Source organism: Corvus cornix, chromosome 3 (assembly GCF_000738735.6).
Source record: "Corvus cornix cornix isolate S_Up_H32 chromosome 3, ASM73873v5, whole genome shotgun sequence".
Taxonomy (NCBI): domain Eukaryota; kingdom Metazoa; phylum Chordata; class Aves; order Passeriformes; family Corvidae; genus Corvus; species Corvus cornix.
In genome coordinates, this window is record NC_047056.1 from 12569124 (window position 1) to 12713302 (window position 144179).

At 40.3% G+C, this 144179-nt stretch overlaps 5 protein-coding genes and 1 long non-coding RNA gene across 10 annotated transcripts in view; 4 read left to right on the plus strand and 2 right to left on the minus strand.

Annotated features, from left to right (window-relative positions):
- The first annotated feature begins 9535 nt into the window (after window positions 1-9535).
- FBXO28 (F-box protein 28) lies at window positions 9536-23399 on the plus strand. The gene is made up of 5 exons (XM_039569550.1): window positions 9536-9774; window positions 15607-15716; window positions 16680-16818; window positions 19253-19448; window positions 21297-23399. Exons 1-5 carry the CDS (start codon window positions 9562-9564, stop codon window positions 21689-21691), a joined length of 1053 nt encoding a protein of 350 aa, XP_039425484.1. The 5' UTR covers window positions 9536-9561; the 3' UTR covers window positions 21692-23399.
- Window positions 23400-27136: 3737 nt separating this feature from the next.
- Window positions 27137-32796, plus strand: DEGS1 (delta 4-desaturase, sphingolipid 1). Its single transcript, XM_039570057.1, has 3 exons — window positions 27137-27301; window positions 28082-28824; window positions 30975-32796. Exons 1-3 carry the CDS (start codon window positions 27220-27222, stop codon window positions 31119-31121), a joined length of 972 nt encoding a protein of 323 aa, XP_039425991.1. The 5' UTR covers window positions 27137-27219; the 3' UTR covers window positions 31122-32796.
- A 4036-nt stretch (window positions 32797-36832) lies between these two features.
- Window positions 36833-77464, minus strand: NVL (nuclear VCP like). Of its 2 annotated transcripts, XM_039570054.1 has the most exons (23): window positions 77358-77463; window positions 75352-75425; window positions 74761-74813; window positions 74573-74669; window positions 73667-73721; window positions 72867-73133; window positions 71937-72060; window positions 71569-71645; window positions 71159-71293; window positions 69619-69720; window positions 67653-67770; window positions 67017-67161; window positions 64079-64349; window positions 61631-61849; window positions 60949-61053; window positions 60086-60148; window positions 58775-58894; window positions 57984-58083; window positions 50020-50126; window positions 46260-46336; window positions 43402-43490; window positions 39481-39551; window positions 36833-37688 (listed from the first exon to the last, which is right to left on the minus strand). In XM_039570054.1, the coding sequence occupies exons 1-23, from the start codon at window positions 77412-77414 to the stop codon at window positions 37644-37646; spliced, it is 2571 nt and encodes an 856-aa protein (XP_039425988.1). In that variant the 5' UTR covers window positions 77415-77463; the 3' UTR covers window positions 36833-37643. The 2 variants fall into 2 exon arrangements, with proteins under 2 accessions (XP_039425988.1, XP_039425989.1); XM_039570055.1 differs by lacking the exons at window positions 36833-37688; window positions 39481-39551; window positions 43402-43490; window positions 46260-46336; window positions 50020-50126 and adding an exon at window positions 51923-52113 and having other exon boundaries at window positions 77358-77464.
- Window positions 77465-77473: 9 nt separating this feature from the next.
- CNIH4 (cornichon family AMPA receptor auxiliary protein 4) lies at window positions 77474-86453 on the plus strand. The gene is made up of 5 exons (XM_039570058.1): window positions 77474-77606; window positions 78863-78931; window positions 79745-79857; window positions 83947-84087; window positions 84676-86453. The coding sequence occupies exons 1-5, from the start codon at window positions 77538-77540 to the stop codon at window positions 84701-84703; spliced, it is 420 nt and encodes a 139-aa protein (XP_039425992.1). The 5' UTR covers window positions 77474-77537; the 3' UTR covers window positions 84704-86453.
- A 2869-nt stretch (window positions 86454-89322) lies between these two features.
- Window positions 89323-121114, minus strand: WDR26 (WD repeat domain 26). 3 transcript variants are annotated; one of them, XR_005604341.1, is made up of 15 exons: window positions 120446-120901; window positions 118857-118956; window positions 118683-118739; window positions 112028-112164; window positions 111341-111438; window positions 110393-110549; window positions 105758-105896; window positions 102125-102265; window positions 100700-100819; window positions 99799-99944; window positions 99198-99276; window positions 98485-98614; window positions 95663-95848; window positions 92438-94272; window positions 89323-90902 (listed from the first exon to the last, which is right to left on the minus strand). XR_005604341.1 is itself a non-coding variant. In XM_039570056.1 (14 exons), the coding sequence occupies exons 1-14, from the start codon at window positions 120802-120804 to the stop codon at window positions 94247-94249; spliced, it is 1875 nt and encodes a 624-aa protein (XP_039425990.1). In that variant the 5' UTR covers window positions 120805-121114; the 3' UTR covers window positions 89327-94246. The 3 variants fall into 3 exon arrangements, 1 of the variants encoding a protein (XP_039425990.1); XR_005604340.1 differs by having other exon boundaries at window positions 89327-90294; window positions 90800-94272; XM_039570056.1 differs by having other exon boundaries at window positions 89327-94272; window positions 120446-121114.
- A 396-nt stretch (window positions 121115-121510) lies between these two features.
- Window positions 121511-144179, plus strand: part of LOC104685561 — a 32151-nt gene continuing 9482 nt past the window's right edge. The window contains exons 1-4 of one of the 2 annotated variants that reach the window (XR_005604283.1): window positions 121511-121689; window positions 122975-123101; window positions 124105-124274; window positions 136380-140058. This is a non-coding gene — a long non-coding RNA (uncharacterized LOC104685561). The remainder of the gene's footprint in view (window positions 121690-122974; window positions 123102-124104; window positions 124275-136379; window positions 140059-144179) is intronic. The other variant, XR_002273326.2, reaches the window with a different exon arrangement.

The following is a 144179-nucleotide window of genomic DNA, read 5'->3' on the forward strand; positions in this document are numbered from 1 at the left end:
ATGCATGGGTAAAACTACGCACAGAAGGTTTATAAAGCCAGTTTTCATTTGGTGGTTTTTTTAAAACTCAAACTTTGGATTTATCTTACAGGATAAAAATGTTTCAGGTCAAAGCAGGTGGCGATGGAGAACCAAAATTCTTAGAATCGTAGAGTAATAGAATCACTGAGTTTGGAAAAGCCCTCTAAGATCCTTGAGTTCAATCATAAACCCAAGACTGCCACGTCTGCCACTAAACCATGTTCCTAAGCACCACATCTCCGTGTCTCTGACCACTTCTGGGGAGGGTGACTCCCTCACTTCCCTGGGCAGCCTGTTCCAATGCTTGACCACCCTTTGAATGAAGACATTTTTCCTAATATCCAATCTAAACCTCTCCTGGTGCAACTTGAGGCCATTTCCTCTTGCCCTATCACTTGTTACTTGGGAGAAAAGACCGACTCCCACCTGGCTGCAACCTCCTTTCAGGCAGTTGTAGAGCACAAGTAAGGTCCCTCTGATAATCCTTTTCTCCAAGCTAAACAACCCTCAGTTGCACCTCAGAAGCCTTGGTGCTCCAGACCCTTCACCAGCTTTGTTGTCCCTCTTTGAACACACTCCAGCCAACGATTCTGCAAATCCCTGCTGAATTTTTAGAAGCATCTAGCTGGTAAGGGATAACATCAGGAGAATGATCTTTTAATGTACGCTCTAAATACAGACACAAATAATTTCTAATAATAATTAGAATGTTAAAATAACAATTTTAAGCCTGTAAAATAAACCCGGAAATGGTTAGGTAAAAATCAAGTAGAAAAGATGTTTCAGATGCAGTGTATGTGCAAGGTAGCCACATTTTGCTAGCACATGCCTCTTGCAGGCCAAACCACAGAAGTCTCTTTTGGCTCAAGTTCTAACTTTGACATCTTCCACACAAAACTACAACCCCATCCCTGCTAAGGAAATGAAGCTCCAAGGGGTGCACCTATTTATTTCCAGTTCTGTGCAGGCTCTGTGACTCATACACTGCAGTGAAGGCTCTCAGTGCCATCTGGTCTTGCACTTTAGATCCCAGCTCCTGTCCAGCAGAGGGGACATTGCTGGCCAGGTTTGCAGGTAAAGTGGGGCCAAAACCACTTGTACCCGTGCCTATCTCAGCAGCACTGCTCACCCTCCCTATGGCACTCACATTCCTGCTTCTCACAGCAACTCAGACATGATTTCACTAGATAAGCATGGCATGAATTTCTCACAACGGGTTATTAATTACAGGAAAGACTTTTTGGTTTATGAGCAGAGAGCTGATGGTTCCCCCACCGAGGGCAGAAATATGTGAGGGTTTCTGACCACAGGTTCAATCTCCAGAGCATCAACAGTTGGAGATAACTGAGTCATGCACAGGAGCATTGGCAAGGGGCAGCAGTTCCCAGTCCTGCATACACAGAGCTATCAGAAAAAGGAAGAGGAGATCCATAGGATCTGGAGCCAATGGCACGGACAGCTGAAGCTCTGCACCTCTTCCCTGGTTCCCACTACTTTTGGCGGCCTAAACAGAGCATGCTGCACTTGACTAAGGCCACATGCAGTCCCCTAGAAGTAATCACAGCAAGGGTTATGGGGAAGTTGATACTCATGGAATGGCTTGAAAAGTATCCAAGAAAAGGAAAAAAATTCCACCAAACCACTAAATAAAAATGTAGTGGAACCATTCTTCTTTCCACAGGAGATCTACTTGATCTGAACCAAAGAAACCTGCAGCAGCAGAAAGACATTACAGACAGTATTGGTAATGATAATCAGTAGAAATAAATAGCATCATCTTCTCTTGTCATTAGTCTTTCCAAACAATGGGATGTGTAGGAGGGGGCTGGAAAAAACACTGCTGTACTTCATGCTCTCAGCACACTACTTAGAACTCAAACATTCCACGTAATTCCTTCAGTGCTGTATCTAAGTAATTTTAACAGTAACTTCACATCCTCTGCTCTACCAGACTGCCTAAAACTGCTTCCAGACCAGTCAAGTCCCTTTTTACAGTCCTTTTACAGACAAAATGATCAGGTAACATTTCTTTTGCAATAACTCGTAAGAATTTAAAGGGGAAAAAAAAAAGCTGTACCTGTCGGTTGTTTTTAATAAACCCTTTAATTCTTCAGCAAAAAGCTGAATATGATTCTTGAACTGCTTCTAAGACAGTAATTTCAGAGAGTGTCAGAAATCAAGAGAGCAGCATCAAGAGAAGAGGTACCGAAGGGCTGGGTTAGATTTGCTGTCCGCTGCCACCTACTGTTAAAAATCCACCAAATCAGACTTGTGAGCTCTAATTACCGAAGGATATAATTTAAGAGCCCAGAAAGAAGGGAAAGCTTTGGAATTGAGATTGCTGTGGAGAAAAGAAAAAAAGAATTAAAAAGGAACATGCTAAGAGAATTGCTCACCTAAACTCATCGGGCTGTGGCACAGCAGCTTCACAAGTTTGGATTTTTTCCAGCAATGTTGAAACTCTGGCACCTAACTTATACAGCTACTCTCCAGCTCAAGATAAGGCTTTTCCAGGCAGTGATTCAAAGCAAAGACCTCGATTAGTCCATGTTGTCAAACTTCCTCACAAAGAGAAAAAGCAGCTAAAGAAAAAAACCCTGATGGTTTAACACTTTCAGCACCTTCACACAGTTCTGCTAATCCACCAGCTGCCCTCTTGTTGTTAGATTCATTTCCACTATTTAATGCTGCATTCCTACTATTTAATTTGTTTTCAAAACATGAGATAACAGACCTTACCGCAGAAACAGTTTTGGGGAAAACATGCAGCAGTGACTGAGACTATCATCTCCCAGCTGGAAAATAATGTTCCCTAGTTCATAGAACCATAGAACAATTAAGGTTGGAAAAGACCTCTAAGGTCATCAAGTCCAATCGTTAACCCAATATTGCCAGGTCCTTCACTAAACCATGTCCCTAAGGACCACAACGATACATTTTTTGAACACTTCTGGGGCAGTGATTCCATCACTTTCCTGGGCAGCCTGTTCCAATGCTTGACCAAGTTCCAAAGTCTGCAGGTAAGATTTATGAAATCTTTTAAGAAATTTGCTAACAACATCAGCTAGAACATCTCATGTTATTCCAGTGGCTGCTTCCAAAGCAAAAGCCTTTGGTCTATGCCACATTCAAAGCAGTACATCAAGAAACATTTAGCAAGAGTAAATTTTAAATTAAGACACAGTGGCTTGCCACAACTTCCGTCAGCCCAGTTCTCTAAGGTTTTCCTGGACATTTCCTGGACATTGAGGAGCAATTCAGTAGGCATACCTTTCTCCTGGAATAAGCCATTTCCCTCTAAACTTGTGTCTGGCAGCTGAAATGAGCCTCTTCAGCTGCAATCCCTTTAAGGAGTTTATCACATCTGTGCATGCTTAATGTAGAACATCATCAGGCCCCTACTTGGATGGTGTGTGTTTTGTGGTCACACCAAGTCCATTTTGGTTGTGACATACTTCCTCATTCACATGCAGATCACATCGATTTAAAATCTAAACAAATAACTGTATCCTGTCACATTCCTGTGCCACAGCGGAAACAAAATCTAGACTTTCCCAACACAAGGAACAGCTCAGCTCCTCAAGCAGAGGCAAGAGAGCCAGTGCCTTGCTTTGTGATAGCACTTACTACTACAATAATTAAATATAAACTTTAATGATCACTTTGTGTAGAAGCTAGTCATGTATATAAGCAACTACATGAGACAACAGAGATTCAGACTCTGTAACTTTAAAGTTCAAAATTATTTCTTGCTTAACTTGCACCCTCTCTGCAAACTAATCCCATTATCTAAATTGTGACAGTCCCACACGCACTCACTGCACAAAGTACATATTCAATCATGTTACTCAGAAAACTAGTAATTGTACAGAACCAGCAACACTCAGAAAACACTTCTGAAATTTGCATCAATTTTGCTGCAAGCTATTCAGCTCTTAAGCTGATCGTTTAAATACAGTTTCAGAGGATGATTCTCTAAAAATAGAAAGTGTCATTAATATCACAAGCATCACTCACTTTAAACAGAAGTCTTCAATTTATTCCAGATCAACCAGGAATTATTTAACTTCAGTAAACTAAAGCTCCTCCAACTTCTCAGGTTACTTGCTGGAAGAAAATTCTAATTTCCTCACTCAAAATTCTTTCCCATGTAATTTAAATTCACTGTGGGGTTTTTTTTCCTCACAGGTAATTTAACAACCAGCCAGCTAAAGCAAGTCTGCACCATGTCTTAAAAAGAGGAGAAATAAACTTCCTCTTCCATTAGTCCCCAGCATCTTTCAACAAAATGTAGGCTGGCACAAATTAGTGTTTTGTATGCACCACATACAGCTGCCATTCTTCTCAATAACTAAATTATATTCACTACGCTCACTCTGGACCCCTGTCAATTTATCTGGGCACGGATCCTGACAGAAGACCCTCTGTAACAAAACGTCTGTTTAGGGCAATTACAGCAATTTGGGAAAGCTGAAATCTGCCTGCAGCCACTCATCCAGCCCCATAAGGGAGCTGGCCAGTGAGGAAAAACAGGGAAGGAATTGAAAAATATGTTCATTAAATACAAATATATTCAGCTGTTGGAAACAGAAATTCTGTGATCAAAATCCCATTCTTTACCAGAAACTTTAAGACACTGATTAGCCACACAGTGAGGCTGAACCTTCATCCTAGCTGGATGTTTGGAGAATGTGGAGAGTTAAACGAACACTGCTGTTTCACTGTTGCCTCATCCCTATTGCTCAGCTGCCAAGAAGACAGACTTAGCTCATGCTAGCAGTCCCTCTGGAGTCAAGAGAGAATGAAACCAGAAGGATTTCAGAAAATACAAAATTATTTCAAGATCAGGCCCCCAACAATTTCTTTTTTTGTAAAGTGACTGCAGGACTGAGCAGACCATGTCTTTGTAAACCTCTTCTCATTGTTAATTTACCTATTTTCTTTGCACCTTCTCACATAGAGCTGTAGTCCTGTGCCTCAGCATATCAATCTCTGCTTGAAATAACCCTGGCAGACATGGGGACATCAAAAGTATTGGTGCAGTTTGTTGTGTCTCTGATTTTTCACCAAGCTGAACTGATGAGACACAGCAGCATCACTGATGTTTTCACTGAATTATCTTTATCATAACGTTAAGATGTGGTAGTATACTAAAATTAAAGGAATTCCTTGGAATTTACATCAAAACTGAGCCCTTCCTCATGGTGAAAACTAATTCTGTGCCCTAGGGCCTGCAAACATCCTACAAGAGAATAATACAGAGAACTAGCAAAAGTCAGGTTATCCAATGAAAGCTTCTTATTTTCCTATCTAAGCTTGTTCACCAAGGTTACTTTTGAGTACAGCTGTGTGAGGATGTGTAACCTGACCAAAGCAATGTGTTATCAGTACCTGATTCTGCAGCCCTCTCTCGGGGGAGGTATTTTGACTACAAGGAAATAGAAAGGGTATTTGTCTGAACCCTTGTTCTTTTTATCCCCCAAGTACATCAGTTTACCTGATTTGTAATTAATTACTAGTAGTATGTAATTAATATATTAGGTGTCTACAAACCCCAATTTTCCTGTGGATTTGAAAATACTTTAAGTTAAATATTTTCTTGAAATTTGAAACAGAAAAACATATTTGATGAAAGCTTGACTGTGTAACACACCTGGCCTACAAAAACCACTCAAGATTAGTCTGGTCCCCACACTTAAAGTTCAAAAAAATCTATAGAGGTTGTATTTTCTTTCCTTCTGTCTTCTACTTGTTTTCCTTTTGCTTCTACCTCTCATTTCCCATGGAGCATCATATTCTTCTGTCTCTCAATATCAACATATGATTACTATCAGATACCTAATATACAGTATTACAAGTAAATTAAGGGGTAGATGTAGATTTTAGAGCCAGTTTCTCAACCAGTTTTTTATGCAACATGTAGCACTACTGGGTCCAAAACTGATTAAACTCCAAAGGATCCAGTTAAACATTTATATTGATTTAATTAAACTGGGATTACATTCATATCTGAAGCTGACTCCACACCACAATATTTACCCATTTACCTATTAAAGGATTAAAAGTTTCCACTGCAGAGGATTAATGTGTTCAAATTTACACTGCTGTCTGTGTTTATTAAGAACCCTCCCAAAGGAAATTTAAATATTACTTTTTTCTGGTTTTTAATGCCTTTCACAAAAAGGCCTTTAAGCAAGAAAGACTTTACTCTGCCTTAGTGTCCAGCAGCCTGAATGAAAATATAACTGTGTGAATAGACCAGACTTCTTTCAAATTTATCATCTCTTTAAAAAAAATTCCTAGTATCCATAAAGTGAGCAAACTGCTGCTGTCCCCGAGAAGAAAACAAATTATGTGGGAAAGCTTTTTCTATTTTTCTATTGATTACACTAACTTAATAAAACAAATCTGTTCTCCTCCCACCCAGCTTCTGCTCTTACCCTCAGTTTTTGAGCACATTGCTCCTCTTTGCTCCAATATTCCTCATCAACATGACAGTTCCTGACCTACTTACACACTTTCCTTCACCTCCAACCCCTGCTGCTAAATTTTTTCCCCACTCCCATCTTCTCAGATGTCTGTTTGTTAGCTCCTGCTTCTCACTCTCTCTCTTTCTACCCTTTCTTTAATTTCTTCTTCTTTCTCAGATTTCATAGATACAACTTGACTTGTATTTGAGCCAGGCTCCTTCCTCTTCATCGCAGTTCTTGGCATTGCTTGCTTTCACAAAAAGCCCAACCAAAACATGGCACATAATTTCAGTAAAATTTCACAGTCCCTGCTGACCTGAACACACCACACTCCAATCAGTTGGGAGCACAATATTTAGTCCAGAGTATGGCGACATCCAAATTTCATTCCCCCAAACATAAATAAAAATATTATGAGGATTTTTGCATGAAAGGAGTGAAAAAATTCATTTCCCCTAACACCTTCTTGTGAGTCACTGAGAAGTTAAAAAAAAAAAAAAAATCAGCCCAACTATACTTATAATTCTAACATGGTAAAATCAAAACTAAGGCTATGTCAAGATTTTAAGATTTAAGGCTATTTCAAGATGATACATGACATGTAACATGCAAATAGATTCTACATGGCTTTATTTCATCCCTTTCAGAAAATATTATCAAGTTTTCTGGCTTCACAGTATCCCAAAATAACTGAAAAGTTCATCCACTGGAGGGTCTGTAATGGGGGTTTTGTGAAAGTGCGTGAGAACTGTGTTTTTCCAAATTAATGCAAAGTGATGCATGCTCAGAAAAATGACACCAGATACACTGGGGAACAACATGAGTCAGAACCTGGAAGGCAGTAGAATTACCCTACTTACTAAAATAGACTTATTAACTACTAAGCTATGTGTATAGTTAGCATAAAATATATACTGTTCATTGTATTTATTCTGTTTGATGATACGATAAACATACAGAACGTACAGCTTATATTTATTAAACGTAGAGCTGTATCGAAAGAACTGAAATTGTTCAAATGATATGACAAAAAAAAAAAGCATTCTCGAAATAATGTGAGATCTTATATGCTTAGGTAGGATGAAAAACTCCACTTCCTTTTAAACCATCAACACACTGCCAGCCCAAACTTCACATGCCAAGTCACAAGTTCATAAAGAATTCTCCTGAGTGTGTTTTAGACTGCTGATGGTGCATGTGAAAGGAGATCAGGTCTGAAAACCACGCACAAGAATAAAACCCTTGTTGCAAGATAGCAGCACTGATGAGTTGAGGGGAGGGAGCAAAACACTTCCAGATCCATACAAGGCACACAGTGTTCTGCTCCCAAAAAGGAAATATTAATTTCAGAGCGCATTTTTGGAGTGCCATTAGGATGACACACATAAAGCCTTACCCTTGTATTTGCCCTGTTCCCAAGCTAATTCTTTTCCAGATGCTTTTTTTTTTTTTTTTTTTTTGAGAAATATGTTGCAAATGAGTTTCCGAGGAGAGGAGAGAGTGAAAGAAATGGGTTAAGATAAAACTTCAAAGAGAGGAAGCATGGCTGAAAAAAAAAAAGTACAGAGGTGCTGCAGGCAGCTAATTCTTTAGTCCTGTAATATTTTAAGCTGTACTACCTTGGTGCAGGTACTGCAAGAAATGGTCCCACTCTCCCAAAACACTTGATGTCTTTTTCCCATACACTTTGCTACCATCACTCCTGGCATTTGTTCAGTGATTTCTTCTGGCAAATCAGTGTTCAGCAGCACCAGTCCCCCAGTCAAGCACACACACCCAACGCTGTTGATGTGAAACAAAGCAGCAGCAGCTGAAGGCACTGAGGAGACTGGCACCATACTTTTCAAAGGCTGTGCCAACTTCTGTCAAGCTAAAATGCTTGTGAAACTGAGGTGTGTCTGTTCTCAGAGGCACCAGGGAATGTTCTAGAAACAGCCCTTGGTCCCATCCCTTTGTTGTCCCAGCAATCTGATCCAGAAACCTCCTTAATACACAGGGTAAAGGGCAAATATAGGAGCAGAGTTTGCTTTATTCTGGGTCTTCCGCCTGCTCAATTATGTCTGGTTCCAGGCAGTGGTTTTCGGGCAGCCGAGGGTTTTGCCAGCTGGCTCTGATCCCAAAGGCTGGCAGCAGACCTGCAGCCCCCCTGGCTGCTGTGGCTACTCCAGTCAGCAGAGTAGGGGCAGCTTGGACACCAAACACAAAAGGGGTGCTCGCCCATCTATAGGTGAAATACAGCAGGCTGGATTACTTTGTAATAAGGATGTAGTTGTGTCTTACTTAGGAGCTACAGGGGTATTTTCTGTGCTGTAGCTGCCTCGCTGTAATCCAGCCACATTCTCTCGGTAGGTCACTGTGCCTGTGCGGAGAGAGCACTGCTGGACTCCTGCGCGGCAGCAGCCATAGAGTTTTGGGAGGTCCTTCCCACAGAGTTTCCTCAGGAGGGGCATGGAGAGGGAGGCACTCATCCCTCCTCTCCGGCCTCCAGCCGTAGCACAAGAGGGGAGGCTCTAAAGCCGCTTCGGGGGAAGCTCAGGTTGGGTAGTAGGGACAAACTCCACACGGAGAGGGTGGGAATCCTGCATGGGAATCACAGAACTGTCAGGGTCGCAAGGGACCTCTGGAGATCACCCAGTCCAACCCCCTGCCAAGACAGGGCCACCTGGAGCAGGTGACACAGGAACGCCTCCAGGAGGGGTTTGAATGTCTCTGGAGAGGGAGACTCCAGGACCTCCCTGGGCAGCCTGTTCCAGCACTCTGCCACCCTCAGCTTAAAAAATTCTCCCTCACGCTGGGGAACTTCTAGTGTGTTAGTCTATGGCCCTTGCTCCTTGTCTTGTCTCTGGGCACCACCGACAAGAGTCGGGCACCATCCCTCCGGCCCCCGCTCGCCAACGGCTTCCCGGGCAGCGGTGGTAACCTAAGCCCTCGAGCGTCGCAGCAACACCCCAAGTTCCACTTCCCTCCGTTGCCTGAGGGAACGCCCGGGCGGGGCTGCCCGTGACGGCTGCGGAAGAGGCGTCACAGAGGGGCGGTACCGTTCCCCCGCGGAGGAAGGACGGGCTCCAAGATGGCGGCGCCGGAGGAGCGGCTCGTGTCGGAGGGCGAAGGCGGCGCCCCGGGCTCGGCGCGGCTCTCCCCGGCTCCGCTGCCGGAGGCCACCGAGCCGCTGGCGCCCATGGAGCCGCCGCCTCAGAGCAACACGCTCATGGGGTTGCCTATCGTGGCCATCGAGAGCATCCTCAGCTTCCTGTCCTACGATGAGACGAGCCAGCTGCGCCTGGTAGGGGCCGCGGAGGGGAGGCAGCGGGGCGGGGGCCCCGCTGCGGCCGGGCCGGGCTCAGCCCGCGGGGCTCAGCCCGCCTGGCCCGGGGCAGGTGCGGGGCTCTCGGCGGACCGGGCGCCCCCCGCCGGGCTGCTGCGTTCGCCGGGGAGGGGCTGGATGAGGTGGGGTGGGTGGGATGGGGCTTTATCCCTTCTCCAGTCTCGGCGTGCGCTTCCATACAAGCACTCCTAAAGCTCTTTTTACCGTCTCTTACTTCTTTAATTCCTTTCGCGCTCTGTGAGAAAGCACCGGGCTGCTGGAGGCTCATTTCTCCTAGTGACTGGTTGGGGTGGGTAGTCTATTGTGTCTCATATGTGTGTTTATTTTTACTTATAGAGCTTAAGCCTACGAGTGTAGGACGTGGTGAGCCTGCTGCTCCAAGAACCCTCCCTTATCTAGAAATGTGGGCCAAAAAAGAAGATGTAAAAAAACCAAAAAAGACTGCCTGCTTCTTTCAGTCTTAGTGGTAGATCTAATAACATGTAGTATCTGCACCTCTGAACTTGATAATGCCAAAAAACCCCGCAGCTGTCAGCGAGGAGATCAATGTATATCAATATTTAACTGCCTGCATAAGGAGCCTGATGTAAACCATGTCACATTATGATATGCTGCTGTCTTACTGAATCTCTTACGAGGTTATAAATGGAATAATAGTGAGGGAATTAATGCACAGGTTATGTAACTCTCAGAAAACGTGCATGTACTGTATCGTTCCTATTTTAAGAACTCGATTAGTCTAAACCGGATAATATTATAAGCATATTTCTGCAGGAAATTGGACTGTCTCTGTCCTGGATCGGCAACCTGAAGTGTTGCATCCTGACTGTAACTTTAAAACAAAAGCTCTTCAAGCAGAAAATATGATCTTATTTATACTACTCCAAGCACACCAGTTCCTAAATATTTCTAGTGTGCTGTCAGTGCACTGAAGATTTCAGCTTCTTCTGTAGGAGTAGGTAATGGATCTGTAGAAGAGATGTACTTTGAGAACCACAGAATAGCCTGAGTTAGAAGGGAGCCACAAGGACCATGGAAGTCCAGCTTCTGGCCCTGCACAGGACATCCTCAAGATCACAGGTGGTACTTGCAGTTTGACCAAAGGGAAGGGAAGTACATCACATGGTGTTTGGATATGCCACGTTTCAGGGTCAGAATTGCAATGCCAGGCACAGCTCGTGGCTGCACCTTTCCCGTTGCATCTTATGAATGGTAGTGCCTGTGGGAGCTCTCACAAGTCAATAGAAGGCTTTTTCTTCCTCTAGCTCGAAGTGTTTGTAAGCAATGCTGTGTTGGCAGTGAAGGTCAGTAGGAAAGATGATGATGTCAGGACTAAACCAGCTGTTTAACTCTCACTGGCACTTAAGAAGTAAAATGTAACACTTTTATGCTTTCTTATATAGCACCTCCAAGTTCCTTTTTCCGGAAGAGGACAGCCCCTTTCAGAAGTTTCAGAAATATGCAAAACCAGGCTGGATAAATACCAACTTTGACACATACATAGAGCAATACTGGGCGTAAAATGAAGGAAACTATTCAGTTGGTCTTCCCCTATTTTTAGTTTTCGAGTCAGTGACAGCCAAGAAAATTAATCTCCATCAAATTCCTAGCTGTTCCCTTAAGCACATCAGAAGGCATTATGAGCATTCTTTTGAGAAGAAAGCAGTCTTTTGTTAACCAGCAGTAATGTAAAGAATCAAAGCCCCTCCGGTTTGAGCCCATAAGCTTGATCAGCCGGGTCTTTCGGGTGGCTGTTCAGAGCTGAAGGTGTTCTTTTGGCAATTCACTGAGAGGCAGACACACAATGTTCTTCATAGCTCCAGGTGCTGTTGACAGAGAATTAAGGTAGCCTTTAAAAATAGCAATGCCTAGGCATAAATTCATAATGGAATTTCATGACTTTTGGATTTTTCAAGGTGGTGAGTAGCCTTTGGAAGGATCTGTATATCCCTGCTCTAAGATCTGCCTGGCACAAACAGTAAATTTTGTTTTCTGTGAGAACTGACTTGAGCTGCTTATCAAAGATGAATGAGTGTATCTTTTCTGCTAAAGATACATTGCAGGAGCACATTAATTGAATGATAGGTATTAAATTGCTCAGGTCTCATGCATATTAGAAACGTGCCCAAAAAGCAGACTCATTACCCCTTAGAATGTGGGATTCCCCGGGATAAAGCATCTTGAGGAAGGCAGGAAAACCCAGGACATCAATCAACCTAAATAAAGTTTGATCATACTTGTTTAGACAAAAAATGTAGATTCCCTAAACCAGTCATTTTCATGCATTCTCTGGGTCACAGCATGGAAGGAATGGATGTCCTAATCTGCTTTTTATTTTGGATCACCTTAGCTCAGTGATCCATAAAAAAAGGTGACAAATAAATTCTTACAGTTGAACTGGGTTTGGATCTACAGTGTATACAAGACAACAGCCTAAGGAGTTGGCTGAATGGGAGGATATAGAACACCGGAATGTTTTCAGATTGAAATGGAGACAGAAACGAGCATTGTTTATGTGCAGCATAATCTCAGGCATAAGATCCAGAAGTCTTTTTCTGTCACCAAAGGATGAGGTAAAGAACATTTCCTGCTTGTGATGATTGCAAGGCAAGACCATGGGCCCCTCATTGTGCAAAAAGCACTTGCTTTCCTGAGCATAATGCTTTCTACTATTCCTGGGGTTACTGCATGTGAAAGCATAAATTGAAGCACCTACTGGTTAAGAAGTGAAGTAGATCTAAGGAACAGAGACTAAACAATAGATATTCAGAGAGCAGTCGTGTCTGAAATGAGGGAAATCTTGAGCTGTCAAACTTTTGTTCAGACTAAGTGAATGAGAGGAAAAGCAGCAGCATTTTGCTTTCAGCCCTTCTGAGTATTTACTTCATCTACTTTCTCTGATCGACACCATGAGAGAAACACAGAAAACCCCAAAGATCCCTATGTCTGAAGCTGTACTGCTCTGGACAAACCTACTGTGCATGCTGACAGGGAAGCTTGCTATCTTCCAGCTTTTGAAGGCTCCTCTTACTGTGATATTTTTAGTGACTTGCAGAAGCTTTGAAATTTTTACCTCAGTGGGATAATAATGAAATTCTTATATTCCAGTTTCTTTTTCAGTCACATGTTTGAGCTTGGAAAGGCACTTCCATTCAGGCTATTACTACAACAAGCATGATTAAAATCACACAATCCATGACCTCCTCCCATGAACACTCTGAGAAGGTTATCTTGGATTCTGATACACATCAGAATTGACTTAGGTTCTGCAGCAAACTTGTGCTTATTTCCTGCACAGCACTAGTAAGGACTGATAGCCTTTGGACAACATGGCTTTAATATTCCCAGTTTCAGTCAGTTTGTATTTACAGGCATTTCTATTTTAAAGTTTCTTGATGAAGTCATAAACATTTTGCCACTTACTTTACCCTAAAAAAAGGCATTTTACAGAACACGGTTCTGTGTGCCCTCTAAGAAAAAGAACAATCTAAATACTCCAGGGTATTTATATCTGTTTTGGAGTTGGTTATCTGGTAGTGAAGCTTGGAAGAAATGAGACATGCTTGAGGAAATGGAAATTAGTAGATTGTGTCATTTTAGTTTGTTTACAAATGAAGTGGAAAAATAATTCATAGGATCATAGAAAGCTGTTATCACATGAAAGTCAGCACATGAAGAAGCAACCTCTCTTTCTGCTTTTCACATGGACTTGGAATACCTTTCTAATCCTGAAATTTGAACACAGGACCCGGTTGGACTTGACCTTTGAGGAAACACAGCCTCTTTCAGCTCTGTGACTTGAATAAGAAAATACTCACCAAAATTGCAAAAACAAGTATAAGGAAATACAACTTATGATCTGTCCAATAGCTAATATCAAGCTGTCTTGGACTACTATGGACCTCTAAAAGTATTATGATGCTACTGTACGTGTGACTGACTGCAGTCTAGAAGAGGTGTATTTTCCTATAAATGTAGGTGCTATGTATGGTTTACATGGTGAGCCAGCTGAGAATTAAGAGATGACTGGTAAAATAAGTTGTAAACAAACACTTTCGATTTCTGGTGCTACTGGTGTTTGGGTTCTAGGCTGATTATTGGCATAAATATGGGTAATGCTGAGAAACTGGAGCAAATAATTCTTCATGCTGTGTAGGGTAAGCAAAGGAGGAAGATTAAAACCCCCCAGTGCGGTTCGTGTCTTGGGCTGCAGCTCCCTGGGAGGGCCTCTCTGCCACCAGATGTCACTGTGCACGAGGTTAAAACCCTCTCTGCCGCCTCCGAGCGCGGAGCTGAGCGTGGCTGGAGCTTGTTTTCCTCCTGTGCCGGGTAACTGCAGAGCTGACGCAGCCTTGTGCAGGTACCAGCTCCTGCTCCAGGGACTCGGTACCGTTCGGGCTGCGGGAAAGCTGCAAAGCCCCGACTCAAAAACGATTTAAATCCGTGCGCCCCTGGAGCTACGAGCTCAGGGAATAAAGGAACGGTTTCCTCCTTCCTGTAGGAAGGGCCAGCATTTTTCCATATACACAGGGGATGATTTAACTGGATCACTGAATGTGGGGCAGAGTGTGCTAAGACTCTCCTTCTGCGGTTTGCCTGTCTGATCCTTCTTTGTTAACCAGAAAGATCTAATACCGAGGAGCACGGACAGAGCCACAGTCACTGCTTAATGGCCTGTTCATACAGATCTGTCTGAAAATGGTCAGTTCTCACAGACCTTAAACCGGCTGTGACTAGAGGAAGACTCACAAAGCAGAACTTCCTTCTGTTTATACAGAAGGCATTACACAAAGTAATTGCAAGCTTCTCTGGGAGAAGTGAGAATCTCCTTCCTGCAGGTATAAACTTACATGGACTTAAAAGTTATGAAATGAGGAGTGTATGGAGGAAAGGAGTACTTATTAAAAAAAAAAAAAAAAAAAAGCAGCTTATTTCTTGGCAAGGGGGGGTCACAGTGGGAGCTGTGGACTTTAATACCTAAAAAAACCCAACAAAACCAAAACAATTTCGAAGAACTGTTGGGTCACTAAGCTCTTGCATCTTCAGAACTGAATAGCAATTGCTTTAAACTTTTCTACAAGTTCCCTTTGTCCTGTAACTAGTAACTTTGTGAAGGGAAACAGTTAACTTTAGCAGTTTATTATATCTTCTGCAGCTCTTAATGTCCCTTATTCCTAAATCTGTGGGGCAAAAAACCCCTGAGACTATTGGTGTCCAACATAGCAAATAAAGGAATCCTTTAAACAGAGGAGAAAAGACTTTTTTATACGAAAAGGAGAATCTTGTTCCATGTGCAGTGTTTTGCAGGTGTTTTTAAATTTAATTGTGGTTGACTTCAAAAAAACATAAACCTTAAACACTGGAAGAAAACCACTATGATTTCTTGTCTTTAAAGGTTTCTTTTTTTGAGATTACAAAATACTAACTTGATACACCAGAATCACTCTGGAGACCATGCTAAAAGCCAGGCATGGGCATTTGCAACTTCCATTACAATCAGAGGAAATTGTATCTGCTTCTAACAGGTGGCATTCAGCCTACTGTCTCTTGTTAGGCAAAATCAATAGATTTATTTGTGAACTGTGTGGGACATAGCTGCTCCTTTTTGGAGTATCATGATCTTTGGTGGAGATGGGAATGCCTTAATCTCAACTTCAGTTCTTGCTTGTTGAAATGGAACAAAACACAGTTAAGAGAATTTTTTGCTACCTGGCAAGTAGGGGTAAGATAATAGTAAAAGTGACTTGTGGTCTTAACTGAGCCTTAAGATTTCTTTTTACTTAAATACAGGTTTGTAAGCGAATGGACTTGGTTTGCCAGAGGATGTTAAATCAGGGATTTCTGAAAGTGGAAAGATACCACAACTTGTGTCAGAAGCAAGTTAAAGCTCAGCTTCCAAGGTATGTACCAGTTAAAACTGTAATTAAATTTAATTGTGTTAGATTAATTTAAGCAGATCATTGAAAAGGAATTCCTTTCTGGCTAATTCCTCTTATGTATCTTGAAAATTTGAGTCACATTTGCTTTTATTGCATTTTTTTTTTCTAAAAGCACCTTGAACCTAAGATTTAATTACAGAATAATGGTGTGAAAAGTGTATCTGGTATTTCAAACAGAGAAGACTGGGTTCTGTATTGCTCAACTCTTGTGGCAGATCAAGCGAGGATTCCTGGGAATGAATAAATGCCATTCCTTTTCAAGACCAACTGCCTTCACTGATCATTTATCAAAGCAAGTTTTTTGCTTAAAAAAAAAGGGCAAGGTTTTTCACTGACAAGGATTAAACAGGAACAAGGAAAAGGGATTTGATATGTGAGCATTACTGGAAACTGGTTTCTCACTAAAACAATGTCTTTCTTCCTCTTCCCAGTGAATAAGTGCAGCTGCTGCTGTGTCCTTTCAGATTTCCCAGTCAGAGTGAAGCAACTAAATGCTACTTAGCATAGAGATCCTTTGTCAAAAAGCATTTCTATCTCAACCTACACTTCACAGCAAGCACTACTAATATATTCCATTTATTATTTCAATTGCATTGAAGTACTGACCATGGGGGGGGGATAAAAATATTCACACTCACTCAGTGTCTGCTGATAGTTAATACTGAAACCTTGTTCTTGAAAAGTCCTAAATTACATACTGAGTTTATAGATCACATAAAGTATAGTAATTATTTAGAGAACAAATTTTGTCTAAGAAAGTGTAGTATGCTGTTACGAGCTGGGTCTCAATCTGTATCTTTTATTTCCATGAAGACAAATGTTAGTGGCTACAGGGTTTTAAGGGTGAAATTAATGTGACAAATGTTACAGTTTGATTTTTTGACTCCTTGTTAAATCAGTGTCACCTTGTGGTCTGTTTCCTAGACGGGAGTCAGAAAGGAGAAACCATTCATTAGCTCGTCATGCAGACATCCTTGCTGCTGTGGAAACAAGACTCTCTCTCTTAAATATGACTTTCATGAAGTATGTGGATTCCAATCTCTGTTGCTTCATACCTGGAAAGGTAAAATGTAGACTATATTATATGAATATGTATCTGTGTTTAAAAAATAGCATTGTGTAACTTAACCTGGCACAGCTGGGGTAAATTGATAGAGAGAGTGTGTGTGTATATATATATATATGTTTTTGCATACATACATATATATATATAAACTGTGTTTCAGATACTTGCAAACAAACCTACGAGCCAATACTCTGTTTTACCATGCAGTCTGAAATTAATAAACCAGACTGTATTTAAATATTAATGATTTAAAATTTGATTTCTATTTGCCCTTAGATTCTCTCTTGATTCGGATGGTTGACTGGTGGTATACTCATGCTCTACAACCTTTTAGAAAAAACATGTGATCAGGCCATCTGAAGATGTAGTAATTTAGACTACATAAAACACTAGGCACTCAGTCAATCGAGATTTTACACACCTTTCTTAAGGATTTGAGTACTTCAGGTTAATTGAATTAAGACATTTAGTATGTCAAAACACTGTTCAGTACTACAGTGGATGGTATATTTTTGCACAGTAGGTGGAATTAGTTTAAAATGTAAAGTGTGTTAAATGGGAACATTACTGAGCAGTTCTGGTGTTTCAGAATACTAACCCAGTGTTAAATATAAATTATGCAGGCAAGATGTACATGGAGATACCAGTGTTTTATAAGCTGTGAAATCACCAGTGCACAGGGGAATTGACGAAATCATGCTCAGAGGAAGACTGGTACAGCTCAGGGATTAAATTAGATCAGTGAACATTATCCTAATGCTCTGTTCATTGATCTTTCCATGTAAGGTTCGGATATGTTTGTGTTACTTTTTTGTGGGCAGAGAACTGAATTGCAGTGGGATGAATGGAAAAGTTCTCTCTTGGATTCTGGGGAAGCATGCAGGCATTTCTGCAAGCAGTGGTAGGATAAACTGTGGATGTGGAATGCATTCTTATCTTGAAGAAGTAACTATTTCTGTACACTCCTGTTGACTTGATATTTAATTATTTTTAAATTATATTCTTATTTGACTTTACATTCTATTTTTTATATCCCATGTATTTTTAAAAAATTAAAATAACAAAGTCAAATGAACTCAAGTCCCTGATACTTACATGGTAAATGGAATACTTATAAAAAAGTGTTGCCCTACTATTTCGAAGAGTAGAGGGAAAGGCAGTACTCACTCTAGACCAGGGATGTGCAGGAGTTGGGCAGGTGAGCTTGCCAGCCATTTTCCTTCTGGGCACCAACTTGTAAGGACCTTGATTTTATTTTGATAACACTGCTAAAAAGTCTGTGGGTTTTTTAAAGAAATTATTTACTTAGTGTGTGAGTTTGCTAGCACTGCTGCTCTCTCAACACAGTTACCAGTTCGCTCAAGATTAATATTTTGGTCAATCAGATTTAAGGCTTAGTGTTCACTTAGTCTGTGGTTTCCCTCCCACCTGCTTTGCTTCCCTCAGGAAATTTCACTACAGAACTGCCAGGAAGTGAATTTGTGGTAGAATATGCAAATCCTGATTTGAGGTTCAGCATTCTGTGTGATATCAGAGCACTGCTGCAAGGTTCTATATTGAGGATGTTGTTGCTAACAGGATAAAAAGTGAATGAAATTAGAGAAGTCTTTTGTTGTGTTGCTTGATGAGAAGCTTAGGTCTTGTCTAGCTTTTGCAACTTTTTAGCTAAACTTCATTTATCAGAACAAAAGGTGCAACTGTATTACAAGATCCTTATTATGTGTGTTCTTCAGGAAACACTTCAAACATTCTTAATCCTGTGCAAAATAGCTGTGTAGCTTTGGGTAAGAGATCAGCACTCCTATCTTGACCTGCCTCAGACTATAATTCATAAATTAATGAGATACCCTTCATCTCTCTGTATCTCTCCTAACCAAAGGGCTTGTTTCCCAAACCTATCAAGAGAGTTTTGTTCTCTGTCCTTAGTGGATTGGTGTTTTGTAAACAAATATATTTTGGACTTAATCTGAATTTGCAATATTTTGTGTATATGGAAGTGGACTCAAGTAAATATTTACAGCTCTTCAGGCTGACATAATGCTAATTCTTGCTTCTCCAATTACATGTTTCATAACTGGCAGGGGTAGTGACTGCTCTGCTTTGGGGCTTCGTGCTCCAGGTTCTCCTGAAGGAAATGATCATGCTCTGCTGAGTATAGATTATATAACTTGTAAGTCAGCTATGGCTGTACTTAAAATTTCACACAATGAGCATTATTTCATGACTTTGAAGAGAGCTGTTGTGATAGTTTAAATGAATAGCTTCTCTGATATATAATGAACAGCACTTCAAAAAGCTGATCTGGAACTAAAACACACAGTAGTGTGCAACTGTTATGTGGTAAAAACCTCTCAATATGCCAGAATTCCTAGAACAAACTGAAATAATCTTGCCTTTATCAGAAAATCCTAATTCTTCTTAAATGTTTTAGGTAATAGATGAAATTTATCGAGTGCTAAGATATGTAAACTCTACAAGAGCTCCTCAGAGAGCTCATGAAGTTCTTCAAGAACTAAGGGACATTTCCTCCATGGCTATGGAATATTTTGATGAGAAGATTGTTCCAATACTGAAAAGAAAGATGCCTGGGTCAGATGTATCGGGACGTCTAATAGGAACTGCCCCAGGTATTAATTCCAACGTATAGTTAAGTTTTATTCAGTTTTTCTGTAAAAAATCACAGCACTGTATGTTTTTAAAGCTCCCTCCCTTAAATGGGAGCTTTATTCCATAAATATTGATGATACTTGTTTCTTAAGAATGCTAATTGAAATTCATTTGCTTTGAAATTTAAGGAGCCTTTGTGCTACCAAAAGAACAGTCACTTGAATGTATGTTAGAATTATGCATAGTGTGTATTTGTTAAACAAATGAGACTGGTTTGTTAAACTGAATGAGACTCTATCACTGCATTTGGTTGAAATTTGGCACGTGAGATGACAACTCGATGCCTTTTATTTTTAGGACAAGCAGCAAATGAATTTGCTTAAGCTGTAGTAGTACACAGAGGGCTAGAATGGGCTTTTTTGCTTTACTGGGGGTACTATTTTATGCACTAACAAGCAAAATAGTTCCAGGTAATAGTCAAAAGGCAATTAAAATAATGGTCTATAAATAAGCCATTAAACTGGCTCCTCATATGTCAGACTTTCCAGAACTTTTGTTAACCAAACTCTAAGGTAGTTGCCTCATGGCCGAAGTTATCCTAATGGTAAAAGGCAAAATATTGGTAAAATTGTAGCATTTTCCCTATACAGGACATGTTCACACTTTAGGAACTGTGAAATTTAACTCTCTAGAAGGATAACTCAGTAAAAATTGTGGAAAAAAACCCCATCTTAAGCAAGAACAATAGCCCTATTGCTGATGCTTTTGTTTCTTGTATGTCCTGTCCATCCTTTTAGCCATAAGTGTGTATGCCACCTTTTAATTATATCCTGTTAGTTATACTTCCATTTTTTAAATTATATACTTCTAAAGAAATTATATATGGGTTTAAGTTTTTTATTAATTATATGTGTTAATATATACTGAGCCTCTCAGCTGAGGAAGTATTGCCCAAACCCACAGCTGGTGCCAATCAACTTTTCAAGGCTTTGTGGTGCATAAAATGCCTCTCTCTTGTTGAGGGAAGGGCATAACCTCTCCATTAGTGTCACATAATGGTAGTTGTGCTGGCATCCTAATGGACAAAAAGGAGGAAAATGAGGATGACTGTTCCAGACTCTTCTGTTTGTAGAGCAGTTAAAGTTGCACCTTACTTGCACAGCCTTGCTAGAAGAGTATAATGGCAGCAAAAGTGATAGATATCTTTATGGCAGAGAAAGTGAAAGAAATTATACTGTAGCTGTTAGTCTCCTTGATTTGCAGGAAATTTATTAGAATCAACAGTTCCAAGCTCAGATTCCAGTACGGTTTTAGTGCTTAGGAAGAGTGATTCTAAAGAAGCATGGAAAATAAATTCCTTTCTTCTAAAATGTAAGTTATACTGAAATACCTTGTTAAGTTCCAAACTACAAAATTTTAGAACTTTAGCTGTCTGCAACTAAGACAGCAGAATTTTGCAGCTCTAATGAAAGATATTTATTCAGTCTTAACTATTCCATATTAAGTAATTTATAGATGTTTTGTGGGGTTTTGTCTTAACATCTGGGACAGTAAGTCTAGATGACAACACAGTATCTCTACGCAATTTTTGATACAGCAAAAGGAGGGGGGCTTATATACAGGAAATGAATTACGAACTTTTTTCCAGATTACTGAAAAGCTGTAAGTATTTTAAATTAAACTGGTTGTGCTCTGAGACTACCACATGTTCTTGTTAGACACTTAAGTGGCTGTAAATCTGTTTACCTGTTCATAAATTGCAACCAGTATTCAGATTCATGTGGGGAGTAGGGGTAAGCAAAATATGAACACCAGGACACCATTTCTACCCTTAAGTTGCAGAGGATTAATCACAGTTCTCTCTGAAGTTCCAGGGCCCTCTGCAGCACTGACAACAATGCAGCTGTTCTCCAAGCAGAGCCCTTCCAGGCAGGAAGTCACCAAACTGCAGCAGCAGGTGAAAGCCAACGGCACGGGCCTGACGGCGTTAAAGCGGGAGATCTCGGAGCTGCGCGTCAAAGTGCAGGAGCAGCAGAAGCAGCTCCAGGATCAAGACCAGAAACTGCTTGAGCAAACCCAAATCATTGGGGAACAGAACGCCCGCTTGGCTGAGCTGGAGCGCAAGCTGCGAGAGGTGATGGAGAGCACAGTAGGGAATTCTTCAGGTTCCGGCTCAAATGAACAATCTCCCAGGAAACGGAGGAAGGCGGTTGATTCCACAGACTGTCCTAGGAAATCTAAACGCCTTCGGAACAGAAAATAACTCGGGAGGAGATGGCGCCTTCAGGAGGATACACTGCTCTAGTAGCCCAAGCAGGTCTGCTTGTTTGGATACTGTGACCAGCTTCATGGTGTCACTTAGCCTGCTGGCTCTTCAAAACACCACTTAGACTTGAACAGTAATTTTCTTTCATTGACTTTTCCCCTGCTTTCTATATGGGTGGGCCTAATGCACAGAATCTTTAAGATTTGCAATAGCTACATACTAACCAGACCTGCTCTGTTATGTTTTGAAGGGTTAACCTTTTTTTCCGTGCAGATGTGTTTAAAGTAAACTTATTTGTGTTTATGCATATGTTCACATGAAATCTTAAATAAATTGTCTTAACTGACTAAACGGTTAAGCGTAAAAACAGATGTCCTGTTCACTTGAAGGAAAGATCCGCTTTTAAAACCTTGTTTTTGAGAACTTGACCTTTTTTGTTACAAGTGACCTTGTCTGGAATGTCTGAAAAGTAGTTAATACTTTTTGGGGTTCTCTGTAATGAGTAAAACTGACTTCTTAAGCTACAGTATTGGCTATATATTTTTGTAAACTTACATGGAAGGAAGGGCCTTCTATCCAGTCTTCACATGCACACACCCTGGTTCTAGGTCTTGGGGGCCATATTCTACATTTGCATGGATAGATGCATGTACAGCTTAGTCAGCCTGCCAAAAGCACTTGCCTGAAACTGTTCTAAACTCTGGCAGAGAGCACAGAGACCTGTCAAGCAATTCCTTTGTTCCTCAGCCATAGCTTAGCCTCTGCTTTCAGCACAACGGCTTCCTTACAGCAAGGTGGTCTGGGGAGGTGAGTGGCAGGAGCATTTGAGCCCGGGCTGTGTGGCTGCCACTTGCCCTGCCTGGAAGGCAGGGATTTATTGTTAGCCAAAGCTGGAGAATCGAGAGGCTGCCTGCGCATCACTTGGGTCATAGGCCAACAGCGAACACCTACAAATGGTCCCTGGAGTCACGAAGCTCGGGGACATCATTTGAGTGAAATGCTGTTTTATGGATAAACAAACTATTTTGTGTGTCTGTGTTGGGGTTGGGGTGGAAATTTCTCTGTAACACTGATGACAATATTCTAAGCTTTCCTTATCCTAAAAGGTAAATCACTGCAGACAAAGCTTTAATTTCTTTTGCACTTCTGTTTTGAGCTTGTAACTGGAAAAGCATGTCTTGCACTGTTCAGTCTTTCTGGTCACTTTAACCACCTCAGAGTTGTGTACAGTGATTATTCCCCCCACCCCCCATCTGTATATTTTTGGAATCTTATACAAATACCATTGTCTTTGGTTTTGTTTTAATGTACTAAACTGTGTAGCTTTATAATTTGACTTACGTTTCCTTTTTTTAACCAGCTGCTGCTTTGTCTTTAGGTGGTTCTGAATTCAACTTGGTATGGCACTGAAAATGCAAATGCTGCATTTGTAGCTGTTCACAATCTTGATATTGCTACTGTGGGTTAAAGTGCAAGTTCATTTTGTATGGCTGTCAGCATAACCTAGTGGCTGTATTTAAAGCACCAAACAAATCAGAAGTTGTCTGGTCAGATATTATATAATTGTGGAAAGCTGACATTTTTCCTGAAACTTCAGCTACAATTTTTACTTCTAAAACATAGTAGCTCATACCAGAAGTAACATTGCAAATGCCTAATATTTGACAGACATTTCGTTTTCAAATAAACTTCTTGAGTAGTTTGAGTCTTTTCCAAAAAAAAGGCATTTTTCTTAAGCATCAAGGAAATTATAAAAGGCTGTCTGAGAGAAGACTTCGAAGGTTAACTGAGCTTTTGCTTGTACTGGTTTTCTACAGCTCAGAATGTTTTTTACAGCTAAGTCTATCTTGGAGATAGATGCCTGCTGTTCAGATTAAAAATACTGGCATATGCCTTATCTTTTAAAAAACAATTTTGAGTCAGAGGGTCAGCATTAGAGCTAGAATTACTGTGTGATACAAATTCATTTAATGGTTATTTGTGATAAAAAATTCCTGTAATGGACTAATTACCAGCTACCTGTGGTCAAATACTTCCAAACAAGTATAAACCTGTGAATTGCATTTACTGAAAAGCTTTATTGATACATCTCTGAATATTCTTCACTTTCATTTCTTTATGAATTTCTAGAATATGCAAACAATTTGCCCCTCCACACCATCCCAGTATACAAATTGTTTCAGGTTCCTCAGGAGCAGCATTTCTGTATGTGTTGGGGAATCTCTGGCTGTGTGTAAACCAAGCTGGAAAAGAACAGCCTATTCTTACGGGAAATGTTCTCTGTGAACGGTGCCAACTTGGAACCTTCAGCTCAAGGAAGTATCACATGCTCCAGGATTGCAGGTGCATCCTGCTCCTCCATGTGCTGACAGACAAATGGAATGAGGCCCATGAAACTTACAGGGTAGAGGGGATGGTTACAAGGCAGCTCTGAGAAATTCCACAATGAAGGTACATCAGTGTTTTCTATTTCACATCCCAGAGAGAGGGAGATGTCAGATGGCTCTCGGGCTGGAATGTACACCAGAGAAATATACACATGGAGAAAACAGAATGAAGTAATCATTTGGACAAAATAGCTGGAACATTAATTTCTGACACCCAAATTGTCCCTTGTTAAATAAAAAGGATGCATTTTGCAATATATGAACAAGCTGATGAATCACCTGAAGTAAAACTAAATCTCTTCTCACTCTAAATGTCTGTACATTTATGTAAGTTGGTGTATCAGCCTCAAAGCAGTGTTGGTAGTGATTAGTGATTGTATCATCTGTTCAAGGGAGAGCCTTAAACCAGTGAGACTGAGATGTAGTTCACAAAGTTACGTAAAAAATTGACTTATTTGCAGCCACTATTCAGTTTTAGTACTTGTGTCAAGGGCTGAAATTGAAAAAAAGGTCAGAGCTGACAGAGAAAGCAATTTCAAGTGTCTTACATTTAGTTTCTTAAAATAACTTAAAACTACTGAGGCCAGCTTTACTGCTTTTCTAAAAACAGCAGCTTGCTTGGAAACAGCTTTTTATTTCATAGCAAGGTTGGGGATTTTTTTACAAATTTGTATACCTAGTGAATATGGTGAAAATGAGATCAAAAGATACCATAGTGGTACTTTCTTGAGGGAAAAGCTGTTTGCAACCAGGTCTTGCTTCCCAAATTGAACAGCTTCTGTGTAACTACAGTATGTAAGGACCCTCCAAACCTGAACTAATGGATGTAATAGGTGGAAGCACTGAAGGAAGAAAGACTGCAAGATAAATTTCACAGATTAAAGAACAGATGGAAACAAATGGAACTTCTTCAGTTCCTGATACTTGCTCAGCATTGCACGTTAATCACTGAATTCATTAATGCTACAAAAGATGCCTCTGTGTAACTTCTTAATGTAAAAGGTAAGACAGAATTGAACAAAAACTTAGTTGCTCTTATTCAATCTTCTAACAGTGAATTGTGGGGCGCACTAAGATTGCCAAAGGAATTTTCAACACCAAGAGCCTCTCGAAAACAGGATGACGTAGGATATAGTTGGATGTGCCTCAGCACAGGAGAGGATTTCCTGGTTTCTTGGTGTTCTGACAGTTTTAAGAGGGTACCTAGCAAATTACAGTGATAGATTGTTACTTCATGAATAAGTAGATTCAGTTTGGACTATTCTACAACATGTCTGCTAGTTGTGAACTATTCTGTTAGTCTCCAGTCGCATTTCTGTGCTAGTTTGCACTGTGTCTGGGCCAGCTCTCCACTTTTATGGTTGTCCTACCTGGATCTCACCTTCCCTGTTAGACAAGGATGCACTCCTGGCTTTGGTTTACATGTAAGTGAACGTTCCAGGATTTTTGTTCAAGCTTTGTGCCGGCTGAAGACACACTAGGTACTGGATCTCGCTGTCTGCAATGGAAAATGTCAGATACAAAAATTGTTGGCTTGCTGAAGACCTAATGAATCTGGATTTGTTACACGGTCTGCCTAAACCAGTGATTAAACTCGGTGATTAAATAGGAGAGACATTTTGCCCTCCAGTACACTTGGGCAATTATGTTGTCCAAAGCTCTCCTATTTAATATATATTTTTCAGTTGTTTAAAGCTTGTTTAACTGCTCTGGAATGTTTAGTTTATAAACCTGGGATCTTCTGTTTAATTGCCCTACTGAAATTCGTGACCATTTACAAACCTATGTACGTTTGCAGTGCTGTAAACCTGCCTCTGTGTACTGAACTCCTGATGTGCTGTCACTCCTCCAATGCTTCTGTCACCAGCTGACACACTCCCTTCTTTTGGCAGGATCCTTCCCATGGAGGAGGAGGTCTTTAGCACAATGATGGATAGCAGTGCTAATATTTGAACTACACCCAGAAGGGAACGCTGTCAGAAACGTTACGTGTGGTGTTTGGAGCGCAGCTGAGCGAAACACTTGTGGCCCTGGCAATTCTGCAGTCAGCTGCTGCACTGGCAACCCCAAAGCTTCCTGGTTTATTGTGAAATGGTCACTGACCAGAAAGTAAACCTTGCAAGGTCACGGTACCTTGATGAAATCTACACATCTGCGTAGCCTCTTATGCTGCACCAGTCCTCACAGTCCGCACAACCCAGATTCTGTGACTAAGGAGGGGAAGGCTGAGCATAACCTTTTCCATGTCTCACCTCCTTGCTGCATTTTTCATTTCTAAATCCCACCCTAATATGCACAAATCAAAATGCATGCAAACCAAACTATTCACAGAGGTGCTGTGTTTCATGGATCCTGTGCTTTGTCCACTACTTTAGATTGCAAACATTTCCAAGTAGAGATTGAATTTCCCCTCCAATACGTGGGGACTTTCAGCAGCTTGTAGGCATAAGCCTTTTGTACCCACTATTACTAATAAATTTTAAGTGATGATACTACATGGAGAGATAAGGTATAATTCACTTTGTGATAATATCCTCCATTGTTTTTATCACTACTGCTGATTTATTTGAGTGGATTTTTGATCTACTGGTTTAGATTATTATGAGTGGACAGCTAAAATTCTAAGCAAGTAGTGGTTCAACTTCTGCATAGGGTAATCTTGCTCACTGAACTGCCCGCAGTCAGTGTTTTATAACAAACACATGCAGTAACAGATTAAATGGACGTTAGTTCTTACAGAGGAGTTTGTCACAGTTCTTAAAATACCTTACCACAATAAAAGGAAGGAAATGGAGGCTTTGGTACAGGCGTTTGGAGTTGCAGTTCAGTACCTTTAGGCAGGGGTCTGTAAGCACGGGGTCAAACCAGGACAGCAGCTCACAGGAGCGCGGGCGGTGCCGCGGCCCCGCTCCGAGGGCTCCTCCGCTCCGCGCTCCGCTCCCTCAGCCCCTCAGGGCCCGCCCCGCCCCGCCCCGCCGGCAGGGGGCGCCGCCGCCGCGGGAGCGCGCCCGGCCGGCGGCAGCCAATGGGCGGCGAGGGCGTGGCGGGGGGGTGGCCCCGAGCCGCCTTCGCGGCGCTATAAAGTGCGGCGCCGTGGGCTCCGCGTAGCGGGTGGACAGTGGGCGTTGTGCTACCGCCATGGGGAATACTGTGGCTAGAGAGGATTTCGAGTGGGTCTACACGGACCAGCCCCACGCCGACCGCCGCAAGGAAATCCTGGGTGAGGAGCCGCGGTGTCGCTGCTTCTTGCCGCCGGCTGCGTGGCGGAGCGGGGGGGAGGCACACGGGCACCCCACAAGATGGCCGCCCTTGCCGGGGGGCGGCGGGGCCCCCTGGAGCCTCCCGGCGGGGCGGCCGGAGGCGGCCGGGCCCGCGTACGTGGAGGCGGGAGCCGCCGCCTTGGCGGCGCTGGCGGGGGAGGGGAAAGGAAGGAGAAGGGGGAAGGAGGAGGGCAGGCGGTCGCCTGCGGGGACCGAGCCCGAAGCTCGGGGCGGCGGCGGCCCGGGCTGCCGTCCCGAGCGGCGGAATAGAAGGCCGGGTTCCCCGGAGGCCCCGGGCCGCTCCCCGCCAGCCGAACGGGCGGTGAGGCGGTGTCTGGGGCGGCGGCGCGCGGAGGTCGCCGCGGCACCCGCGCCCAGGGGTGGCGGATAACGGCGGCGAGTGCGGCGCTGGAAGCGGGGCTGAGCTTCCCTGAGCCCCGGTGAATTACGGGTGGGTCGACGGCTCAGAGCCGTTTCCTTCCGGTGGAGGCTGGAGGTGGTAGTGGTGCTTGCCATGTACGTGTCTAGTTGCTGAGCAACGTGAAAGTGCTAAAATGACTCGATTTCAGATGATTCATTGTAGCAGTAAATATCACAAGTGGTAAGGTCATGCGTTTTCATTACCTTTGCAGACAACTCTTAATTGGGACAAAGGGAAGACAAAACTGTAATCTAATTGGGCTAGTTGTGAGAAGAGCTTTGAAATATCTTCTTTTTCATTTAATTTTTTTCCCGTCTAGCTAAACATCCAGAGATAAAAGCACTGATGAAGCCAGACTACAACCTGATCTGGGTGGTTGTGCTGATGGTTCTGGCACAGTTGACTGCATTCTATCTGGTTAAAGACTTGGATTGGAAATGGGTGGTCTTTTGGGCTTACGTTTTTGGAAGCTGTATTAGCCACTCCATGACTCTGGCTATTCATGAGATCTCTCACAATAGTGCCTTTGGCAACAGCAAAGCCATGTGGAATCGATGGTTTGGAATATTTGCCAACCTCCCTCTTGGTCTCCCCTACTCCATATCCTTCAAGAGATACCACATGGATCATCATCGTTACTTAGGTGGTGACGGCATCGATGTGGACATTCCTACCAACTTTGAAGGCTGGTTTTTCTGCACCCGTTTTAGGAAGTTCATATGGATTGTTCTTCAGCCTTTTTTCTATGCCATTAGACCACTCTGCATCAATCCTAAACCCATCACTCGACTTGAAATAATCAATTTGTTGGCTCAGCTCGCCTTTGATGTCACGATATATTATTTATGGGGCGTCAAATCAATTTTTTACATGCTTGCTGGTTCAGTACTTGGTCTTGGGTTGCACCCAATTTCAGGACATTTCATAGCTGAACATTACATGTTTTTAAAAGGGCATGAGACCTATTCCTACTATGGGCCACTTAATTTGCTCACTTTTAATGTTGGTTATCACAATGAACATCATGACTTCCCCAATATTCCTGGCAAGAGCCTTCCACTGGTAAGTTTCCTTCCAAGATTATTACTTTTTCTTAAATTAAGGCCTACTTTAACATGAAAATAAGGTAGAGCCCTGACAGAAGAATAGGTTGGGAGCTTAAAAACAAACAAACAAAAACCCCACAATATAAGTTGAGTGATAAAGGAGGTAATTATTTATCATTTTAGTGGTATCCTGAACTAGCTCCTTATATGCTGCGGCTCAAGCCTCTTCCATAAAAGAGGGGAGGGAACGCATGTCTTAAGCTTTGCACTTACTTCAGCTTTCTGTAATTACAACCTGTCTTCTGAATTCTTGTTTGTAAGTATGCAAAAAACTAGTTAAGAGGTTGCAGATAACTCTGGAGATTTGTTATCTCTGCCTTTGAAATGTTAAGGACAGTATTGTAATGTGTGCTTTTCTTCAGTCTCTTCTAGCAGGGGCATTCTCTGGTAGGGGAAAAGAGAGGGTTTGAGGTACTGTTAATGTTTGTTGTACTGTTTACAAATGTTTAATAACTTTTCTATTCTGGAGCACTTCAGTTTTCTGTAGCAAGAGCCTTTGAACCCTAAATAAATATCAGCTGTACATTGGCAGAATTAAGAGTTCCAAGCCAGGACTTAGGCCTGTCATGCCTGCATGAGTAGCAGAGCTGAAGTTTCTCCTCACTTCAGTCTTTGTTTCTTACAGGCAGGAGCTTCCTTCTCACTGTATCTGTGTTTCCCAACTGGAGCAGGGGAACACAGACTTCAGGGTTACATCTGAAATTCCGGTTTTTCATCAGACACAAAATTTGCAGTTTGACAGCAGCTGTGGTGTTGGTCTTACAGCTTTGTTATTGCACGTGGCAGTAGTGAGACCCTGTACGATCGTCCCTCTGGTGAAGTCTAAACTTGATTGGTATTTCTGTGGTCAGTGGTGGCAGTGCAGCTGACTGCCAGCACTTCTAGCAGAGCAGGTAGATAATGCAGTTGGTTTGTTGAGGCTTTGTGTGGGTTTTTCTGTTTTTTTTTTTTTTTTTCCTACAGAGAGATGACTGCTCTTATTCATAGATTTAATCTTTCAAATACAGCAAAAGTTGCTTTAACTCTCCTTTGATACCTGGCTCTGTGCTGTGAACCAGCATTTCACTTCTTGCACAGTACTTTAGGTATAAGCTGGGCATGAATTTTTTCAAGTATTTAGTCCTAGGGGTAAATACCCAGTTCTGCTGCAGGACTCGTAATCCACAGCTCTGATAAGAAACCAAAGCCTTCTTTTGGAACAGTGCAGTTAATTTAATTGGACTGGATTCTGCTGTGCTGTGTGCTAAAGATCCCCAAGTACTGAACACTCGATTCCTCAGCACTGGTGAGCTGAGAATTCTTACTGTTGAGTAAAAGTACACTGCCTAGGTGCACTATTCTATAGGTGTGATGATGGGTCAAAACAAGCTTTGCCTTCAAACCAAGCATTTAACTATTTTGGGTTTGTTTGTTGCTTTTACAGATTGATATTATTCTTCTGACTAAAGCTATGGAATTTTGTGAAAAATCCTTTTTGTTCTGTTCATGTTTTTAAGCCTTAAAGTGGTTGGTCCTAAATAGCAGTAAAGACACCTAACTGAACCTGCTGCTCTCAGTTTAAATAGTGGTCTAGTCAACATATGCAACTGAGAGGAGAGTCTTTGGAAGCAGTTTATATTCATTCTTTGAAGTTTGTCCTCAGAAATAAAATGCTTTTTTTTTTTCTGAGTATGGAGATTCGAAACGACATGTAAAAATAGCTGGGTTAAACATCTCTTCCTAGAACTTAGAACATCCTTTTTACTGCTACTTTTATATCTATGAGTCAGCACTGAACGGAGTCACTTTCAGTAGCAACCAAACCACTTGCTTTTGTGAGCTCCATCATCCTGTAGGTAGCACAATGAAGGGACATTGGAGTGTTAGCAGAGTTTGTTCCTGCCAACTCCAAAAGCTTCATATGAGATTTATTTAGCAACTAGGGAATTGCTTTTTCCTTCAAGGAACGTTCACATTGTGCCATGAGTGGCCTTTCCTGTAGGAGCTAACTTCTGGAATGAAACTTCCAGTGCTGTTACACATCACTAGGTTACACATGGAGGACTGTAAAGTTGTCACAACTGATGTTAATATAACTAGTAAATAAACCTCGTATCTCTCCTTCAGGTGAAGAAAATAGCAGCTGAATACTATGACAACCTGCCCCAATATAACTCTTGGATAAAAGTACTGTATGACTTCGTGATGGATGACACAATCAGCCCATATTCACGCATGAAAAGGCAATTAAAGGGTGAAGTGAAGCAAGATTAAACTTCTGGCAACCAAAAAACTTTGAAATGTCTGCTTGCTTTAAAGTGGCTGGTATAAAGGTCTCCTGCTAAAGCTGTTCACCTGTGTCCTGAGTTAAGATGTGCAGCAACACAGCAATGCATCCTTAAGGATTTAGTAGCAGACTCTTACAAGCTATAACATTCCTCACAGTCCTCAGATTTGTTGGTTTAATGTGTCTCTATTTGCCTAAGGATCAGTGTTACGTGCATAATGCAAAACCACTTTGTTTAAACAAAAACTTTGTTAAACAGAATTTACTTTGGTAGGTATTACATCTATATAAAATGTCTGTCTGACTCATAACAGTTTTAAAGTTCTCAATGTAGTATACTGCCCTCAACATGCTATTTAGATGACTAGTTTTAAAATGCTGTACTTACCTGCTAATTCTAAACTAACGTGATTTGTTAACTTAAACATTCTGTTGAAAATGTTTCGGAACTGATGGTTGGAAGAACTAAATTTGCACAGAAATGTTAAGTCTGCTTTTGTTTAAATATGTAATGTGTCATTTGAAGCATTGCTTTAAAGGTCTACCTTTTCTACTGAAAGTACCTTAGAGGAGCAATCTATCAGAATGAAACTGCTATCTTCAAGATGGCTTTTGTGACTTCTTTGTTAAAAAAAAAAAAGAAAAAAGGTGTGGTATTCAAGGGTACTGCCAGCTCCAAGGGTCCCACCTACTGCCTGAGCTGCTTCTGTTGGCATGTGGTGTAAGCAGGTGGCATTTAGGTAACTTAATATACCCAATGTGGGGTTTTATGTTGGAAAAGTCTTTTTACAGAGTCTGGGGGTTTTCTGATCTTCAAAGAAAAATTATTACGTGTTACTATGGTTTTAAATATAAATATAAATATTTACACTCACTTGGAAATTTGGCTTTTATGGAAAACTGAATGGATTAAAACTGGTACTATTCTGGCAAACAAGTCTGGCTACAACCACTGTCAGTACTACCTATTAGGCACATTAGTCATTTGTGTACACAGAAAGGTTGTTAAATAATCTTGTTTGGCTTTTTTTCCCCTAAACCCACAGTACCCTCCATAAATACTTGTCTTTCTTACCTATTAAAATGTGCTGAGAGGTGGTGATATCAAACTTCCTGCTTAGGAAATTTTTCATTGGCAACAGGTTGACTTTCTGGACAGTGAAAAACCTTTCCATACCTCAGCACAGTAGATTTGCCTTCTACCGTTTAATGCATTGATGATGGCTTTAAGCAGTCAAAACTGGCTACAAATCACCCTTAAATCTCAAATGGTTGTTCTGTGGTGTGTTCATCTGAAAGATGGAAGGTGGAAGTTGTAGCTGCTGTAACCTAATTTTAGATGCCTTCAACTCCTGCATTTTGGGGTGTTTGTTGCTTGTTTTGAAAAGGTGAGTGCCTGAAATGAATGTATTGGTACCTCTTAACTCAGTCGTGACTGCGGTGCTGTTTTAATGGGTGTTTTAAGTGTGGGCCCTTATCTGTGGCTAAGCAATAGAAGTGGTATGAAAGTCTGCCAGCCACCTACAAAGTTACTTCATTATGCCAGAAACCTGACAGGTGTAGCCAGTGTGTTGCTCAGGGTAGAGTGTAATGCCAAAATAGACTTTGTCCAGTATTTTTACATGTAATTAAAAAGCCAAGATTAAAGTAATACTAGGTGAATTTTTGATTGGTCCCCTTATGCTGAAGGACTTAAGCTTTAGAGAAGTTTGGTACTTCTAACGCAGATTTGAGATCCATTCTATTGAGTGGTGATATAGATGACCTGTAAAGAATCACTGCCTTTCCCCCCTACTCAGAGGAAAATGGACTTTGGTTGAAATACTTGTACAGGCTTAAGAAGTTGCAAACCAGTTTCTTTTTAAGCCACTTAGTTAATAACTTTCACCCTTTGTTTCTTAAATTGTCTTTTGTGTTAATGATTTATCATAGCTGGATGAAGGATGGAAAGTGCCTACAAAGTTTTATGGCTAAGAGCGATAGTTAAGAAATTCAGTTATCCTATATGAATATTTAAGATAACCAGAGTTCAGAGTAAAAATTTTATAGTTAGTCTTAGTTACCCATTTCATGGAATTCCTGCTTATAAACAGGACTGAAGTTGCCATCTTTCTTGTTTAAAATTGCAAGCATTGCTTTAAGGTGGTCTGATTATGATTTTCCCTTCCAACTCAAATTATAAATACATTATTTTCACTTCAAGAGGTACTGAATAGTGGGGAATTCTGAGGGAGATATCTGTGCTTGCCATAGTCTTTCTGCAATATCTGGTATTGGCTACTTATTGGAGAACAATTTGCTGTATTAGGTTAAGCTGAGCCAGTGAGACTTAAGTTTGGATCTTAACAATGGTCTCATTCTTGCAAGCATTGGTAGTGACCCTTTTTAGGCATATAACTCCTGTATAAAACATAAAAAACCTGTAACAGCTAACTTCAATAGTAAGAACTGCCAAAAGCAGCTATTTGAAAGGTAACCAGCATAGTTTCATCCCTAAAAAACAGTTAGAAGCATTTCTGAACCACTGGGAAAAGTAATTAGGACCAGTTGGCCCTACTTGACTTGTTTGATATATTCTAAATGAACAGTGAATGTAAGTATGACTGGAGAAAGCATGGTGTTTACTCCAAAGGCATGACATAGAAATATGAAACGCTAACATTTTTTTTAAAAAATACATATGCACCATCTAGTTATTGTTTTAAGGAATTAAATAGTTTTCATTAATACAATTAAAACATATCTGGCAGAAATGGGTTAGTATAATTTTTGAAACATTTTATCTGAAAGTTGGAGGGAGCTTGTGGAGAGCAAATTTGAAGCTAAAGAGCATCAAGAACCCTGACAGTTAACCCAGTTGTTTTTTCTGAATCTATTCAGATGGAATGAGTTAACTTTGGTGTTTCCACACGTTTGTTAGGGTTTGTTCCTTTCAGTTTGTCAGTTTGGAAAACATCTTATGTGAAATCAGTCAGGAGTTTTAACTGTCACCCAAGTATTTTAGCTGCAGTTAAATTGTGCAGAGCTCTGAATCCCCTTCAGGCCTTTTAGAGTAACTTGCAGTTTTCAGAATAAACTTCCTTGCATGGCTTTTAACACTCCCTGCCCCCAATTATCTGAAGCTGCTTAAGTGGAATAAGTAATGCATCCTGGAATCTGATTGTACTAGGCATTAGTTTTCCCACAGGACAGGCGTGGGTATGCTTCTCTTTCAGAACAACTCTTGCCTCTGGCATTCCTGATTTGCTGTTGAACCTGACTCCTTCCCAACATTAACGTGCTAAATGGGTGCATCTGTCTGGTTGCAGAGCTCCCTGCTGTCAGAGCCAGGGCAGGACTTCCTCCCTGGAACCAGAGGTCAGTTTAAACAGTTCAGATTTCCAGTTGTGTGTCTCAGAACTCCTCTGGTGAAGTCATTAAATGAGCTGGTGAGCACATAAGACAAAGGTCTCCAGGTGTTGAGACATGGATCTGTTGATGGTGGTCTTCTGGGGCTGCCAACATTTGCTTCTGCAAGGTCCTAGGAAAACAATCGGATAAAGAGGTGTGTCTGGATCATGTGGATCTGCCTTTAGCACAGCAACCTGCAACTCCACACAATTATCTCTTCTCTAGCAAATCTATTTCACAATCAAGCCTGAAGTGGGATATATGACTTCAGTCAGGACAAAGATGTGGAAAAAGTTTCCTATTGAGCCATGACTGAAGACAGTATTTTTCTTTTCTCCTTTCAACAGTCCCCCACACAGTGCACTGCCTCTGCCCCCTATCCATGCCTCTGCTATGCTCTGGGACAGGATCATTCTTGTGGTTTAGATATGTTGCTAGCCTCAGGAAAAGAGAGAGGAGAATGGCATGATGAACAATTTCTTGATCTTGTCACAACAGAAACAAGATGACTGGAGGCAAAACCTCGAGGCATGTCTGTTAGGAGGGGTGGTAGCTGCATATGCAGAACAAAATATTTGTCTCTATTGCATGAAAGGGCTCATTCCTTAAAGCAGTTCCCATTTTCTGTGTACAAAGGATCTCCTCCGTACAAAGGATCATTGTTTTTTTAGTGATATATACTATAGCCTGAGCAGAATTTCCCACAAGGAGCAGTGTGGGTGCAACACTTGGGTGTGAGCAGGCAAATGGAGTTCAGCTGCCGACCCTTGCCTGCTCCCTGCTGCACACAGAGCCCAGACAAGGTAAGCAAGCAGGATATGGACACTTGACTGATTTGGCTTTTTCTGCCTTTCACTTTCACTTCAGATTTTCTTGTGCATTCAAACCCTCCTGCACCCCACTTCCTCTTCCCTTATCACCTGTTAAGAAGAATGATCATGAGACACCTTGAATAATAAACATGTTTTGTGTTGGCACTCTTGACAAGACTGTAGTGCTGTTAGTACTACTTGACAGCATTTCCTCCCTTATCTTGCCTGGCACGTCCTTCTTTGCTTTCTTGCTCCATACATACACAGAAATAATGCCATCATAAAAGGAAAGGAAAATTCTTAGGTGGATATGCCAGGGCTTGAGGATTCCACTCCTGCCTAAGCTCATCAGCTGCAGCTATCCTCAAGGACAGTAACAGGAATCTTCTCTGTATATCCATAAAGGAGAAATAACTTCATTGGTTCACTCAGCCACTCAAGTGAATTGAGTGTATCATTATTATTATTATACTGTTGTAGTATTATGAGCAAAGACTGAGAGAAATGTGTTTGTGCAGCCTTGAGAAAATAAAGCTTAGGGAGAGAATTTATCACTGTGTTCCAGGGATGGTTACAAAGAAGATGGAGACTCCCTTTTATAAGGGTGATGTGGAAAAGAGGAGGGGTAAGGAGTGCAAGTTACTCCTGGGGTGCTTCCCACTGGGAATGAGGAAAACGATTCCACTGGCTGATTGTACTCATTGTGAAGAATCTCCCCAGTGTCACACACTTGTAGGATTCAGCTGGACAGGGTGCTGGGCCATTGTGTCTAGACTGCTTTTTGCCAAGAAAGGTTGAACGAGATGATCATTGAAGTTTCCTTCCAACATGGTATTGATTGAAAATGATGATCCTTCACCTTGGATTTCTGGGAATCATAGCTGAAGCTTCAAGCCTGATTTGCAATTAAAAGCAGGCACATCATCATCATCTGCTTTATATACAGGGACTTAATTTGTTAGTCTTATGAGTTGGAATTTGAGTCACTGAGGCTCCAGCTTCCCTAGGAGAGGGAGGGAATGTCATACTATGTTGAGCAAAAATCCCAGTGGTAAGAACAAGCTCCCATGGGTGTCAGTGTTTTTAAAATGCAAGTCTGTGGTGATAAGTTACATGTGATAGCCTTCAACATGTACCTTTGGGTAAAAAGATGCAGGAGATTTCGTGTTAGCTGACAATTCTGAGAAGAATTTAAGATGTAAGGTACTGTTCTCTGTCAAGGTCAGTCCTAAAGTTAGATCTGGTTGTTCAGGGTATTTGTTTAAATGAATTCAAGTAGGAGACGAAATGATCTCCCTCTTGTTTAAGTAACTAGGGGAGGATGCTTACAGATTATATGTTGCTTACAAAAACTATTTTGTTGGGGTTCTTCCCTGAAGGATTGTAGGTTTCATAATCTGGCACTTTTCAGTGTTTTAACTTGGATACTGTCTGATTTGCTGACACTGAAAGTTAGGCAGTTATGACCTTCCTTCCAATATGGAATTTCTTGTATTAAAAAAAAAAAAAAAAGCTCTTGGCTTGCTTTTTAAAACAGTAACATTTTTATTTCTCCGGAGGATACTGAAACACTGTAAAAAAGTTTTTGTTGTTGCAAATTTATCTGTTTAAGAAAAATAATTAAGAACCAGCTTGTCAACTACCTCTTAATTCAAATGTTTTCTAGGTTGAATCATATTATAATAGCACTTTGCCAGTTTCCAAACTTTACTCTCTCCTAGGTAACCCTCCCAGCTTGCAATCTGTGGGCAGTTTATTTTGGTAAGGTGGAAGGAAGCTGTTAGCAGCTCTGAGAACCTGGGCTGGCACAATTATGTGTCACTGTACTCAGAAAATGCGTGCAGTAACATCCACTGCAGCACTTTCCCAGCCTACTTTCACAGCTCTGTCCTCCCAGTGCTTCTCTGTGTCCTCGTTCTAGAAAACATAGCACTTTTCTCTGGTGGTTGAAAACAGCTATTTGAGCAGTGTAAACACTTGGAGGGGCTAGCCTGTGCCTCAGATTTCAGATTCAGGGCACCAAATGTATCAGAATGGTATTAGCTTTTTAGCACTAAAAGCATTCATTTTGAAAATAGAAATGGTTATAAGCAGGAAGCATGTATTGTATCTTTTATTCTGGAGACAGTTAAATTAAGGATGCTTTAGAGCAGTAGGTTGTGATGACCTTCTTTTCAGATGCAGTATAAAAAGTTGAGAGATGGATTTAGTACAGCTTCTTTCCAACCTGTCTCTTGAAAACAGGCACAGGAACTGCAGAACTCTTCGCCAGTGTAGAACATCTCTTTTGGGAATTGTCCAAATGTATCACCTGCACAGTGACTGATGCAGTTCTTCATACATGACTTGATCCTAACAGTGCCAAGAGAATAGAAAAAATACCTCAGACAGTGGTAAAAAGCTTACACAATATTTAAAAGTGACTTTGTGTATTATTCAAGCAAGTGAAACAAACCAGCTCTATGAGCTACTAGCTGCATTTTAAAACATTTACAGACAAAAACCTAAATAAGGCAAACCCCTACTACCCTGGCTTATTAATGAGGGTCTCCAGGGAGAGTCACCAATGGTGTGTAGTTCACAGAGGCCTTGGGCAGAGTTCTTACTCTTTATGTTGCCATGCTGGGTTAGATGGCAGCTTCACTGAGAAGGTACTGCCCTCTTCACCAGGGAGCTGCTGAATTGACACTTTCCTGCCCCCCTCTAGTTCTGCACAATGAGCAGACATCATCTTTTGCTAATCTAACTTAACTGTTCCTTAACCCTTTGCACTGGTCACTCAAAATGACACTTTTGAGGAATGGAATACTTCCACTGAAATAACTGGCTTCAGAACGTGATGTCTGTCCACAGCTTTAAGGATTTTTTTTTGTTTATCTTGAGTCAACCAATTAAACCAAATACAGATGTGTATGGGGTAGAAGAGGTAAATGCACTAGATCAGTAAGATGTAGCTTTTTTAGCCTTTTTTTTTTTAGATTTTCCAGTATTCATAGCAAGGGCTGTAGAGTTTTTGTCAGACTGAATTTGTCTAGCAGATAGGAAGTAGACTCTGGAAACGGGAGATAAGTATCTTGTAGTGCAATAGATATTTCAAAATACCTAACTGAAAAGTCTTCAGATGAATATAATTGAAATATAGGACTCTCAGACATGCGATATTTAAGCTGCCTTTGAGATGCAGAATAACATTTTTGGTTAACCAGAAGAAATACGTTCTAATACTTCACAGTTATTATTCCTGTCCTATGTTAGAGGAGATGTTTTACATTTTTGTGGCTGTTTGCTTAGTGATTAGCAAAGGGAAAACAACAACCAACATCATCTTTAAAGGTTCTTGGAGCCACAGATCACTTTTAAATTTTATGAAAGGTCACTGACCATCAAAATACAATAATAATAAAAGGAAATAGTTAGCTAACTCCTCTCTGGCTAGCATTAAAAGTGAATACATTGCTGTATTCTGGCCGCAGTACACTCTTGGCAACACATGGAGACCTATATACAAGCTCTGCAATAATAGCAAGTCCTATACATTAACTATTAACTTCAAAATTACAGTAATTAAGGTGATTGAACAGCTTTCCTTTCAGTCATTAAAAGGAACGGGACATAAGGAAACGTTTACAACAGACTTCCTTGACAAATCCAAATAATGAAAAGAGTGATAAAAAGTAACTAAGATAATCAAGTGTGTTTTATGTCCCATGTCAAATTTACATCTCTTGCACACCAACAGAAAAGGCTGAGAATCTTTGTGTGTCATTGTCGTGGGGAAGGAAAGATTGTGGCAGGATGTGGTGCACTCTAAAGGCCTTGACTTCTAACTGAAAATTCAGCAGCCATAAGAGCTTAGGGCCAGGTTAATAATCAACCTGGGAATGTCAGTGAAGTCCAAGGCACCACACTAAAAGATAATCTTGGTAAGCCACCTACATGCAGTGCATCATCTACAGCTGAAAAGGGAGGCTTTAATTCCTGACCTTAACACAAACATCAGGTTTGTTAATGCAGAAACAGGTACTGTCAGTTTGAAATACATCTAAGTATGCTGCAACCTTAACCATTCCCACCAGTCTCCAGCATCACAAGAGTGTCCTTCCCAAGGGAGTAATGAGCTTTACATACTCGAATATTATCTTACCTTTTTGGATACTGAAGACTTCACTTTCCTAAAAGCTTCTTCAAAGTGTTTACGAGAAATCTTGATTCCTCCTTAAAGAACAGAGCATAATAAATTACTAAAATTGCAGACAAGTGGCAATTAAGTGACTGTTTTATGTATTTCAAGGCAGCGTTCAGGAAACCTAACTAACTAAATTCCCTTAACCTTTCTGGAAATGAATCCCTCAAAGCCTGTTGTTTCCAGTTTGGGGCGCCTTTTTTTTTAACATAAATTTAATATTAAGCTTCCCTGTTATTTAAGCAGTACCTAGAAAACATTTTGCTATCATTCCAATTCTACTCAATTTCTAAATAATTGGCTTCATATCATTGCCTTCTCTGATGTTAGACAGAAGTGATGAAAGCTTTCACTGTTACAACTCCCTGTGTTTAAGTTTATGCAAATTGCCATTTTGACCTTAATGCAGCTATCCACAGTAATTATTCCTAATAACAGCCTTCTGAACAGGTTTTCTTAGTATGTTAAAACATAAGCATACCTCAAATAAGTAATGGATTTCTCTGCTCTCACAAGGCAGTACCTTGTTTAATCTTAAGAATCCCAAGATGCTACTACTAGAAAGATTCATTACAAGCTGACACTGTGCACAGGTATCAGATATGACAGAAATACAAATTGTAGTCTTGTTTGGTGCATTTTTTAAATGTCTTTCATTAGGATGACTATTGCTTTTACTTCCACTTTTGCCACATGAAATGGGATGTGCCACCATGAAAAAACTGTTAATAGATTTTGAGCCCGAGTTGAACAAAAATCTTCTGCTGATATAGTAAAAGACTAAATAGCAAATGGAAGGTACTAAATTAAAAATGAAATATACCTTGTCAAAGGTATAAAGCAGAAGAGCAAATAGCCTACAGTTATTATTACCTGTGTTTAAAGTAAAGATGAAGGTTAAAGTTCACTGAACTAAACATACAACCTCACTGCTCTGTCATCTCACTTCTGTGGCACTCATATTCAACATTCCTATTACCAGATAAAGTTACACCCAGAAAAATTGAAGATGCAAGTTTAAAATGTTAGGAATTTAACCTGTTTCCCCAAGGAAATGCTATTTACAGTAAGGAAAAGGTTCCATTTGGGACTTTCTGAGAAGTCAGATTACTTTAAAACTCCATAAAACAATAAAATGAACCTACAAGAATTCACTTTTGCTTTCACTTTTGTTTTTAAGCATGTAACTTTTTAATCAAACTGTGACAATGCTATAGGGAGGGAGAAAATCTCCTGCTGGGTAGTTTACCTCTCATTGCAAGTAAGTTAGGCTACTTCATGCTTATTATGTGATAAAAGCTTGCCCAGAGCTTGATCATGTAGAAAATGGAGCTGTCAGTAATCCAGACCTTGGCTACTTGCATTAACACACTTTGCCTTGATTTCTGATGACAAAACCATTTAGTCTGAATAAGTAGGTACAAATATTTTATTGTTTAAAACCATTTATATTGATAAATCGGAATAATGAAGTATATCAACAGGTACAATCTTTTAAAAAAAAGACCAAGTACTTGAAACACTAAATATGAAATTGGTGTTTCCCTGTTTACATAGATGAGTGAGGGATAGGTGGTTCCTATCAAACAAGCACCAGATCTTGCTTTTCAAATTCAACTGCAAAGATGCAAAACTTCATTCTCACTTGTTAAACCACAGTTGCTCTTAAATGCTCTACCAAAAGGTCTCCCAGATTCTCTCATAGCCTTACAGACTATGCAGGTGATGTGGGGCCACTGGCTGTCTTTTATAAAAACATACCAAAAGGGTCATTGTTTAGAAGGTCTGTATTTGTCACTGCAGCTGAAATAGGTAAGAATCTCTCCTATTATGATATTTCTCATACCCTATACATTCTCTGCAACTAGATCTATTTGAAATAAATATACAAGATCAAGCCAAAGAGGTGAGTTAAGATGTTAATGGGAAGAAGTCCCCAGGAGCACATGGTATTCACCCAAAGTTTCTGAGGATCTGCTGCAGTAGGGTGAGTCCCACTCTGGCAGTGCTGCTGAAACCACTTTTATGCAGCATCTTGAGTGGTTTGGAAAAGGGAGGCAGAAGTGAAACTCCAAGTTTGCAAATGACAGTGAACCCTTCTGGGCAGTCAAATGCTGGGCCAATGATGAGGAAATCCAGGAGGACCTCATGCAAGTGGAAATCTGCCCAATTGTTTGGAATTTCCCCTACAAACTTCTGTATCTGGCAATTCTCAGACCATAGTCACTAACACGATCAGCTTGCCTGTTCAAGTTGGCAGTAGAATTTCTGAATTGTTCTACAAAATATCACAAAAAGGGTACCTTTCCATTTCACTTTCTAAAATTACCTTCAAGCAAACTAGTGCTGAGTGTTAAAAATACCACACCCCTGAATTTATTCCAGAGGAAAATATTAGGTCGAACAAGAAGTTGCAACAGTTTCTCCAGAACAGAAAGGAGCAGCCCTGATTCCAAAGCACTGACTGAGAAGGACACTCAGCACCCATCCACAGTCAAGCAGAGCATGGGAGGGAGGCAGCTGAGCGTGTCCTGTTGTCACGCTGAAGGACAAAAATCCCCAGTCTTATCTTGAAGATAAAAATGAACAGGGTTTCAAATCAGAAACCACCTTATATGTTTTCATATCAATCAGGGCTGATGTCTTGGAAGTCCAAGGACAGTCCAAGCAAGCAGCTGCTATAAACATGCAAATCAAGCCATGCATATATTAGGGAGTTGTTGCTGGCTGCCTACACATCCATACAGTCAGTGCTTAGGCTGCAATCCTAACTTGAAGGCTGAATTTAAGTGATGAACAGCTTTGAATAAAGTCTGCTCTATTCTGAACAATTATAAAAAAGAACTGGATAAACTCAGAAATTTCCATCTCAAATCAAGAGTTTTCTCCAGCTACAGCAAGCAAAATGGGTAACTGAGTCATACAGCAGCGAAGGTTTTCATAGCTCAGGGTGTTTTCCCCCTCTAGTTGAACATGCTTGTTGCCTCAGAACAAGGAATACAAACACTGCTCTGTTAACCTACTGGTTGCTAAAAACCAGACAAGACTGGATAGGTATTAGATCAAAAAGAAGCATTCAAAGCCATTAAAATTCCAGTGTTGTTCTTAGAAATCAGGGGCATAATGAAAGCCTATGACATTTTCCAAGGACACAATCTGAAAAGTCACAATTCCATCTTAGCTTTGCATTTTGACTTAAGGGTAAAATAAGAAACAAAATTACTGGAAAAAAATCTAGACAGACAGGCATGTTATATAAAAATTTCAATCTACAATTTAAATAATGCCAGGAACACACAATTTATACCAGAAGTTCAGACAGATAATGAAAGGGCAGAGAACGTACTTGAATCAATTTATAACTCCCTGTTAAAGTCCTGGCAAGAGGCACTGATGAGCTAAGCACCAAAGATCCAAAGTGGCACTCAGATTTTCCCAGCTCCATCAGTGCTGGATGTACATGCTCAGTTACACAACACAGCTGGGGGCCAAAGGTAGGTAATCAGGGAATGTGCAGTTTACAACCCTCCTCCAAATACGTCAGCACAATTAGTCTTTGGTAGTGATAGGGAAAATTGGCAAAGGGGTATTTAGTCTAGAAAATAATCAGCTTACATAACCATTTAACAGAATCTTTTCTTTAGGGTTGCAAGCTTCAATTCCTTAAAAATAAAAATTATGCTGACTTTCCAGCATAACCATTTTTCCTGTACCCTCCCCTACCTCCCCTTATGTGACTGACTTTTGTTTGGCTCAGAAGTCAATCAGTCAATGATACACAGCTTGCACAGCTTCATGCTTGTCTTGAACTACTTCAAACACTTTACATTCCATTTATCTTGTCACTATTCAGTTAAGATTTTCTTTTTAAAGCTTTCTTACCTTTCCTGCTTTGAGTATTCTGCAGGGCCATTTCCTGTCTCAAGGCACAAAGGGAAGCCTCACGCACAAGAGCAGAAAGGTCTGCCCCTCTAGAGATACAAACAACAGATTATTTGGAGAAAAATTCCTCTTGTCTTTTGCTGATGGCAGATAGAAAGGCAAGACACTAAAAATGACATTAAAAATTGGTTGTGCTGTAACAAAGTTTCATCTTAAGAACATTGGAAAGAGGCCTGACGACTACCCAGTGTGCACCCTGCATTACGGAGTGATGCCCTTCAGATTTTAGTCACAGATTAAGATCAAATGAATTAAAAGCAAGGGAAGAGGCAAAAACCCCATCTTTGAAAACGCCAAAGAGTTGATAAATAATTTGCCACCTGGTTGGATCATAACTTCTTTTTTTTATAAATCTTATGAAAGAATCAAATGAAGTCCCTCATCTTTACAAAAAGTTGCTCAAAGCTGCACGAACAGTAAACATGCTTAAAATAACAGTATCTACAAAACATGGTCAGATCAGTTTAAGTACTTGTTTCCAGTTTCCTGGAACTGGAACAGCTGGAAGTTTTCACAAGCCTTTCAGCTGGTGAAAGTCATTTAACCAAAAAAAATTTTCAAAATTAACTCCCCATGCTTCATTTGGGGGTACTAGGCATAAAGTATTTAAAAAGCAAAAATTAAACCGAACCAGCTAAAAGAAAAACCCCCAAAAAAAACAAAAGCAAAGAAATCAAAACCGACAACAAAAACCCAAACACGCACACACAAAAAACCCCCAAACTCAAAATACAGATAAACTCAAACATCAAAAAAAGCACAACCAAACAACAAAACCCCAAACAAAAAAACCACAGAAACTCCACAACAAAAAAAACAAATCAAAATCCCCACACACTGAAAAAGAACAACATTGGACCATGTCATGGGTTAGCAAGCATAGTCCCGGAAGGGATGTCCTTGCTAAGGGGTGCTTACAGTTTCCTCTGGGAACTGATAGAACCTATCAGCTGGCCAGTTTGAATGTGGACAATTCTCTAAGCCACTTAAAGTTGTGACCACCTCTGTGATCCACATTTAAGAATAGGCAAACTGCCCCTCCAAGCTCTCTCTCGTTTCTGGCGCTGGGACAGGTGGCTGCGGGGACCGAGCAGGGCCCAGTGGGCCCGGCCAGGCCCTGCTTGGGCCAGGCTGGGCCGGGCCACGGCCATCCTGGAGCCATGGACCTGTTCCAGCCATGGAACCCCCCCCACTGCCTTGCCGTGGGCAGCTGGAGCTGCTCGGCTCTCCCCCCTCTCCACTGCGATAAGAAAAATTCAACATTCCAGCTGCAAAGCTGCAAGGCCGAGGTGAGATTAACCCTTTTTATTGCTGTGAAGAGCTGAAAACCTGAGGGAAGAGAGAGAGGAGATGCTTAAAGCTGAAATTCTGTTGTGAAGCTATGATATATCAGAGTATCCTGTTGTAATTTCATGAAGATATGGGGGGTGGAGCATTCAACTCGTGAGCAAAAGCACCTGCGCTGAGATAGGCAGATGCTGACGCAGCTGTAATTTCATGAGAAGTTTGGACAGGGAGAGATGAACCAGATGAGGACTTTTGCTCCAAATGGGAAAGGAGAAAACCTCAGTTCCTAGAGATGCTCCCAGAGATAGTCCTAACGATGAAGATGATGAAGACCCTTTGCTCCCAGGGAAGGAGAAGGGCCTCTGTTTTTGTTTCTGAACGGCTCAACCTTAAAATTGTACCCCAAAAAACTTCAAGAGTGGACCCTCGAAAGCAGTTGCGGGAAAAGCTGCAAGTCGGGGGGAAAGGACTCACACGCAGGCAGAGAGACTCCTCTTCCTAAATGGACTGAACAATATTTGGAAGTGGGCGGCTGTCTCGTTGTGATAATGTTTTCATAGCATGAGCAAGAAGAGACTTCTCTTTCTAAATGGACTGAACAAGGTTATTATGGAAGTGGTAACAGACTGAACATCTTAAGGGTTGTCTTTTTACATTGGCAGTGGGAGAAGGGAGGAAGGTGGGGGGAGGAGGAGAGTTCTGAAGGTGGTATAATTTTTTTTTCTTCTTTTAGGTCTGTTAATAAACTTCTTTATATTCTTTCAAGTTTGGTGCCTGTTTTGCATTTCTCCTAATTCTTATCTCACAGCAGATAAACAGTAATGAGTATTTTGGACCAAACCACTACAGACCATAAAACAATGAAAGGTGTAGGAAGAAAAAGTACTCATCTTTCCCAAGTAATATTGTGGCAAGCAGCCTGTTGTAAACTTTATCTTCTGTGAACTCCATAAAAACATTATTACTAACTTACTGAATAACTTAAAGCTTTTTAAGTTTTATGGACCATAACTGCAAATAATTCTGACAGATATGGCCATCAAGCTTTCCCTAAAGCCACACATTGCTATTCCCAAAGCACAAGTTGAAATGGGCCCTCATTACTTTGTCAAACAGATTGCTCTCAACTCTGTGACAAAACAAGTTGCTTATGGCTGTTTAACCAATTTGCTTTTATCATCATTATCAGCCCACAACTTAAAGAGGGCTCTTTTGTCCTCAGATGATGCAAGAATTATAAAATAAAAGCAAGGGAAACCAAGATGCCCGTACTGTTCTGTATTTACAACATGAAGAGGACTTTTCCAGATGAAGAAGACTTCAGCATCCATATATTCCTACCAACTTCTTGGAAAAAAGCACAAGTGAAAGCAAGAAAAATAGCCTGAGGGCAAAGGTTTGTAAAGTTGAGAAACCCTCTTAATAATACCAACAAAACACACCTGATCATGCATCAGAAGACTGCTGGCACTGCACCTTAAATAGGAAAGTCAAAAGTAGAAGGTACTCACGTGTAACAATCACAATGCTGACTGTAAGCAATTTCCTCCAGGCTTATATCACTGTCTAGTGGAGGTCGGGTGCCATCCTAAAGGGGTTGAGGTAAGAAAAAAGAGAAGGTAAGAAAACTTTTTTTTTACATAGGCCATCCCTGAAGTGATTAGTTATCTTTAATCAGGAATCATATAGGGGTCTGACAAATTTCATGCAATATCCACAAATACTAATATTTTTAATGTCAAACTGACAAGAAGGATAATCAGCCTTAAAACTATTTAATTATAAAATGTTAAGTATTGTTAAATTTTTACTTGCCACCCACAGATTAGATTTTCTCTAAGGAAATGATGGCCAGCCTGCCACAGGGCATTGTGGCACCAGCACTGTTCCATATGTGGAATAATAATAATAGCTGGTTGCTTCAGCAGCTTTGTTTAGCTGCAGCTCCTCTAGTTTTACTGTGTGTTGAAATCAAACAGCTAAGCAATAGGCATGTCAGTTTACTCTTGTCACCTTTAAGACTAAATTAATTATATATCTTTTATATTCTGGATATGAATTTTCAAACTTAGAAGTTTTCCATCTGGATTTCATAAAGGTTTACATATACTGTAGATTTTTGGACACTACTTTTCCACATTATTATTCCTTCCTCCACGAAGATCCCAGAAGTGGTTTCTTTTGTTATTATTTTTGCATCTCCAACAGCAAAAAATACTAAACTGCATTATAAATGGTATTTGAAACTAGCCAACAAAATTTCCAAACACTGTTAAGGTTGGAGATGCTCCCTGTTATCCTTAGACAACAGTAAAGTAGTATCACGATAGTGCAGAGATTCAAGATGTCTCTTGTATCAAACAGTGTCTGAGTTTTGACAGGAAAGAACACTTTTTTGATACAATAACGAATTTCTGCCAGAAACTCATTTGACAGAAATGAACAAATTCACATAATTATTTTCTGACTTCTTCAGAGGAACTAATATACTGCATATCTACAATATATTCAAGAGAAAAAATAAAATATATAGTAACTGGCAAGTTAAAACACTTCAATACTTAACAGGCAGTGGAACAGTCAAGGACTAGGCAGAGTAAGGAAACAATCTTGAATGAATGTTTAAATGTTAGAAAGGGAAAAAAACCATAGTAACATAACAAGTAACAAAAAAATAAAGGAGCAGCCTCATTTGAAAACATCCTGAAAGGAGAGACTTTAACCTGGAAACAAGGAAGCTTCATACTGTTTCATATGGGATATTTTAGTAATTCTTATAGGAAATTGCAAGCCAGAGAGATGCCTTCTCCACTACTACAAAATTTGAGGAGCAAATACACCGGGCATTTTTTGCTCTGCCTGCTCTGGTGCCAAGCTCTGAGCAGCAGAGGAGCTTGATGCAGCTTGCAGGAATGTCAGTCCAGTAGTAACAGAAACATGTGAAGACAGGATTCTCTTGCATAATGTGCATAATTGGGAATGACTGATTTGTACAAGTTAACTGAAATAAAAGTCTTTCACAACAAAGTTTCAGCCTACATTTAGGCTGTCTGTCTTCCTCCCCCAAGTCCCTTTTCTACCCCTCATGCTGCCTTTCTAAGCATCCATGTTTTCATTCAGCAGTGATTCTGTTTCCACATGCTGTGTGTGTATTCCTTGGAGATTTCTGGGAATGCATGCCATCATCCAGAAGCCACTCACATCTGCACCAAACATTTTGTTTTCTCTAGCCTTGAGCAGAGGTGTTCTCAAATTTTTCAAATTTCCTTACCTGGAATGCATGGGTGAAATCTGACAAAAATTAAAGTATTTCAATTAATTTAACACATTTTCCCCTCGTCTTACTCCATGTTCTTCTTTCAGGTAACTCCTACACATCTTTAAAGATTTAACTCCTCATTCACCACAAGGATTTGTAATCAAAATAGTCAGACTAGTGTGAATTAAGCATGCATGAAAGCATCTTGCATTCCAAAATGCGTGATAAACGACATGATAACCAGTGACAGGATCCACAGAAACCAAGGTGATAAACACTGTGTAATGTATTCCTTCTGTCACAAGAAGGCCCATAAGCAGATCAGGCCACATCAAATATGACTTCTCAGCAGAAGACAAAAATACTCTGGCAATGGGATAATAACAGGGTTACCACATCCCACTGCCACGCCTCTTGATGTTATCCCAACAGGAAGATAGGACTGTAGGCACAAAGATTCCCAGGAGAAGGGAGCAAAGACACTTTTCAGCCACCTCACCCAAGATTTATGGCAGTAAACCCAATTCTGAACTTGATTCTTGACGGGAAACTGAAAACAGCTCTCCCTAACAACCAGCTGGTCACTGCCAAACAAGAGGAAGTCAAAAGATGAAGTGAGAACTTAATTCTCACTTATTCTCAGTGCTTCCCACGAGTGATCCTGCCCCTGCCAGGTGGGTTTGTGTATCTTGGTGACTACATGTAGCTGTGAGAGTGTGAGCAAGGGAAGCTTGTGAGAGTGAGCGAAATCAGCTCTGTTTAATACCACCTTTTCCTCCAGTGAAGGGAGCAAAGCATCAAGCTCTGCTGCACTATTCTCCTACACCCCTAATAACCTTTGAAAATAAATTTGGTAAAACAAACATCATGATTCCTTACAGTGTGTTTGAAAAATGATTCAAGGATGTTACACTCAATTTCTCTCAACATCTCATGAAAAGCAATCATCTTTAAGAACAGGGTTATAAAAATAATTAACTGAAGTATTTCTGTAAAACTTAAAAACAACAAACTGGTCTAGTGCAAATAGCAAATGGAGGAACACTTAATATATTTTCATCCATGAAGTAATGCAGAGAACAAACGAAGGAAAGTCTAAAATCCTGAATTTGTAATGAGAATTCACTCTCTGAACATCCATTTTGGCATGAAAGAACAGGCTTGAACAAGTTCCCACTTTCTGAATTCTGAATCAACTATGGCCTATATACCACAACTTTAAGGTTACACAAGTGTGGATTATCTTTTATTACAAATACACTAAGTAATTTTTGCCACACTTCTCATAATGCTATCTTTCCTCTATAGTAAAGATTTTGTCTCCTTTGCAGCAAAAAACCCCGATCTGATAGAACACCTGCTCTTAACACTCAGTGTTGATCTACTGGAAAAAAGCAGAAAATATCCAAGTAATTCATAGTGCTCTGTATGTTCATTTTTAAGGCCTTGACTGCTGCTGTGCCATACTTGGAGAAATACACAGAATTCTATAGTCCAAGTCTCTGAGTGGCAGATTGTGCTGATAACTGTGGGGAGGACCCATGAAAGCACAGATTTCACATTTTCACATTTACTTTAACCTACAACCTCTATCATCACAAGCTTCCTTTAATCCTAAAGCCAATTACATGTCACAATTACTGTTAAGCAAATACAGATGGAGCTTGTGAATCATTCTGGTGAATGTCTGGAGCCTCCCAAAAAAAGCTTACAAAACACTTCTAGGCCCATTACTCACACAGATAGGAACCTTCTAATTAAATCTGTTCAAACTATGACTATAAAGGCAGCAACTTCTGTGTTTAACAGGTTTGCTTTAATCAAGATTCATCAGCCCCTTGCAATCTCAGAGCAAATTTAACAGCAGATGGGCTGAGGGATTATTTTTATGACCTCATGGAATACGTGAAAGTATTTAATGAGACAGGATCCTGCAATTCTTTGTAACATTTAATTTGTCTTACATCATTCCACCAAGCTTCAAGATTAAGGCTATATTTCCAAATACTCACTTTGGTGATGGTCTTTAAAATAGCAAGTCGATCTTCAGGTGGTGGCAAACCCACATAGAGGGTTTTATCCAGCCTACCAGGACGCAGGATAGCTGGGTCAATTATATCTTAGGGAGAGGAAAAATAGAAAAGAATTAACACAGAAATGAGATACACCCTTAGGAAAGTCTCCACATGAGAAGGAATATATGCATATTTGTACCAAGACTCCAAGAAGCATTTGTGCCGTGACGTGAAGCTCTGAGCATTAAAGTAGCTGACTGAAAAAGTTTCATTTTTTTGAATTTTGTCTCTACCACCCAGGACAGTTCAGCCACATCTGCTCAATGATGGCTCATAAATACCAGTTTCATTTCTTCACAGATGAAGACAACCATGTATCTGGCAATACAGAATTAGAACATTTTTGCTGAGGAATTCCACATCAATTATTAGCAGTTTGTTCTACTGGGAGGAACTCTACCCAATGGGACAGTGATAAGTCAAGCATAACAAGTACACAGGGCCAATCACAACCACCCATATGCAAACTTAATTTTATTGGTCATTTGCATTTCTACTACATAATAGTAATCTGAATGGTAAAACAGGAAACCCATGAAAGTACTAAATATAGCTGCAAAGTACAGAATTTGTTTCCCAGGAAGAACTACAGACTCCAAATTTATGATGTGTGGAGAAGTAAGAAAGCAAAAATTATCACAAATGTTTCTAGAAAATCATTCAAAGCTTAAGTGTAACAGAAATGTGTAGCAGCCTTTTAGAACCACAGGCTTCACTACTATGTACACAAACTAAGTCAGGATATAAATGCTTTTGGTATAACGAGATACAGACAGGGCATGTAACTTGGAAAAGGCCTCAATTTCTGTCTGTGTTTCAGCACAAACTGTCTGCATGGTATTTCTCAATGCTTCTTGATGCCCTATTTCCCCATCTACCAAAAACCAATAATGGTATTAACTGCTCTATTTCACTGAGGAATTCTATTGACTCGCCATCCCTGGAGGTACCAAAAAGATGTGTAGATGGGGCACTTGGGGACACGGTTTAGTAGTGGACTTGGCGGTGCTGAGTTAACAGGTGGACTCCATGATCTTTGAGGTCTTTTCCAACCTAAATGATTCTATGGCTCTATGATATCCTACATGCCACAGCAACATGAGCAGCAAAGTCACAAAAACACTCACAGAAGATATAAAGAAATCTACACTTTTACTGTAACAGACTATTTTCAAGTATATAAATTCTATGGATGTGTGAGGTAACTGCTGCAAGAACCTTTCCCAGAAGTGGCAGTTGACAGCTCCATCTAAGTCTAAAGCTGGAAATGATCAAGGCCTCCCAATGAGGCTGCTGACAGCCTGCATTGGCTCTGCCCTGCTGACAAAAGGGAGCTAACAGACAAACTGCAGCTGTGTACATTAAAGTGAAATGTGGGAAAAGTGAAGCTGCTAATCTTTACTGTATAGATGTTTTAAAGAAAACAGACACCACCCACGCCCTAAAACAGTAGCAGGGAAGTAAAGCTGTCCCTTTTTTGCAAATGAAAAAAGTTTGCTCAATTCTGTCAAGACCTGAACTACCTGATCCTACCACAATATGGTCTTGATCCACTTTTTAAAGATACTCATAGTTTTGTTCCAGTTGCTCTCCCACTTACGCTTAAAGAACAACTCCATTATCTTTTCCTTGGACAAAAGCATTTTTTTCCCCTAAGATACAGCAGTCAGGGGCAGAAGCATTTATGGAAGCAAAAATCAGCTACTGCGACTGTGATGAGAATGGTGAGGGGGGAAAAAGAAGTAATGACTGGTTGTATTAATTTAATCCAGGCCAGATGAAACAAGGGTTAAACAGAATCCCTGCCATGGCAGGCACAGACAAAAACATGTTACTTACACATCTGTGCATCGTTCCAGATGACACTTTCCCTTGCTTTTGACACAAGTGCACTTTCCTGTTCCTGTGTTTCTTGTCACATTATTAATAGGAGATGACAAAGTTCACTCAAAGGATCAATTACAAACACCAAAACAAATCCTCTCAATAGGGACTGCATTACAACACCAGGCACTTGCTGATTTCTTCATTCTAACATTCCAAAAATAAAATATTAAATAATATTTTAAAATATTAAGCTTGCTATGGAAAATACTGTTTCCATTTTGCATGCTGAGAACATGGTATTTGCTATTTGTCCAACAATGTGAAGTCAGTGATGTGGTCTGAAGTTGCATTCATCTTTTTGTATGGAAATGATCACACTGCCTGCATTCAAAGAGTTACCACAACTGACAGAACTTGATAAGCTGCAGTAATGGTGGTTTACAGCAACAAGACCACACCAAAGTTTAAAACAGAGATCTACACTCCCCATCTCCTTATGAATCAACTAATTTCATTCTTCTGGTTCAGACCTGGGCCTGAAGTTCTTGAAAACTCAAGTCACATAATGCAGAAAATTAGTATTTACTCATTGGGCAAACGCACTCATTAGATGCGCCTCATATCCATTCAAAAGAACTGAATAATGTTCCCCTTTAAGGAATTTCAAAACATTCCACCCTGATAAATCATAACACTCTCTCCATATCTATTACCTTAAAAGTTATCTAAACAGAAGAAAGTCAACTCATTTCAGATACATTTAACATTTTAATGAAATTAAGGTAGTTATCGCAGATACCCCTTTCAAAGCCTATTATTATCCCTTAAGTTGGAAAGGAAGTGAAGCATGGAAATGTGGTAAAACACAGCACTTCTTTTCCAAGCAGTTGTCTCACAGAGAGAATATACTCCTATTAGGAGAAATGTCTAGTTAATAATTTTCTGCCTTTCTGAGGTGGTCAGTGGTGTTGACTGTCATTAGAAGACAGCAGTATCATCTTCCAAATAATTTGACAAAATTACATAAGAAGATATTTAGAGTACATCTATTCCTTGTTTTGTTTTTAATAGTTAAAACAGGCACTAACCTCTAGAGAATTATGTCACATTACAGTTTGCTACACTGCTCTTCAAACTATTGCAAAATTTGACAGAATCATTACATTCTATTGAAAGTATCTGTGCATGAATTCCCTAAACAGGGACATTCTGTTTTTCTAAATAGAATCTGTTAATCCCACATTCATTTCTAGTTGATTATTCATTTCTTATCTCAACTGTACAGGAGCCAACCACATTTAGAGAAATTCAGTGCATACCAGCAGTGACAGCTGTTGTGTGAGTCCATCAAACTTCTCTTATACTCTCACTACAGCTTTCAAAAATATATTTGAAGTACACAAGATCTAGACCCTCCCATTTGTGATGTTCTGAAATGCAGGCTCAGAAGCCCTAAAAGGTTTTCTGAGACTCCAAGCAAACGCTGCAGTTAACAACTGAAGTTATTGTGAAAGATACACAACACTCAAGGGCTGCTGAAATGCACAAATATAATTTGTGTGAATTAGAACTATTATGAAAGAAATTGTTCCATGCCTCACGTATTAAGTGCTTTTCTTAGATGTTATCTTGCCTTTAATTCAGCAACATGTATAAACAGGTAAAAACATAAACAATGCCCAAACCCAAACTTTAACTATTGTTAAAGACTGGTGATTATTTTTTTTATTGTGTTTCAAAACATGTGGTTCACATGAATAGCTCTGAAAAAATTAAAATAAACTTGCTAACAAAAAATAGAACTCACTGGAACTACGATCATGCTCAAAGGTAACAGCAGAAGGGGAATTGTGCAAGAATTAATTTCAGAAAGCTAAAGAGAGAGGCCATGAATAAAAGCAAGACATCATCACAATTTATGTCAAGTTTAAAATCTTGACTGTTTCCTCATGTTACATACATAGTTAGTTCCCTAGATCCCAGGGGAAATGCTGCTGATGCCTTGGTAGCATTTCTCTAAGGAGTTTATAAATGCTCAAAGCCTAGGGAAGTAAGAGAAGAGTAGGAAGCAGCAGTATCCCATCCCAAAATTCAAACTGGTAACCAGAAAATTGTGGGAAATTATAGATTTTTTTTAACAGTAGTGTTTGGCAGTTGTGTAGTATTTAGTCTTGGATTTGGGGAAGGAAGTAGACTGGAAAAGAATATAATTATTCTGACCCATTAAAGGTCTAACAAGACATGACATTTCTGCCTCTATTTTTTCCCCCCTCTCTCTCTAACGATATTGAGTACTTTAAAAGTTTAATCATCTTCAGACAAAGTTTGACATTGATTCTGCATTTAGGTGGAAAGAGATTGAGTTTGGAATACAGCATCCCTGCTAATTTAGAAGGAGTCAAGAAATATCTACAGGGGACTTTCAAAGTCACTGAGTAAGTGCAAAAACCACTCAAATACCCTGCTTTTTAGGGCACATCAAAGGCTTATTTCAGCACTGCCAGAATAAGAATTACCACTTGCAGATTGTATTTGATAAACAAAGGAACCAATCTATTGTGCCTGTCCTTTTGGCAAAATAGGAATTAAAACCTTCCAAGTGTTTAAAGGCCATATAAACGAGAATTTGGCAGTCTTTAGCCATGGGGTACAAACCACCACCATTTCACAGTAACACCTTGTCCTGGGTGCCAACACCTCACTGGAACAACTGTGCCAGGAACGTACCTTGATGCCAAAAGTGGTTGAGCCATTGCTAGCCTAACTGCAACTACTCCTAAATAATAACAATAACAATAATAATAATAGCAATAACAGTAACAACAACAACAACAGTAATAATAACTTATGAGAGAAGACTTTTCCTATTGCATAATGATTTCAGACTACAATGCTGACAACAAGCACTGACAGTCATGAACAGTACCAGCAACCAACTATCAAAGCTACCATGCATGCAGTCACTCTAAAAAAAGAAGCATCTTGAAAAGCCATTTTCTCTCCCAATAAATTCTACTAACATGGGTTAAAAGCCATGGGATCTCACACTTGACAGTACTGGCCCAGTGGAAGACTGCAGGCAGTTCTGCTAGGACACATACATTATTCAGATTTACATTACACAACCCCCCACCCCAGCAGCACCCTCTATTCACCACGACAACGACAGAAAAATCTTTCTTACAAAGATTAAAGACCTTCTCAGGCACCACAGCTTTAACTGTTTGTGGGAATCACTTCAACATAGTAGCCAGTATAAGCTATGCTTGTCCTACAGGTCTCTGCCTGGGCTTTGCATTCTTAAGGTGGTTAAGAGTGCTTTACTAGCACAGACTTCCCTGCTCTCTACCTGCAACGTGCTCCTATTAGGTACCCAGACCACACCAGCAAAACTTCATGTGGTGAACACTGCCTCCTCCCAGGCCCCATGAACAGTGAACAAACAACAGGAGAGAAAAATCAGCTTCCCTAACTTAACCACAACTTCAGTAGAAACTGTTCTGATGAAAGCTGCATCAGCTGGAAACTTTATTTCCTCATACTGACAAATGCAGATATCACAGGAAAAAATCATGGTCTAAACCTATCCAAAATGTTATTCATACAAACAGCTGATGTCCATCCTATCCAAACTGCCTCTTTCTGCAGAAGCTGGATGTGCCAAGCTTGGCCATTCAGAAAAAAAATCATTTTATTAATACTGGCAAAACAACTCCTTGTATCTTTATCAAGATAAAATCATCAAATTAAAGGATATTAATTCATTTACAAATTCAGTAAACAGAAATTAATTGTAATTGTTATCCCTGCCTTTGCATTTTCTTTGCATTTGGCATTTTTACCTCAAATCCACTTTTTTCACCAATGTCACTGACTAATAATACACTGTTGATTTCATGCCTCATACATTTCCCAGCTGCCCTCAAAACTATTCCCATATGGTCACACAGTACACCTGCCACTGCAGCTGAACAAGGCAGCAGTGACATTTTAAAACTGAAGGAAAAAAAAAAGAAAAAAAGATCCCCAAACCATTCCAGAGGTACTTTCTAACCACATAATGGTAAAAATGCACCCAGTGTAAGGCTTATAGAGAGGGGAATTAACAATTGAACAGGTGTCTATTTCACATATGCATGAAAATCAGACCCGTAAGCAAGCACTGAATCAGTGTAAAACTAAATCAGGGAATTAGGACAAACCTGCTACATGTAAGTATTTATATTTTGAAATTAACATCTGAGCAATATTTACCCTAAACTGGCCCTGGTAAAGCTGCTGGAGTGCTTGCACTCAGCTGCCTCCACGAGAGGAATCCTTAGCTCAGAACAGTGACACAGAGCAGCCCAAAAAGGATTGGCCCTGTGCCCAACAGGCTGAGGAGGCACTGCAGGAAGTACAGCTGGATGTGTCCTCCGCTTCAGAAGCACCGGAATTCCCAGCCCAAGCTCCAGTCAGAGATAATGACAAGTCAGTAATTAGATACAAAGCCCTTGAGAAACACTTCCAAATAAGGCTGCTTGATACAAATGCTTGGAATAGCACAACTAATTTAGGAAGAGATCTCTTTCCTAAGGCAACTTGATGACACTCCCACCAATACTCTTGGTACATCCCACTGCATCTACATGTAGTATAACCCTATTCTCTATCCTGCATTGCATTAGATAGCTCAGGCCAGCAAGCTCATGCCAGGAAAACCTACCACTTTAAGTCAAAGAATCTGTACAAGCAGATACAGATTTAAGCCCCTACGGCTCATACTTCATCATGTGGAAGGCCCGAGAGTCTGTCATGATGCAAAGAATTCAAGACATAGGAAGATCTTCCTCAAAATCTTTGAAGCTTTTGACCATTGGAAAAAAAACCCCACACCTCACAGTTGCCTATTATAGACTATTTCAAACCAAATTTTTCTTAATTTATAGAGCACAAGAAATATCAAGTATTTTAACTTTCTCATCTTCCAAATTATATCCAGAACAGCTATGCTACTATTTTCTCTGTTAAGCCATTTCTCAGCAAAACTCTACATCTTGTCCTTACTTAGTACATGCAGGTAAGAAATAACTGTGTCTCACTGTAAGTAGTAATTTGCCAAATTCTAGGTGCAAAGGATTTTTCTGAAATTCTGGTACCCACACCAGTATGGTTTTACAAGACAGACTTGTAACCCTGTGTTTCATTTCAGTTACAATATTCAAAAAATCCTCATAACCAAGGAAGGGCAACATCTTTATGCATGTTTCTTTGTTAACTGACAACAAATTCCTTTACTTACAACCCACAGCTTTTAGATGGAATTCACATTCAGGAAAAGACAAGTTTCTTGCTATGAATAAAACACAGGACTTCTCCATAATACAAAACAAAACAAAAAAAAAAAAAGGCAGAAAATTGCTCATAAAACACATGATATTTGTAAAGCAGACATCAGTGTTTAGGTTATTAACTGAGAAGATGCTGCTGAAATTGCAAGAGCTACCAAAAACTGAAGAGCCAGCAAGGGAGCAAGGACAGCTGTCCATATCCAAGCCAGACAGAATATGAGGGAACAGGAGAGTAACTGATCCAAACAGAGTCTAGTTCAGAACATGAAACCCAGGAAGCAAAAGATAAGAAAAATGATTTTCAAATGGAAAAATGATTTAATACGAGACAGATGTCTTAAGGAAAAAAAAAATACATCTATAAAGCAGAAAACTGTAAGGCTGCTTCGGATAGAAAATCAATTTAAGTAGTAAAAAAAATTTTAAAATTACATTTTAGGTCTCTTTTCTGCTTTTACATTGCAAGGACATAATCCACAGCAGTCAAAGGTCTTTCAAAGCATTTTAACAGCAATGGTACCAGGTGCTAAGTAAGACACATTTTAAAGAGATTGCTTTATCTCACAATGCCACATGAACAGGGAACAGACTAACTCATCAGAAAAGCTTTGGATTTGAGGAGACACTGTAATTTTAAGTACAGAACAGGCTTAGTTACAGAATTCAAATATTTAAGAACACATGATTTCATTAGAATAGAACCAAGGACGTCTGATTTCTTGTTTATGACTTTTGGGTGCTTACCTGGCCTGTTAGTGGCAGCCATAATGAAAACCTGCTGCCGATTCTCCAGCCCATCCATCTCTGTCAGGAGCTGGTTCACTACCCGCACACTGGCTCCTGACTTTGGAAGGAGAAATTTGTCAACAAAATCGAGGAAACAGTGGAAGTGTGACTATTTCAAGGTAAAAGAAACAAAAGATCTACTAAGTCCCTGCACTGAAACATTACTCAAAGAAAAAGGTTCTTTTTCACACTTTCAATGTAGCTGCATTGTGGATTCCTTCTATATTCTTAGCGTGTCTCCATCCCAAATTTATGCCATCTTCACACTTGCCACATATTTTAATATGTGGCAAACCTTTTCTTTCCCATCAAAACTAAAGGACTCACTTACAGGATTACATATAAATATTTGTACCAGTCATTCTGATATGTACCTCAACAAGAAGCCACAAAATTTCTCAATACTCAGTTTTTTGAGCAAAAAGAGTTCTTAAATATTGAAACCTCTGGAATAACATTTTAACCAGGTGAACTACTAAGACGTAAATGTTAATTCCATAGTAGCAACATCCTGCAACCAAACTCAATAGCTTAACCTGAATTTCTCTGGATATTTTTTCTGTATATGCATACTAAAAAAAGTATTAAGCTTTATAAAACTTGACCAACACTTTTTCCCTCAAATGACAGAAAGCCTAGTGGACTGCTTTTCTTGGGAGATACCCTTCTGGGCACTTCTGTCACCAGCAATGTCACAAAAGCTGTAACTGAGAGTATTTATTTGTGGAGATATTTGAAGGCAGACTCACTTCACGGTCAGACCTCCGAGGGCACAAAGCATCAACTTCATCAAAGAATATAACACAGGGGGCTGAATTCCTGGCACGCTGGAATACCTGACGGACAGCACGTTCACTTTCACCAACATACTAAAAAAAGAAGAGAAACGACATTGAAATGACGTAAGACATGAAGATTTTGCTTGGGAAAAAAAATCAAGTTTTAAACACTATTCAAGGTACTTTGCAAAGGAGAAATGCAACCTACTAATCTTTTATTACTGTTTATTTCTGATAACAGTTGCTTATCTCTGTTTTCTTACTGAACATGATTTATGTAGGAACTAATTGTCACTAGCTGACTTTCGACAATTTGTAGTAGATTCAGAGTTCAACAGAATTCCTTTTTTCTGGGCAGTAAATCTAACTTGCCATCATTCTGGTGATGAGAATTAACAAATACAGTCTTAATTAAGGACCCTGTTTTTCAGCTGCTCATAAACAAACCCAGTGAGCAATGTGAACACAATGAACATCTGAAGCTCATAGAGTTGTTGCCTGAAGATAGGGCCTTGGTGGTAGGGAACTCAAAAGTCAGCCAGAATTTCACTTTGAATGTTGAACTGTAAGAACAGGGGCTGTGAAGCTGTAAATGCAAACACTTAATTTTTTCCAAACAAACATGTTTTGATACAATTTATATGTTAACACAGTCTCTGAACCACAGCCAACTATTTTCTCTGTATTCCACAAGGAAGTCGGGCTTCTCATTAACTTAAGTGTTGTATTTCCTGCCTGTATCAGTACTTGAAGCAGACATATAAAAATGTTTGGGAAGAGATCAATCAAATCCAGTATGCTGGTTTCAGCTTCCACATTACTGATAAGCAGAAAACTGCCACGGCCTTCCCAGATGGGAGCTACAGCCACCTTGCTCAGTTCAACACATTCTCTTGACTCTAAAAGGGACTGAAGTTACATCACAGCACTTGTAAGTCCAGTGCTTCAAAAATTTGAACTACAGCACTTTCATCTGTTGACATTTAAAATCTCCATGCTATAGAAAAGCAGTGATGTATGTAGCTGGTCATTTAAAAACTCTACTTCAAGTCAAGAAGGCTCCACCTGCCAGGTAATTTAAACTAAGATAAATATTTAAGCTACACAAGGGACTTTTCTCTTTTCACATGAACAACTTCACTGCTAAAAACTTTAAGGAGAAGTTAAATAAGGCAACTTCAGTCACACCAGTATCAGTTGTATAACTATCAGGAATTTTGCTTGCCCCACATTTTGGACAAGAATTCCATAAATAACATAAGCCCCATGATTAGCACATACCATATTTAGCAGCTCAGGACCTTTCACAGATATGAAGTTCAGTCCAGACTCGTTTGCCACAGCCTGTGAAAAACTTAAAGTCAGCTATATATAGATATATATATAAAACACACATTTATCATGTCTTCTTTGCTTCTGTCCATGGAGTGATAAACAAATATAAGGGAAGGAACATAGTTATCAACTGTTTGCAAAATATAGAAAACAGTACAAAGTATAATTACATGCAATTAAGAGTGGGAGGGGAGCAGCGAGTTTAGCAATGTATTCTCTCTCTCTCTCTGATGAGGCAGTTCCAGATTCACACTTCACCCCCCACACCAGAAGAAGAATGCCCAATAACTATGGGAGTTAAAGAGACATTCAACTCCATAAGAGCACCTGAAGACACAGATGAGAAACAACCTGAAATTTGCACGATCATCTGTATTTACATGGAGAGGCTGTAAGAACTGAAATGCTCAAAAGGAGAACAGAAGTAGTTTCAATAAGATAAATATAAAAAATAAAATCACATATACATAATAGAGTGTAAAGTATATACCCCCAAATATATAATTTAATTACTGTGAAATATTCCATAAAAGTGGGTATCCAATAGAGTTTCTTCTCATCTTTGCTACTTTTTCCTTAACTAACTTCATTCCTTCAAGTTTTGCAGGAATTCCCTCTCAATTCAAGCAAAGTTGTAACTTTATGCAAATAAATCAAATAACTTTAGCACAAAGGCCTAAATTTAATTTTCTGATGAGATGTGGTGCAAAAGCCCAACTTCTGTCACTATCATCCAGACTCATCCTACAAAAACATCCACTTCAAGAAGATTATCCAGTGTTTTTAATGATGTTTAGAAAATGCATTACCTTAGCTAACAGCGTTTTGCCACACCCTGGAGGCCCTGCAAGCAGGACACCAGCTGGAGTAGTCAGGCCCAGAGATTTAAACTGCTCTGGGTTTCGCACAGGTGCCTAAAAAGAAATTATCATCATTATCTCTGGCATAAAGAAAACATGAAACTTTTCGTTTTAGTTACAGCTGGATGAAAAATCATTCATGGGAAGTTCTTTATTCCAATTTTTATAGGCTAAAAGAATAATGATTCGATAAACATCTTAATATCTAGCACTGCTAATTACCCCTAAATGGGAGAAATTCAGAGGCAAAGATTTTATTTACCAAAGTTACCTACAGGTGTTAATGTTAAGTTTCCCTCTGACTGGCAGCAAGACTGCTAAGCTTCCAGCTAAGTAGTCCGCAGTTCTTTGTGTGGCAGTTGCATAACCAAGGTTATTGGTACAAACCTTTTAGAATACTTAAAGGTTAAGCAATACAAACACACTGAAAGCATGAATACAAAACACAAAACGTTAAATACAAACACCAGACTTGAAACATATTCTGAAGTGATTATAGAAGCTTGACTGTTTTAAATAAAGATATTGCAAAATACCACTGTACCTTAAATAAATATTGAAAACAAACCTTGTTTTATTTTCTGCGCAGGGGGGAGTGCAACAGATCTTTGGAAGTAAGGTTAAGACATACCAATATTGCCATAGTCAGCTCCTCCCGAACATCCTCCAGGGCTCCGATGTCTGCCCATGTCACATCAGGAATTGTGACAAAGCCTTCTCTCTTGGCAGAGGGTTGCACTGATGACAGTGCAACAATAAAATCATTCATCTCAATGCACAGCTTCTGCAGCTGTTCCTCAGGCAAGGGGTCTTGCTCCTTCAGCAAATCCAAAAGTCTCTGCAATTCATCCTTAAGGTACATGGAAAGGGGGAGAAAAAGACTGTACAACTGGGTTAGACTTCTAGAACCATTTTAAGGGCTTTTTCAAAGCCATAGTTCAACTATCAATCACATTATTATGTACAATACACATAAAATATGTAACCACTATTAATGATAAAAACGTTCCAGGGAAGCTCTGTGTACATTTACAGGTTTGAAAGCACTGAGCTGAGCCTAAAATTTTGATTTAGATGCTACAGAAACTGAGCTAGCACATGTATTTTGCCTTCCAGTTCGTCCTACTGCTTCTCCCACATTTACTAGGAGAAAGCTATTTCCATGCTGAAATTTCAAAAATATGTATTATTCATATGTATTAATTCTGCTTTTAACAAGAAACTGCTTTCAAGAGAAAGTGAAAAACTGCTGGACAGCACAATGCCAACAATTTGCAGAATATTCAGTTCCATATAAACTGTTAAAACTCTTAACACACTTCTAGAACATCCACTTTTATTTAACACCATCTGATTTCAAGACAACTCATTTCCTCAGCTCGATTAGGCCTGGTTCTGCAACCAGGCCCTGATAAAGTTTGGGCCAACAGAATAGAGATGCAGGGTAATGCTTTTCTACACTGCCCCATGTTGCAGACCACAGTGACCCAGAGAGGTACATTCCAATTTCTCCAATCAGTTTCATATTGGGGAAACTACCTGAGAAAATATTTCATCAAAGACCTTTACATCTTCACAACACAAATGCATCCCCGTTCTAATACAGAAAGGCATTATCAAAACAAACTGGTACTGCACTGCTAGTAAAACTGTATCAGGATTTTCCTCATAAGATAGAGGGAGAAAAAATAAATGTAAAAACTGTGTTAAGTTTCAACATTTTTCCTGTAGGAGTATAAAGAAAAAGTATCACTTCCTGTCAATTTCAGCTAGGATAGCTCTACAACTGACCACAAAGAAATACAAGTGCTTAGAACGCCTGATATTCCTTTTAAGCCCTCCCTCCTGTTCTTAACAGAGCCATTGAGAGAAACTCTGAAATAGCCAAGACCACTGGGTTTGTTTACTCCAATTGTGTGAATGATTTTTAAAGGTTTTGTATGTTTATTTTTCCATTATAAACATAATACAAGGGTTTTAATGACAATACCCTGTATTAGACTATGTCAACCTCCTGCCAGCTATCAAAACATGGCTTTGTTAGGATTAGACTTCCTCATTCTCAGTGACCCCTTTGATCATGGTGACATTGATAAAAGCTGCAACTACCTGCCCCTCCCCACTTTCTTTTGGCTACAGCAGGCCCCAGGAAGCACTGGGAGGTATAAGCACTAAGCTTATGTTACACTAATACAAAGGCTTACTACAGCTTTTTACACTGATTTCTGTCATCACAGCAACAGTGCTCTTTGACACTCCCTCTAAAAACAGAATCTGAGCACAATGTGCGTTTAAGCCCACTTATCTCCAGACAAATCTTTAGGAGGCACACAATGAAGGCATATACAGACTCCAAATTTTGAGAAGTAGGACCAAGGACTTCTCTGTAAAGTTGTTCTGCTTCACCAATCCTCATGTTACTTAGGCCAAAGAATAATTCTGGGCACTTGAAATACTATTTTCTGCAACAGAATTCCAGTTGTGCTGCACATTAACAGCTCATCTCTTCCTCAAACCTGCTACAGGTACCAGACACCACACGTGATTTACCTCAATAATCACATAACTCGAAGGCAAACAAAGGCTGCATAAATACTTCTAGACTTTGGCTTACTGTAACTCTACCAGGTCAGGGAAGAGCTCCAGGCATCATAATAGATATTTTACTGAGGGCACAGCAAACAGCTTCTGCAAAATATTCAGTGCAAGTCTGATGCTTTTAAAATTCTGTTACAGTCAATACACTTCTGAAGAGAGATACAGCCACTCTTTTAAACTCTGCTCTGCTAGAAGACAAAACAACACAGCAGAAACAAAACAAAAAATCCCAGGGGAAAAATACACCTTGTATAAACATGAACATGATTTTTAGGAGGACTGGAGTTTGGAAGCCACTTTTCCCGACCCATTATAGGGTCATTAGGAGTTAAGCTCCTGCCTTAGAAGCTGATACTTGTAAAGCTAAATTTAATATTAGGTTGGCTGTGGATGTTTGGGAATTTATGAGCAATGACTTTCATAACTCTAAAATGGCTCAACTCTTCAGATGTTAAAAACACACACTTCAAGGAACACATACCTTAGGAGGAAGTTCTGGTTGTCTGGTGCCATCTTCCACCAGCATGTCTGTTCCTATCCCCATACTTCCTTCAGCTGTGCTCCCCCCAGAGTGTGTGTGTTTCCTCCTCTGCTCCTCAGATGTTATCAGGACCCTGTTGACTGTGCACATGGCTGCCTCTCGACACAGGGCCATCAGATCAGCCCCCACATAGCCCGGAGTCAGCCGCGCTAAATGACGGAATTCAAACGACTCTGGGAGCTTCAGTTTTCGACACAAAGTCTGGAGAATTCTGATCAAGCAGAGAAAAACAAAAAGGAAAGATAAAGCTGGAGAAAAAGCTGTTACTTTTTTTTCCCCCCAAATGAAAACAAACAGCATTTAATGTCTCTTTCAGTCGACATGAATTGAAGCAGTACAGTGGGAAGTTTTCACCCAGCTAGGAAGTAACCAACTCTGAAACCCACAGAACTGTGCTATAAACTTCCCGTCAGTTCTTAAACAAAAACCAACAGCCTCAAGCAGACATTGCAAATCAGTGGTTTTGCTGACCTAAGTTTTACAGAGCCTTTCAACCTCAGTTTATATTCAAAATTGATGGGCTAGGACTCAGAGTGTACCACAGAGATGCACACGAGTTATCCATTGATACATTTAACCTTGTATTCCTAATACCTAAATCTGCATTGTCTGTTCCATGACACTTTTATTTATTTATTGAAGAACATCCACAACAAACTATTCTGCAAGAAGCAAATGAAATCAAACTGTGTGACGAGCTCTGGTTTAATCTTCAGTATCTTTCCCTGACCACTGCCAGTGGAATACAAGTGCAGATATTTCCTGGGTCCCCAGTAAAACTTCCAGTAGGCAACACAGGGCTTCTGTTACCACCTCATGAGTTACCTTATCCTCATTCGAAGGTGAAGTAACACCTCCTTAGGCAGTTTCCTCACTAACATAAAACAGCTCTGTGTAACTGACAGTGAAGAGCTACACTTCACACTTCTTTTAATGGGAGCTTTTTCCGCTTTGTATCACAGCTGAAGCTTTCAAAATCTCATTCAGGGTCCACCAAAATTTCCTGCTGCTCTTCTAAGCCAAGGACAACCAAAAACTACATGACTTGTCAAAAGGAAAAAAAGCCAGCAAAAGCCAATGTCACACTGCATAAACACTGGCACTGAAGAACTCAGAGCAGTTGATCAAATCAACTTGTTGAAACAGCAAAATACCACCTCATTGGGAAAATATTTTAAAAAGGCAGCACAAACCAAAGAAGTCCAGATCAGTAATGTACTTCTAGTTCCAATAAAAACTAGTCCAAATTACTTCCAGATCAAGTAACTACAGAGAAGTTATGAAAAAACCAAGTGATGAAACTATTCATAACTCTAAAATTATATTTCATCTGTTTCCCTCCCTCACTAGCAAGTTGCATCATCTCTCCTTGCAATCATTTTAGGGATAATAGCTTGTTTCTCAAGATTTTTTCAACCTGTCTGACAAGAGCTGTATGTAATCAATGGAGTCGAAGTGTAAACAGTTCAGAACTACAAATGGCTCATTCTGAATTTGCAGAAGAAAACACCAGGTAAAGCAAGATCTCCACGTGCACGTTCTCATCTCACTCCACCCCCTAAGGCTGCAGAACCACAACTAAGCAGTTCAAATCCTGCCTTCAGCAAGACTCACTTATCCTGTAAATCAGCACACTGGATGGACTTATAAGGTCTATATGACCCTTTAATTTTAAATAAAGGAATAAATCAACACCAACACGCCTTCCACAAAACAAAATAGAAAGCAGGGGAGGGAGTAATTTAAAAAAGAAAACAAAATCATCAGTCCCTGTAAGCCTACACCTTCAGGAACACAAATACAAACAAACAATAATGTGAATGTGACTCCATTGTAACCTGTGAACAACCTCTACAGACCACATTGGCTCTGCTGTTCATAACTCCTGTCCTTCAACAGTGTGCTATTTCTGGGAATCAGAGAATCACAACTCTCTTCAGTTAACTCTTTAGTTCTTCCTCTAATGATCTGCCTATCTTGCCCACAACCAAGAGGAACATAATTACTACAGTAAATCTGGAGGAAGAAGGGAGGGAAGGAAAAAAAGAAATGGAGGTATGGCCAAAAGGGGAAAAAAACCCCCAGGGTGGAATAATGGACAGAGTGCTGACAACACAAAATGAGCAATACTGCAAGCAGAAGTGTTTGTCTCTTCAAGTTACAAATATGATTATTTGAGCTAGAAGAAACTTATCCTTTCTTTCCTTTCCATAGCAAGATAAGGTACAAGTCTTTCAAACTTCCCTTCCTGTGGTTTTTGCTGTTGGGGAAATGAGTAGCAGTTCCTTTTTAATTAAAAAAGCAAAAAAGGATTTATTTCTTTTAACCTAATCTGACAGTCATAGATCTTTGGAGTAAAAAGGGAGAGTCACACAACACAGGATGACTGCAGCTCAGCTTAATGCCTGGACTGATGTATTTACAGGAGGAATGGAAGAGAAGAATCCAGGCCTGTTGCTTAAGGTACGTGCTTGAGTGAACTAACAAATGGGCTTTAGTTAATTAATGTTCCTAATTTAACAGTTACGTAGGGAGCACCAAAGACAGAATGTTAACTTCCTGAACACAAGAAAAGATACATTTGATTCCATCATCTGTACTGTTAAGGCATTTCAAAAGCCATTAACATAATGCTAAAAGCAGATCTGCACACAAGAAAGGAAATCACTCCAAATGTAGACACAGCTACCAAGATAAATAGGTGCACACCTAATGTCTTCTGCAACTTTTCAGTGTGTGCTGACCCACTGAAAGTGTGTAGAGGTACAAACAGAACTAAACACAACAAAGTAATTTTCCTTAATTTGTATGTTAACTTACACATTATTTTCTTACTTATCAATGTATCAAAAACGAAGTTTAACTTCACAACACATACTTCTCTCTTGCCCCTTCATCTGGGATCCCTAAACAAATTTCTCTGTCAAATCTCCCAGCTCTCCTCAGTGCAGGGTCCAGTGAGTCAGGTCTGTTTGTTGCTCCAATAACAAGGACCTGGGTAGTGGCAGCCACATTATTCAAGTCTAAAGGAAGGAAGGAAGGAAGGAAGGAAGTCAGTACTCATACTCATTGTTCCAACTTTGTTCCCATATCTGTGGCACTCTGTTTCTGCAGCACATGATAGCAGTCAGCAGAGATAAACTCATCAACAGTCAGACTGAACTGCTGTTCATCTCTATCTCTACTACCTAGAGCTTGCATTTTGCACAATCAAGCAAAAATGTTAAAATTAACAGATTAATTAATTATTAATTACATTTAACAGGTTCCCCCATTATTCTGTTGATACAACAGACAGGCTTATATAATGCTGTACAGACCACTGTGAAAATATTATAGTAACACCCCTTCAAACTTATGATCTTCCCACCACTCCCCAGGAAAACTGTGTCAAAATATGAAAAATTATTGCCACTATCTCCTCCAAAGTAAGCACAAATCACTACTGAAGGCAAGCAGACAGTGAGCCTGCTAATTAGAATTTGGTCTTAACACAGCTGCTCCTGAAACTCACCATCCATACAAGTCAGGAACTGAGCCACGATCCTCCGCTCCATGTCCTTCGACGCGACTTCTCTCTTTGGGGTGATGGCATCAATCTCGTCAATGAAAAGGACACACGGAGCACTGGACTAGGAACAAGAAAGATTCATAATTACAAAATTACACTGACTGAGTGTATTACAAGAAAGAAATTTTTCATGTTTTCTGATCTGTAACTACTACTGTCAATCTGCTGCACAATCAAATCCTGGAACAATTCTGTTGTTCTTGCTGACAGTCTGGAGAGCCACCAGACTATGGAACTTCACTGAGCTGAAGCTATGGAATAATGAAGGCATGAGATTTAAAATCTCTCTACACACTGCCCAAAATTTAAATATACCTCTGTGTTGCTTTATGTTTTCCCAAAATATTCCATTGTGACTGCCTGCTGAAATCCATAAATGAAAATCACACAAGAAAGGTTTGGTTTGTTGTTTGTTTTGTTAGTGACATTAGAGCTGTGGAATTTCAAGAGTAGTATTACTGACACACAGAATGAAACAAAAGGAGCAGTAGGTGGTCATGGAACTTCAAGACTACTACAGAGCCTGACCATGTTCAAAGAGTAAAAATGAGCAGTGAGAAACTCCCACAAGTGTTCTAAAATTCCATGAACTTTGTAAAAAGCCAACAATAATATAGATTAATAACTAGTGTAACTAATAGAATGATGCTTAGCTGACGTAAGGTTATTAATATTCCAACAAAGCACTAGTAGTGCGAAGGAATACTTAAGAAAAACACTGGAATCACGTTCCAAAAAAGTCCCAAGTAAAAAACCCGTGCTGAACATCCCCTGCACGGGGTGTTCCCAGGCACCAGCTGCGCCATCTCGTGGTCATTCCCTTTCCCACTGTAACAGAAGGGAAAAGGCCGTAAAAATTTCACAGCACCTGAATAAGGAGGAATCGTTGTCTTTTCCCCCCCACAAAAGTTGCTGCAAAAACTAAGTGGAAAAACTACTAAAGGGAATGTGAGAGACTATAAGAAAGTCAAGAGATTTTATTTCAAACATATATTATGCAACAGATGTTATTTCTGTAACAGTAATTTAGAGCAACCTCCCCTCAATCACTACGCATACAAAAGATCTAATTTCTAGAAACTTTGCCATAACCTACGTAATTTTATCCTAAACAACTTCTTAACAAGGCTCTCTAAAAATTAAAATTTAGTATGAACTGGAAACATAACAAACAGCTTCACAATCAACCTTTTTGCCCTGTTCAGGATTCTTTTTTACAGGAACATACTTTACCCATATACAGTGGGGGAGAGTCGAAAAATGAAATAAAGTTGGAAAATCAGAACATTCTCAGAGGTCAGGAATAGAAAATTGACCTCATGAAATAAAATACTAGCCACATACTCAAAACCAGAAAAATCTGCATTTATTTAAATTAAAATTATCTCAACCTGTCTTGTTCTCTTTGCTTCCTACTACATCCAGAAGTCACATCAAAGCAAGACTTCAATGGCAACTTTTCTCCCACTCTTACCGTGTTTGTTCCAAATTTCTTGCTTTCTACCTAGACCCCCAAAGCCTGAAGTCTCTGACATTCACTCAAATTCCATGCCATGCAAAACTAACAAGAACCCCTTGTAACAAAAAAGCACAATGAACTGCTCTTGATTTTTTTCTTTTATATATCTAGCCAAGCAGATCCAAATATGTAAATCATTTATGTTGCTCTCCTTACATTGCTATGATGAACCATCTTTTGTCAAGGCTTCAGAATAGTAAGCTTTGTGCTCCGTGACATCATGACAGTACAATGGAATTCTGGTCACAGAAAGGGAGACAAAGTCATGTCCGCAGCAGGAGAAAGATTCACTCACTAAGATTTACTCAAATTCAAACCACAGCAACAAAGTATGGATGTTTACAAAGAAAAAGAAACAATTTACAGAGCTATTTCCAGCGGGTCTCTTACCACAGCCTGCTCAAACAGCTCTCTCAGTTTCTGCTCAGATTCCCCTGACACTCCAGACACAATCTCTGTTGCTGCCACTTTCAACATTGGGAGCTCAAGCTCCTGGAAGAAACAAGGAACATTGTATGATGTAGCCAGAGGTTAGTAATGCTGGCTGTCCTTGAGGACAAATATTTTTCAATATGACATCTTTTACACCTACAAATTACGTATTCAGGACTAAATCTCAAAGAACTTTTTAAAATGTTAAGAAGTGTCCTCCAACTTAAAATGGGTAACACAGCATTGCTTAGCAGTCTGGAAGGTATTCCCCACCAGGTTTGGTTCCCAGAGTCCAATTCCAGAAATATCTGAGCAGGACTGTACAGTAAGACACTTGTAAAGCTCACACTCAAAGTGTTCTGCTGTTAAAAAGAAATAAATACAACTGCAACTTTAATAGACTGCAGCACTACAGTAGTGCTACAGGTTGCTGCAGCCTATTTCAAGCTCTTTGAATTACCTGTAAAAGAAAACTAACCCTAATTTATGCAAGTCAAGGCCACAAGAGACCCTATGGTGCTCAAAGAAGATAATCTGCCTAAAATAGCACTACTGAAAATCTCTTTTTAAAGAAAAAAATATTTAAGAAGCAGTCATTAAATTTATTTCATCTCAAAGCTTTTCACTTGTGACATGTTTCTTTCCCCAAATGCAGTGCTCTTCCAGGTTACAAGTACCCACCGAAGCATTAAATATCATCAAATCATTCAAAGGGTTCTGTTTTACAATAAGGCATTAGAAAGAAAACACCCAAATCTTAATTAAAATATTTGAAGCATAATGTCAGAAGGTGCAACCAACATTTAAGGAATAAATATCAGTATTTTCTTTACCTGCATTACAAAAGTTAGTAACTTACATGCATCTATATTTAATGTTATAATCAGTGACATTTAAGGAACAACTATATTGAAGAAAAAGAAAATGTCCATGGTCATCACTGAAGAGCCCTAAATAGTCCCTAGATTTATATCCAGAACAGGAACAGTGGCACAGCAGCTTCACCACACCCCAAACTATTAACACCAATAGTGTCACGTGCTCTGAACACATCAGTATGACACAGGTGAGGCAACATCCAGTTTTGGAATTCAGAAGTCAGCTGTTTAACAGATGCCACCCAACAGAATCAATGTAATGCCTCATAAAAGGTGGTAAGGTCGAGTCTAGACTTGAAACACAATGGTAAATTTAACCAAAATTATCTTTCAGTTATACCCTTCTCACCACCCATGCCTGTATTGCTCTGTTCTGGGAATGCCTCAAAACAGTTAAATAAAGCCCAAAACCTCGTCACTATGACTCTTCTTTACACATGAGGTTCTATCAAGTAAAGATGCAGTGGAATTCAAATAAAGGAAGTAAAGATTAACATATTTCAAACTATCAAAGGATGGCTAATGTGAAAAGCTCTAGTCTATTACGAAGGAGGATTATTCTCTTTCTCTCTAAATGCAACTCAGGAAAGGAAGAAGCTGTAAATGTGAAGCCATCTCACCCCAGCAATTGCCTGTGCCAGCAGTGTCTTCCCACATCCTGGTGGCCCATGTAAAAGAAAGCCCCGAGGTGGAACCACTCCTAAGTGGCTGTAGACCTCAGGATGACGGATGTGGAGGAGCATCTTGCAGATTTCCTGTAAAGAACAAGGGAGCTCCATTTAAATTGCAGAAATTAGTATTATAGATTGCTATTCTTACAGGCAGGGCAAAATAAAGTTCTGTTTATCAATCTGATTTCAGTGTTTACCTACAGAAAGATTAATCAAAATAAAACTAACAACCTTGATGCTGTTGGTATAAGCAGCTTTTCTCAGTGCCATGCAGATGAACTGTGCAATATTTCTTATCATTTTTAATGTGACATTTTCTTTAGTGCATCCTGTAGCCCACAAATAAAATTTTAACTAACCTTTAATGTCTCATCATTGCCTCCTACATCCTCAAACTTCACTGAAGGGTGGTAAAGCTCTGATCCCTTACTTCTCACTGTTAAGGAGGAAAAGTCACACAAATTTAGCCATGGTATAAATGTAGTTGCTAATACTGAACAGAAAGGTGCTCAGCCTAAACAAACAGCTAAGCACACAGGGCAGTACTATTTTTTAGTAGTAGACACAGGACTGCAATATTTTTTTAGTACAACATTAAGGCTAAATTTCTTTTAAAAACTGCCTGAGGTCACTTCTCTGCACATCAGAAAATACTTCTCTGGTAACAGATTCCATGGTCTAATACCATCTCACTGTTTGGAGTAACACACCAAAAATACCTTCTCACCTTTCTTAAGTAACATGGATTCAATTTTTCCATCTACATCAGGAAATTCTTCTTTTTTTCTTTTTGCTCTTCTGCCCTTTGTCTTCTTTCTTTCACTCTCCAAGACAGAAAATTCTGTTGATTTCTAGGACATAAAACCAGAATTATATACACAAAACCTTCCAAGTCAGTGAACTTCTGCAAAAACTTAAAAGAACAAAACAGAAGTCTGTGACACTTAACTTACACATATTATACAAATAAAGATAACCAAGGCAGGAATTTATCACATTTTTCTTGTAGAAAATCTTTTTTGTACTTAGGATTTGGCTTTTTTAAAATGGGTTAATTACAACAGTCACTTTTTTTGTTACGAGAACACAGTAATAAGCAAAAAAACCAAAACCCAAACTAAACAAACCCCCTCAAAACTACTAACCAAAATCACACACCAGTTATTTGCATGCCATGGAGGAATCCACTCTGGGGATGAATAAAACTCTACGAATGTATTTACTCCCTTGGAAACAATTTTTATTACAAGTAAGTCATAAGGGGGTGTAAGAAAAAAATTATTCTGTCCTAACATGACAGAGAAGGACTTTTACAGGATAAAAGAAATAAAAAGTAGTTTCCTGTTTTCACCCAGGGTCACTTAAGACTTTACCATTGGCTAAGGAAGACCCCCTGCTATGGCTACAGCAAGGCACAAGCCAGGTAGGCTGGTCACTGGCAAATGGAATAAATAACAGCCACATTCCACTCATCTTTCTCTCAGTATGGGCACTAATCTGGGCCTCCTTAATATTGAGCACTACATTTCCCTCTAAACAATCTGGAAGAAACTCATTATTTGGTCACTTTCTGCCTCTTATACAAACATGCTTGAAATGGGCCAATTCTATTCATACGTCCACTTAAAACACTGTGGATTTGTGAAACACAAAGTACCTCAGAAATCAGTTTCTTTTCCTCTTCTTCTCCATCCTCAGAGAGGTCAATGAAAAAGTCTTTCCCATCAGGAGTTTTATCAATGAACCAGCCACCATCAGAGATTCGTCTTTCAGCTCTTGCTTCTGGTGTGAGGGTGCTTGTTTGAGGTGCTGCTCTCCCAGGAGGAGGGGTCTCCACTGGGTCATTTTTTGGAGTGGGTGGAACAGAATCAGGATTGCCTTTCTTGTATAAGCTCAGCAGGGAACTGTTCATGTGATTTGTAGACTGCAGATTCACACATTTGAAAAGAAAATATACAGGACAGGTTATAACTTGGATTATTTATATTAAAGAGGTCAATGAAAACTATTTCATGAACATAATTCAGCATTTTCCCTGATGGAGAAAACAGGCAATGCATCTGCCAACCCACTCCTCTGCAAAGCAAATGACTGCATATAAAAGTACATGTGCTGGCTGAAGGGGCAGCAGCCTTTGCAACTGACCCTGGAATGACTCCTGTTAATGGACAGGCACCTCTTTTGGCAGTAGCTGGACCTGTTGGTTCCCTCAATCACTTCATCCATTTGATAGCCAAGTCCTTCAGGCCCTCAGTGTGCCTCCTCAAAAGTGATTCCCCACCACAAGTTCCTCTATTTCCTTCAGAAAACATCCTCCTTCCAGCTCCACAGATTCTCAGCTGGAATTACCAACTCTGACTAGACTTTATCTCCTCTTCTAAACGCTTCAAGTGAAATTTGACAACACAGAATCATAGATTATACAAATACAGACAATCATAATAAAATACAACTTACTAGATCTTCTGGATAATCATCAAAATCAGAGTCATCTGTGCCACTTCCAGTAGTCCTTAACATGGAAGAAAGACAAAAACTATTAATTTATCAGAGCAGAATTGCAAGTGAGACATCTGTAAAATAAAACAAAAGCAATTTCCACAATGTGGTTCCCCATAACCATGATATGTACCCTAATGCTGAAGAGAAATTCCTGACTCCCATGCTCTCAATCTTCTACTATGAAAAGTTAAAAAATGCATCCTTTCCAAGTGTGTGATGAGTTGGATCAATTTGTCAACCTATCTGAAAGACAGACCTATAAGAAAGTGATGTAGGTTCATTCTGATTCAGTTCACAAGGGAAGTAGGAGCAAATCACTGCTGAACCAGACCAATCTTTCTGACAAAAAAGATTACATGAGATCCTTAATATCTATCCCAGGTTAGAGAAAACAGAATGCTCCATGAGACTATGAACAGGGGTAGGAGTCAGGAAATCCTCATTCCAATCTCACACCCACTGGTGATTTACTTCGAGTAGCCTGTCTTGCAGTCTCCTCTCTCAGATGTGGCATGTCTCACACCCAAGAAAGACTAACAACAAAACAAAGGAACTGAAACACATGAGGAACAGGGCATTACATGGAAAACTATCGAGGAAGCCACAAGGTTGCCCACTAATTCAGGGCTGTATGTTCCCTACAACAGAGAAATCATGACTGGCTCTAGTATCTGCTTGTCTTCAGTGACAAAAGGATTTCCAATAACTACAGGTAACTTCTGAAGAAGACAAGCCTATGGGAAATCAAGGATCCACCTGCAACTTTGAAACAACCAAAATGTAATAACCCAGAAACAGAAAGCTTTAAAGAAATGATAACAGCAATGGCATTATTAATCCAGTAGTAAAAATTCTTCTTACTCATTTTTCTCTTGTTGCCTTGCTCTTTTTGCCACGTGCTCAGATTCTAAAACTGCCAAATCTTCACGTTCTTTTTCATTACTGATTATTTCAAACACTGAAAGAAAAAAGTTCAACCATGTTAAGAATTAACAGCCAAAGCATAATCAAAGAATTTGGCATCTTGGACATAATATTAACAGATCTACCTTTTGCAACTTGTATTCTAAAGGCATTTCTTTTTCTTCGTCCATAATCTACACTGAAAAAAACCAAAATAAACATGTTACACCAACTGATTTTTCTCTCAACAGAGTCATTCCCAGTGGAAAAAGAACACGGGAAGTCGATTCCCAAGCTTCCACACGGGTTCTTATTAAAAACTACCTGTGTGAAAACGTGATTGTGCTGCTGAGCAACTGAGCAAGATATTAGTGTCTTACTGGATCCTGTATCTCCCCCCATGTCTGCACTGAAGTGTTATCTTCCCTCATATTTTAAACTCACTGGGGTAAATCCCAGCATGCTGCAATGCATCTGTACCTCTTTATTTAAAAACAGAAATCAACCCAAACCACAACTAGATCTTGTAATACCAATGCATTAATAAAATATGAGTCATTAAATATGTCAGCATAGTGGAAACACTGGAGGGGAAACAATCTTAGTGCTTCAATCAACCTCAACAACTGGCAATGAAGGTAACATAAAGAAAATTGTAACTTTTATAATGAATGCAAAATAACAAACTAATACATTCTACATTTTGAACACAGGATAGAAGACAAATCTTGGCTCACCTGTAGGTTTTCTGCAAATCAGATGCTAGAATTCCAATGTCAACATACTGCCCACATTTACTACTTGCAAGATACTGAAATGAAGAATTTTAAGCAGGGAATAAAATCTTTGTCAGTCACTTCACCAGAACAGCTCGACCAAATATGCCTATTTTAAATTCTACCCTCCTTAGAAGTTGAAATGAAAATCAGAATCAGCTTTTCACTGCCTTGCAACACACCAGATAGTATTTCCCAATGAAATGGGAAATTCTTATTAAAGCACAGATTACTGGGCAGCTCTGCTTCCCAGGGAAAGGCAGCATCCTACATTAGAGGGCTTTGATGACTTCTGCAGGATCAACTTTGCCATTTATTATTTAGCAAGAAAGCTGACTTTGTAGCCCACACCCCATCTTTTTGTCTTGGTTCCTCCCAGTTATCCTCCTTTTGGTTTAGATCTCCTACTCTAAAAATGAAACCATCTGTATCAATCAGCATGGGTACTGTCATAAAAACAATTTTAATCTTTACAAGATACTTCAAAGAATACTACAAAGAAGTATATTAATTAAAATGAATTCTATCAAGCTTTTTATTGCTCTGACAGCAGCTAATCCAACCCATTTTCAAACCCCAGTTATTGAAAGTGTGAGAAAATGTACTAAATTTCATGTACAACTGTACTCCACTTGCTTTCTTTCCCCACTCTCCAAGGAGCCAGAACTTTCAATACTGCAAAGGTGGCTTCCTTCTTAAAAAAGAGGATGAAAATATAGAATCACCCTAAAAGATGTGGTAACACAAATGTCACACCAAGGTGAATATCAAACCCACATTTAAATTAGTAAGTCTATACAAAACAATCAAATTGAATACAGACTTAGCTTTTAAAATTATATTACACTTCAGATCACCCAGCAGCTCCTGCCCTACAAGAAACATCAAGCCTACCATAAACCCAGCTGGGTTTTCCACTTTGGAATAGTCAAGGCACAATCCATGTCATCTTGTGAATTAAACCAAGCAAGTTCCCTCAAGCAGTCACTCTCTCATTTTAAGGAATTAGAAGTGGAGCACACTTATACAGAGGCTCAGAAAATTGGTGTTCAAGGTGCAAAGTCATTACAAACTATCATAAGATGTGACACAGCACTGCGCCACTTGCAGGAATCACAGCTCTCCCTGCCCTTCCCACGCGCATTTGGGAAGTAATCTCATCTTCCCCTTTTCCCAGCCATTCAATAAAACCACTGTACACGTTTCCAAATACAAACACCACTTGCCAATATCGCAGAATCACAGAATCAATTAGGCTGGAAAAGACCTCTGAGATCACCGAGTCCAACCCATGACTGATCAAACCACCCACGTCAAACACACCAGGGCACCGAGTGCCACATCCAGTCTTTCCTTAAACACTTCCAGGCCCGGTGACTCCACCACCTGCCTGGGCAGCCCATTCCAATGTTTAATCATCCTTTCTTCGAAGAAATTCTTCATAAGGTCTAAATACATACACACACACACACACACATATTTACATACACATACATATACACCACATATATATCTATATATGTATCTGCATATATATACACATACATATACACACCATCTGCGTGTATATACACACACATATATTTATATCTATCTATTTATCTATCTATCTATCTATCTATCTATCTATCCTTTGAGTATATTTCTTTTGCCCTATTCATTTCACATCTGAAGCAGCAGTCAGCCTCAAGACCAGAACTACTAAAGGGGAGAGAAGAACGAGAGAAAACAAAACTGTTTTCCAAAAAGTTAAAATAAATAAAATAAACAAATAGACCTTTCTAAAGCCTTTCTAAAGCCCTCAGAGGCAGGGACGGGGTTTGGTCCTCTCCCGCCACTGAGCGGGCCGGATGCTCAAGGCCCCTCAGCCAGAGAGGGACACATGAGACCCCCTCCCACCGGCTGCCGGTGCCGGTGGTACCGGTGGTGCCGGAGGTACCGGGGGTGTCCCGGAGGGCGGGTGGTACCTGCTTGATGCGCTGCTTCAGCCGGGGATCGGAGACGCGGCCAGGCCGGCACCGCATGGCCGCCACTCCGCCTGAGGAGGGGACTCCATTACCCAGCGTGCCGCGCGGCGCGGGCCCGCCCAGGCAGGGCGGGGCCTACGGCAGCCGGGAGGGTCCGAACGCGGCGGGCGCGGCGGCGGGATGGAGTCGGTGGTCTTCATCTTCTCGCTGATCGACTGCTGCGCCCTCATCTTCCTCTCCGTTTACTTCGTATCCTGCTCCTCCTGCGCGGGGTGGGCAGGGATGGGCCCCGGGGCGGGACGGGCCCTTTGAGGCGCCGCCGGGGCCGGTGGGCTGAAGGCGACGGGGCGGGGGGGCTGCGCTGGGTGGTGGCCGCGGCCGCGGGGCCCGGGGGCTGTGGGGCGGCGGCGGCGCGGGTTCGGTGCCCGGACCGTGCTCGCTCCGCGGGGCTGCGGCTCCCCGGGCGGGCGCGGCCGCGGCTGAGGAGGCACAAGCGCGGCACAAGGAGCGAGTGCCCCGCGTTGGTGCTCGGGAGCAACGCGGGCCTAAAAAGTGCGGCCAGCAGCGCTTGAATTGCGAGGACGCCTTGCTCCGTGCGGGCTGTGTGCTCGTAGCTGCGGGCTCCGAGCTCCTCGGCAAGCAGGGTTTCCATGTTCTTTTGTTGGAGGCTGGCTCGCAGTCTTTGCTGCCTGGCGTTGTGCACAGATTTGACTTCTTTTCCTTACTTTTCTCAATAAAAGAGAATTGGCTTTCACGCTCTTTCAATCCTGGTGGGATTTTTCAGAGTCTCCCCAGTTCTTGTAGCGAAACCACTCGAAAGAAATTCATCCTAGAAGGAAAAGTTGTTTGTTGAAAAATGAAAAGCCTTTACCGATTTTTTAGGAGTAGAAGAAAAATCTCTTAGTGTTCATTTCCTTGGAGAAAAGAACCATGAGCTTTACAGGACACAGCATGGCGAGGTGCCCACGTGCATCCTAAGCCTTTTTTGTAAGGACTTTTCTGTCTCAAATACTCGTATTTCAGTCTGAAAGTTCATTCAATAATGATGTTACCCTCTTATTTCCTACCAAAGTATTAATTAATTCAGTGTTGTTGTACATGTTGAAAAAAAAATGAGATTCACTGCTTAAAACTGCACTATTTTGTGCGGAGAGTTTTAAAGTGCATGAACTCTTTCTTCGGTTTAAGTTTTGTTTTCAAGTGTTGTAGTAACAATTTTGATACTAAAAGTACTGAGGTTGCCTCCCTGGTCTGGTTTAAGGGCTGAACTGAACTTTAGCACTTGTGCAACAGTTGCCCTTGGAAATACATAATAAAATGATGATAAAATGTAGCCAAGCCTCCTATCTAAAAGAGGAGTGAATTGTAACTAGTTGAAACATGCCTTTGAAAGACCAGCACAGAGCGACAGTGAATGCTGAGAGCAGAGGGTTCTCCCCTAAAACTAAAGTAAAGCTTTGTGTATTCTGAGTTACCATACAGTATTTCCTTATCTTGAACTTCAGATAATCACGTTATCAGATCTGGAATGCGACTACATCAATGCTAGATCATGCTGCTCCAAGCTCAATAAAGTAAATTGTTCTTCTTTGCATTTACTGTGGTTTGAGGAAACCACATCCTTCATCTGAGTACCTGCATCTGCATATTGCAAATAACTGGGGTGTGACGGTATCTGAGGAGCCTTGAGTGGCAGTATTTTGCATGTATCCCTTATTCAGCCTGCTTGTCTTTTTTTGGACATCCATCTTTCAGCAAATTCCATCACAAAAGTACCATTTTACATGAATCTGCCTAAAACTCTTAGCCTTAAATCAATGTGGCCTTCCATGTGTGTGTTCCCTTTGATTCAAAGGTGTTCTTTTTCTTAATATGAGAGAGAATGGTACAAGATCCTGTCAAGCCAAAAATGTGTAATTGCCAGGGGCTGACCCAATGTAACTGTGTCAGTTTTTATATTGATCAGCTTTCTTATCTGTTCCAAGCCTGAGGCTCTTTGTGCAGTTTTTAATTATCTGAGTTACTAAATCCACTGTTCTCTGCAGTGATTTCAAATGAGCTCTATATACTTTCTCAGTTCTCTTTCTCGAATGCTTGTGTGGTATAGTTGTGTTCAGACAGCTGCTGTGCTGCTCTCCAGAAATGTTTGTAATGCTTGGATAAAGCACTTCTGTTACAGTATCTTAGGGCTTGATTTCTGCTTACTTGTGTGGAATCCGCCTGAAGGTATCGATTTCTCCACACTGTGATGGAATCACATGCCTCTGCTGTCAGGTTTTTTCTGATTTTACATGATTATAATCAGATTATAATCCCAAATAGATGCCTTTTTCATAAAGGAATTTACATTTGTGCATGTAAATCTTTTCTCTTTCCCCTTTTTGCAGTGGGTGGTGCCTGAGGTGATTGGTCATGCTGTTGTAACGGTGTTAATGCTTATTTCATTGCACTGGTTCATCTTTCTCCTTAACCTGCCAGTGGCCACATGGAATATATACAGGTAAGTGCACAAGGGTTTGTGGGCTTGCTTTTTAGCACTGTTACTAGTGCTAAATCTTTAAGTGTAGTACAAAGATGAATAATATGTCATGGTGAGATGTTTCAGTTGTGTTCTTGAGCTGCTAACAGTCTTCATTGATCAAACTAACACAATTTCTTGTCATTAAAATGACAAGAAACCCAACAGTGTAAAGGATATGAAACTTTTGGTCTTTGCTTGCATTCTCTCTAGTGCCCAGGAATCTCAATTTGTGGGTCATTCCCAAATGCAAAGGAAATAATAGCAGATTAATTGGGATTATGAAGTAGTACTGCCAACAGAGCTGATAATGTTTTCATGCTGTTCCTGATAGTGCTATCAGCATAAAAGTGCTTAGGGTGGCATGGCTGATGGCTGTACAACCATGGGGCTGTGGTGTTGTCCCCTGCACCCTCCTTCATTTACTGACTTGTCTCTCCCCCTCATCTGCATTGGTTTTGGCCTCCTGTCCTGCCAGTTTGTATTTGGGAAGGTTTGTAGACTTTTCACCCTAGGACAGCTGTCAGTGTTACTGGTCTTTGTACACTGGGCTGCCACCCTTGGAAACAGTTTAGTTGTCAGGAAGGGTTTCCATGTGGCAACACTGGGACTGTCAGTTCAAACCATTCTTTTTATCTGATGTCATTTGGTGTGTGGAGAACTGACCCTTCAAAGGTGTTAAGCTAATTTTCTGGATTTGTCACAATTTGTCACAACTTATCTCCAATCACTATAGTGAGGGAACCCAAAAGCCCAGGTGTTTAAGGTACAGGTATGAAAAGCTGGCTGTCATTCTTGTTTGCCTGAACTTGCCAGGGCTAACTATTTGCAGGGATGGGTTGGATTGCTGGTAGAATTAAACAAGAAGTTTCACAGCTCTCATTAAAACAAAGTTGAGGATCTCTGTACTGACAACCTGGTTGTTCATGGGCAAAATAGGTATGCTATTTAAATATTGATAAATATCATTCTTGTTTTCTACAGAACTGCCAACAAAGCCTTCAAATGTTTCTAAGCTGGAGAAACATGAAACAGTATAACTTTATGCTTAATAAATAAATGTTGCCTAAATACACACACATAGGGCATGCTTTTGCCTGGTTTTGCTTGCCCCTCCCTGTGTACAGCTGTGACTCATAGTGACCAGTATTTGATTTGGGATCTGCTGGCAACTTTAGGGTTTGATGTTTCATTTAGGCAAGGCTGTTTCTGCAGAGACACTGCAGGCAGAATGCATTGTCTTTGAAGCTTTGATGATTTCTTGTACTGGTTACCCCTTTGCTGCTTCATTTTGTGTACTTACATTAATTTTTGAAGTAGCCACTTGCTTTCCCTTCTAAACCTGGTCAGACAGAGTTTTAAAAGAGAAATTATTTCTATTTCTACACTTCAGGCAGTAAGCTTTGACTGCTCTTTTGTATTGACAGCTCTCATTTTGTATCATTTTTATACATGGCATAAATATTCTGAATATCCTAAAATCCAGGATTGTTTCCTCAATTTTGGATATGCAATGTAGGCAATAAATGAATATGACAACATGATACTTTGCCTGTCCTGCCACAAGAAGTCCAAATATTAAGCCTGTATCACTAATCCTCCCTTCTTTCTGTGGATCAAGGAGTTTCTCCCACATTAACAGCCTGGACTATCCCATTTCTAGTGAAGGAGTTGGAGGCCTGCAAAAGCAAGTGTGGGGTTTAGCATTTTCAGTTAATTAGGAAGTGTAGTGATAGGACCAGGAGTAACAGGTTCAAAGTAAAAGAGGGGAAATTTAGGTTAGAAATACAGAAGAAAAATAATTCTGTTGAGATTGAAGAAGTCTGTGCTTTGCAGTGCAAATGATAGAAAGGTAGGATAATCTCTTCCCCTTACTCACATTTCTTTAAAACCTGCTTAATCCCAATGACCACATGGCAGCTACAGGCAGTACTTGCTTAATTTACTAATTCCGTCGAGGATTTCAGTGAGAGGAGAGAGGTTTTGTGCAGAGGGGGTATCAGAAACAAATCCTGGGAAGGATAAATTAGTCAAAAAGAGCATCAAGAGAGACTTTCAAAGTTGCAGCATGTTTATTGTAACATACTACTGGCCCTTCTTGCTCAGCACACTCAGATGATATTTAACTTTTTTTGATGAACTTTGTAGTGTCTCCAGTGAGACAGTTTTGTCTTACATTCTCCTTGTTTTAAAACTAAGGAAAGCATTCAACTTTTTTTTCTTCTGTGTTACATATATCTCCTTGAGAGAACAGGCCCAAATAATGAGATTCTTGCCATGTCTTTAAGAAGATAAAACTGAAAGAGTAAAATTAAAATTAAAAAAAATAAAATCTTTACAATTCAGTGAAAATTCTGGCCAGAACTTCTACATCCCTTAAAAAATTGGGAAATCTAGAGGGAAGTGTCCTGTTGGTGTGGTAGCAGCTTCCATGGAATGGCAATACTGGAGGCACTAATGTGTGTATTTATTAAAGCTGACAGTTTACTTGTTTGCTGCAGAAGTTTTTTGCTGTGTAGAGTATGACAGCTGGCTTGAGCTGGGTTTGTCAGCATCCAGCAGCACTGTACCCATGGCTCAGTTCCTTAGATATGTAATACAGGCTGTCCTACCTCGGGGGCCTCTTGGAAGAAACACCTCACAGGTTACACAATCAAGTTGCACCATTTAAGTGTTATCATTCTTTATAAAAAGCAAAATTAATACATGCTGTCTTTATGGCAATCATATCCCAGACATATAAGAAAATTATGCATTCTATTTATAGGATAAATTGGTACAGGAAACGTGTTCCTCCTTTTATTCCAATAAAATGTATTACATTCCCAGGAAATGGACAATAATTTATGTTACAATACTGAAAACAGAAAAATCACTCAAAACTTCAGTTCTAGAAGAGAATGTCAAACTGGAATTATTTAACATGAACTGTTTTAATGGGACACAACTGTCTTTGATATTGGTCAAATATGCTGCTGTGCTTTTCAATGCCTCTGTGACAGACAATTACTGTGGTCTGAACTTTTTATTTCCCAGTGTCCTACTGCTGCTAGAAAACCTCCCTGTTGCTTGTTCCCTTTCCTTCCCTTCCTGTTAAGGAAATGAATGTTGTAAGGGGTGGGGAAGTGCCTTTTGGACTACAAGTGGTGTCATTTGAGTAGATGAAGAAAATTTAACAAGCGTTCTGTTCTGAGACCACGTTTCTGCTCCAGCTTTAAGACAAAGAGTTAAATTCCTGGATAGAAGGAGTCTGATTCCAGGAAGGTAAAGCCTGTGTAACATCTCAATGAAGTGATGCTCTAGCCTGAGCTCAGCTGGAGTGAGAACTTCGTGTGCTCGCATTTGCTCCCTCGAGAAATTCTTCTGACAAAAGAACATGCTGCTGGCTCAATTGTCACAGGACATAAACATTTGGTCTGCTGGTTTTATGCTTCCTTGGCTTACATTTCACTTGACTTCACTCAGCTTTTGTTCTCATGCGGGTTTGGACAGCAGAACTTGACATCTTCAGTTCTGCCCGACTCATCGGCCTCAGTGTCTGTGCTGAGGTGACCGAGGATGGCTGTGACAAAGGCAGGAGTAACAGCACAGATCCTTTGCCTTGGCCTATGCCATCTCATTTTGACCACTGGAGTTTGTGATTTCCTATGTGAGGTTTTTTGCTAAATAAATTACTGATTCTTAGCTAAATTCTTTTCTAGTCCCCCTCATCTAATGCACTTTCCACTGTGGGTAGGTGCTTCCCCCATGACAGCAACTAACTGTGAACAGCAATTAAAATTAACTGGAATTGGCTATTACTTGGAATCTCTCCCATTTATTTATGGAAGCTGGACTGATGTTTTTAGTGCTTCTTGTTCTCTTATTCTTTCTTTGTGGGTTATAGTGGCAGAGAAAGGTGCAATATCCAGAACTCCCTTATGCTGAATTGTGAAATAACTCTTTAGATGAAAGTCCCTTCTTGGCAAGCTCTCCCCCGACACTCCCTAATGTTTCAATGATTACATTTTTGGGTTTTGTTGTGTGGGGTCTTTTTATTTGGGTTTTTTTTTCTTATTCTTAAACTTTCAGGTACATTATGGTGCCAAGTGGAAACATGGGAGTATTTGATCCCACAGAGATCCATAACCGAGGACAACTGAAATCACACATGAAAGAAGCCATGATTAAGCTGGGCTTTCATCTGCTCTGTTTCTTCATGTACCTTTACAGGTTAGTTTCAAAAAAATTGCTCTCAAGGAACAAAGGGATTGTCTGCCAGCTATTTTTATCTCCTCTATTCTACTGCTGTAATTGCTGGTATTCATGTCTTACCTTTTGCATCCTGCTAAGCCTCAGTAATATATTTTGACAGCTATCTCTGGCCTCATTATATGCCTTTATTCATTCTGATCAAACACTGTTTGGAAACTTAGGCTATTCCTTAATCTTAAAACAAGTACAACATAAAGAGTTACATGCTTTCAGCACCTACAGTAAGTGGCCTGTTTAGAATGGAAATACTCTTGAGGACCAAGTTTATTTTACAAGTTCTGTTTTTAAAAAATGAAGTTGATCTGGCTGAGTTACAAACAGATGTGTTCTGTGATAGGGCCACTTACTCCAAGGTGGCAGAGCTGCTGTTCCTCTGCTGCAGCACTGCTTCTGCAGTCTTGTCTTCCTAAGCAAAGCACACAGCAGGGGTGCCTTGACTTTCTATTTCAGGTTCTCTCAGTGCAGCTCTCCCGTGACACTGAGAGCTGCTCCTTCTTGCACAAGCTTCAGTAATCCACTGGTATCATGTTTTCTGTTTTGTCACAGTATGATTCTGGCTTTGATAAATGATTGAGAAGTTGAAAGAGAACCATTAGCTGCCAAATCGGGTCATCACTCCAGTGACTGGTTGTGGAGCCACAGACACCTTCCGAACACACCTAGATCAGTGTCATCATGCAGTATATTTTTCCTCTTTGAACAAGAAATATTTTTCTGTATTTTTAACATAAAATATTTTCAAAAGACATTGGATTTGTCTAGCAGTTGTTTTTGTTCCTTTACAAGCCAAACTGCTGGAGCTGCTGTTTCTGTAAGATGAAATCCTTGCTTGCAGAAGTGACCTCGTAGGAATTAAATGGTGATAAGGGAAACTCATTTCAACAGCATGAGCTGGTAACGAAGGTAGTTCCAGAACACATTTAAGTGCAGCTCAGATAATCTGATTCTTGCTGAGAGGTGTCAGGATGAGACTCCGGCTGCCAAGCTGTCCTATCAGAACCTAATTTGAAGCAGCACTTGGAACAGAGGTTTCAAAGTGGAACAGGAGCAGAGCTTGCATCTTTGTGCTGGTGTTTTTCCCAGGCAAAAATCAATGGAATAAAAGCTACATTTTCCTCCCTGTCCCTGCCTCCCTGCAGCAACCTATATGAAATCTTGTATTTGGATGGACTAAGATCCTTTTGGTGGACATGACACTTGTGTGTAAGAGTGCAGATAAATAAGATGATTAATACTTGCTTTTTCCCTTCAACTCCTATTTTGTCATTGAACTACATCATGGACACCCAGATAAAGGAAAGATCAGATTGCACTGGGGTGGAGATGGTTACAGAGCAAAAGACTATCTGCAGTTGCTACTCCCTGAACCTGCTGTTTCCATAGCCGGTGGGGTGAATCCAAGAGTCTGTCTAGCTCAGGGAAATGGTCTGGTAACCCATAACCCCACTTTTCTCCCAATTCTGATATGACTCTGCTTCAGTGATAGCAGCAAGTTCTTTTTGTGCAGCTCTTGCATCGGCGATAAGTGTATAAACCTGAGTTTGTACCCTCACTGTCCAATAACTGTCTTTAAGTTTTTTATATGTGCTTGGAAAGAGGTCTCTTGGAACAAACACATCAATTAAAACACTTTAAAAAATACACTTCTGTAATTACGTCCTAAAATTTATGAGCTTTTTCTTCTTAAGTATTTGGGGTTCTAGTGTACAGCTGGAGTTAACAACTGTTTTTAGGGCCAGTCATGAAAAGGCAACACTGATGCTTTATTGCTGTAGATACCTTGTGTTCAGTGTCTGTTCTAGGAAAAGTTTGGCTGTAAATTTTTGATGGATGGAGTCCAAGTTCAGCTGTGTTAAAGATGAAAAACCGCTGAAAATCGTGCTCATTAAAAAAATACCTAAGGCAACAGCTACCCCAGCTGGATGCCACTGACTACCCGACAGCACAACATCAAACTACAAAAAGTACTGCCCTGTAATGCCAAAAGCCAGAGAGGAGGTAGGTCTGGAGAAAGGAGAGCAAATAAAACTTTAAAAGGGTAGAAAGTCAGTAACTTTTTTAGCAGATCATATTAGGCAATTAAATGACTTTATTTGTGTGCGGAAAAAACCTACTACACATATTTTGGGTGTTAGAAGAAAGGGCCTAAGTCAAGTCCTTGCTATACTGCTGACAGTAGATATATTTCACTGAACTTGTTTCACACTGAGAAACACGAGCATTAATTTGTAAGTCCATCACTTAAACCAGCAGCTTGATATCTTGCTCTAAAGACAGGATTTTGAGAGAAGAGCTTTACTATTAATAAAAATGTGTGTATGCTACATTGTCTCCAATGATTTCCAATAGCACCTTAGAATTACCCTGAGGACATTAGATAGAGCAGACCCATTCCCTCATGGAATTGGAAAAATTTATCACTCACTATGAAAAGCTTCTGTTCTCTACCAAGGGAAGTGTTTCTTCAGAGATGGGAGTGGGACAAAGAAGGATAAAAGAAAACAACAACAGATGTGAGGGGAAAAGCCAGTGGGATAGCATGTGTATATCCTGACCTAGAGAGATGGAATTGTGGATTCTCCCCACTTCCCTCCTCAAGAGTGAATTATTAACCATGAGAAGCCAACAAAAAAGTACATATATGTTTTGTAAGTGGTGCTTGTCAAACATTAAGCAGTTGATACTTCTATATGAATGCAAGATTCCCACCTCAATTTTTTAATACAAGTAAGTTCTCTGTTCCTTTATAGTAAGTTGTTGGTTATAAGAGTTGTAAAAACCTCAGCAGCAGGTTTCAGAGACTACAATTTTGCTGAATAATTACACTGGTAGTGTTGAAGCCTTCCCTACTCTACAGGGTCAGTGCCTGCCTCAACAGAGATCTTCACAGGTCAATGTCAGCAACAAGAAAAATGTAACTGCTAAAAACATGGCTCATTAGCTAGAAATAGGGATACTACAGTTACCTCACTACTCAGAGGCCCACAGAGCACAGAAATTTTTATGATGGCAAAAATAAAAGAACCCCTCTGTTTTCCAGCAGAGAACAGGGTAATTTAAACCCAAGCTTATAATACAGAATTCAAGACAATTAGAACCTTGAGACTGATTTTTTAAAACAATCATCTAACTATCACTACAAATTGGTGTGAGGTCAAATACAGATTCCTTCCTATTCACTTAGACTATTTCCCTTTGAACCTGAGGTACCCAAGTATAACTTTCTGAGGAACATTAGCTATGATTGACAGAAAACTCTTTTAATCAGTGAAAATAAACCAAAGTCCTGCAGGAATTCCAACTTTTTAACTGATGTTACCGATTCCTTTTCCTCACCCACAATCTATATATTGGCCAGCTTGCAAAGACAATCATCCTGTATCAGTTTTCAGAGAGATTAGATTGCTGTTAAGAATTCTGCATTTGGGGGGTTAGTTGTGTACCATTGCATGTTTCCCCCTAATTAATCATTAGTTACAGACTGTTGGTTATGTAGCCTGTTTTGTTAAAGAAAATACTTGTCTCCTCAATCTAGTAAATTACTGGTTTGGTTTTCTAAAGTGGTTCTGTATTATGGAACGTAGTAAATCAGCAGTGTGACCAGTAATCCTAAGAACAATTCTACATGCAGGTTAACAATCAACCAGAAACCCTGATAAGCCCAAAAAGGCAAATCTTTATCTGTTCAGGATTGTCATAGCTTTATTCTAATTCTTTCTTCTCACAAGAAGGTCTCTAGGATTTTGTACAAGTGCCAAAAGACCATTTAAGCCTTTAAGTGTAGGGTATGATGGACAGTGGTTCATATATACATATATCAGTATATATGGTTCATATACATATATATCAGTACAGTCACCACCTTATCTTTGGCAGAATCAGAGGCATACAAACCTCAGTGGTTACCCTTCAGAGCATTATAGGTCTTTTAAAGTGAGGAGACAACTGGCACTGCCATCCTTCTGGGATGAGGTGACAGCCTTGGCACGTGCAAGACAAGCAAGGTGACCAGAGAGCACGGGACAAGCTGTCAGGAAGGGCTCTCCACAGGCAGAGCTTGGATTTTAGCTAATTAAGAAACACTCTCGGCTTCCTTGTAGAATTTCTTTGAAATAATCTGATTGACTCAAAAAAAACCAAACAAAACCCCAAAAAACACATTAGGAAAAAAAAAAAAAAACAACAAACAAACCCATGGGACTTAAATCTTACAAATGCTGAAATGCCACAGGTCTATAGAATTCATATACCTGTTTCTCATGCACTCTTCTGACCCATTTAAAGGCAGACAGGACAGCAGATGAAGCACAGCTTTTTGGCTGGGTTTGTTAGGAACTTCATCTGCTGTGTGGATAATTTATGGCTGAAGTGGGCCTGCATCCTAAGAACCCTCCTGCAAATAGCAGCAGCCAAGGGAAGTGGCACAAAGTAGGACTTGGAGAGGAATAGGGCACATCCCTTCTCTTGGCAGCTGCATTTAAGCCATAATTGTCTATACACTGCCTAAACTGTAAGGGAGAGAATGAAGTTAATACAAAGGTGCTACCAGAGGGAGTGAAGACTTCTTCTAATCAATACATAAGTTAAAAGAATTCAAAGATTGAATGCACTTCAGCAAAAGGTTTGAGTTTGGAAAAGCTACGGGGAGTGGAGATTCAGGCACAACTATTTAACACAAAATAGAGCTGAATAAAAATGCAGGACAATGGTGACTTTCTGTTTTAAGGCACAGGGAGGAGGGACAAGAATGTGGGGTCAGTTGGAGGGAACACAAAGGCAGGAGATCCAAGTACTTTAGGAGCACCTTCTTGATATGAAGTACCAAAAATCCCAGTAAAACTCACAGATCACCTCCAGCAACCAGAGTCTGGTATTTAAGCAAGCTGCAGCATTAAGGAATGATGGATTTCACAGAGCCTCAAGGGAGCAGATGTTCAGCAAGTGAGATAAGCACAGCCTGGGACAGGGGCAAGCTGAGTGCTGAAGTGCAGCACAAACACAAGGGTGAGGTAGATTAGAGCCAGACAGCAGAGACTGGAGAGCTGCGCACAGCACTGAGTGACTCAGCTGCTGCTGCACTGCACAAATTAATTGTCCTAGCGAGGAAGTGAAATACTACGGAAGAAATCTATAATTAATGATCAAGAAATTAACATCCAAGTCAGTCATATAAGTTAGGGAAACTAAGAACTATTCATTCCAGTTATTTATTGTTTATTGAATTGAAAGAAAGGGAATACAAACATTTCTGTTAAGTGCTGTGCACCAACATGGAAAAAGTGTATTTTTTTTAAAAATCCTAATAAAAACAAATCTGAAGTTAATGTAGTTCCAATTGAACAATTTTTAAAGATATGTTTAAAATACTACACATTTATAAAATAAAAAAGTTAAAACGGTGTTCTGTAAATAATTAGTAAAACAAGTGAAAATAAATACGAGACCCAAAGTTCTTATGTTTTTAATGTAATATAGCAAAGAAATTTTTAACTACTTAATAATATCCGAGGAGAGTAACAAAAATCCAGAAAGTTTAAGAACGCAATCCTTTGAAACATTTAATATCAGTCCATAGCAAATAGTCATTACATACCAAAAGCTCTAAGTGTTAACTAGTTCCACCACAACTCCATATAAATCTTGACAATTTAGAAATCTTGAGATCAACAACAAAGTTCTTTTCTTGATCTCTACAGCTTGGTTTGTAAGTACATACATGCTTTGAGGATCCATTTTGTCCCATATGTTTTCAAGGAGCCAATAAACTTTTTCCATCTGTGCCTAAAAATGTTAAGTTTCAAATCTAGCACATATACCCTAAGAATGAAAAATGTTCATGAAAAAAGATGGGGCACAATGAATTTCAAATTTATAAAAATATACTGATATTAACCAAAACCTTCTGGTCAAAGGACACTTCACATACACACAACTTAAAGTATGTAATAAAACATGACAAGTACCTAGAACATTTGGTTCTCTGTCTGTTCATGGAACACATGCACACACACACTCACACCGGATGGGAGGAACACTCTCACAGATGTTTTACTGAATCCAGATTATCTGGATGAATAGACAGAAAACTTGGCTACAGAGTTTATTTCAACTAGAGGCAGCTACTGCAGCAGTAGTTCAACACTGCACACTTCAAATAAGTCCACCCTGTTTAAAAAAAGTGTCATAGTTAATGATTTTGCTTTCTAGACATCGTTAAAAGTAGCAGTTTTCAAAAATCAAGTATGGCAGCTGAAAATGGACTCAAGCCAACGTGGAAAAGACAGGAGGAGGGCAAAACGAGGACTAGCCATTTATGGGATGGGTGTTCCTCTTAATAGTTGTCTCAAAAAGAAATTAGATACAAGCGTACTGTGTAGCTAAAAATATGGACAAACTATTGAAAGTGCATTTTTCCTCCTCCCCCTTGAGTTACAGTAGTTTGTTTGTAGGTCAGTAAATCCTGCTTTTTATGTCCATTCTTTTTTCTCTACCTCCCTCCCCATTTGGATCTATAACATATCCCCTCAAGCTACAGCTAATTGTACAAGTCCTGGCCTCCTGCTAAGGAAGCCTTTACAACTGATTTTGGGTGGGAGCATCACTTAGCAGTGTAAAAATACACAACTAGACACCAACTCCCAAAAGCAGACGGAGTTTTATTAAACATTACCTGGTTGAAGCCAAGTTGAGAAGTAACTGGCAAGATCTGGGTAGATTTCTAGCTTGCATCTTTGCTCCAATCATAAAGAGAAGTTAACTTTAAAGTTGGAGAACTTTAGAAAAGACAGAGGGAATTTAAAAACAAAAGTGTCATTTCCCCCACTTCCCTCCCCTCCAAAACATGAACAGAGCTACCATTTTCCCTTTTGTGTTCCATTGTGCCTTGAAAATTACTTACCTGAACAGCTAAAGAACATTCATATAATAAGATGCTTCAGCATTTTTTTAAGATCTGCCTTGATAGTAGCCTGGGGCTACTGTGAATTATTTTACAGGTGTCCAGAGAAAGTTACAAAATGAGTACACACTTACAGTATTTTCCTCTCTAAAACCATGGGCCTGCTGACTAGAAATACAGTAATTTATTGTGGGTGTGTACTTGTTCCAGCCTAACACGCCAGACTACGAACATTTTTAAGCACATGGAAATCAACGTGTTGCAAATGAGCAAACTTATTTGGGTTTTATCCCCCCACCCCACCCCAGTCTCATTTTATTGTCTGTGCACAAAAAGTATTGGTACTTTTCAATCCACATAGTGTCAATATGCAATGTGTTGGCAATAGTTTAGGTTGCTCTTTCATCTCCAGGTTGGAATGGTAGTCATTGCTACACCTCTAGTGGCAGTTGCTGCGGGACCAGGTAGTGTGGCAAAATGAAGATTAATCTCACCTTTCTGTCCTGCCTGCTCATCGCCCATGAGACGCACACAGGCTGTCCCTGAGACACTCTGGAAGCAGTGCCACCTGCTTGGAGCTTGCCTTTAAGTGGCATGGCTGCACCAGGACTCTAAGGGAGAGAGATCCAACACGTGCTTCTCCCTAACTCAGCTTCTAAATACCTCAAGTGTCCTTCAGAGGGACAAACCAAGTCCAGAAGAGAGGGGCAGTGTTTTGGCAGAGGTCCTAGCTTTACGTTCCTAATTGCACTGCTGGGGAAAGCAGGCATCAGCCCATACACCCCCCACAGCTGTACCAGGGAAGGACTCTCACTCTGGTTAGTTATGGCCACCACATGAAAAATGCCTGCTGAAGTGCATCTGAGACTTTAAATCTGCACTTGAGATTTGATCCAGCCTTCACCACCTGCCTAAAGTTCCCACTTTATTTCCAGGAGTACACAGTGACAGACCATTGTATGAGGCATTAAGAGACATCAAAACCATTATTCTCCTTACTCTCTCCCTAAACAATGTTTGGTTTGAAAACCTAAGTTCCAGAATAAGACAATACTAGAGTAACTTCCAAAGATTCACACACTGGCATTGCTTATGAATTATACCATGTTTTGAACATGTAAAACACTTTTACAATTTACTGTTTACAATTTAGGCAATTAATTTTTCCTTAAACCCCAAGGTTTAGCTTACTCAAAATTTGACCACAAGAACTTGTCTCTTTTCCTGCAACATTAAGGCCACAGGCCTGACTGTCTGAACTAAGAAGAGAAATAAAGAGCTTCCTCCAGAACTGATTAAAGAAGGAACTGATTTATAATCTAAGTTTACACATGTATTCCCAGTGCTGTGAAACAGTAATTGCCACCAAAGCATTCACCTTAGTTTTAAAGCTGAACATTAAGTTCCTACCTGGTTTTGGAGGTATTAGAAGACTCGTATGTCAGATTCGGGGCTGGTCTCAACCACAGTATCAGAATCTTAGCTCATGCTTATGTTTGCACACAAGGCAAGACAAACACACACCACCTGATGGCTGGAATCTAAAAGGAAAAAAAAAAAATCTAACCTGCTAACCTTTACTTTGTTTTTCTGGGAAACACCACACTCCCATTCATCAAAGTGGCTACACTTCTCTTCCCAGGAATTCCAGCAAACCTTCCCCCACCCTTCTTCCACACATGACTAATAAGGACACTAGATCATTATCTCATGAAAGGATGAAGTCCACACTTCTGCTCACATGACTGCTGGTGGCATGCCCTTCCCTGCTCCTTCTTTACTTCGCAGCAGTACCAACACTATCTTTCCACCCACGGTGGCAAAAGGGAATCCAGTGCCATCCCGTAATGGATTTGTGTGTAGTGCAGAAGCCCAGAGATGCCAGGCCATCTGTTTATGTCAAAAACAATAAATATTTAAATTATAAATGTCTTTGTTTTTTCTTAACACGGGACATTAGTGGAACTATTCCTAGGTGTGTCAAGATGTCCACAGCACCAGCACACAACAAGGTCTGGGAGAGGCATTTAAATCTGCAAACTTAAAAGTATATTCTCAACAACAAAATCTGTCCACCCTTGTTTATAAAATAAAGAAAAAAATTTCCATCATAATACAAGTGTTTAATTATGATTTGTACGTAAATTACTTATACAAAGTGTTGACTTTGTGAAGAAAGGACTCTTTCAACACATTCTTCCCTCGAAGTGTAGTCTACCTTTTACACCAGCATTGTTGCATATATTTATATAATTAAGAAAACCAAAAAGACCTCTTCTTGTTTAAACTCTTAGACTGGTGGTGCAGTCCGAATACTTTTTTTTCCTAACTAATACAGTTTATCTGTTAAGATGGACAGTGAATCCCTCCATCTGAAACAAGCTTTACTGCCTATATAAATCTCCTTCCAGCCACTGCTTTTGATTGGGTCTCAGGACACTCCAGAAAAGCATCAGTGATACCATGTTTCACGACACTTCTTGCATTGTTTTAATTCCAAATGTATACAAATGAAGTCATTTTAATCCTATAAATAATTTATTTTTAAAAAATTGTGCTGTTAACCCCTTTGCAGGGCAACGAGCTATGTGAAAAGTACAAAACTTTTTGTCAAATGTGATACTGAGAGTGCTTTTGACATAGTTCATTGGTTTATCCTCTCAACTGATAGATATACTGCGCAACGGGCAAGGCTAGAATCCATGAACCAAGCTGCAAAGATCTCAAGCTAAGTAAGGCGGAGAGAGACTTGAGAAACAAGAGAAGGAAATACTTTCCTATCCAATGTATACTCTTCAGACTAAAGCACTCTTTCTATCAAGCCTTCTAAACTGTTAAATAAAGTGTTCCAAACAAGCATTTAAACTTCATTACACAGAAGAGCAACAAGAACAGTAGCCTGCCAGACAAAAAGGCAGGAGGGAAAAATATATATACTGAGTTCAATGGTTAGCCTGAATGTAGCACAGTTCTTCACAACCGATGGGGGGGTAATTTCAACACGGTGTCCAACAAAGTTCTAAGGACGTGCTTCATCTCGACTGGTTACTATGAAGCAAAGGTGGTAAATGTTTGGCCCCAACCGGGCTTCAGAAATGGTTCTTTTTCATGACGAGCATGTCTGTCCAGCTATCAATCATGTTTGTTTGCACCAAATCCCAAGCCATTTAAAATACGACTAATTAAGTTAAACTGAAGTCGTCTGCTCCAAATTCGCCATCAACTATCCATGCTACTGCATTCCTCTGAGCAAAGACAAAAACATAGAGAGAAAGAAATCACAGCTTGAAGATCTTAGCAACAGTTCATATTTCTATCATAAGGTAATTAATACAGTGTAGTTACATAAATTTTAACTGAACATGCACTAGTTAATGGATCTTATACAGTAGCTAAATTCCATGCTTAAAATTATTTATTTTAGATAAAATTGTTCATATAAATCTAGAAATTAATTTAGCATGTTAAGTGTGGGTACTCAAAAAGCATCTGGTCCAAAAAGACATAACACACATTTACATACAAGTTCTAGGGGAGTGTGCTAATTACAGAGCTGTCTTGTCACCCATTTAGGATTCCTAAGTGGTTAGGTATTATTCCATTCACCTACACCTCTTGCAAAAGCACTGCTGTGAGAAATCCATTTGCTGTTGGTTTGGTTTTAATGGCACTTACTCGTTCATTTTCTGGAGGAACTAAGAAAGAGTGAGCAAGCAGCTCACTAGAGAAAACCAAACAACAAAGCCATGAGTACCAACTGGAGGACAGGCTTTGACTCCTTATGGGTGCATTCCAGGTGTTACAAACAGATTAGCCAGGCTGGTCCACCTAGTCCAAGACTAGAAGCAGATGTATCAAAGCACTGGAGCAGGGAGAAGAGGTAATTCTTTCTCCTAATACCCTTCCAACTTTCAGCCGTTTTTACCTTCGGGACATTCTGAACTAGAAGTGTTTACTTATCTACCAGCACTTAATGGATTTCTCTTTGATTACTTTGCCCAGGCTCCCCTTGAAGTCACATCCATAAGGTCCTGTGGCAACAGGATATGCTATAGACCATTTTAATGTCTCCTGTAAATTCTTACTGCAAGGTTGAATACGTAATGACAGAAGCATATAAAGTGTACAACAACTCCCCAGCAGTCATCTCCTTAACAATCCTGGGGGAAGCAAGAAGGGCTGGGAACACCTGTGTGCATTTGGGCAGCCAAAACCTGAGCATTGTCTTTCCCTCCCCATGACACGTATGATTACTGACAGTTAGTAAAGATTCAGTTTTTATAGATTTTCCTGGGGAAAACTCTCTCTAGACTTTGGAGATTCCTTTTGTAAGCATTACAATACCATTACTTAATTTACAGTGTGGTTAGAATGCACTGTTTAAATTTTAATAACATCATACGTTACTAAACCTCAAGCATTGAAGGCAAGATTTTTAAGGAGTCTGCATAAATAAGTTAATACAATCCTAAGTGACACCACAGTTTTCTACAGGGCCATGTCAGAGTAATGTTGGAAATACCAGTTTTCTTTTTTATTCCACAAAGTGAGTAACTCAGATAAAATTCAACAGTCAGACACTTGAGAAAACAAAACAAAGCAATGACTCATTTTTTAGTAAGACACATTTTTTACCTTCAATATCCTGGCTGTCTACAAAAGGCGCTGGTCCCCATATCCTAACGGTGCCGTCGTCGGAGGCGCTGGCCATCATGGCCGGGATCTGCGGGTTCCAGCTCACGCAGTTCACCGTGCGCGTGTGCCCTGTCAGCTCCGCGATGGGCAGCTCGCTGCGCTTGTGCCAGATGTACACTTTGTGATCTGAACAAAAACCAGTGAAAAGCAGCATGAGCAGCACTGCTCTGCACACACCCATCTGTGGGGCCAACAGCACTTCCACAGCAGCTCTCATTAAAACCCATGTCAAAAACCTGAGTCTCGAGTGTGCAACAGCACTAACAAAGCTTTCCTTTTACAAGTGATCAAAAGAACATTGGCAAAGCTCTTCCATTAAGAGACACATTCTTTTTTGACACCTGCAAGTCTACCACACTTGGTGTTTGAAGAAAAGCATTTGACTGCAATGCAAATAAGACAATACATGGCTAAAGAGAGAAACCAAGCTACTCTTTAGTTACAGGTATGGAGTTGTAATCTTATTCAAAGGAAGACTTCAGACTTTTTCCCCCCTCAAATAATTGTATCTGCAGGTTACCAAATGCATTATAAAGTTGTGAGTATTAAGAATAATTATAACCACCTCCTTTTGATGAGTACCAGATAAGATCACAGCTCTATACTTTATAAAAAACATCTTAATACTAAAAAGCTGTAACACTCCAGTGAAAGTGCAAACAGAGCAAATGAGGGAGGGCAAAGCTTAATGGCTCAAATTGTGAGCTATTACAGTCTTTTAAAACTAATTATTGTGTGATATTTAAAGATATCTATTTGTACATATTAAAGTAGATGCAAATAAACCCTCTAGATCCTATTTTGTGATGGGAAGCTTTTAATTACTTCTAGCAACATGCTAGGAATAGAATAGCGAACTCGTTAGACGCTCTACTGCAATGTTTAGAGAAGAGTCATTCTTCATAACCAACCATATTCAAGAATAAATTGGGGGGTGGTGGGTGGTGGCGTCCCAGCTGTAGACCAGCAGCCTGCAACAAATCTGTGGGTTTACCTCTCTAGGAATGTCTGGAATATTCCAAACAGAGCAACAGAAACTGGACAAGTATGTATTGCTAGTATTACAAAAAAGCCTAGTATTAGGGTCTAGCACATCAAATGAAAGTATTTTGATATATTTGAAATCGATGTCTATATTTGACATAGACATCACTCTGAAGGCCTTCCTCTATTCCTCCTCCCAGCCCCTTATAAAACAAACTTGCTCTCTGACCTCCCTGCTAGAAAACCCCCATGGAACCATGTGGTAACTCCCTTGTCTTGAGCTGAACCAGCCCATGTGAGGGTACCGCCTTCACATGTGGCTGTGTTGATGAGAATGTTCAGGCTGTGCTTATATTCCACTTAGGATTTCAAGGGGACTACACATCCATGCCATTCACCAAACAACACAATTCACACACTGGACACACAAGCCTCTGCTCTGTCAGAGAACCAAAGCCTAAACACAAAGCAGTACTTTGGCTTGGAATAAACAAGATAGCTACAAGGCAGCAGTCAATTCCCCTTTGAGACAGACCTCCATTTTCTTCCTACGGATGCCACTGTCAGGAAAACCCCTACCTAGCTGACAACATGTTTTAAGAGGTTATGACAATGTGTATCAATTACTTTCTAAAACAGGCTATGACAATGTGACCTGTTATTTTGTTTGCTTGTTTTAGGAAACAGTCTTTCTCAGTAGCCACATTTGCAAAGAGGCACCAGCTTCAGACAGTTCAAATCTAAGGAACCATCAGTTTTAACTACAGTGGTTTTTAAACAATGAAGACAATAAAGTGAACAAACTGGGGAGGAAAAAGGACTGGTACACTACAGTATCTACACCTACACATAGTTATGGCTAAACAAATCCTGAACTTTCAGGCACTCAGGACTCAAACCAAGAATCTTGTCCAACCATGAAAAGAGGTTCACACTGAATTGGAGGACTGGAGGTGCTGTCCTTCATTTATATTCCACTGGATATAGTCAGAGGGTGAAACTTGGTTTCATTTTAGACATATTTTGTATTTTCCAAAAACAGGATAGTAGGAAATGCCTTGGCCAACTTTGTTTCCTAAGAACTGTGAGTTACACAGTACTCACAGTAATCCGTTTACATATTACAAGTGCAATTCTTAGCCCTGCATAAGCTTGAATTTTAAGTGACCTCCATGGCAGGTGATGGCACTACACCAGTGACAGAACTGAACCAATTTAACACATAAGCTTTTAACAAATTTCTACTCTTGCCACAGACAGCTGAATAAAAACATACCACAAAGCCTTTAATCACCAAGAAACCCTACCAGACTATGTCAACAACTGCTTAATTTGAGACTCCTGTCTGTAATTAAAATGATTCTACTGAAATTAAAATAACCTCACCACACCTGTATCTTCAACAGGCAAATGAAGCTGTTATTCCCCAGAAGTACTTTTTATTCAAACCAGAAGTCTAAATATCATACCACAAAAAGAAAAATCCTCAAGAACACCCCACCCACTTCTAATTAAAACTGTGCAGATGCTTTTGCTTTAGAGGAGGAACACAAAAGAGTCATTAATGCGTTCTACCTCTGCCATCCTCTCAGAAGATGCTTTCTGCCAGCCCACAATTACTTCTTGAAGTATGCCACAATCTCAGCACGCCTCAAATTTATTTCATGAACCAGTTGGCTTCTTTTTATCATGTTGTTGTTAGCAACTGTCATCTATAAAATGAACATATAGGAAGGACACCGTGTTCCAGTTTTCTGCACAAAGGAGAATGGTGTTACCTTCACTGCCACTCGCAATGAAATCTTCATTATGACCTCCAAAACACGAGTGAATTGTGTAAAATCCTTGTGTAACACCTTGATACTTTCTCACTAAAACTCTGTCTTGTAAGTCCCATAAGTGAACTCCCTGGAAATAAGAAATATAAAGAATGTTATTTTATCATCGAACGTTATTAACAGCATTCTTCTGAACAATGAAAAAAAATACACATGAAAGTACAGTAACTTCAGAGCCAACCTCAGTACTGTGAGGAGGTGAAAAGACTAAAGATGTATCAAATTACTAAACTAAACTTTCAGCCTTTGGTCCCTTCCTCTCTGAAAACTCTTATTCTTACCCAAGGTTTCAAAAGCAGAAATAGATAAATAAAATCTAATTCTCATGCCCCCAGGCATGTTAACCTGCCACAGTTCTTGCTGTACCTGGCTCCCCAATGCAACAGCCAGATAATAACATTTAATAGTAGATATTTCACAATATAAAACTCTTCACTATAAATCAGTCAAAAAAAAAAAAAAATCAGGTCTCAAGAATAAGATTGCCTTCTTGTCAGAGAATTCCATGCTGTATTTCGGAATATTAAGGCCTTCATATCACACAATATACAACTAGTTAATATCTAACATTCCAACTCTCATCTAACTATTTAGAAACAGGTAGCAGTTGCAAGCAGATTTATTTCCATTTCCTTCCAACATCCCCAACTCACCTGAGTTGCTACATTTAACAAAGCTAAACGGCCATTTTTTGAAATAGTAAACGACATAATAGGGTGATCCTCTTGTACTCTGAAATGATAAGACACAAGTGTCAAGATAACCAGATAATAATGCAACACCAAAACAAAAGGCATGTGCTGTCTCTGCAGTATGATCAGGGAAAAACAGTTCTGAATTTGAAATTAGGTATGACTCTATATATCAATACAAGCCAGGTCTGCAATAGTTCCTTATACTTATGCCAAATACCAAGACTAAAAGGGACTTCAGACCTCAACTTGAACTCCTAAATTCAAGGCAGAATCTACTGAAAGAACACAGGAATTGGGAGGACCCCATCACAAGCACTTGTGATGATAGAAATGCCAAAACATCCAGCAGAAACCTACTCCAGTTCTTAGGAAGTTATTTCTAATACTTGATCTAATGCTGCTTGCTGAAACTTGCTCACTAATTCTTGTCCCATGTTATTCTTGTCTTCTTTTAATATTGAGAGCACTAAGTGATTTCCCATCCTGTCCCCCAAATCCTCCTCAATTTTCTTCCAACACTAAGAAGCAGGAATTCAGAACCAAAAAAAGAGGTAGTTACATGTTCCTGTCTGTGAGATCCTCAAAGTTATAACCCCGAATTCGCTGGTGCGTGTCTGAGGCTAGAACAGTTTTCCCATCACTCAAGCACCAAAGGCATTGTACTCTCACCCCTTCCCAGGAGTCAAGGAGATTACCATCTAAATCCTGAGCAGAAGGAAAAAAAAACAACAAACATTGAACCATTAGTCTCAAGTTTCTGAGGAGCTGTGACACAAATAGAAATATTCTTCACTTCCTATTCAGACAATTGCTACAGAAAGCTATCTTACCCTCTACAGGAGAGGGCTTAATGAATTAGGAGTCGGTTGTCTTAACTGAGGGCTTTTGTAGGAATCTGCCCTGGAGAGGAGAGAAACCCTTCTGTCACTTACTTTCTTGTGTGTGACACGTGCCATCTGCACCCCATCACTGATATGACCTTCACAGTGAGGCTTGCATACTACATTATTATTCCAGGAACCAGTTGAAAAAATAATCAAGAATATGGTGAGACTGTGGACCACCACCCCAAACCAATGCCAGTCAAAGTAATGAGGGTTTCAAATTCCTGTTTTCACTAAACAAAGGCAGCATGCAAAAACTAATAAAGATGTAGTCAAAACTCTGTGGAATAAAACCACTTGTGGACAAATGTACTGCTTTTTATTAGCGTATTTTCTGGAGCAGCCAAGAAAAAAATTCCAGACCACAAATCCTCCTTGAGGCAGACCAAAGATGCTCAAACCCTTCAAACTGCTCCATACAGAAGTGCTGCTGAAATAGTTGCATTAATGTATTGCTTCTTTGAATCACAAAGGATAAGAAGCTTTAGTGTACACAAACACAAAACACCTGAAAAAGCATCGACCAAACTTTTATTTCTTGCTATGCTTACAATAAGGCAGATGCAGAGAACTTACACACTGATAGAACTGTCCACGCTGCCCTCCTGTTACAAAACGCTTCCCATCAGGATTCCAGGCAACACTTGTTAAACTGTCTTCATGAGACTGGCTCATCTTTGTCCTCAGCTCCCCAGTCTGGAAAATAAACAAAGGCAGCAAGGCCTTATACCAGAACCCTTTCCCAAAAACGCACTGGTAATTTTATCTGATGTGAATAGTGTTTGGAAGTGTATATATTTCAACACGTTTATTAAAAAGCAACATATTTAAGAATAATGCAATAAAAAGGCAGAACTACTTTAGCATCTCCAGTGAACCTGGACTTGATTTGGGATAATTTCTTTTGTCTCTCAAATCAAGAGAGATGGAATAGCTGCTGTGTCAGACAACTGAAAGATTTTGAGTAAAGAGTGAAATGAAAAGAAGTTATATGAACACGCCAAGAAAGTGACAAGCACTATCAATGAAAAAAACCCAAAACACTGAAATAAAGGAGGCAGGAAAAGACTAGAAGAAGTGACAAAATACATTTTAGTAAGAAGTTAGGAATATCAGTCATTAGAATGTTTTCCTCCTTGAACTGAAGTTCTCCATGCCAAAATTTAGCTTTCATCCCAGCATATAAAGCCACCGTTTCACAAGACAGAACACCAGTGAGTGGCATTGTCAGTAGTGCTCTTCACTGAGCCAATTTAGTTAATTAAACAGAAGAAAAGTGTTCCAAGGGTGAAGAAAGGCAATGTTTTTGTTTTAGGAAACTAAATTAGTTCAGAGTCCAAGGCAGCACAAGGAAGTCTATACAGCTCTCAACCGAGGCAAGGGAAGCTTTTGTATCAACTCAAGTGGCCATAAAATTCAACAGCAGAAAGTGATTTTCAAGTTCATGAAGGAAATGGCAAAATGCCCTAGTGCCTGACAGAAAGATTAAGTTCTGAAATCATAAATTTAAGCCTCTGCGGATCCTTCACTAACATGACTGGGAGGGTTACATGAAGTAAAATAGTTTTCATCTTTTACTTTCGCTATTTGTTAAAATCATCAATGAGCAACTGCTTCCCTTTGATAATTCTGTCCTCTGCTTCTCTTGATTCATTTGCTGTCCCCTTCTCTTCAAGAGCTCTCTGAGGTCCTGTGCATTTATGCCATCCCTTCTCAGAAATGATCAGTAAACACATACATCTGAATTGCTGCACAATCCCAGACACTTAGACTTGAACTCCAATTTCAGTTCTGTCCAAAGTGCAAAGAGAATTTAAAGGCTGCCATAATTATTTTTTCAAGCTGAGAGGAGGGCAGCGAGATCAGCATTTCTTCCTTACACTCCCACCTTGGCACAAGTTTGCAGCAATTACTTCTTTCACACCTGAAGTATTCAGATATTGAAACAAAAGCAGCAGGCTGACCACACAGTTTTATTTTTCACTCTTAGCCACCACTTACTTGTACATTCCAGAGCCAAAGCTCAGAACAATCATCTGGGCCACAGGCAACAAGGTAGTTGTCATCTGGACTCCAGGCAATGTAGGAGACCCCATATGCGTGACCTTCTAACGTCTTAAGCAGTTTTAGCTGGTGAGTGTCCTGCAACAAGAGAGGTGCTCTTGAGACAATGCAAATGAACTCCCACCACATTTCCACAGTGTCCATCCACAGCATGACAGGTTTGCCAGTTTACAGAGCCAGAAAATAAAAGCTCCTAAGTTTCAACCTTCAAAACAAGAACACTCATAGGTATTTTTGTTCTAATCTTCCATGATTCTGAACATAAAACTCATGAAATACCACTGTGTACAAAGTTTTGCATTACATTACACTTGCTTTAGTACAGAAGACTTCTGCGGTGTCAAGTCTTTCTACATCTACTGGAATACGAAAATACTATTATTATCTGTATTTTACAGAATTAAGTTACTTCCTTAAAAGCAAAGACATGTTGGAAGCCTGTTAGGGTTAAACAGAGAACCAAAACCTTCACAGATGCTGACAAGGAAAAACCTTGAAGTGCCAATATTTTTATAAACTTGTGTATCTTGTGTGTGCTGCTCAAGGAAGGAGATTACAGAAAGATATTTTTAAAAACTTCCTTGAGAGGTGTTCTTATTTCAGAAGTGTTGCCTACAGCAAGCTGTTTTCTGCCAGATTTAGTGAATGAAGCATACTTGGCACATGCAGCATCTTGTATCATCTCTATATTACAACTGTTTTACGGCTGCCTCGTCAGAGGAACTTGACTTTCAAGCAGCTTACAAAAATAAATGGTACAGCTAGATACTGTGAAACAACCACACACTGGCTTCCTAAATACAGAAACATGCTTCAGTACAGCATTAGCACTGACTCTTGGTAACAGCATACATATACACAAGTAGATCAGAGCTTGTTAAAACACTGACAATAATTATTTTGAAGCCTCTTGGAAAGGGCAATCAAGTTGTGCTCCCTCCACCCACCCTCAGTTTTTTCCATGCATAGCAGATGCTTGTATCTCCAACTTCTTTTCAAAAAGAGTGACTAATTGGAAAATATAGCTTGATTTCTCTAATTGTCCCTTCTCTCTTTCTTCTTTTTTTTTTTTCCCCAGTATTAAACAACAGAGCACTTCTTGATTCTAAAGAGAAAGACCAGAGGAAGAGTGACATGACGGATTGTTTCCTGGGATCAGCTGTGAGAGCTTTGGTGACTCTTGGCCAGCCTGCAGCCCTGGGGGTTCTGCTGGCTAGAAAAAGTAAATTCCTCAAAAGAAAGTGAGCTAAGAATAATCTTCAGAGTGCAGAGAAAGAAGGGCAAACCAACGGATCTCCTCAAGACCCCTTTTCCATTCTAATCATTATTCCTGGACTGCATTAGACACTGCTGTGTCTGTAGCTAAAGTCATTTTCAAGAAAACTGAGTCATGTCTGACATCATCTCACATCCTGGAGCTTGTCTGGAACAGATACATTTCTTTTTACAACAGGATTAAAGCAGCCTGTCACTTCAGCATATTTGAAACTCATGAGAAACAAGATACATAAGATATTCCTCTTCTAATGATAGAACTCTGTGGCTGTTACTATCTTCCATACTGCTCTAATACTTCCCTCCAAATACCATAAAGCTGCTATACCATGCTCTAAAACAGCAGTCAGTGGTATTTCAGGCAAACATCCCCAAATGTAGTCAACCTGCCTCCCACCCACCACCGAAAGAAATCTCAGCACTTCTGTGCTTTACATACAGCTTTCCAAATTTTTGTTGTGTATGACAAGCAACTATTCAGGCATCAACTCAAGTCTGCAGTAGCTGAGCTCCTTGGCTGAAATGCCAAAAACCTGTCAATGGTTTTCAGAAAATGCAGAAGGGATTTTTGTAAGGAGCCAGTTAAAGGAGAACTCTTAACAAAGAAGATGCCTGTTAGACAAGGTGATGCACAGAGTGTGCTTATCCTTTGTGCTCCACAGAGCTTCTGCCACACTTCCTGACAGTCAAATAATGCATCCCACACAAACCTAGTCAACTCAAGACACTATTTAATGCTGCTGAGTCTGCATTAGAACTTTGAAATTAGCCCACGAAGATGACAACAGAAGCATAGGTTAAGACAGTCTAGACATGTAGCTGGGTCTTAGAAAAGAAATAAGAAATTCAAGGTATGAAACTAGGAAAACACATTGCAGCAGCATCATTGCAGTTCCAAGAGGAGCTTGGACAGGGAGAAATGAAAGATTCTCACACACGAAGTGTGTGTGTAAAAATCAAACACTGTTCATTTAAAACAGTGCTCTCCCATCACTTGCCCAGACATTGTTGGATTGATGTTTCCACGTAGTTTATGCAAACAGATTAGAATAATTCTGTATACCTAAAGCCTTGAAAATCAAATTAAATTTACGGGTCAAAAGACATTGATTTTTGTATTTGCCAGAACATGCTTCTCACGTTTCCTGTAGAGTTGACAATCACTTGATGTGGCCTAATGCTATTTAAGTATCCACCTGCTTTAAAGGGTTGCAATTTTTTTTAAAGCATCCAAAAAAAGAGACAAACCAATAAAACTCTACCAAACTGCTTTCCCACTTTTTTTTTTTAGAGATTTTTATTCTTTAGCAACCCTTGGTCAAAAGGGTTAACCTGAACACTCACAAAACATTTATCTGGTTTTACTAAGTAGGTATTAGCTAACAATTCACTTTAAGATGTGCTAATCAAGATGTGTGGTATTAAAACCCATCAATATAAAAGGAAGATGTGCATCTACAGTCAAGTGACAAATTAACAGCAAAAAACATTTGATCCTTAATTCACCTAAATTACTCTGTCTGTTAAAAGAAACTCCAACAAAACCAACGAACAACATACAGATGATTTCCAAACTAAATAACAGAAGTCAGCTTTGCTGCTATGCAGCTCTTGGCCCAGACCACACAGGCCCCAGTAACACACAAACCACAGCAGTTCTTATGCCTGAAAAAGCCATGGTTCCTGCTGTTAGTTCTGGGGCTACATAACAACTGTGCACATGGAACAGGGTTTTAAGTCCTCCCATTATTATAATAGCAAAAGGGACTCAGATTAACGGCTTCCTAACCCGAAGCGGAAGAAACTAAACTCAGCTCTCAAATCCTACCAAACACCAGGATGGAGCTGCAAAAACCTTTCATTTTCCACCTTACATATCAGCCTGCAGCTGTGTGGTTAAAAAAACCACAAGGATCTTATTTTTGATAGTGTTTCACAAGCATTAGCAACTTCAGATGTGTGTGTGTGTTCAAGTCTATTCACAGTCTTCAACTGTTATGACATGTATGGACATACTTTCATAATCACTTCTACAAGTCGAAACAGGCTTAGATTCATCAATCAACCTCCTTATTTATACACTAATAGATATGTGTAGGAAAGATGTATCGAATATCCTACAGCTACAAGATTTACAAGACTTATATCCCAGGGAATGGGATGTAAGTGGGCTACAGTCCATGTCAGCCTGTCATACAAGAATCATACCATCCTAGCAGGAAAAAGCTGAGAGGGAAGGAAAAGACAAGTTGTCACACTTGTTTTCATGCATGTTTTCACACTTTGCACACTTACTGGATCAACCTGCCATATAATAACAGTTGTGTCCTTAGATCCTGTTGCTAATTTAGTGCCGTCGTTGGAGAATTTGCAGAACCACACTTCATTACAGTGCTCCGTTAGGATCTGCTGGGTATAGCATGGGAACTGTTTCCTGGGAAAACAAAGGGATGCATTCGCAGATTAGTAAGAAAGCAATAAGATTTTTTAAAATCAAGCTACTAAAAAAAAAAAAAACCTAATCAAACAAAAACCTTATTTAAATGCATGACCAGACAACTTGGAAAACTCCTCTATTAACAGCTGCTTCAAATAAGTACAGAATGAAATGTCTTATCTGGCAACAAGCTCACACCATCAAGCCATCATAATGAACCCTAAGAACATAGAACTGTTCTTATTTTATATACTCACATAATTTGTTATGTTTCATGTAACTTGGAATAAAACTGGCCTCATCAGGAGTGTAGCAGTTTATTACTACCTAATTTTCTGACATATCGAAAATACTATAGGTCTCTCTGAACCATAAGTGCAGTGTTTTAACTCCTGAGGTTTTTGTAGGTATCTAACTCACTTAGCTGTATTTTCCTAACAAATGATTCTTACATAAAAGCTTTTTCCTGATTGTGACCTTGCAATAAATTAGATGTTTCTTTGCCTTTGTTTTGTCATTTCTCACCTTCTTTGCAGAGTACTACACACAATATCTTAGATATTGCAAAACTAGCAAGACACCATTGAGTTTTCACCTTGAACACTTTTCCCTCCCAAAATCTACACTATTTTGTAAAATGTGGTGTTTATCAAACAAAATATTACACAATAAACTACTGAAGAAGATTAAAACATTCCTCTAGAGCCGATATTTAATATTCTAGTTACACAATGAGAAAAAGCTAACACTCAAAATATTAAACTAGGTGAGAACTGGAGACAAGTTTTATTTGATTTAGATCTTGCCTACAAGCTCTCAAATAAGAATTTCAGAGCTAAGATAAAATAAATGTAGGCTTTTACAGCAGATGTCTCTTTTTGAAGTAATACTGCAAGAAGTACAAGTTCATTGTTCAGATGCACTAGAAGATAGCCTCTAACCACAGACATTTTTTCTTTAACTGCAGAGATCCTGAAGTGGTTTAGTCTTAGGCTGAATTTTTACAGCACCCAGTGCAACAGGGCAACACAACTCTGATGGGACAGTGGTACAAAGGGAATTACAGGGCCCTTGAATGTACAGTTGTATGTATCCCTGGAGATAAACTGGCTTTAAAAAAACCAACCAAAAAAACAACAAAAACACAACACACCCCACAGACCAAAGGAAAGGAAATAAAAACAAAAAAAATTAAACAACCCCCCCATTAATTTAAGCAAGAAACTTACTTCCTTCACATTCATCTTTACAAATACAGTTTGGTGACAGCCAGACACCTAAAAAACTACTTCTTGCCTGAAGCTAGAAAAAAGTTCTGCTTCACACAGTGTCTGTACCTTTTCAGTCTATTTTCTTTTACTAGAAGAGCTTCCTAGACTGTGCTTAAAGACTATCAAGCAGCACTGAACAACCATAGAGTCTCATTTCCTGTCCTGTTTTAGAGGATAAAATGTACATATATATACATATCTGTAATTCACTTCCTTGGGTATGTCTATACTTACTTGCTTATAGAGAAACACAAGTGTGTTCTGCTCCTGCTTTCAGCTGACCAAGAACTGCCTGGTAGCCCCTGGAAGAACACTGAACCCAAGGTAAAAAGCCCCACCCATGAAAGACAACCTTGTTTTCCTTGAAGTCTAAAGGGAAGCAGGCAAGCCCTTACACAGACATGTGCGCCTACAGGAGCAGGGTTTCATTATTATTTAGCCATATTGTTAAGAGTTAACATTTTTACTCAGAGCAGCAACTCGCCCTAGCAGGTGAGGCTGCATCCATAACTCACACAAAGTACAAGGAGCACACTGTATCCCAGGAAAGTCTTTTCAGCATATTTCATCTCAAAATAATACTCTATGGAACAACAGCTCTTCCGTATCAAAGCTTAAGAAAAGCAGCCAAGGTTCTGCAGACATGAAAGGCAAGCAGGATAATGCTGGAGCACACAATTTTCATAGTAAGATGCCTTTAGGTTCCTAGAAGGGGTGACACACAGTTGACAGAGCTGCTGCAGACACATCCCAATACTGAATTATGCTATTCATAACCCAGTCTGATCAGGGTGCTCCCACAAAACTAACTTAACTGTGAAACACAGAACCCAACAAGTTTGACTTCACAGAGAGCAAAGCTACATTAAACAACCTAGCTGTGGAAGGAAATAGAAGCAGTCTTGAAACAAGAAACCAGAACCAGTTGTCTTAACAGCTTCTGGTTTTGGTAATTAGACATTACTGAAGCTCAAAGGTTTTTATCTTTTTTGAAGCATTTCATTAGAAATTATTCTGTTCAGCACTAAACACCTGAATTATGCCATTCACATACTGAAATAAAGCATCCAATAAAGCTTCCTGTTGTTGTATTTAGACAAGTTCAAAATTATAGAGTAAAACACTAAATAGCTACCTTTTTATTCCCTGTACATACAATGAAAGATTTATTCCTCAACAAAACACAAAAAAAACCACCAAAAAGCCCCAATACACCCAGCTAGGCCAAAGGCTCTCAAAACCAAAAATCATCATCCCCAAGAGCATCAATTCAATTCAAGCATGCTTAACCAAAATATTGCCTCAAGTCCAAAACAGATTGGTTCCAGCTAAAAAAGGGAAACTTATCAATGTTCCATCATTTAAGTAGTACAGGACTTGAACTGTCTAAGCTATTAGACTACTGTTACTTCTGTCACCTTGATCAAAATTTGGCTTCCACTGTCTAACTCACCTCAGTATGCCCAAGCATGGCAGCCCGTACAGCACACCACAAACTGAACCCAGACCCCTGCTACAGACAGGTACAATAGGACAAGGACAGAATGGAAGCCTTTCTTTTCAAGTGAATTTTTGGGTACTTTTTTGTGGGGGCAGGCGTTGCTGTTGGGGTTTTTTAGCACTGAGTATCTATGTATGTATATACACACGGAATATGCAAGTTTAGGAAGTACTACTTTAGTGAAAAAAAGGAACCAACAAACCAAAACCATAAACTGTGGCCAAACTTTTATGTCAAATAGATTCAGATAGGGGAAATTCAAACCCAGGTTTGTTGCATGTAGTACCTTTTATATCTGGCTCTATGTAGCCTGACTTCAGTAAATCATGCTCTTCACAGTGATCTTGAATGCTCCTTGGGGTTTGATTAGTAATATCGAACTTGTTGCACAACATCCAACACTACTCGTGGACTTGTTTAAAGGTTAAATCTCTTTTAGTCTGATTTTAAGACTCTCTTCTGAAGGACGGAAGCCACAATATCAGTATAGGATCATTTCCAACAGCTCTTAAAGTGGGCAACAGTCAAATGTCTGCATACACATGCAGCTGCTGAAACAATGCAGTGCAGCAAAATTGTAAGCTAAAAGGTTACTTGAATACATAAAGTGCCAAAGATAGTAATTTTAAAACTTTAAGATGGCTACAGTGAAGTACTGTGGAAGTCTGCATCTTTAAAAACTGATTCCAAGTAACTCAAGAATACAAGTCAAAACAGCTGAGTTCAGAAAATTTCTATAATCAAGTTTATCAGTTCTTAATTAACTTCCTCCAGTGAGCTAACCTTAATATAAAAACAATTCCCATGTAAGCCCAAGTGTTAGCCTGTTACATGGACAAATATATACAATGTCCCATACAGCCCTTATGTTCTAGCCCTCATTCCCTTAATCCAGCATGCAGAGCACAGCAGTTTTCCACAGAAGTTACACTGGGTTTTTAGGTCCTTAGCCAAGTTTTGCTGAATGAGGAAAAACTGCTCAGGTCAGCCATTTGCTAAAAACATCTTCCTGTTTCATGTCTATTAGAGTATTGCATTTTGAAGGGTCAGAAGCAGCATCGATGTCGTTACCAAAAAAAGTTACCCAGACAGTCTAAAGAGCCAATACAAAGGTATAAGAGACACTCAATTCTTATTACCTTACAAATCTGAGAAAATAGTTCTTTATATTATTCATATTATATATTATGTAAATCAGAAACATCCATTGCACATTTCTCCTCTGTTTTAACCTTTGTGTCTAAAAGCACCTGTGTCCACTATTAAAAGTTACAACTGAAAGCTGAGGTCATAGAAGCATGGTTCAGTAGGCTTTCTGCATTCCAGTAACCTTGAAGACAGAGTCTGGATAAGCAACACACTACTGATTCTCCAGTGAAAAAACACAGCAAGCCTGTGTTGATGAATAGAGACTGGCTGTCCAAAATGACAAGAAATAAGTGGCTAAGGATTAGCATAGCAGTATCTTCTTTTCATACCAATCTGATTAAAATTTTAAAGCTTCAGTCTGATCCCATTACCCCACATCCAGCTACCAAAATCTCGACACACCTTCTTTACTCCCCACCTCCACTGCTCATTTAGTGCAAACTGCTTTTTCCCAGTAAAATCCTGTTAAACCAACTCAGAATAGTTTTCACGCTTCTCCTAACAATCAGATTATTTTAAAACCCCAAGAAAAGATCCTGTTGCCCATCTCAGAAGCCAGGAAGGTTTCTTACCTACTACAAACGTGATCTATTAGCAGCGAGACAGAATCTAGATTGCTGTCTAGTTTTGTGTTGTGATATAGGCACCGGTCCCGTTGGAGTTCCACAGCCTGGCGCAGCAGGTTCTGTAAACGCCTCGGAGGAAGCATCACTGATGGGGGTAGGTAGGCTTCAGAGGAGTTAGTAAGAAAAAACAAACAAATGAAGAAAAAAAAAGACTTATCAAAAGCAAGTTACAAGTGAGAGCATACCTTGATTTGAGTGGTTTTGGAAGAGACCTTAGTAAATAATAGCACACAGCTTGTCAAATTTACGGCTATACACCTGGAATTATAAAAGCATGAACTTCTGGAAAGCAGAGCTGTATGCAAGGTATTTGTTGTTATAGAGCATGTTGTCCTGGCCAACAAGCACCACTTACACAAGCTAACTCAAAACTCAGTATTTAACAAAATCTATAATGTTGTAAAACAACAGTACCAGCTGTGTTCACTTAAGGAATTATCTATTAGCACTATGAAAATAAAGAATACCATGGGTTTTGCAACTCTGGTACATAGTATTACAACAGCCACAAGAGAGAGGAGAAACCATAATTCAGAGCAAATTATAACACCACCAGTACCAGTATCACTAGTGGTAATAGGCCACACTTAGTTTCCACCACTTACTGCAAGCTGGCATTTATAACACACCCACCCCTCCCTAAACCACACATTTAATCACCAAGGTATATCACTGCTGCATGCAGCAGAGCTAAGAAATAACAGTTCTTATTACAAACAGTTTATCAGAGACAGCAAAGGGTTAGGTACAGAAGACCAAAGGGTAAAGGCACCCCCATGAATCAAGAAATAAAAAAACCCACCAACCAGCAAACAGAGTCAATTCCCTGAGATATGTAAGTTATACTGGATTTAACAGAGGTGAGAAGAAATTCTAAGCACTAGAACATCTTACTCTGGAGTTTGTCCAAAAGTTTAGATCTGGAAGCTGTTCCTTTCCCTTCCCACTCTGCTTTTGCACGCAAGTCTTCTGCATGGCTACACATCAGGTACCTGTTTCAAAAGTGCACATACACCAACAGACCAAGTCTTTTTGGAATCATTCTTTTCACTTCTAAGCATGATACAGATCATAACGTTTTTAATGAACTGGGAACAGGTGACTTAAACTTGAGAGCAATAGGGAAGAAGGCAAGGAACTATTTCACACACACACACGTCTTCTGAACAAATGTCTGCAAACTGCCCATAGAAAAAGAAAATAAAACACAAGCAATTTTAGGAAGGTAGAAATGTCTTATTTTCAGCTAAGAACAAACCAGATTACTCACTTAATTCCATTATAAAGTAACTGGCTAATAATTCTCAAGATCAGATGACCATACATATGTACATATGTATTAATTTGGGTTCTAGAAGTATTAACGTAAATCATCATCAGGTTGTTTTCAGGCATCTGAAACAGAACACTGTCTACTGAACAGTATTCTTTATTCAGCATTTTATCACATCTCACTACAGCTTATTAATCACCAGCATAGTAGCTTTAATACAGTTTGAGTGTTCACAACATCAGCTATCAAAAGCTACAAAATTCCTTAAAAACCTTCTCTGCAAGAGCTCTTAAAGTCCAAACACTTACCCACTGAGGACATGAATGCGTTCTGTATTATATTTCAGAGGCGTCAGTTCACAGCGTAGAACCTGAAGTGCCTCCAGGACCTTGCCATCCTCCAGGTATTCCAGGTACTTCTGCTGCAGCAGCAAAAACTTCATCCTCTGACATGACAGAAAGCAGCAGTCAGGGGAAAAAGGTTGACTGAAGTTTCAGAAAACGTTTGAGCCTAAACAGAACAGTAGAAACCATTCTACTATGCCCTTCAGAAATACAGCTCTAAGTAACGTTTCATTACTCAATTTCTTTTGTTGGGTTTTCAACAACATTGCAGCAATCAAGCTATCCATGAACTTCCTCCCTGCCTGATGGGGCTCCAAGTATGTTTCTATCTCATTCCCCAGATCCCCCCTGCGACGGGTCCCATTTTCGCCTGCTCTTTAGTCATCATTCTTCAAACCCTGCATTAGACGGGCTTTCCAGTGCAATATTCTATCAAGGAAAGGGCCCCAAATCAGCTATTCACATATTTAAGACTGCATGACAGCACAGAACACAACAGGACAACAAGTTCTCACACTGCTTACATAGGAGTTGACACAGATTGTTTGCGTAGCTGCATAACATATAACAGTAACAAACTGACACTGCCTGAGGTTTTGGGGTTTTCTTTGTAGTTCCATGTTAACTTGTTTTCCTTGGGTGTTGTTTTCAGGATTACAAAAAAATACTGTTTCCTGTATTTAGGAGTCACTTCAACACTCTGAATTAAGTGCTGTTATCTCATAGTGCTCCTTTCACTTGTACAGTTTTTGGTTGTTTTCTTCTTTTAAAAATAAATAGAAAGCCTGCTATTCTAACAACAAATATCTGTGGATTAAAAAAAAAAGGGAAATTTGGCATTAAGTTACTATTTTAAAAAAAACCAGAAGTCCTAGAAATTTCTAATTCTAATTTAGTAGAAACACAGTTTGGTTGTTTCTAGGTGAAACCAACTATCTTGTGTTTGTACACATATTTTACTGCTAGCAGTTATCAGACAGAAATAGTGGTTTTGGTCCACAAAACTCACCAGGTTAAAGAGGAAAATGTACATGCTGAGACATACTGGTGAGAAACAGACCGGAGATAAAGTGTAGCAAATTACATTTGCTTTCCTAATGAATACAGCACCAGTTCAATCACCAGTTTCCTTTGCTTTCATCAGACCTCAGGCACCTCACTATTTTCATGCTCATATTTGGTCAATGTTTACTTAGTTTCAAATACACTGCCAGCCTCCTTAATAATCGGGAAGTTTAAGATGTTCCTGTCCTATTTAAGCTCACATAAAAGTTTAAGGCTTAGTAGATGTTAAATCCAAAGTTAAAATATAAAGCATTTTCATTTCCAGAGACACTCAGTTCTTCAAAAGAATGAAGTTTCCACATACAGTGCTACTAACTTACCACACAGCTTTGTGAAGCATAAAACATGACACAGTACAGATGATTTATGTTCAAACTTGTCTGTAGTGCTCTGCTGTCCTGTATCTGACAGGCAAACCTGTATTGCACTCCAAATCCAGCTCTTTAGTTTATTTGAATTTGGAATTATTAGACCATTACTGTACACATCTTCCAGGTGAGAACTTTTTTCGACGTTCTGACATGTGAAAAACCAAATGAAAGATATCCCAATTATTTACAAGCCCAGTGGTTGGCTGCATGCAGCAGGCCAGCAGACCTCACGCTGTTTGCTTATATACCAGCAGCAGGAGGGATAAGAGCTTCCTCCCCCAGCTGTGCACATGCTCTCTAGAATACATGGAGATGCCCAGGCAGCAGACACACACTGTACTTCACTGCTCTTAGTCACCTCACACTGATGATCACCACCAGATTAAAAATAGCCTGATATTTCCAGTTCGTAATAAAAACTGAAATTCCTCCCTATTTTCCTTCTCCACTCACAGCATACAATATTTATTAAATTTATATCATATTTCCATTAAATGTGATGGCCTACCTTTTCTCCCTCCTTACTTTTAGGACTTAGCACATAAATTTCATTTTGTTAGAGGAAAAAGTAAAAAGAGCAGAAAACCCCTATAACATAGGGTTTATAACATCAGTCCCAGCAATTTCATGAAAGTATTGCAGGAATACTACCACTCAGAATGCTGTTGCCAAAGTGGTGTAATTTCAGTTCTAGGTTAGAAAGTATGGTTTAAGAAAAGAGGTCATCGGTGCCATGTGTGACTTAGGCATATCGGGAATATGAAGGCCTCCAGAAAAACAAAGAATTATGTATTTCATGCAGCAATCTACTGTTGCCATAATGGAGAATTAGAATAGAAGATAAGCAGTTTGAAATAGTAACTTATCGAAAGCAAAGGGCAGGGACTAAAGTCTTGATGGGGAAATTAAATTGATTTGCTAAGTTATTTTGATAACTGCTCCAAAACTTGCCCTACAGCATACTCAAACAATGGCATGAACTTCCTCAAGGCAAAAGTCACCCTCCAGTAATATCACATTGCAGGTCATTTTTCAACATTGGGACAACTCACTGTCTCCTAATTCTCATTTTTGCGCAGTCAGTGACTTTGCTAACAAATAGCTTTCTCTCAACTCCTTTATGCCCTCCTAATAGTATTTCTAATTTCTTCCAACACCACCTTCTATGACATCCAAGACCATTTTGGGTACATCATCTCTTTTACAGCCCAAACAACCTCTTCTAGAAGGAAAGAGAACTGTTTATAATATCGACAGTTGTAAAGTAAAAGCAGAAACTCCACTGTTTAAGTAGCTTATTCTTTCTCCATATTCTTTAGCTGCCTTACAAAGAAGGGAAATCAAAATTATCATAATCGAAACCAAAGTAACACAAGTGCCTGTGATTTGTTATCATCTCAGTGTTTGCAAAGGAAATTCAACATCATTACACTCATTACTGTTTAACAATTTAAAATTCAGACACCATCACTGCTTAGCTTATAGCCAAGATTCCTCACCCTGAAGAACCTCTGGAAAAGTCCAGTCCAAGTCTCAGCACTGCAGTCTGGCTGGTTTTGTTCAGTTATTACTACCTCATCCTGTCTGTCACCTCTATAGAAAGGATGAGGATAAAGTGCATTACTTTGTTGTTTCTACAAGCTATTATTTAAGTGTAAATTGAACTCAGATTACCCTGGGGCAAAACTAAGAGTTAACAGATTTACAGTGTTTTGTTTCTTTTAGTGTATGCACTATTAGCATTTTTCTTTCTTCAAGCTATAGCCTTCGATTACTAATAAGAATGCTTAGTACTGTACTCCTTCCTTGTCTTCATTGTTAGTAGGAAAGCCCCTTCCAGAATCTTAAATTCTAGGACATCTGGCACGTCCCGTAACTCACCAGCACTACGTAACCAAAGGTGAAAACCTCAGCAAACAGAACTGTGGAAGGAACAGCACAAACATACTACCACAGACAAGAAATTGGGTCGTTCTGATCAGTAACTGTAACTAGCAGTAAACCTTCAGAAGTTTTATGAGCAAAATGCAAAATAGCCTAAGTTTAGGTTTAGATTTTGGTGTTATTTTCAACCTGCGTAAATTAACAAGCTCCACAACGGTTTTATTAATGTACTAGGAGTTCAAAGTAAGTAAACATTGCTGAAACAACTGTTCTTTGAATAGGTAACTAAAATACATGGTGAAATTATCAGCAGATGTTTCAAAACAAACTCAACACAGTAGCTGTCTACTTACAGCCTGCAGAACTAAGACCTCAGTTTTCTTTATCCTGTAGTCTTTTACTTTGATAGTTTGTAGAACACTGATGAAAGCACTTAAAAACAATCTAAAACTTAAATACCCTGATACGTAAAGGGCAAAAAAAAATTTGCTCTACAGAATTCAGCAAGGAATTTAATGAGGCTTCAACCATACCGAGTCCTGCCACACAGCGAGTAATTAACTCCAATAGGGAACTGCCCTTAATGCTGGTAGCGAGAGGGACACCACGCAGGCAGGTGGAGCACTTCACCCAAATTATAATATTTGACTCACTTTTTAGATTGTATTGCCTGCTGCATGCTGTATACTTCCAGAATAAGTAAAGAGAACAGTTTGAAGGTATTTTCTAGATGACTGTAGAGGAAAAATCTCCAAGTTTCTTCTTAGGTTCAAGTAAGTACCCAAGACAGATGCCATCATGTGCTTGAGTAGCCCCAAAGTATGCAAAACCTCAGGCGGGCTTGAAGTTAGTGTTTTCTAACTGTTACTCAAGGAAAAAAGATCATTGATTCAATTATAAAGTTTTCCTAGAGATTCTCTAAGACAGCTGTATCTTACATGCTGGAAAAGTTAACATGACTAATCACATGCTGTACAGCACTCAGTTGTGTTGACACAAACAGAAATCGCAAACTCTCCTGGGTGCTGCCACACCCTCCTCCCCCCATATCAACACACTGCATCAAAGCTTTAAAAATTGAGATTAGCCATTTCATATTTAGATTTTTCACCTGTAGAACTTAAAGCACTTTGCAGAAATCAGGAAATTAAACATAAGTAGAATTTTTAAAATACATATGCATCTCCCTTCACTGACCAGACATTTCAAAAGAAGCTATGTATCCTGGTTATTTTGTCCAGGTCATATTAACTATAAGAAAAAAAAACCCAACAAACCCACTCAAACCACAAACCAAAAACAAACCACAAAACACACACCCTACTTAGTTAAATACACTGTGTCATCTAAATTTTTAGGTACCCATTCTTCTTGTATGCACACATTTTTAAAACATCTAGTCACACACTGTGAGTCACAAGTCAGGAAACTCAAAATCCAATTTTCTATTTTTAAAGAGTTACCTGCAGCAGCACCTTGTTTGGACTTTTCCAGATCAAGACATTTATCAGCTTCATTAGCTCTGACTTTACTGCAGTTGGGAATACCTACAGAGCATAAAGCATCCCTTCTTACCTGTAATGATCTTTCTCTAGCTTCCCAGCTGCTGACAACACTAATGCCCACCCAGAACCTCAACCACGTGCACAAAAGCTGGACAGTGAGAGACAAGGAGACTGTGTGCACACGATGGAACACCCACAAACTCTCAATTTATCCTTGCAAATAATGCTGTCTTACTAACATACACATGTAAGACATTCAAAACTGTTACCTGTTTTAAATTATATCGAGTTTATATAAAGGAGATCAACTTTAAAAAGAAAGCAGTTAATATTGGTTCAGGTAAAGTTCAGTCTAAACCAAGTATTTTTCCTGAACCAAGCTTTATGGAACCAGTTAAGACATCAACATTAGAGAATGCTCTCAGAGCCCTTCTGAACAACAAAAGGAAAACATTTTTCTCAAATTGAGTTCTCCAAGAAGTACAATGTTGATAACTCAATTAAACCTCTCACCTCACTGACACGCAAAACACTTTAATACTACAGACAAACTTCCTAACTTCAGAAGTCAGAAACATGAGAAAATTTGTTTCAAACTACCATTAATATTCCCATATAGCAGTTCCATATTTTCAGTCTGCACAAACTTTTGAAAGCTGCATACAATATTCTAAACTCCTTCAAGTCTTTGACAAAAGAGAAAGTGAACTACTGTCCTAATTAAGAGGTGCTAAGCTTTGACCAAATTAATAGGACCAAATGTAAACTTCTATCAAGTACCCTCTGATGTTTTGTTAAACATCTCTTTTTCCTACTTCACTTCCTGTTCTCTCTTTCTCTCCCTCCCCCACCAGACAGGAAATTGTCTTGACAACAAATGAATCAGCTAGAAGTGGAACTAAGCAGCCATCAGCTGATTCCTCATTGTTTACAGTCACAGACACTTCAAAAAGCCTTGCTACTGTTTGTTTCCTAAGTGACCATAGCTGTTCTAACTTCATCTCATTAAAATAAATGTTTAAACACAACAGAACAAGCTCTTTGAAGAGCCAAGTAATGATTTTCATCTTGAGATACAAAAATCAAAACAAGAAACACTTTACTCAAAGCAACTGAAATCATAACAATACATATTGTAGCTGTCAAGTCACAGGATCCACCAACCTTCTATTTCTAGGTTTATCTTTTTTTTTTTTAAAAAAAAAAAAAAGCCACCCAAAGAGAAAAAGCTCTAAATAAAATCCCAAACAGCAATACAAATGCATTTGCTCTTTAAAAGCCATCTGGAAAAGCAACAGTATTGTTCATGGTCTATAGCAGCCTCTATATTCTTGTAATGTGCTATTACAATGCCAACTCCACATTAGTATTACTGCATTTTATTTCTGAACTTCTCTTCCCCTCAAGAAAACCTAACTCCTATAAACACAGAGATTGTGAGAAATATTTCAAGGTTGAAATTAGTATTCAACATAGGCAGTTTCTACAGAAACTGACCTATTTTAGGACTGTGACAGGATTTATATTTTATCAGTTAGGTATGTTTAATGGGGTTTTAACATTCAGTACACCAAATCTTAGCCTCAACACTTTTGGGCTGCCTATCTCACATTCTACAACAGAATAAAAAAAAAGTTCAGATTAGTATGACATTTGAGATAGCATGCAAGCAGCTTAAAGTAAACAAAAAAAGAGAAAACAAGAACTATGGACAACCAACTCCATAGTGAAAGATTACATCACTACAATTAGTCCAACTACACAGCTCTGAAAGAGTTCAAGTGTGCCTCTTACCACAATTGCATGCGGAGAATGCACTAAGGCCTTAAGTTCATTCAGGTCGTTCTCAGCCTGCAGAAATCGGCATAAGAAAAAAAAAAAGTATATAAGGAGGGTGAATTTTGAATTCTCTCATAGATACTATAAATTTCAACAGTGGTTAATACAGTCCTATAAGCCCTACGTTACCTTATCCCATTCTCCTTCCATGACATGATTGCGGAATTTGGTAGCTGAAGGATGTTCTAAACGACATCCTGACTCTTGCATGAGGAGATCAACAGTCTGGCTGCAGGAGAGATACAGTGTAAAAAAACCCGACCAGTTTCACCCTCGCAAATACACCGCCTGCTATGATAACAGTTTACCATACCTTAAAGTAACTTTAATAAAACAAGAATACTATGACCAGATTCAGATGCTTGTTCAAGATTATCTCAGTTGCCTGAGACATGTAAAAAGCTACCTCTACCTAAAGCAAGTTGTCAAGGAGCTTAAAAGTTTCGCTGAAGTACCATAAAGTATGTGACTTACCAGCCACCACAAACAGCCATCCCTGCACAGAAGATAAACTTCATGAAGGAAGACACAGTCTAGAAAGCTGTTAGCTACTGGCTGCCATCCCCTGCCCCCTCCCTACCTCCCCCCTAAGAGAGCAAGGAGAGCTACAACATCTGGCACAGGCCTAATTTTTTCTTCTTCATCACTTCTTAAAAGACTAGCTCCTTAAAAAAAAATAAACAAACTCAGGAACCTGTAGCCCTCCCCCTTTTATACTAAAAATAGCTTATTTACTGTGGTGTCATCTATGAATAGTCACGAGTTGTCTGCTGCTGTAAACTTGCCTCTTGTGTCAGAGGCAATTTATTTTATGGAATATGTTCTTTATAGCTGACCCATTCTGCAGCGTTTTGAAGACTTCTTTTGTGGTAGGTACATAAGCACTTTGCAGAACTTCTCTAGCCTCCTTCCAAAATTATGACATGCTAGCTAGCTTTAGCTTTACTCACAAAGTGTTATGATTAAATACTTAAGACTTCCCCATTCCACTGGGAAATTATTTTCTCTATTCTAAGAAAGGGCCAACATACTAATATCTTGTTTACGAGTAAGATTATTAGCAAAAACACGTGTCCAGCACAAATCTAGAGAGGCCTTCACCATTTAGAGGGCCAAAGGTTTCCAGAGGGAAACCAAACAGCCTGCTTAAGTGGCAGTTTACTTTGTGTCGCTTCCTCCGAGCTGACAAGCCAAATCTTGGAGCTCATCTGCGAAAAGCCGCCCCCCCCCACGCCCAGCTGCGGGCTCCATTATGTTTACCAGATAACTTCTCCCCCACTGACACATTTGTATTGATCTACCCTTATCGGTGTGCAACTCGACTTCCATATTGCCATTCCTGGCAGAGGAAGCTCCTGTCCTGTCCCTTGGCTAGACACCGGCACAAGCTTGGAAAACACAGCTCCGGCTCCATTTTTTCCGGGAGCGGGCCTGCCCCACCGCTCTGCCTCGCACCCGGGCACTGCTCTCCCCTCGCTGGACGCCACTGGGCTGCGACGGGGCAGTTTTGACCACCAACCCCCTCCCCCCGCCGGGGGTCCCTTCCTCTACTCTCCTCCCCGCTCCGGACTGCCCATCCTCCACGGGGACCCCGCGCCGGACCCTCCCCGGCGGGGCTGCCCCAGCCCCGGGGGGACCCTCCGGTCAGGGCACCGCAGGAAGGGAAGGAAGGCGCCTCCCCCCGGCCCCGCTGCCCCTCGCCCACCGCGGCCACTTACTTGAGCCCCAGCCCGTGGAGGTGCTGCCCGATCAGCCGGATCACGTCCTCGTCGGACTGCGAGAGCCGCTTCTTCTTCTTCAGGGCGCTGCCGCCGCCGCCGCCCCCCAGCTCGGCGGCGGCCGGGCCGGGCCCCCCGGCGGCGGGCACCCCGTTGTTGACGCCGAGCCCGCCGGGGCTGCCGCCGCCGGGGCCGCCGCTGTTGGCCGAGGGCAGCAGCCCGTTGGCGTGGGCCAGCTGGTCACCGGCGGCCGTGCCCGCCGAGGCCTCGCCGTTCTGGGCACCCAGGCAGCCCAGCTCGGGGCCCTGCGGCGGCGGCTGCTGCTGCTGCTGGCCCCCTCCCGCCCCGTTGGCCTGCATGGCGCTGCTGGCGATGCCGCCGCTGCTGCTGCTGCCTCTGAGCGGGGCGGCGGCGGGGGCGAGCCCGGCGGGCAGCGAGGGGGACTGGGACGAGGTGAGGCCTGCTCTGCCCGCGGAAGCCCCGGGCTCTCCTGCTCCCTCCACCGCCGCCGCCGGGGAGGCCCGGGCTTTTTTCCGCGGGGGCGGGGAGGCTCCGCCGGTGTCCGAGTCGGAGGAGGAGGAAGCGGAGGCCAGAGTTTCCTCGCCGAGAGCGGCCGTGGTGGGAAGCCGGGGGGGCGAGGAGGGGGAGGCGGCGGGGGCGAGGGGAGGCGGAGCGGGGCCCTGCGCCCGCCGGGGGTCCCGGAGGCAGCGCCGCCGCCCGCTCGGGGCTCCCTCTGGCGATGGCGGCCGCCGCTGCCCTGAGCCCCCGCCCGGCAGCCCCAGGCGCCCGGCCCGCTCCGCTCGCTGCCCGCCGGGTTTGTCTCCTCTCAGCCCAGCTGCACCTAATGGAGTCCGGGCCGGGACGTCACAGGAAATTCCTGCACTGCCCCCTACACACACTTCCGCCGCCCGGGGCCGCGGTGGGCACGGCCCCACGGCTGCCGGGGGCGGTGGCGGGGCGGCCCCCGGGGGGGACGGGGACGCCCCAACGGCACCGCCCGGGTCGCCGCCCGCCCGTGCGGGGTCCCGTGGCGCCCGCGGGGGTCGGGGGCGTCGTGCCCGAGGGGGTCCCGGGGGTCCCGGGCATGTGCCCGCTGTGTGCCCGCGCCCGGCAGCGCTGGGGCGGGAGAGGGGCGAGGGTGGTCGTGCACGAGGTGCGGTGGGCGCCCGCTGCCCCGACGTGTCCCGGTGGGACCGGCCGTCCCTGTGACACCGTGGAGGTGACCGGCTAATTTCCGGCCTCAGGTAGTTCCCTGATGCAATTTGGACAAGGAGAATTGGGTGCAAGCTGAAAGAGGGGAAAATCAGGTTGGGTGTGTGGAAGAAGTTCTTCTATGTGAGAGTGGTGAGACAGCGGAACAGGTTGCCCAGGGAGGTTTGGATGTCCCAACCCTGGTGGTGTTCAAAGCCAGGTTGGATGGGGCTTTGAGCGACCTGGTCTAGTGGAAGGTGTCCCAGCCCATGGCAGGGGTGTTTGGAATGGGATGGTCTTTAAGGTCCCTTCCAGCCCTGGTTCTATGATTCTGTGTTTGGGTTTTTTTAAAAAAGGAAAATGCTTAATGAAGTCGCATCCTGGTGTTGCCCAGGTTGGTTACTGGAAGGTTTCCGACCTGTTGATGGTCTTGTCTTTTGTAGGCACTGCATGCGTTGGCACGGAAAAAGAAGGGAAATGGCAGTTTTGCTGTAGATCTTACAGGAATGCTGAGTGTTGGGGTACATGAGTTAGGACAGGCTGCCAGAAGATAGTGGGAATTTTAAGGGTCCCAGTCTCTGCGCTGTGGTTTCTCCCTGCTAACCCTCCTGTGTGATGGAAGGTAAACTCAAATCCTGAGCCAAGTCTCTGGTCAAAAGTCATGAGATGAGTGAAATCTTGGTCTTTAAAAATAGCATCTTGAAATAATATGTTTTATGTTATTTGGTTTAGAGCCTAGAATTTTTATCTTTGGTATGCTCAAACTTTTTTCCAAAACCCAAAGGGAAATAACAAAACTTTTTTCCTTATTGAAAGCTGAGGTTAATATCTAATTATCTTCCCCTTCAGAAGCTGAGGTTTTAGGGGTACTGACTTAGGTTAAACTAGCAAGTTTGAAAAACAGTGCTTTGTTTTGAGCGGAACTTTGAAAAAGTCCAGCTGAGGGAAACCACAGGCCCAAGACCAGTGGAGAATTCCATGAAGAGACAAAATGCATGAAAGGAGTGAAACCAGAGAAGGAGATGAGACCTCATGGAGGCCTGGCCAGCTGAAGTAGATACCTTGGCCCGGTAGAGGCTGATAACAGCCAAAGCACTCTTATGCCAGAGGGAGAGGTTGGAAAGAGCTTTGTCCCTGACCTCTGCCCAGGTGTGGCTGTAGGGTTAAATTCAACATTGGTCTCCCAGAGAGGGGAATGTTGATTTTATGTTCTTTAGCTCACCAATTGCTGCTGCAGAACACAAGGCTTGTGTTTTAGGCACTTCACTGCTGTATATACTCTCATTTCCATTGTTCTGTGTTTTCGGCATTCTTGAGTTCTTTCTTGGTCCTCCCCAGATGCCATCACCGAATCTGTAATTCAAAGGCTTGGGTAAAGATGACAGGAACAGTACAGAGAGCAGTGCGGACCCTGTGAAGGCACCTGAAAGTGAACTTTAAAGATCAAGACTAGGTTTTCAGGAAGGTAAAGTTTCTCATCATTCTTTCCTGCCCTCTGCCTCAGTGTCCAGGGTGGGGTTTGGTAAAAACCCCTTTGCACCTTCTACTCCTCTTGTCCTTTGTCACTTACAGCTTTCCTAGTCATAGAGATGGTTTTTACTTCTCCTAGGCTTTCCCTAGTCACCAGGAGGAGATCCTGGGAGACGGGTCTGGGGCTGGCACAGTCACAGGAAAAAGAGAATTGTGAAAGCGGTAATGGCACCATGCTCTGTCAGTTTTTCATCAGCTAAGCCCTGATTTGGATCTGATTCTATTCTGCACCCAGATGAGAGAGGGCAGATTTAATAATCCAAATAAAGTGCGCAGCTTTTTGAACAATTAGAGAATCAACTGGTAAATACAAAACCCGTCTCACTTGTGACAGATGACTCTATTGTAATAACAGAAGAAGGAGTTCATCATATTCAGGCATCTTCAAAGTTTCCCAAAAGTAGAGAATTAATGCAACAATTCAGCTATAAAAAATAACAAACTTATAAACACCCAGAAGAGAAGTTTTGAAGAGAAATTTTGGCAACCTTAAATTCAGTTGTAGTATCAGCCATGTTACTGAAGCAGAAGTGTAATGTATAACTGTGCAGAATATGTAGAAATCTGACTATATTGTAATAGATCCACATCTTTAATAGAAAAAATGTTGGAGAAATACTTCTCATTTATTGTGATAGTTTAGAAAACTGAAGAGACCAATCACTCCCTGTCAAAAACAACCAATGAAATTACCCATGTAGAATATTTTGAACAAGTGGTATCTCTTAAATGTAAGAAACCTGTCTTGGGATATTCTAGACTAAATACAAATGCTTGAAAAGCAAGAAACACTTCCATTTTCTAGGTCTGGGAAGTCAAGTAAGAAAAAATAACCCTTGAAGTTATCATTTATGAGCTGACTAGAACTAATAAACTTTGGCTAATTTAGCTCTTTTTTTTTTTTTTTTAACTTTTTTCCCCCCTCCATTTTGTTTTAGAGGAGGATGGAGCACATATTCCAGATCTGAATAATAGGAAGGAAATCTTGTTAAGGGCCTGGGTTATTTGATAATAACCATGTGAGGCTGCTTCGGCAGAGCTGTAATACTACAAAATATTAGAGAAGATCCTCGAGAGATGGATTAGCAGTCAAAGCTGCATGATGAAGGTAATTAATTGTTTGATTCTCTATAAGGTGTGTATACATTCCCTTTTCTTCTGCACCAAATTTGAGGTTACTGGAAACAAACCAACTAACAACAAAGAACAAAGAAAGAATAATTTAGAACAATGGCATTTTCCACAGTACCAGCTAAATAAATGCTTGAACAGGCACCTGGATATGCTTGCAACTTCCAAAAAATTAGATAAGGATGAAAGATAAGCACCTTCCTTAAACAGCATTTCTAGAAATCATTCAGCAGATAGTAAGCAAATTACACTGGTCTGAGATTCCGTCACTTCATGTAGAGGAGGATGGTCAGTATTTTAGTAGAGGAGTGGAATATGGAAAGCCTGCTGCAGAGCTGGGTCATTGAGCTGACCATACAAGTCAAGGAAAAAGAAAAGACCTCTTTCATCTTGGACTTCCAAAAAAACCCTTCCACATCTCCTAAGCTTCTGTGGGCTGGTATCAGGGTTTGGGCTCCCACCCCATGACATTTAGAAGACTGCAGGTGATTGAACAAAGGCTAATATTACAAGTTCAGTTGTGTCTGACCCAGTGTCACTGACTTTGGGCTTAGGGAGCAAGGGGAAAGCAGAGTATGTCATTTAAGCTTGTCATTATTAGGGCTTTTGGTAAACTTCCTCAATAACTGGGTAGATGTGGGGGGGGTGGGCAGACTGTGTGTGTGAAAAACTGTCTGTACCATCAGGCTTGAAGGGTAGTGTCTCATTCGTTTAAGTCTTCACTGATGCCCTGTTAGGAGGGGTCAGGGATCAATACTGGAGCAAGTCTTGTTTGACAAGTTCACTGTGCAGGGGGTGGTACAGAGTGCACCCTCAGCAAGTTTTCAGCTGATCCCCTTGCCAAGCTGGGGAGATCAGTTGATACACAGGAAGCCACAGCTGCCAGTCAGAGCAGGCTTGCCAAGCTGCAGGAGAAGGCTAGTGAGAACCTTGTGTTGGTCAACAGAGACAAGGGCAAAGTCCCGAATGTGGGACAGACTATCCTCATAGGACACTACAGGCTGAGAACCAGCTGGCTTGGAAGTAGCCCAGCAGAAAGGGGCCTGACCATCCTGGTGGACAAAAGAAGTTCCTCATGGGATTTCAACATCTGCAGGGCTGTCTTATCCATATACTCAGCAGGTACGAGCTCTGTGTGCAGCACTGGTGAGGCCACACTGGATACACAGGGTCCAGTTTGGGAACAGCCAGTTCAGCAGAGGCTGCTGAGGTGGTAGGGGCTGGAGCACGTGCTGTGTGAGGAAGTGGGTCCAGCCACACCAGGATCTAATTACAATGTGCACCTTCCCAGAGGGATTTACAGGGAAGATGGCACGAGGCTTCTCTCTGAGATGGTCACCAACAGGATAAGAGACAAAAGTGAGAAGCTGCACCCAGAGATATTCCAATGGTGTATAAGAAAACAAAAGTTCAAAGTGAGAGTGATCATAGAACACTTTCCCTGAGTGGCTATGGATTCTCCATCCTTGGAGAAAAAACTAGACAGAAAAAGGCTTTGAGTAACCTAGTTTATCCTTGAAGATAGCTGTGGAGGGAGTGGGACGTTAAACCAGTGACCTACAGAGTATCTTGCCCAACTTTGATTTTTCTGTGATTATACATTCTACAAGACTATCCTTGTGTTACGGGGGGAACAGTATTGGTGACTTGATAATTGTCATGTCTCAGGGGTTACTGATATTGTGTCCCAAAGCTTCAGTACAGTCATGTTGCTTTGTAGCTGAGCTTGCATAGTGAGGATCAGGGCAGTAGTGCTATTGTTGCAACCTAATTAAATATTAGGTAATAACACAGTGTCTTCTGTCCACCAAATTCATGTGCATACACTGATGTTGACCTCTGCGCTCTCCTGGGTAAGCACAGCGTGGCGTGGTCACAAAAATAAATGTCAGAAGGTGCTGAGGATCCCATGTGGTACAGAACGTCCTGTTTAGTACAGGGTCTGTCATATTAATACATGGTCAGTGCAATTTCCCATAGGAAGAGCATACATGGCATGGTTTTCCCTGTATTTCTGTTGCCATAGGTGTCTTTCTGGATGTGCGGGACACCATGTATTGGGAGAACTCGGACCTCCCTGTAAGGACAGATAAAACATGCATGTGCAAGGGGTGTGATGCCAGATTGGTACTTACTGTGCAACTTCTCTGAGCAAGACAATATTGCGTATGCTGTCAATCTGACATGTCAGACTTGCTTGCGTGCAGGATTTATCTGTCTGGGACTATGCTAGATGTCACCTTGCAAAATCTGTCTGTGTATATTGTGATTTATCAGGCATTTTCAGGTATTTGATAAATTATGTGTAGCCAGGATTTGGAAGGAGTAGGCCACCATGTCAGTGCTTCAATGGACTTGCAATGGGCAGAATAACAGCGTGCTTGGATTTTTCTTTATTTTTCTCCACATCTTAATAGGTGTAAATGTTCACTCTAACACTTATGAAATCCCCTTCTGACCACTGTGCAGCAGGAGCTGGCAGGTATTCCACAGAAAAGCCAGTCACTGATTTTGTTCCATGAAGGTTTCCAAGCTTGTTGTTTTGTGTGGTCTGTGTTCCTTAATATCAGCGTGTCAATTTCATGTCCAGGTCTCAGATGGGTTATCGGTGTTTGTATGTGAGATTAGATTTGTCCTTCTATTGTTGCAGTTATTTTACTTTTCCTACTTGAGGGCTGCTCCCCTGCCTTTTACTTCTTGCTGGCTCTCAAGGCAGTTGTTATTTCAGGCTTGTTAATTGTGTCTGCCAACTCCCACATAGCTCCTAGAGCCTAACCCTGAGTAGGGTAACACACCACCTTCTATTGCCTCTCCTTGGAACTAGGACCTGTCTCTCCCAGAATGACATGTACACTTGGCCTTTCTCTAGGCAACTTCAGTGAGCTCTCACACCTGGAGCTAAACATTCAAGACCAGGCGTGTAGACTGTAGTATCTCATATCCACTCTGGAATGGGCAGAGAGGGGAAATTATTACGTAATCACCAGAAGATTACATCTAAACATTAAGCTTGTGAATAGCTCCTTGGTGCTCTGGGATTACTTACTAATTTTTTCCCCTTCTTAATCAGGAATATATGGTTTTTCAAGTCCATGTTTAAAAAAGCAAGTGAACCAGACCCTCCTTACTTTGGGCAAGAGATTAAAGGCTAGTGTCACAAGAATGTCATTGTACTACTATTTAAGTGCCCCTTATTTTAAGGGAAACCATTAGTTTTTCTTGTAACTGTACATTTACTTAAAATACAGCTTTCCATACAAGCTTCTTCATCCTTGTTGGTGCATGATATTTACATCAGAAATAAAGAGCCACAAAATTAGAGAAAAGATTCCTTTGTGTGTCTCCATACATTTATATAGTAAAAAGTCTTCACCACTTCCTCTAATTTGTTTTCTGGTTCATCCACTCCAGCACTTACTCTCAGACTTAAGACCTCATGAAGTTTCAAATAGCTACTCTGATAAAGAACCCAAGACACCACCACTAATCCAGCACAAGAATACTTTTTCTGCATGCTTGAAAAAGGGTGTTGTTCCAGAACTAGACTGGTCTGAGATGCAGGAGTGGGAAAGAGCATTGCACAGTATTGAAGACTGATCACTCAGGCTTTCAGAAGGACACTCATGCAAGACACAAGCTCTGAGGCTAATACCAGGCAGTAAGATCACCCATGTGATCCAATGACTTTTAAACATTACATTTTGATTTCCAGAAGAGTTTCTTCAGATCCTTTTCCAAAGGCTCCTAGTATCAGAGAGTTCAGGTTTTTTGTCTTTGACTAATATATTTGGGTCTTTTGTACTAAACCAACCTGATTTCTCAAATTGAAAGTGTAACATTCACCAAATTTTCTATAATACTTGGGGTGGGGGGTTGAAGAGGGTACGATCTGTGGAATATAGGCAGGCACAGTTTTTTAGTGAGATGTGTTTGGAGCAACTAATACACCTTATTCAGATCTTTGCTTCATAAATAACATAATAATTTCAAATACATGCAGATTAAACCTTTATGCTTTTGTGGCTTTTCTCTTAAAGAAGAGTGCCAGGAGGGTTTCTGAAGCATGGTGTGGTAGCTAGGATTTACTGACATTCATTTGGCTGCATTACTCATCACCAGTTGGACTAATGGGCAGGACACCCTAGATACTGTCATTCCTATTTTTATCCATCAGGACAAGATGATACAATAGACACAATTACATCTGTAGAATTTTCGAGGTAGTTCCTCATTTTCTATAAATACCAACACCTTCTTTGTAAGTAACTCCAATTTAATAACACTTCTTCAGAGCTCCACGTCGGAGAGAGGAGTGTGTCCTGCTGAAAACTGTCAGTGCTGGGAGGCATGGTGGGAAGTAGTTCCAGCTGGAAGGAGGAAAGGGGAGTTTTGTAAAATTAGGATCAAAGGTTCTGTCTCTTAAATATTTCAGTGCATGCACAGACATACTTCTGTGGGCAGTACTGTTTACTGCGTTTTCACAGTTGGAACCTGGTTTTATGAATTAAAACAAATCTGTCACCTCAGAGTAACTAATTATATTGCACACTGTGGCCTCTCAAAACCTCACAATGCATCCTGAAATGAGCTCAAGCTTTCGGTCCTAAAAGACAAAGACTCCCCTCCCTGAAGCTAAAAGAATACCCATGTGTTGTTAGGAGTCCCCTGCCAAAGATGTGTAGTGCCAAAGGCACAGCTGAACAGAACTAATTTCATTTTGCCAGGAGCATTGACACAAATGCAAAGTAGGTAGCTTGATAAATCTGCTCTGGTGTTATTATTATAACAACAGCGTTAGCAGGAAAACCTTGATAGAACTTTCTTTTTGAAAAACATAGTTCATGGGGTTAATCCAGGCTGACTTTGTACACCTCTAAGTTAAGCAGTTGGCCCAAGCTATTTTTCTAGGCTTCCTCTGGAGAGGTGGAGGCACCCACAGAGGTGATTCATCCCAGATCCTTATCATAGGATGGGATATGTGGCTTTCTGGTGTCTTGCAGTGACACTGCGGGAGCCTAGCCCAGCTACGTTAGAGTACATCAGTAACTCGTAGATGAGAAGAGTTAAAAGAGGTGAATTCTGGCCTACATTCTTCCACTGTGATTGCAAATTTGGAAATTCAAACAGTGTCATATTAGGTGAGGGATGCCAATGTGCCACGGACAGCCACAGTGAGCTGTGGCAGTGGAACACTTACTCCCATGTCACTGGGAGGCCAGCCTGTGGCTCGTGGATTGCGGAGCTGTACCATCACATCCCTTCTTGGTGATCTGTCATCATCTCTCCTCAAGGGTCATCATGGTTCCTAACACTCAGCTGTGGGATGCTCAGGCCAGTATTGACAGGTCACCTGAAGAAGCAGAAGGTCTCCAAGGACGTTACCAGGGAGGATCTTGAGGATGACCTTTGGGGATCTCTGAGGGTCTAGACCTACCACATCTTATCTTGAAGCTGCTCCCAGAGCTCTCCATCCTCTTGATTCTTAAGGGCATGTGTCTTGTGGCTCTTGGGCCTAACTGGAGCCTATGTGCAGTTCATTAGATAGTAAAGGGTAGTCACCAATGCTTAATTAGTTTTGTTACTTTAAAAATATGCACACTATTAAAATTATTATAGAAATATTATCAGAGGAACAAAAAGCAAAGTGAAAGCTTAAAAACCTTTACTGATTAAATGCAGTAAGCATTCTGTGTATACAAAACTGACAGCAGTGTCTCTTTATTCCCACAATCTCTCATCTTTTGTAAAAATAAAGAAGAAATACAGGTATCCCATGTTGAAAATAAAGCCTTTTCAACAAAACTCTGAAATAGGCACTTTAGTTCACTAAACCCGTTCATTTTTCATATTAATTTTTATATTTTATAAGGTCAATTACCCCATAACACATACTTGCATGCCTTCTTCAACAATATTTTGATAGCATTATTTCAACACTGAGAAGAGACTTAGGATTATCTATTTCATTGTTAAAAAAGTTTGACCATGCATATATCCTAAAATGTGTGGTATGAACACGTTATGACTTCACTGAAATCTTACGAGTTATTTGGTGCTAAAACATCCTTAACCTGTCTTCTACACAGAACTAATATATTACTCAACATCTTACTTTTATAACATATTAAATATTTGTGTTTTATCAATATTGTTAACAAAATATTAATAAGGTTAATAAAGCATATTACAAATGTTATGTGAAAAATAAGACTATGCTACTTCACATACGTTCTAAAGTTTGTCATAGGAATAGCAGTTCTAGCTATGCCTTTCAACACCTTTAATGGTTTTTATCATTTTACCTGTATAACATGAATACCTATAAGCATTAATTTAAATTGTAAATAATTTAATGTATGGAACAGATATTTGGTGTGGATTTTTTCAACTACAGATACTGTGAAGACAGTAAATTGAGGCAGATTCAGATTGTCAGTAACTGCTTCCATGACTTGGCTTTTGAAACAAGTCTCGATGAATAATATTGCATAGTTATTGCCCTATTAAGCATTTTCAAAACATAATTTAAATAATACTTTTTTTTAATGAAACCTTCCAGAATGCTCAACCTGCTGAATTTTACATTGGACCTTTGTATTCCTTAGGGAGTAACACTAATGATGTTTCAAAAGGGAGCATTTTCAGGGGCAAGGCAATATAAAGCTGCTGAGATAGGGAATTTTTGCTGCTTGGATAAACATAATCGAAAATAGATAGTAAAGTAGAAATCATGTCTTCTGTGGTGTTCAACCTGTGCTGATTTATGCTTTTTGTTTCTTGATCAGTGGATATATATCAGTCTTGTCATTTCTAAAGATGTTTTCATTAAGGGTTTTCAAGCTCAACTATCATTTTTATTTGTCGTTACATTGGATTTCTCTTTGTACAGATCAGGCTGAAAATTTTTCTTTCAGTTTTTTCAAAGGTTTTCATAGGGAGGAAAGAGGATTGGATTGTTCTGAGTGACACTGGCATGCAAATAAATAACACTGAAACTTGGAAGAGTGTTAATTAAAAATTATTATAACCTGACTGACCTGACTTGGCATCATGGTATCTCGCCAAACTGGCTCTTTATTCTTACGCGTGTCTGATTTGTGTTTGTGGTGTGAGGCTAATGAGCTCATGGAATTGTTTGGCCTAATCCTGCTCTCTTTACACCACAGAAGTTTATGTGAGGAAGAGCAAGAAATATCAGAATGAGGTTCACTGGGTATGACTCAATGGTGATTAACCCAAGTAATACTTGGTATAGATTGCTATTTTAATAAGTTCAGGTAGATGACATATTGGGCCTGTTGTTTGTTTACCTAAATGAGATTTACATTGTTTTAAGACTAGCTTACACCTGTGTGTAAGGTCTACTGGCTTCAGTGCACATTTTTTGTGATCTTACCTGTGTGGGGCAACATAGGGTCCACTGAAACAAATGAAAATGTGTTTAATAATCTAATTAATCAACAGCAATGTAACACTCAATTTGCTGTGACTTTTGATCACGTTGCTGTCATTTTAGCTCTGCAAATGAAGAGCAATTTGGGTGGCTGTGAACAAGGAGGACTGGAATCTGACTTAGAGAGGTCCCTTAGTTAAAAGAGAAGCAGATCTTATCTTAACATCCATATGTGCTACATAGACATCAAAAGGCTGTTTCTTAAAGTCTTTGAAGTGAGATGGGTCTAACAATTGTCCTGTTCCTCATTCCCATTCCCAGAGGGACACTGGACTGTGGGCTGGGGCTATGGAAGATGCAGCCCGCCTTCCCAGCTGGCTGCTGTGCTCATTATCCGGGGTGGAGCAGCCTGGTGACACACCTCTCCAGCATCTTGTTTTGGAGTTACTTGGTAGGAGTGCTGCACTGAGCTGTGCGGCCATATCCTGCATTTAACTATAGGGTTTCATGAGTAATAAGTCAGGGAGTTCAACCGAAGTTATTCAGGATATGTAGCACAGGTGATGCAATTACCGAACACACGCCGTGGGACCCCACTCTGTGGCCAGTTCTGTATTCAGTAATTGTCAGTGTGGTTTGACATGTGAGCAGCACATTCTCAATAGGATTTATCTCACTCTCCTTTTTTTGCATCTCCTTGTTTTCATAATTTTTTGTAATATTTCATGAAGAATTCCTGGAGGTTATTTTCTCTGTTTCCTGAGTTATGTGGTAGTAGCCACAATCTGGCATTATATGACATTGCATTATTTACAGTGCATAAATGCAATGCCTTTAATATCCATGTGCCAGTAATCCCAACAGGCCCAGGCAAAGTGAGCCCTACTTTTGGAGATATTTAGTTTGAATTTATGTCTGTCCATGCCCCAGCAAGCTTACAGTTTAGAAAGAGGAGGCAAAATGGAAAGGTGACATAGAACAGTTGAATAGGGGGATTCCCCTGTAGGTTTATTCTTAACATTGGCATCAGTCTTTCAAACTATTGGAAGGGAAATTATTGCTGAGAAGTGATGGGAATGGGAAGGGAAAGACAAATAGTGGCACAGTAGTGTGAAGGGAAAGGGCAGAAAGAATGAATTTGACTCAGAGAAGCTTTTGGTGACTGACTTCATAGAAATAATACAATAGAAAGTGGAGAAAAAGTCCGTGGTCAAATCACATGAGGAGTCAGTCCAAAATTTCCAAATAGGTCGCTGATGTTTGCTGGCAGCTTTCAACTTCAGCTGGAAGAAAAGAGCCTCTTTTCTCCACAAACCAGAATTAATCTGTAATGCTTTTCTCCTCCAACTCAAGTGACTTGTGTTAAGAGGGCAGCTTTCAGACAAGGACTTTGGAACAAGTCCTGTTTGGGTACAGTGGAAGATTTCCAGCCGTATTTTAAAGCACCATTCACCTCTTGTGTCTGAACTGTTAATTTGCAGTGGGGTCACTCCCAACTTCCACTACTGCTAGGACATTAATGGTCTAAATAACTGCACCTGCTATGTTAATGAAAGTGTGCATAAAAGCTCAAGTAATTTAGAAAATTTTGTATTGTGTTTGGGTGCCAAGAAGGACAGAAAGGTACAAGTGGCAAGAAGTTGGTCAAAAGAAATACGGATTTCAGATCACTTGCTGTATTATTGCCAGAGTGTTAGCAGTGCTGCTAATGCTTTCAGTGTTTTACTGACTGTATTCAGCTTTGTAGTTGAATGTGTTGCAGAGTGGGAGGGTTTTTTGACTAAGAGAAGGAATTGGAATAATGTTTATTTTTTAAAAAGTCCTTCCTATTATTTTGCTGGCAGGTTTTTAAGATTGTGAGATTTGTTTATAACCAATCCGTAGCAAAAAAAATAGGTCATTAGGCATCTTTGGATCAAAAAATCACAGGAAAACAGAACTGGAAAGGACTTTGAGCAATACATTCCTTGCTCCAGTCTGCAAACCTGTATACCAATATGATTCCTGATAAATGTTTGTCTAACCTGTTTTTGAAATCCTTTGCAGCCTCCTCAAGCAATCTATTCTAGTCCTTATTATGCCTACTGTTAAAAGAAGCCATTTTTAATGTCTAATCTAAAACTCCCACCTGCAGTTCACACCCATTACTTCTTATCGTGCCATGCTGGGCATGAAGAACAGCTTAATTCTCTTCCTCTCTGCATCCATCTTTTATGTATTAGATAATGCTTGCATTCTCCTGCATGTGCCTTTTTCTGTGCATCTGGACTTGGATGAATATAGGTTAAAGGAAAAAGAAAAAAGAAAAAAAAGATCACATTTCTGGCTGAGACAGTCATTTTAGCTGATCAGGCAGCAAGTGGCTGAAATGGAGGAGTTAGAAAATGCTGGGCAGGGCAGGGTGATTTGCTCAGGGCGATCTGAGGCCCTAAACATAGTGCATGAGAGAGAGGTTGGTGCCTGCCATGTGTTACACATCTCTCATGACAGTGCCTGTTTGGCATTTCTGTCTCACCTGCCCATGTCTCAGCCTGCATCTCTCACTCGCCGCCTGAACTGTGGCCAGGAACCGTAGGTGCTTCTGTGGAGCCTGATTTTCAGGGATTAAGTTAGTTCTCTGCTTCCATTTTTAGTTGTCTCTATTTTTGAACTTAGAGATGGGTAAGAAAAAGTAGGGAATGAGAAATGTGGCAGCTGGTAACTGACCCACGCTCCTTAATTCAGCCTTCAAATGTCATACTCCAAGATACAGGAGATATCCATGGAATACCTTCCTCCTTCTTTCTTCACATCTTACAGGTCCTGGCAAAGAGCCCCAAAACCCTGTTTCCAGAATTATCCCAAACATGAATCCCTGGCTGCTCTTAGCATTTGCTCCAGATCAGTATCCCTTAGCATGTGTACTACGGAGGCTTCCCAAGTATCCTGCAGACATTCCTAGGCACTTAGGAGCACCAGTCCTTGGCTGTCCACTCTGTCTTCTCCCAAGTGTCCCAGCCATGCCAGCCTTTCCTCATGGATCATTTGGATCACGTATATGGTGACACAGTCCCTATAATTGCAAGTGGTTTACTTGGTGCTGCCTACACTTTGGATGCCCAGAGCAGCTCTCCAGTACTCTGGGTGTAAGGCACACATGTGGGTGGGTGAAATAGTCATCTCATGGGGATTTTGTGGGGTGGACATGCTTTGTCCCTTTGGAGCTGACAACTGAGCAAAGACATGGAGCAGTTCATATGATTTAAAGCTGTTGTTTGCAAACCTGAATAGTCACTGGGGTCACATTTTCTTTTCTGTGATGAAACGTACTTTTTTCATTAAGAAAACTCATGTTCTTCTGCTAGTTGTGTGATTCTGAGAGCTGGGACCTGAAGCATAAGGCTATAGTGCTGTTTGTACTGCCAAAATATTAGATTTTCTTTGAGTGAATGGGATTCTTATGGAGAGGAAATAATTGTTTCTCATGTCACCTAATTTTTGGAAGAGAAAGCCTATGGAAATTTTTCCTCAAGTCCACGAAGTCTAGAATTACCTCATTCCACTCCAGCAGTGAACTTTACAAATATGCAGTATGACAGAATCGTACCTGTAGGTTAAGTTTGAAATATATATCTCCATTTTGCTACATTTTCTAAAAGAACACCATTTGTATTAACTCTGATTTTTTTTATTGAGGAAGCCATTTCCTCATCTTGGAAGGGGAGTGGATATTAATGTTACAGGTATAGGAATTGGTATTATCTGTGATGATATGAATCCCTATAATGAACCTGGAAAAGTCCCCCAAGCTTTTTCTGTTGATAACTGTGACACCCAGTGGTTATTTAAAGAAGTATAAAAATGTAGTACAGTAGGATTGCAGTGAACCTAAAGGCTGCACAAAATACTGAGGTTTACACAATAAATGTGTGCTTTTAGAGTAGTACTCTTTCCCTTGGTAGGGTGTACAAATAGTAAAACTAAGCTATTTTAGGAGATGTGAGGCTTTATTCCATTAAGCTTATGTTTTGCCATATGTAAAACACACACACACACACACATATATTTATGTATTTACTTGTACAAAGCTTTTTAATGCGTTGTGAGGCTGAGGTTATAACTCTGGTGAAACAGTGACAAAAAGTAGCTATGAAGTATGAAATGGCTTTTAATTCTTGCTGGCGAGAAGCTGGCTCAGAAGAAGTCTGGAAGATAAAGGAACCTTGTTTCCTCTCCTTTGTTTGCCACTGACTCATTGTGTGGCTTAGAACAAATTGCTTGTGTGCATGGCTGGTAAGTGCTTTGGTCAGTCTGTTCATAAAGGTGCAAGGTGTAATTAGTAACAATCTAGGTGGCATTCACCTCTGACTGTTTATGCCAGAGTCAAGAATGATTAAATTATATGCTGTGCATAATGCCTCATATTTATATTCCAAAGCATAATATTACTTTATGAGCTGTGTTTTATTACAGAGCTCTGAATATGGATTTACTCCCATATACCTGGTAAATGAGAAATTAAACTTTATTGTTTAGGGATCACTGACCATTAAATATTTACTCTTGGTTGCATGTTTAAAATAAAGGAATGCCATCAAAATTCAGAATATCTAATTGCAGTGGACCAAGCAGCAGCTGCCGATTATAAATATATTACTATATCTATTGTTTGGGGATGTCTCAGGGAACAACTGAAGCTTTTTCTTACAGGTAAGAAGAGTTACACAGCTGAAGGAGCAATGTCAGAAGGCAGCCACTTATAAGCCTGGAGATTAGACAGAGCTGCAAAGTCACTTGCTGCCTAAGGCCCTATCTTGGCTGCATTAGCTGTGGTTATACTGCGTGCCTCAGCAGTGCTCTTCAGCTCCCTGAGCGTGTGCCTTGTCTTCATCCAGAACTGGGGTGACATCTGTATTTGCACCCTTTATTCATATCTACCCTACCCAGTTTTCATGCAGGGAAACTGCAGCCAGAAAGGGAGAAATGAGACATTCTGACAAATCCAGCTGTATAGGGTGAAGAGAGAACCAAGACACACACAAACACAAACGGAAAGGCTGTGCTACAGCATCACTTTGCAAGAACATCAATATTACCTATTTCACACTATTTAAAAATTGTTATGATCATCAGTATTTCATATTTAATAGGATCACATGAAATACTGCATTGTCATAAAATCCTTAAATGCTGAATTCAGGATAAAATTACCTTAAAATAACTGCACATGTTGGAGCTAAAGTTGTTCATCATGAGAGAAAAACCAGGTTTTGGATGTTATTACTTGGAATTCTGTACATTTAGTAGTCCTTGTTTCACACCTGCTGCCCCAATCTTTACAAGGACACAAAGAGATGGAAACAGAAGAGTGAAAATGAAGTAATGCTTGATAAAGTGCACTCTTTACTCTGCTGCGAACAGATTGTCACCTGTTGTTATTAACTGCAGGATGAAGAGTGTTTTTGTATTCCAGGTTCTGATAAGAACAAATGTATGTGATAAAATGTTGTTCTAACATAAGAATATATACTGGTACTTACTGATATAGTACCATATGTATACACTTGGCTCAATTCTGGTTTAGTCTCCAGAAGGAGATGGTGAACAGATCTTTTGCTCTTTAACCCAACCCTGAAATATGGATATGCAGAAATTTGGTTTTGCATGGTGTCCCTCCACTGTTTATTCTATATTCAAATGACTTGAATTCTGGCTCTGGGTCATTGATGCCAACTGTTGGTTTGGTTTTTTTGAATTATATGTAGCTCATTTCAATCCTTCCACTGCTTTGGTTGGTTGGTTGTGTTGGGGTTTAGCCTTAAGTTTTATTTTATTCCTCACACTGGACGAATCATGTTAGAAACCAGTTTGTCTTCTGCTTTGTTTACAGCATATTTTGCTAGCCAGCAAAACAAAGCCTAGGGCAATTTGCCATCCTATTCTAGACAGGATGTCCAACAAGTGGAGTAAGTGCAAAGTCTTTTGTTTACACTGTGAGCTGAGTTTGGAGTTTTTTACTTCCCTGTTCTGGATTCTTTATTCTTACCTTGTGAGGAGAAAGCTACAACTCACAGTGTGCAAACCTGCATTTTTAGGTAAAAGAAAATCCAGATACGTGGTAGGTGGAAGAAATGTGTCCCAATACTTGGATTACAGGAAAAAGTGTATGCTGAGAGAAGAAAGAAGTCTGACATGTATATTGATATTTACCTTAGTTTCTGTGTTGGGAAGAGCATACTTGAAAGACATGAGTAGGGATGTGTTTTATCCCTTCCCACACTCTGGGGTTTGCCATTCCCTGGAAGAGAGTCTCCTAGTAATTGTTATTAATTGCTATGATGCAGCACCCCAGTGGCTCATACGTGTCTCTGGTGTCTCACTGAAATGGAATGTTTCAGATACAGACATGAATATCATAAAAGACACTTTTCCCAATAAAGCTACACCCCTGCTGATTAGCCAGTGCCCTGAGGTCTTGTGATAATAAGACCTGACTTAAACCTCCACACTCACCCCTCTGCACACCTCCCTCCTATGTCAAAGCAGCTCTTCCAGCACTCACATTCATTTCAATAGTTAAAAATTGGCTCCTTGCTCTCAAGAGTATCGAGGTCTGGTTCTTTGCAAGTGGTGGCTGCTAGACATGCACATAAATTTCGTAATTTCAAGGAGAAAAACAAGGAGAAAAAGAAGAGAGCTTAGGAGTGGAAAAAGAGCAAGGAGGTAGCTGCAGGAGCACCCCCACAGCCTGGTAGCAGGGTGAGCCACAGTGGTCTGTCAGGAGATCAAAACAAGTGGATCCACCCTCATAATCTTCTTCTTGCACAACCCCTGACATAGCTGTGTGTGGCTGTGTTTCACCCTGAAAAGAGGTGAATAGAGGACAGACCACTGACTTAAACAACACTTAGAGGAGACAGAAGTGAATTTTTAGACAGTCCCTGCAGCCAGTTCACTGAGTAAAATGATGACTATAAAGGATGTAGTAAGCAAGTTGATTTTGTATCAGGGTGCAACTAATTTAATAGTTACCAGACCAAACTCCTGTCTTCTGGTATTTTGAATTCTGAGGTATGAAAATAAAATGTGTGAAGTAAAACCCAGGATTTCTAGATGGTAGGAGTGATCAACATTTTATTAAGGATGTTTGTTTAAATACTGCTACAGCAGATGTAATACAGATCATACCATCTCACTAAGTCACAGGAGTTCAAGAGTTGAAAATGGCCATTTAAAACTTATATGTATAAATGTCAGAGAACTGAATGAATTCTTTTCTCTTGAAGTTGAAAAACCTTCTCAGGCACTAAAAATGACAGAAATTTCATCTTATTCACTAGTAAGCCTTTCCAGAGCAGTCAGTGACTCATAGATTCAATGTCAGTCCTAAAAGCCTTCCAAAACAAGGAGAATATGAAATGATGAAGCATCCTCTGCTGCACATCTGCTTGAAGTACAGCATAATGCTGTTTTAGCACCCGTGATTTCAGGAATAAAGGCACCAGTCTCAAGTCACTGAACACCACTGTTGTGGCAAGACAGGACTGTCCCTTCTCTGTGGAGTTTTTTGTTTGGTTGGCGATTTTTTTGTTTGTTTTTTTGTTGTTTGTTTTGTTGTTGTTGTTTTTGTTTTAGTTTGGTTTGGGTTTTGCTTTTGGTTTTTGTTTGTTTGTTTGTTCAAGCACAGATAGCCAAGGGAGGAAATAACTGACTGATTGATTACATGTGACTATTAGAATGAAGGGCCCTTTAAAGAAATGTCTTTGAGCTTAAGCAGACAAAGTTATCACTTGTTAGCCTGTTGATTTGCAGTAGGAAATCACTTAAATAGATATTCTTCCTGGAAAAGTCCTGTCTGCTGCTTTGCTGAGGCTGAGATGGAGCACTGTGCTTTGCTTCTTCATCACTTACATTGTGTGGTATTCCTGTAGGAGTGCAAAGAATGGGCAAGAGACCAACAGAGAAGTTTTTTTAAGTTAGTGATATAATATCTTGGCCATAGATTATAGCAGGATTTCAACCCAGCTGTGCTAGAAATGTGCTCTGTTAGTTTGGACAAGCCATTGCACCCATTGGCACCTCACAGCCTCATTTGATTTAGGACAGAAGTTTCATGATTAGCTTAAGCCGATCTGAGACTGTCCTGCTGCCAAAGGGACATTCCTCCCCCTCTTACATCAGACCAGGCACCCACATGACCATCCAATAAACTGATCCAACTCAAAACCAGCCCTGGGGGGAAAAAAGGGAGAGATTACTTTTTAAAGTCAGGAAGTTAAGCAAGAAGCCAGAAGGTTGCTGGGGTTAATGGAATGGATGGACTGGCAACAAGCAGCTAGGAGGATGGAGAGGCGAGACAACCACCCTCTGAGGCAGTGGGATTCAGCAGGTGAGTCCCATTTGAAGTCCCTTTAGCTTGCAGTGTGGCCCAAGAAGGTTTGCTCTGGAGAGAGAAGCAGCTTGTGCTGCCACCCCAGCGGCTGTGCAGGGGTTGTACTTCAGGTTAGCTCTGGGCTTGTCCCGTGCAGGAGCCTGCTGTACTGGCTGTGCTCCTGGAGCGTGTCTTCTTCCACTTTAGTTGATAACACACTTATGTAGACGCACCCGGTGTGTACCTGGGGGTACCACTGGTATTCTTATTTTTTGTGACTTCTAGATGCTCCCATCATATGAAAGTATTTAGAGTGTTTAAACTCTCCAGTTTGGGGGTGAGAGGCAGGAATGCAGCAGAGCGAGTGTTGAGCGAGAAAAGAGAGACCACAAGGATTTCATGTGGTTTTATCCCCACAAGAGACTGAGTCTTTTCTGTGGTCCTGTTTTGAAGCAATGGAGGTGTGCCAAGGCTGAAGCTCAGCTCTCTGTGTGGTGCCTGTTGGCCATGGTGCACTCAATGTTTTTCCTCCTTGTGACCATTCCCAACATAGAGCTCTGCTGTTCTCAGCTCCTGGGTGCTTCAGCAGTCTCTGGACTCACACTCTAGTTTAAATGTGCCTTTTTGAACAGCATCCTTCATTCGCTCTTTGGGGGTGTTTTGTGCAGTTCAGCGTGTTTAATCACTTACTCATATTTTTCATGGGTCACTCTGGTAGTAAAAGACAGCAGGGGGCACCAAATCTGCATAATTCTGGTAGAATTGCAACATCTAGGTCCATGCTCATAAAATTGAAATTATGCATACTTTCAGTTTAACATCTGGAATTTCTTTCTAGCACCGATATTTTCTAAGATACCTCCTTGCTTCTCAAGAGTTGCAGTGGTGGGAGTGGGGGTTGAATTTCCACAAAAATACACATTTGGGCCAGTAGCAGACTTTTCTCCTGCCAGTTGTCATCCCCTTTCCTTCACTACTTAGTGCTGTAGGCTCCAGAGCTCATGCCCAGGAAGATGCTCTCTCTAATACTTAATTCAGGACGCTGTTTGTATTTGCAGACTTGGGTTAATTGAAGGCTTTGCTTTTCGGCTCCAAAGTATCCTGATACTGGCATTGTGAAAAGATTTTGTGCTGAAATCAGTGCTGGAATTTCTAAAGGATTTCTCACTGGCCATGCAAAATGTTTTCAAGCCTAGAATAAGCAATGTAGCTGCCTCTGTTCTTTTGGAGAAGCTGGAACTCAGCTTTCTTGCAAGTTTTTAAGAAAAAATCCTCTGCAAAATAAAAATGAAACACAAAATATATTCTCTCATGGTTCTTTGAGTATTGCTTTAAAAGTAATCTGTGAGTATGGATCTGATTCAAAAGCCTTCCTAATGTGAATGGTTCACACTCACGAAACAGGTGTGGGTACACTCAGAAAAGTAAACCCTATTATTTGTGTATATAACACGTAAGTATTATTTGTGTTTTGGAAGTGCTTCAGGATTGGATCCCAATTTGATAACATACAAAGAAAAGTAACATTGCAGTTTGACAGACACTTGGAGAAACCTATTAATTGGGATCTACTAGTAGTGTATTTCTGTTACAGACAAGGACCAGGAAGATGAAAAAACACGCTCAAGTCTTGCTGAGATGGTCATCACATGATTTTTTTTTTCTGCCCTGCATGCCCAATCTTGGATTTCTATTCTCCTAAATTTAAAATCCTTCTTTGAAAAATCAGACCAGAGAGAGAACAAGTCATGCAACTAGAACCTAGGTCTGAGACATGGCTGGTCATTCTGTGGCTTTTGGTAAGTCATCTTAGTGTGAGATTCATAAAATAATTTCGTTATTTGAATAGTAAGCTCAGCTGATTAGGTGTATGCCTAAATAAGTGCTATTTCCAAGCTTATTTATCTACTTAAATGCAATCACTCATTGGCTAAAATAGGCAAACAACAAACATGCTAAGCCTTCCAGAACAGCATGTTCTTACAGGCAATTGCTATTGTTTCAGTCAGCAGGAAAAGAATGTCTTGTCAGATGACCAGCACTCGGGGGGAGCAGTTAATGTGCACATTAACAGCTTGGTAAGTGTCTAACAGCACCTGTCCTGCTCTGTGCTGAACCGAGGGCACACGCTCCACTGAGCCGTGCACGTACAGTCTGCCCAGTGTGCTGGAATTCCGTGATTCGGGCACATCTGAAATGTTAAAAGCAGGAGCTAGAAATCAAGAGTGCTTTCCTCCAAGGAGATACCACTGGATTGCTCTTCACGACTAGCTTACTGAGCATTTTCTCTTGGGATTCCCAAATCTTGTGGTTTTGATTGTGTGGTTTCACAGATTCGCTGACCGTACAGCATTATTGTGAAGAGAAGTACATTAAATATTGGGAAGAGTACTAATACTGCCATAATGGGGATTGCATAAATACCTTGTGTAGGTAGACTCTACATTACCATTGATTTCTAAAGAGAAATTTTACACCCCTAGACTTTTGGCTTCTCACAACAGCAGGTTAAAATAATGATTTCAAACCCATATGTTACAGTCACCTGTCAAAAACTGTGCAAGACTCTAAATAATAGATCTCTGTGGTTCCTTAATCATCTGTAGGCTTGCTGTGTGTTTTCTGTCTCCGTAACTCTTAAACCTTATCAGCTGGAACATCCCTGGAAGCGTTCAAGGTCAGGCTGGATGGGCCTGTGGGCAACCTGAGGAAGCAGAAGATATCCCTGCACCTGGCAGGGGTATTGGGCTAGATATCTTTGTAAGACTCTTCCAACCTAAACCTTTCTATTACCTTATAACTTAGATGTGTTAGGTAAGGTAGCGAGTCTCTGGTTTGTAATTTGTAACCAAAATCTAGCTAAACATCCAGTCTTCGACCTTGGACGCCGTGTGCATGACAGTTTCAAAGGCAGGTTATGGGAGCATGGTTTGGTTGGCATTTTGGTAAATGGCATTTACATTACCATTAATGTCATGTTGGGAGCAAGCAAGCTTAGTGAAATGAAGCTTTCATTTCTTTACCTATGGAAAATTCTGTCTAACTCCTAATTTAAATCACTTTTTGTAGTTTTAGATCATTACATTTTACCCTGTCTGTGATGGATAGAGAATATTATATTTCCGCACTCACTACCACTTTATGTATCTGTTTTCATGTGTGTCTCCAGAGTTTTCCTTTGGTGGAATGAGCTCAGTTCTTTCTGCCTTATCTCCAAGGCCAGTAGCTCTAATATATCCTGAATTATCTCAAGTGCGTGCATGCAGCTTTCACAACTGTAATGTCCCAAAATGTCACTACTCCACATCTTCAGTGCTACATTTTGGTTTATGCATCCCAGTACAATATTTTCTGTTTTCATTCTGGGTTGATATTGTTCCATTTGTGATAAAACATGCAGCTATTTTTCTAAGTACTGCTGCATCGTGTTGGGAAAATGCAGCTGGTTTTGCTAACCATGATTCATCATCAAAATGGAAGGATTCTGCACATGGGATTGTGTAGGATTCTACTGCAGGTCTAGCACTAGTCAGAACTTCCATTAATATTTTGGATAACACGGTAGAGAGGATTATTAAATAGCACTCAGCCATCAGCTGCAGAGGATCCCATTACTGCCTGTGAAAGGGTAGGATGTAAATTGAGAATCATCATGACAGTTCAAGAAATCAGTGTGAAAAGTATACACAACTCAACAGATTAAAATGGGAGCTACTTCATTTAGGTAGGAATAATTAAATAATAATAAGAGTGGGAACAACCAGACAGCACAGATTGCAGAGCTAGCATATATGGCTTTAATTGCTCATTCTTTTTCCCAAGACCTGTTACTTTGTTATAGAAAGAATATTGTTTAATTTCATACAATTTTCCTTTAATTAATCATTGTTCCTTGCTATTTTTTTATTGCTCTCTTCTGGTTAGTTGTTTAATTTAAATCAAGAGAAAAATAATGGAGTAAACAATTAAACATGCCAAATGTTGACCATTCCAAGGCTATTCCTTTTTCTTAAGACGGTTTTTATCTTTACCAGTCTTCTGGAACCTCAACTATCTTCCAGGATTTCTCAAATATGTAGTCAGTCTGAGATTACAGCAACTTCTGAAATATAAGCCAGACTGGAAATGTGTGCCAGTCT

Bases quoted from the DNA above. Each gene is read 5' to 3' on its own strand.
- DEGS1 (XM_039570057.1), top strand. From the start codon at position 27,220: ATGGGGAATACTGTGGCTAGAGAGGATTTCGAGTGGGTCTACACGGAC. The intron at 27,302-28,081 runs GTGAGGAGCCGC...TTTCCCGTCTAG, and splicing joins CCGCCGCAAGGAAATCCTGG to CTAAACATCCAGAGATAAAA. The intron at 28,825-30,974 runs GTAAGTTTCCTT...TCTCTCCTTCAG, and splicing joins CTGGCAAGAGCCTTCCACTG to GTGAAGAAAATAGCAGCTGA.
- CNIH4 (XM_039570058.1), top strand. From the start codon at position 77,538: ATGGAGTCGGTGGTCTTCATCTTCTCGCTGATCGACTGCTGCGCCCTC. The intron at 78,932-79,744 runs GTAAATTGTTCT...CCCTTTTTGCAG, and splicing joins GCTGCTCCAAGCTCAATAAA to TGGGTGGTGCCTGAGGTGAT. The intron at 79,858-83,946 runs GTAAGTGCACAA...TTAAACTTTCAG, and splicing joins GCCACATGGAATATATACAG to GTACATTATGGTGCCAAGTG.
- FBXO28 (XM_039569550.1), top strand. From the start codon at position 9,562: ATGGCGGCGCCGGAGGAGCGGCTCGTGTCGGAGGGCGAAGGCGGCGCC. The intron at 9,775-15,606 runs GTAGGGGCCGCG...ACTTAAATACAG, and splicing joins AGACGAGCCAGCTGCGCCTG to GTTTGTAAGCGAATGGACTT. The intron at 16,819-19,252 runs GTAAAATGTAGA...TAAATGTTTTAG, and splicing joins GTTGCTTCATACCTGGAAAG to GTAATAGATGAAATTTATCG.
- WDR26 (XM_039570056.1), bottom strand. From the start codon at position 120,804: ATGCAGGCCAACGGGGCGGGAGGGGGCCAGCAGCAGCAGCAGCCGCCG. The intron at 111,439-112,027 runs GTAAGTGTTTGG...CTTTTGAAACAG, and splicing joins CGCATTCATGTCCTCAGTGG to GTACCTGATGTGTAGCCATG. The intron at 105,897-110,392 runs GTAAGAAACCTT...TTGTTTTCCCAG, and splicing joins ATAGATCACGTTTGTAGTAG to GAAACAGTTCCCATGCTATA.
- NVL (XM_039570054.1), bottom strand. From the start codon at position 77,414: ATGCGGTGCCGGCCTGGCCGCGTCTCCGATCCCCGGCTGAAGCAGCGC. The intron at 58,895-60,085 runs GTATGTGCTAAT...TTCTTTTTTTAG, and splicing joins GTCCTGAGCTGCTAAATATG to TATGTTGGTGAAAGTGAACG. The intron at 58,084-58,774 runs GTGAGTCTGCCT...CTCCTTCCAAAG, and splicing joins CTCGGAGGTCTGACCGTGAA to TCAGGAGCCAGTGTGCGGGT.